The 131692-nt window shown below is 38.6% G+C and overlaps 2 protein-coding genes across 7 annotated transcripts in view; one reads left to right on the top strand and one right to left on the bottom strand.

The window, feature by feature from the left end:
* Positions 1-1253, bottom strand: part of LOC135480678 (flotillin-1-like) — a 20371-nt gene extending 19118 nt beyond the window's left edge. For all 3 annotated transcript variants that reach the window (XM_064760577.1, XM_064760578.1, XM_064760576.1), the window contains exon 1: positions 1144-1253. In XM_064760577.1, the coding sequence (XP_064616647.1) occupies positions 1144-1189 (46 nt within the window). In that variant the 5' untranslated portion in view covers positions 1190-1253. The remainder of the gene's footprint in view (positions 1-1143) is intronic.
* Positions 1254-11579: 10326 nt separating this feature from the next.
* On the top strand, positions 11580-98414 carry LOC135480635 (breast cancer anti-estrogen resistance protein 3-like). 4 transcript variants are annotated; one of them, XM_064760523.1, is made up of 7 exons: positions 11580-11657; positions 15091-15256; positions 25031-25148; positions 85205-85295; positions 91827-93419; positions 95091-95259; positions 96259-98414. In XM_064760523.1, exons 2-7 carry the CDS (start codon positions 15164-15166, stop codon positions 96760-96762), a joined length of 2568 nt encoding a protein of 855 aa, XP_064616593.1. In that variant the 5' UTR covers positions 11580-11657; positions 15091-15163; the 3' UTR covers positions 96763-98414. The 4 variants fall into 4 exon arrangements, with proteins under 4 accessions (XP_064616593.1, XP_064616597.1, XP_064616596.1 ...); XM_064760527.1 differs by lacking the exons at positions 11580-11657; positions 15091-15256; positions 25031-25148 and adding an exon at positions 34980-37400; XM_064760526.1 differs by lacking the exons at positions 11580-11657; positions 15091-15256; positions 25031-25148 and adding an exon at positions 57250-57810.
* Positions 98415-131692: the final 33278 nt, after the last annotated feature.

Below are 131692 nucleotides of genomic sequence, written 5' to 3'. Positions count from 1 at the left end.
GCTCTGTTGTTGAAGGGTGAGGCAGGCAGCAAACTGCTCAAAAACATGTGTTAAACAGGAAAAAAACAAACGGAAAAAAAAAATTAAACAAATCAATCTGCATGGTGGATAAAGTGTAAGGTACTTTCTTGTACAAATTCAGCTTTGTTGATATTGTTATTGGAGACAGGACATATTCACGCCGAGACAAGCAGACTAGGTGCAAGAAAAAATGGTAAAGTAGTGAAAAATGAATAACACTAGATGATATTGTGAGAACTACCACTGATTATAACAGTAAATCATTAATGAATGTATGTCAGTCAACAGAACAACCTGCACAGAATATCATGTTCTGAACTTGTGAGGCCATTCTGTAAGGCGGTTAGAAGTTACAAAAACTAATAAAAAGGATAGAAAACAAAAAAGTGAAAGGTAGATTTCTATAAGAATAAGAACACAAATGAAAGCGAGTGACTGAATCAACAACATGTGACATTCATCTTAGCTGATATACATGACCTAAACCTCGGTAAGTATGTAGTTCTCCATACAGGATATGCATACATACTCACACATACTTCAACAATTAACTGACAAGCTTGACCTACTTTCAGAACATGCGGGTGTTAACACGTTAATAAGTGTACATATCGTAAATGTTTTTTAGACAAAATAGAAATGGAACTGCAAAGCTCTTACAAAATGTTAGTCAGCTGGAGATGATGTTCAGAATAAATTCAAAGTCGTCCATGTGGATATTTTAGCTACAGTTTGTCCTGGCCAGGTTACATGGTAAAGTACATGTATACTTTGTTTTACATATGTAATGTTAATGATCAAGACCTTGCACAGACAAAATGAACTAAGTAAACACAACAAATCGTGAGTTATATTGTCAACATACGCTATAAAATAGTAAACAGACGGCACTAGCTATTCGTAGCTGCTTTAATGGAGTCAAACCACCGCACTGCACGTATATTTTGAAAACATGTAAAAACCAAGCGGCTGCATTTGCAATCGCTGCTTGTCTACAGCGTTGTTGATAATGTCGCCGAAGACAGAGAATGAAGTAGCGGTAAAAAGACACGGAAATCAACACATGCAGGGTTTGAATTTCCACCAATTTGACAGAGCATGAAAGACCAAAGATGTATCTACCTGACACTACCATCACTTCATTCGGTCCGCAAACTTCGAAACCCATTTTTGCTTGCAGATTATTCCTCAGATGGTGAAAGTCTGCCTCCTCCCTGGGCCTAGGATCTTGTTCTGAGTCCGCACTTGCGACATCCCAGCTTTCTGATTGGTTGGCAACTGGGCAATTGTAGAGGTCATGACCCACGCCACGCCAATGTATCAACAGTATGCCTATTGCGAAAGGCCTGGATATTTGAAATATCCACATACATGTACATACGTAATTCCTCGATAAGAAAAAAGACATACCAGTATTGCAAAATATCCCCTAGGAAAATTACAACGGCTCTATTAGCTTGTAAATCCTTTACAGCTTGCAAACGTTCATGTAAATACCGCATCTGTGTTGAAAAATTAGTTACATGCATGCTTACGATTTCAAGCCACATACGGTAGTCAGTATGTTTGGACATATCCGTTTTGCTTATCTTACTTAGTCCTAGAGACTGGGGAGAGGTTAAAACAAAATATTAATATTAATTAGATGGATAAATGAAAAAAAAAAATATAAAGAAAAAACATGGTGACCCTCCTGGGCAAACATAGATTTATATTATGTACAAATGCATACACCTGCAGTGTGCATGCACATTGTAGCTTTTACGGCATATTAAACATGTGTATACAATCTTGGTCCTATGTAGATACAACCTGTAATGCTTCCATGCTAAATTAAATTTGCTTATATGATCAGACTATACACATCTCTGCAATGCAGATTGAAAACATCTACCGGTTGGTCCCTACGGGGCCTCCGTGGCTCAGTCGGTTAGCGCGCTAGCGCAGCGTTATGACCCAGAAGCCTCTCACCAATGCGGTCGCTGTGAGTTCAAGTCCAGCTCATGCTGGCTTCCTCTCCGGCCGTAAGTGGGAAGGTCTGCCAGCAACCTGCGGATTGTCGTGGGTTTCCCCCGGGCTGTGCCCGGTTTCCACCCACCATAATGCTGGCCGCCGTCGTATAAGTGAAATATTCTTGAGTACGGCGTAAAACACCAATCAAATAAATAAATAAATTGGTCCCTACACAAGGCTCAGTTAACATACAGGGTGTCCCATCTGTGATTCAGATTTAATACTGATTTTAACTCCCCCCCCCCCCCCCAACTCTTCCAGAGTTAATTATGGCTAATAAACTAACATTGCAAGAAAGAGTTGAATTGGTTTTTATGTTTGGAAGAGATGGGTCAACACACCGCTCTAGATGGTGTGCGACTTCTGGGACACCCTGTATATGGTAAAGGTATGTGCACAACTGTAAGAAAAAGGCAACTCTGGCGTTAAAGAATGGAAGAGGTCGAGAATTTTTAATATATGTAATCAGTTTTATTATAGTTACTGTAGATTGTCTGTAAATAGTGGTCATAGGTGCTTGCCTTTCAAACGATATGGGCGCGGGTTCGAACCCGACTGGACTGGGAAATTGTAGATTCCACCACTTTCACTGCATGTGGGGCGCATGTCATTCACATACATGTGGGAGAGTTTCCTAGTAAGTTGTGAAAGGTAGGTGGTTCACACGGAGCATGGTGGGCACGCCGGTTTCCTCCACCGATAAAACTAACCACAGTCGTATGTGAAAATTCTTGAGTATAGCTGTAGCAAAAATCGAATAGATAAACAAATAAATTACCTCCATGGGTGTAGATGAGGTACGTTGAATTAAGATTCGTGCAGAAAACCTTTTTTTCTGACTGTGTCAGTTATTACCCTGCAGTGACCATTAATACCATTTCAAATCTTTTGTAATATGTAATGACAAATAATTGCAAGTATTAATAGGCCTACGGCTCCTTATATCTTGTATGGGCATTTATACGTGATGATGTTTTTAGGTCTATGCTTCCATGCGAATGTCTAAAACACATGCCATTGTTCACTCTTGCAAAACATATCTCCATAGGCGACTGATGGGGAATCCCCTTGTAAACCCTATGTTACTTTTTTTTTCTTTACTTATGAATTCAGTTGTGTCATGCATGGTTAACTGTGTTGTCTTTGCTTATCTGTTGCTAATATACGTTGGTAATGATGCGGGATGGGGTGTGTAGGCCTACAACTCCAAAGCTCTACCCATATGTATATAGCTGGGTTACATGAACATCTTCATGTATGACTGAAGATAAATTTTATGTACCTCAGCTGCGTTTTGTTGCAACTGTACGTATGTCCAACTTAGCGAATTTATTCAACACGATACTTGAACAGTCACCTAGTCACGAGTAAAATGGAATAAGGCGCCTTTATGAAGCAGAACGCCAGAGATTCAGAACGCCGTGCATGCATATCCTTGCATTTCCTTACAAAAGCAGAGAACTGAACTTAATATAAAATATAAGAAACGATGTGAAGACAATCGATGGAGTATCTCCGACTTGCTACTTTTTGTAACAATACACAGGACCTTTACGCGTTCTACTACAAGATGAGATATTCAAGGTCAGAATTGAATATCCCTGCCGTAAAGTTGGCGTTACAGGAAACCTTTATAATATTTCTTCATATACAATTTGTAAATTGCTACAATTTATGCATTTACATGAACAGTTGTTATAAAACCCTGAATGAGGTAACCTGACTAGAGACCATATTTCACTGGGTAACTGTCGTCGCTGCTCTGGTTTTACTCTCTATGTTGTACGTCTATCACACTGTCGTCGCTGCTCTGGTCTTAGTCCCTATGCTGTACGTCTATCACACTGTCGTCGCTGCTCTGGTCTTACTCTCTATGCTGTACGTCTATCACACTGTCGTCGCTGGTCTGGTCTTACTCTCTATGCTGTATGTCTATCACACTGTCGTCGCTGCTCTGGACTTACTCTCTATGTTGTACCTCTATCACACTGTCGTCGCTGCTCTGGTCTTACTCTCTATGCTGTACGTCTATCACACTGTCGTCGCTGCTCTGGTCTTACTCTCTATGCTGTACGTCTATCACACTGTCGTCGCTGCTCTGGTCTTAGTCTCTATGCTGTACGTCTATCACACTGTCCTCGCTGCTCTAGTCTTACTCTGTATGCTGTACGTCTATCACACTGTTGTCGCTGCTCTGGTCTTAGTCCCCATGTTGTACGTCTATCACACTGTCGTCGCTGCTCTGGTCTTAGTCCCTATGCTGTACGCCTATCACACTGTCGTCGCTGCTCTGGTCTTACTCTCTATGCTGTACGTCTATCACACTGTCGTCGCTGCTCTGGTCTTAGTCTCCATATTGTACGTCTATCACACTGTCGTCGCTGCTCTGGTCTTACTCTCTATGCTGTACGTCTATCACACTGTCCTCGCTGCTCTAGTCTTACTCTCTATGCTGTACGTCTATCACACTGTTGTCGCTGCTCTGGTCTTAGTCCCTATGTTGTACGTCTATCACACTGTCGTCGCTGCTCTGGTCTTAGTCCCTATGCTGTACGCCTATCACACTGTCGTCGCTGCTCTGGTCTTACTCTCTATGCTGTACGTCTATCACACTGTCGTCGCTGCTCTGGTCTTAGTCTCCATATTGTACGTCTATCACACTGTCGTCGCTGCTCTGGTCTTACTCTCTATGTTGTACGTCTATCACACTGTCGTCGCTGCTCTGGTCTTACTCTCTATGTTGTACGTCTATCACACGGTCGTCGCTGCTCTGGTCTTACTCTCTATGCTGTACGTCTATCACACTGTCGTCGCTGCTCTGATCTTACTCTCTACACTTTACGTCTATCACACTGTCGTCGCTGCTCTGGACTTACTCTCTATGCTGTACGTCTATCACACTGTCGTCCCTGCTCTGGACTTGCTCTCTATGCTGTACCTCTATCACACTGTTTCGCTGCTCTGGTCTTACTCTCTATGCTGTACGTCTATCACACTGTCGTCGCTGCTCTGGTCTAACTATCTATTGTGTACCTCTGTCACACTGTCGTGGCTGCTCTGGTCTTGCTCTCTATGCTGTACGTCTATCACACTGCATGTCGTCGCTGAAGAAAGACTCCTGCGAGTTTCCGACTCACTAAGTGAGTCAACAATATAACCAGATGAATTTCATGACTCGGCTGATCTGGTCAGATGACTCAGTTTTCTGTTGAATTAGGTCAGTTGTATAACTGAGACTTTTGAGTCAGTTGACCCAAATTTTCTCTCAGTGTGTACATTTTAATGATGTAATGGCATTGAAGGATTAGGCAGGATATTATGACTGGCGCTATACTTCATCTTACACATCCCACAGTCCGTGCGGGATTGTGCAGGGAATTTGTGGATTCACTATTTTATCAGAGCATTAATGACAATAAGCGGTCGATATGAAGGGCTCGAAATGTCTTTAGCGCAGTCTAACGTTGGTTGAAGACGATGCACCTTCAATCAATGTGACGTACATCACACTGTGGGAAAGTTCGCAAGCAATTTGTCGAAGGCCGGTAGTTCAACAAGGGCAATTAAATATTTTTTGAGCATATGATGTTATGTAAGAATCTGTTAATCAACCTTGTACATTTTTTATCTACTAGAAACATCTACTAGTGTGCAATAAAATAAAAGACTACGTCATATAAAGAGGAAAACCAAATCAGCGACAACAGCGTGGTCGTTGGCAAATGGTCACACATAACCCAGGCCAGTAGGAACCCTAAGGTTTTAGGCTGCACTATAATACGCTCGCCACACAGCTCAGATGCCCATCGCCGTATATTTTGCTGCAAGTCCAAGAGAATCCTCTGATACTGGTTTTACATTCCTTGCCAGCAAATATATTACGTGATTTCGCACAATATCGTCCACTTAAAATAAACACTAAGACGTGTATAGAATTGATTATCACCATAATAATCAATAATATAGGCCTATATCGGAACTAATCCCTATAGGCCTGACCTTAATTATTGTTACGCAGGACTGAATATATGATGAGATCGATAGAAAATGTTAATCTTCAATGCCGATGCTGGTGATCTCTGCAGTGTACATTAAACAGTGTCATTCTGCTATATAGCCTAAACCCTCGTATATATAGTTCATGTTTTGAATGAATTTTTCACATCTGGACAGATTATATATATATATATATATATTTGGCTATCACTTTACGCTGTCTATATTTGGACAGTGAAGATCTTCCTGCCAAGTGGTCTGTATATGATTTTTTTTTTTTTTTTGATTGGTGTTTTACGCCGTACTCAAGAATATTTCACTTATACGACGGCGGCCAGCATTATGGTGGGTGGAAACCGGGCACAGCCCGGGGGAAACCCACGACCATCCGCAGGTTGCTGTCAGACCTTCCCACTTACGGCCGGAGAGGAAGCCAGCATGAGCTGGACTTGAACTCACAGCGACCGCATTGGTGAGAGGCTCCTGGGTCATTACGCTGTGCTAGCGCGCTAACCGACTGAGCCACGGGTCTGTATATGGATGTGATATTGGATATCACTTTAAGCTGTCTATATTTGGACACTGAAGATCTCCCTGCCAAGTGGTCTGTATATGGATGTGATATATATATGCAGGGTTCTTGATCAACGAGTCCGTGTGTTCAAATCCAGCAGTCAAAGACCCCTGCGCACTGTTCTGGACTCGAGTAGTCTCTGTATTGATGTTTCTGGTTCCCTTGCATAGTTATTGAATGTTAAATGTGAGATGACAGCACAGCATTTTGAGTAATTCTAGAGCAGTGACGGCTAAAACATTACAATTAACATTTCTGCATACCTTTTTTTTTAACCTAAATCGGCTTAAGCCATGGCGCTAGGGGCGTGCAATTTGCTATTTTTAAAGCATTTCCATGAAGAGTTAAAATAAAACCCTAACTGAGGAAAATTGACAAGAGGCCGTATTTCACCGGTAACGTGTGGTATTTGCCAGCTATCACATTGTCGTCGCTGCTCTGGTTTTACTCTAGTATGCTGTACGCCTTTAATTATATTCTGTTGGATATCCCTTTATGAACATCTCCCCTGAGCATCTATAGCCCAGCAAGCCGTGATATCCTATCATAGTACGTGTATAAGTTAGAGACCTCTCAATCCAACTGGGCTGCAGAACATCTGCCTTAATTCTCGAGTTGTCTGTATGACTGTGCTGTCACTTAATATCACGTCGGATATCACATAATGCTGCTATGTTTGGCCACTGAACATCTCCCGGGCCAAGTGGTCTGCATATGGATGTGCGCTGTTCGATATCACTTTAGGCTGTCTATATTCAGACACAGAAGCGCCAATATGTTTATTAATTTGTATTATTTTGACATATATGCAAGTGGTGAAAATGATCTTCAAGTTTTAGTGTTGATTCGACAATTTTTTCCCATGCGACGTTGGTCGGCAAATTGCAGCGGTGGATACTGCATTTCCGCTCTGGTTTGCAAATGTCTTATTTGCTTTAGCTTTGTTCCTGATATCAAACAGTCGGTATATAAACCGAAAGGACATCACTCTAGCAGCTGTCAAACATTTGATGTACGAAGAAGTTAAGAAAACCCTATTGGATTTGACCAGTCAAAAAAAAAGTGTTATGTATCTGTTTTAGTTGTGTTGGATATCACTTTAAGCTGTCTATATTTGGACAGTGAAGATCTCCCTGCCAAGTGGTCTGTATATGGATGTGATGTTGTCTATCACTTTACGCTGTCTATATTTGGACAGTGAAGATCTCCCTGCCAAGTGGTCTGTATATGGATGTGATGTTGGCTATCACTTTAAGCTGTCTATATTTGGACACTGAAGATCTCCCTGCCAAGTGGTCTGTATATGGATGTGATGTTGGATATCACTTTACGCTGTCTATATTTGGACACTGAAGATCTCCCTGCCAAGTGGTCTGTGTATGGATGTGATGTTGGATATCATTTTAAGCTGTCTATATTTGGACACTGAAGATCTCCCTGCCAAGTGGTCTGTATATGGATGTGATGTTGGATATCACTTTACGCTGTCTATATTTGGACACTGAAGATCTCCCTGCCAAGTGGTCTGTATATGGATGTGATGTTGGATATCATTTTAAGCTGTCTATATTTGGACACTGAAGATCTCCCTGCCAAGTGGTCTGTATATGGATGTGATGTTGGCTATCACTTTAAGCTGTCTATATTTGGACATTGAAGATCTCCCTGCCAAGTGGTCTGTATATGGATGTGATGTTGGCTATCACTTTACGCTGTCTATATTTGGACAGTGAAGATCTCCCTGCCAAGTGGTCTGTATATGATTTTTTTTTTTTTGGATTGGTGTTTTAAGCCGTACTCAAGAATATTTCACTTATACGACGGCGGCCAGCATTATGGTGGGTGGAAACCGGGCACAGCCCGGGGGAAACCCACGACCATCCGTAGGTTGCTGTCAGACCTTCCCACTTACGGCCGGAGAGGAAGCCAGCATGAGCTGGACTTGAACTCACAGCGACCGCATTGGTGAGAGGCTCCTGGGTCATTACGCTGTGCTAGCGCGCTAACCGACTGAGCCACGGGTCTGTATATGGATGTGATATTGAATATCACTTTAAGCTGTCTATATTTGGACACTGAAGATCTCCCTGCCAAGTGGTCTGTATATGGATGTGATGTTGGCTATCACTTTAAGCTATCCCTGGCCGACGGTGGTCTGCAGCGGCCAATATGTATGTGCTCTACGTTTGATATCACTTTGCGATGCCTATATTTGGCCACTGAAAATGCTTACTTCAGTTTCAGCTGCCTTTTCTTTTTTAAAGATTCGATTCGAAACAATTTCGGCTGAGCAAATCTGGCCGCGTGTCGCGACCCGCTGGGCGCTGGGAGCGATTTGCTCATCCGGCTTCCATAGGGAGACTAGTTATCTCCCATGATTTACCGGTAGGGGGCGAATGTGATACCATCGTGATAACAGAGAGCGGGACACGTGTTTGTGACAAATGAAACATGAACTGCATGTATGCTTACTCAGGATAAGTATGTTGAACGTGTACAGTTTTAGCACCAATCTGTATATTAATTTGTATTATTTTGACATATATACAAGTGGTGGAAATGATCTTCAAGTTTTAGTATTGGTTCCACAATTTTTTCCCATGCGTGGTTGGTCGGCAAATTGCAGTTGGTGGATACTGCGTTTCCACTCTGGTTTTAAAATGTCTTATTTGCTTTAGCTTTGTTCCTGATATCAAACAGTCGATATATAAACCGAAAGGACAACACTATCGGCTGTCAAACATTTGATGTACGAAGAAGTTAAGAAAACCCTATTGAACTTGACCAGTTAAAAAAAAGAGTTATATATCTGTTTTAGTATTGTCGCTTAATTACCATTTGGTACAGGAGATAAAGGAAATTTATTTTTAATGATGTGATTATTGCTTTACGTCATAATGGTAATCAGGAGTTTCACTTTTACTATGGCAGTCAGTTTAAAGGGTGGGGGAGGGATGGAGGAGGGGTGACGTGGGGGTGGGGTTGGAGTAGGGGTGAGGTATGTTTTTCTACACCAATAAAGTTGATCACCATCTCCAGTAACTAAGACATCTTTAAAGCATGACAATATTTATTTATTTATTTGTTTATTTGATAGGAGTTTAACACCACACAAAAAAATGCTGTAGGTATATGGCGACAGCCAGCATTGTCGGGAGGAAATCGGACAGAACCCAGAGGAACCTTTGACTATCCGCTGGTTGCTGGAAGACCTTCCCTCATCAACCAAGAGTATGGCACTGGGGTAATATGCAGTGTATATAGAAGCATGGATAATGCTTTTAGCATATACGTCAAGTACTTTAAAGCAGAAGAGAACTTTAAAAAATGACACTATAGGCTGAAAAGAGCACATTTGCATAATTTTGCAATTTTTCCTCGCCATACACGTAAAGCCTTAAAAAGGCAAAGCGGGCATAATTCGCCGAGTCCATCACATCCTCCATCTTTAACACCCCTGTAATTTATGCTGGGGATTTTTTGCCTCTGAGCCAATGAGAGTTGTTAAAACTGCCGACTTGTTCGTGTAACTTGGAACCTATGTCCAACATTCCGGTTTCCCGATCGTCAATCGGAAAACGAACTATACTGTTTGCTACCTTCTGGGAAGAAGAGTTCTACCAGGAATGTAGGAACTGCACTTCGGCGGTTTCCGACTGCAATTCTCCTAACACACAAGACTTCAGGACTAGTTCTTAGGCCAAATGGAGTCGCCCACAGCAGATTTTAGCGCTGACTTTATCTATTATTTATCAACTTGAGGTACATATTAGAATTTTTTTTGACGGCATGCACCTGCGAGGAAATGCATCCTCTTTTCAATGGTATTTGATTCATATTAAAATTTTCTTCTTCTTTAAAGCTCTTCCATTGAGTCGTGATACAAGGGAGACAATTCTGGCTGACTTTCTGCAGTGTTGAGAGGTTAGAGTTCAGAAGTTGTGTTTGACTGTCACTCAGCCTCAGGTGGTAGGGAGGGAAGGGTGTGGAGGGGGCTTGTCTGCCAACTGAATTCAGTTTCAGTTAGACAGCACTATAAATTTGTAAATTCACGCATGTTAATTTTGGGACAAATCTGCGACAAGGAGAAATGTAGACTGTTGTGCATGGAATAAATAATTTTGACATGCAGTTTTGCAAACATAAAAATATATTAGATGCGATGTACTTGTCTGTGTATGTAATTTACTTCCGTTTGTGCACTAACTGTAAATGTATTTGGAATATTTATAAAATCTTTTTATTATAATGTGTAATAAATCAAAAACAATAAATGAAGAGAAAAAAAATGGGAGAAAAAAAAACATTTTCACACATGTCTGTTGGACAGAATTTACAGGTAACAGTATTTCAAAAAAAGAAAAAAATTTCATTAAAATAAAAAATGTTTAGCTCAAATGCAGTTTCTGTTAAAGGATCTGTCACTTTCAAGCACAAAATTAACCTGGTGTCGCGTGTACATCTATATTGCACACTTGACGACCCATGTATTTTTTAAAGATTACCCGCTCATTAATGTATGGTCCCTATCAATCATAAAGACAATAGACTGTGGAATTTTGCCCGAGGAACACCACAGACAGTCCACCTTAATGTTTCTGCTGCTATCTTGTCTTATTATCTGACCTATGATACAGCTACATTCCCTGACCCAGATACTCAGTGGGGAGAAATCCACGATTCACCCCAGCAACTGGTATTCTTTATGCCTTGAATTTGTGTCATTTTTACCTTTTACAGCATACCTGAATTGTGGTCGTTAAGCGCTGTGACACCTGTCGAAACGTGCTGTCTAGCATGCTCTGGGTGAAGTCTGCCTAAGTGTACTGTGTACACGCATTATGTCACAGCAGAGAAGTTAGCGGACTCTAAACAAAGGCTTGGCCTCATTCGGTGAGATCATGTGGGTATGTATGTACTTACGTCTATATATTTACGTATATAGAATTTACAGGTACTGGTCTATCTAGAGGTACAGGAGTTTTGTAGTAAGCATAATACAAGCTGTGTTACCATATCAAGCTTATAGACCGTACTGTGTGTTCACTGAAGCGTAAGTTTCACCTTTCCTCACATACTTTATTATTGGTAGCAGATCATTATGAGGAAAACCTTTATGTTGCGTTCATGTAATGTATATCAGTATTAGTGTATACCTACATGTACATACAGATATGATTTTACATGTTTCAGTGTATATTCATTTATTCATGTATCATGAGTTGTCATGTCGGCATGTGTTACTGTTGGCAATTCTCCCCATATACAGAAAAATTTCAGCATTAAACTGGTCTGTTTATGCTTCTGTACTGATTTGTTCTTGATAGGTATGGCCGTGTCGAATGTATTGATATTAGACATAATAGAAAATGCAGTATCATCATTTCTGAAATCAGTAGATTCCGTTCAGTGCCATTCTGGGGCAGGATATTTGTACATTCCCCTACTCTCACTGTTTGTGGGGCCATGGTGACAATAAGCGATGAAGGGCGCTTGTGTGTGTGTGTTTTTGTGATTTTCACATGTTTTCAAGGTGTTTATTCAAGCATGTTCTAAGGGCATTATTCTGTGCAGACTGATAAAACTATAAATTCTCTGAAGCCCTGAAATTGGCCAACCCAAAAAACAAACTGAGAGTTACAATGTGCATATGTGAAAAGTTTGAGCAATAAGGTTATATGTATTTGGGGGGGGGGGGGGGTGATGGAGGTTGAAGGGGGGGTGGGGGTGGGGGGGGGTGAAGGGGCACTATGCTTTGCCTTACTTTCACATTAACTCTTTTATACTTCCCCAATTTTAGAATTTTGTCACAAGGATGTCTAGCATATTGATGTCCTACGTAGTGTAGTTAAATTCTGTTTCAAGTTTCTAAAATTGTAGGTCAGCTTATATTTATTTTATAAATTTGTTTGTTTACGGTTTAAAACAGAAGTTAATGTAGTAAAGAAAAGGTAAATCTGTTACGCCATACTCAAGAATATTTCACTTACACGATGGCGGCTCGCATCACGGTGGGAGCTACGAAACTGGCCAGAACCATGACCATCTCCAGGTAGATGCCAGACCTCGCCACAAATAACCGGAGAGGACAGACTGGTAAATAACATGGATCATAAAATATAACAGGCACCAAGTACTTTTACACTTTTGATTTGAGTTTTATCAAAGGTCTGTTGTCTGATTCTAAGAATTCTAGTCATGTTAGAGAGGTGGTGTATGGTTTATATGAAAGGTAGCACAATATCTGGGTGGAAAGATGGAAGTTTCAGGACTAAAAGTAATATTTTATGACATTTACTTTCCTCTAAAACTGCCCTCTTTGTGGTGAAATTTTAAATCATTTTCTGTAAATAATTAACATTTCTCATTGTAAAAGGAAATTTCACGTATCAAAACATAAGGCCTCTGAGCATGATATAAACGTGAACAAGAAAAGAAAATACTGACATTGACCTGGTTGGTTTTAGAAAAAAAAAAAAGCATTCGATGATTTTATCAGAATACAGCGATTATTGCTGTAAGAATAACTTCAAGCGTATTGAGCTTGTCAGTGATACATTCACATGTGAAAAATCTGAACATTAATTCTAGGCCGGCAGTTGGAAGACTTGTGTATATATAGGCTCACAGAATTTATATTGTTAAGGTACTTGGATTATTGTACATGTAAGATTCACCATGTTCAGTTAAATGTTTCAGTTTTCAATTACTAACTACCCTAATTCCTCAACAATTTCACATGTGAAAGAGCAACTTTCAGTGCAATTTATGCACATTTGTAATTTGATTTTGGAGACAAAAACTACATAAGTTGGATTGGCCAATTTCAGAGCTTTCACAAAAAGCATAATTCTAACAGTCTACAAAGCATAACGCCTTGAGAATATGCTTGAATAAACATCCTGCAAACATTTGAAAATGTTGAAGAATTACAGTATTATATGTGTTCCAGTTTTTGATTAATGATCTCAAGCAGACCAGCCTGGGTCAATTGGTTCTCATCATGCTGTAAACTTTGTGTGACAAGTAGAGTTCATGGAGACTTTCTCAGATATGCGGATGTGAGGCTGTGCTTCCAGCTGTTGGTATATTTGCTGTGGCTTTAAGTCAGGAGGTTTTGGCAGGTAACTGGCAAAGGACAGTGGTTAGACCTTAAAGCTACATGTACGTGTCAGCCGCTGACTGCCTCTATGTACCACAACCTTAAACACCAATCAAAGAAATCAAATAAATAATCAAACTAAATATAGCTTATAACTTTTGAAGTTTTGATTATTTTGTTTTTGGTACGTGGGAAGGTCTTCCAGTAACATGTGGATGGTCGTGGGTTTCCCCCAAGCTCTGCTCGGTTTCCTCTGCTCACTGCTGTCGTATAAGTGAAATATTCTTCACTACGGCGTAAAACACCAATCAAATAAATAAATTTTATTTTTGAAGCTATACGTACTACACTGATGGAAGATATCAGCGTCATATTTCATTCAAGTTTATTTTCGAATTAAAATGTTATTCTAACAAAAACCACCTTAACCAAAGTTTTTTTTTTCTAAAATCATGGGCATTTCATTTTTTATTATTTTTTCTTCATTGAAACCTAGCTGTAATTGGATATTTTTCAGCAGATATGAAATACAAATCTGTAATAATCGGATCTTCAGAAAGAATTTTTAGAATGTCCAGAATAGATCTGTGTTTTACATGTATCATGTAATAACCATAGAATTCATTCTGCATGAAAGAAAATAAAATAAATATAAAATTAGCCGACCAACATACACAAACTAAACTTGCATTATACTAGCATCTATTTTATTCTATGAAATAAACGTAATACAAACCCCAAATTTTTCACATGCCTTTATGTCAGAAAGGAGATGTAAAAGAGAACTTCATTGTTAAATGAAATTCTGACATTGTGGCTCACCATATGAGTAAAAAAATTCGAGGCATCTTCAAATAAAAATGTGCTTATTATGAGTGAGTGAGTGAGTGCTTGGGGTTTTAACGTCGTACTTAACAATTTTCCAGTCATATGACGGCGAAGGAATCCTTAGAGTGCATGTAATGTGTCTCCTTGTTGCAGGACGGATTTACACTGCTTTTTTATCTAGTGCTGATTCACTGAGACGCCTTACCGAAAGCAAATAAGCTGCCCCACCTGAGCCATTATACTGATACGGGTCAACCGGTAGTTGCACTATCCCCTTCATGCTGAATGCCAAGCAAGGAAGTTACAACTTCCTCTTTTAAAGTCTCTTGTGACAGTTCAATTAAGACCACTATCATTCACCAGTATTGTGTTTACTGTGTGTCACACGGGAGAAAGTTCAGCAGTAACTATAAAAAGTTGGTGGATTTGGCACACAGGTTCCCTCCACTCATAAAACTCTCCGCCATTATATAAATGAATAATTCATATAACTAAGTATGGTGTTAAACAACAATCAGTCTGATAAATAAATAAACTGAGTGTTATCTGTTCACAGCTGTATGCTGGAGATGTGAAGAGTTGCCTCCCTTTAGTCAGCCAGAGCACCTGTTGCTAAACCTCTGCTGACAATGTCCTCCATGCACATTCCCATCAGCACCTGGCTGGAGGCAACAGGTCTGCTGGAATACCTGCCAATCTTTGATCAGTTCTCAGGGGTTGAGGTAAGGCACCTGATGATCAGGCCTCACAAAATCATGAATCACGAAACAATTGCCTGATGTAAATGTAAATTCTGGGAAAGTTATTCTGCAACAAATTTCAGCTAATACCAAATTTAATGAGTAAAATTTTAACTTCAATCTAAGATTGCTTTGTGATCTTGGCACGTACTTATTTGTACATAACTACCATGATCACTTGTATTGTAGGCACATTATCGCCATGGTAGTTTCATGAATGTAGCGCTAAGCAGGATTTGTGAAATGAGCCTCATATCGGTGTGTTATGTTCAGTTACTCTCCGATCCAGATCCAGAGGATATATTTTATTGGCCTTAAATATTTGGTTTTTGGCATATTGGTCTTTGCGATATTCTGTTAGTATGTCTATCCATTCGACCTGTATGCAAAATGAATGCTGTAATTCACGTAAAGTTAGCACTTTTCGAGTGATGCATTTTGCTTGATTCCTAATTAATTCATCTACCTTACAGGGGCACTAAAGAGGTTCTTTTTTGGTGAAGTTGGATTAATATCTTATGAGAAAAATTTAAATGTTAGTTTATCATTTTTAAGGCCTCAATGTGCATTTTCCCCTGCCAACTGTAGATGTAATTCAATATGTTGAAGAATAACACTTGTTACATGGTTTTGCTAACTTGTTACGTGTCTGTAGTAGCAAAAATTTAGGGTGAAAGACAGCACGTGGCTAAAACATATCTCAGTTGAAAGCAGGATATTTAAGCTTTCTAGAAAGTTTCATACTTTATTATTTTAATGAAATTTCACTGAATAGCATGTAAAACCAAATAACAATACTGCATAATTGGCTGGTGTGAGCCGAGGCAGCCATCTTCAGAATTTTGTCCAATCAAACACATTGCTATCAGATCGCTTGGCGTAAGCTGTGACTAGGCCTTTACCCATTCACTCCTTGAAATGACATGATAACTACTGCATAAGACATCATTCTTAGATCGTTTACAATGATTTAGTTATGTGTAGCCGAAGGATCATTTCACAAAGTGTTGTGGGGAAGGTCTGTATCATTTACGGACGTAAACTAAGTTGATTTACAAACCGTGTAATATGGTGTCACAAGTTATGCGAGACAATATCATGGCGTCTTGGTCCAAACCACAATCATCTCCCCAGATATATTTCTTTGTCGCTTCATTTTAGCGTTTAGTCAGCAGTTTATAAATAACAAGTATCCAAGTCAGTGTAACATTCATTACAATGAATGAATGACTGATTATGGCCTAAGGGTGCATTGGCAATTTTTCAGCCATAACATGGCGAGAACAGGTTTAAAACAGGAGCCAGTGAATGGTTTTTGATACCATGGAGAACACTTAACATAAAACCAAAATAGACATCATGTTTAAAACCACTTTCTGAAAGAACCAAACCTTAGATAAAATTCGAAAAACAACAATATAATTATAAGTATGTAGATAAAAGTATGTATATATGATTTACTTGTATATATTTATTAGGAAACAACGTTCATTAGAGGTACCAAGGGTTTATGGGATTTAGAAGATGGCATCTCACCGGGCAACGCTTAAAATTAATTAAAAATTTTACAATTTTTTTTTTCTCTGAATGTATTACAACTGAAGAATTTAAATTTTGTTCCATTATCTTTCTTGCATACAAAGAAATTTTTTTCTGTTTTTCTTTTATAAAATACAGTAAAATTAATGAAACATGGTGTTCAAGCCATGGTGCTTTCTGTGACGTCCGCAATAACTAGGTCAGCAATGCCTTCATCTTAGAAGCCATTGCTACAAAATTAAGGCATAAAATCCAGCCACAGTCGAATGCCTAGATCAGCCTCAGTGGTACTTAGATTTGTTTCAATTTGTTTAAGAATTTAGCATGAATGTGGTGGTACAACAACTTCTAGTATGTCCAGTTTCCAAGATAAACTATATTTATCACTTCAGTGCCGAACTCCACAGCATTTGTCTGTCATGGGCTACTGCTTAAACTATTATGCGGAAAACGTTAGGGAGCAAAAGTAAACGTTACGTCACCTTGCCCTCAATAATGGAGACGTGCTGAGGCTGTGTCAAGCTGGGTTGAAGAAAAGCTAAAAAAATATTTAATCTTAATATTTAAAATACTTTGAATTGTAGTCTTTCAGTGGACATAAAACATAAGTCAGGTGCTGTCTTTCACTGTAAGGGACGGTGGTTTTAAAGAGTGACGTAGCATGAATATTTTGGTTTGTGAAATGAAATTTACAAGTGTTATTTGACAGTTACACGTTTTCATACTGATACCATGTTAAAATGAGCCACATGCATGTGTGTATACAGGTTACCAAACAAGTCTAGCCACATACAGCTGGAAAAAAAGGACAAAATTTTTAATTTTAATTAGGCTTAACAAAATCTGAGTATTGTTTCTCAGAGTGTTTTCTATTTTTGTAAAATCACTGTAATCAGAACAATGGAAAAACAACCTTGTCCACACGACTAGACTTTACCACTTCTGGTAGGTAGCCTGATGTCTATAAAGTTCATGACAATGGTAAAAAACATGAAAAAATGTAAAGGAATGTACTGGATTTGAACCCTACACTGCCAAGCATCATTTATGATTGGCCAAGTAATGAAGACTAGAATAGAGATTGGGTGGCTTTGTTCTTCTGCTGATACCCGAGAACAAAAGACAGAAAGAATACATTGTTGTTAAGTTTGTGCTGGAGAGTAGAAGACAAAGAATACATTGTCGCAGAGCTGATGACCCTTCCGGTGGTAAACTGCAGTCAATAATTTCATCCAGTCAAACATGAAGCTCCCGTGTTATTTACATAGGACGGTTTTGTCAGATTTTTGTTGTTTTTCTGGTCAAAACATGAAAACAACACAAAGCTCGATAATTCTTGCAGATTTCTCAGTGGACACCAGATAGTGTGTTTGTTTACTGATTTGAAGCAGTTTTAAAATTGACCTACTTTTGGGCCAAGTTCATTGGTCAGTTTTGGCCTTATTTGCATACCACAATAAAGTTTCGTACAATATGGGTAGGGGGATCCTCCTAAAAACTGTAAACAAAAAGTTTGTCTCATCCGTTTCAAAATAATGGCTAGATCATGTGACTGGTAAAACAGCAGAAATCGTCAGCAGTTGCTTCATAAATGGATGTTCCTCATTAGAACGCCAAAGTTTGGTTTTTCTATCTTTACCAGTTTTAGAGATATTGCAATTTTACGAGTGGACTAAGAAGAATAATAACTAGATTTTCAAGACTGATCAGCAAAAAGAAGAAAAAATGAGAAAAAAAATAAGGAAATGGAAACGGGACATGTACTGGATTTGAACCCTACACTGCCAGGCTTCATTTACAAGTTCGCCAAGTACTGAAAACCAGCCTAGAGACTAGGAGGCTTTGATCTTCTGCTGATAGCCCAGGACAAAATACAGAAAGAATACATTGTTGCAAAGCTGATGCCTATTCCCATGGTTGGCAGTTAATGGTTTCATGCAATCTAGCACGAAGCTCCTGTGTTATTTACACAGGATGATTTGTCAAATTTTGGTTGGTTTTTCGGTCATAACACAAAAACAACAGGAAGTACAAAAATAATTCTTGCAGACTTGTAATTGTGACGTCAAGGGGCACCAGGGAATTGGTTTGTTTAATGATTTTAAGCAGTTTGAAAAATTGACCTACCTAAAAATTTTTTTACATTATGGGTAGGGCGATCCACCTAAAAGCTGTAAGCGAAAAGTTTATCTCCATAGGTTTAGCTGTTTTGAAGAAGACGATTTTTTTAGCTTATCAGTAATAGAGCTGAAAACGTCAAAAGTTCCTTCATATGTTCCTTATGAAGTTTGGTTTTTCTACCTTTACCAGTTTTGGAGATATTGCAATTTTAGGAGTTGACCAACAATAGTAATAATAATCTGAACAATTTCAAGAGGTGTACACTAGTGTCCTAGTGCGTATCCCAAATTACAAGATTATAATACGAGACAAATTTAAATAAGTCAACATAGTAGTTTTTACAAAAGATGAAGTACGCAGTAGGTCTACAAACTTTTGTGGTCACACCAGGGAACTGCGTACAATTAGATTTTTTAAAAAAGGGTGCACATGCAGATAATCTTTTGGGTGCACAGGTTTACGTAATATATTGATAAATTACTGATCAAAGTACAAATCAATCAGTTTATCAATTCATAAAGATTGGTGTCTTTGTATTACTTTGCCTCAGTAACAAAAACGGGGGGCCTCCGTGGCTCAGTCGGGTAGCGCGCTAGCGCAGCATAATGACCCAGGAGAATCTCACCAATGCGGTCGCTGTGAGTTCAAGTCCAGCTCATGCTGGCTTCCTCTCCGGCCGTAAGTGGGAAGGCCTGCCAGCAACCTGCGGATTGTCATGGGTTTCCCCCGGGCTGTGCCCGGTTTCCACCCACCATAATGCTGGCCGCCGTCGTATAAGTGAAATATTCTTGAGTACGGCTTAAAACACCAATCAAATAAATAAATAAATAACAGTAACAAAAAAATGAATGCGCAAAAATTATTAAAGCTGTTAAGGGGCTGGAGATTTTTGGCAAAACATCAGTCAGCACAAGTTAAATCCAAATTTTTGCTACTTTATTAGAATAGCGAGAATATTAATATATCACAAAATGTCTGCCTTGTCTGTGTATGTGTTGCCATTCAAAAATTAGTAGCTTTAATTAATTAAAGCAGGTAGCATCATAACTTCTTCAAACTTTGGAATGACTTTAACTCTGTAAATAGCACAGGGTATGTACAGAAAGGCAATAATTTTGGCTACCCTTTTTAAACTACATAAAATTTAACATAGGTGGAGCTCTCTGTGAAATTTTTATTACTTGTATTAAAGATGTAAATTGCATTTTTGTGGACGTATTAAAATGAAGTACCTGAAATGATGATATGATTTATTTATTTATTTATTTGATTGGTGTTTTACGCCGTAGTGAAGAATATTTCACTTATACGACGGCGGCCAGCATTATGGTGGGTGGAAACCGGGCAGAGCCCGGGCGAAACCCACGACCATCCGCAGGTTGCTGGCAGACCTTCCCACATACGGCCGGAGAGGAAGCCAGCATGAGCTGGACTTGAACTCACAGCGACCGCATTGGTATGATGATATGAAACAAACCTTGAAGTAAAATAACCAGATTCATAATACATAAAATCATGATCTAAGGAAAACATTAAAAAAAAAAAAAATTAGAAAGGAAATAAAGAAAAGTGACAAAGGAAACACAGAAGTTACAAGAAAGTTTCTTTAACATTCTTGGTGTACATGTATGTGATTTATGCCCCTGATTTACATGGATATTTCACGAGGAAAATACCCACAAGTCTCAGGACATTTATTTGCCTTTATTTTTAGGTTCTTTACAGTACAGGTACATGTACATACATGTATATATATATTTTCTGAAAGATTGTATTATAAGTTCTGAAATTCATCTGGCTTAATGTTGAACATTATGGTGCAGTATTGTCTTTTCTCGGCCAGACAGACAACCTGACTCGCAAATTCTTGTTTACGGTCCACGCTCCAATATTACAGATCTCGCGTGATAATGCGTGAAAAGCCAATAGGGCACCTAGCTCAAGCTGAATGCTGGTCATACCTGCACATTTCAATTATAATGTTGTCATTGGTAAAATTACTTTCTAAATTTAGTTCGCATTAAAATGTGTAATTAACATTTAAACTTTTTGCCTAAATGTCGGTAGGAATTTCTGTTATTCTGTTATTTAATTGGTTTTTAGCAATGTCAAACAATTTTAACAGCAGTTGGGTTTACGGGTGAAGGAATTCAGAGTGGCTTGAGCAAACCATGACCTTTGCCTTGTAAGGTACCTGACAATTGTCCAGACATAAAGCCACAGCTGAAACACAGTACCAGAGCTTGATTTAAGACTGGTCAAAGAGCCAATCAGCTGTGACAACAACACGTTAGGCGACTAAGCCATAGAGGGACCCTAATGACCACATATAGTTGCCTAACAGTGTAGACCTATGACCTTAAGCTATTTAACGTGTTTGTCTATCACATGTGCTTAACACATCAGCATCACCTTGTTAATTATCCGTGCAAGAAGAAAAACAGGCTGACGAAAAAAAAAAATTTTTTTGTCCAGGGAGACAAATGGCATTCTTTGTTGAGAGGATGAGATGGTACATTCCGTGACTCTCTGCAGTTTTTTTTTTTATAACCCTGAGTCTCTTTTGCTTCAAGTGGTGGAACATAAATGCCTGGGCTATGTGTGGGGTATATATACAGACAAACGCAAGACTCAAATCCATACTGTTACTAAGTTTCTGAAAGATCCCTCATATTCCATCCTTTTATTGAAATGACCTGTTCTCTTTCTTTTGAATTTCATTTGGTACCAAAAATCGAAAGGTGGTGTTATCCTGCCCTGGTGTTATGAACAGGGATCAGGTTCCTCCTTGGTTGAGAAGACTGGAAATGCATATTCATCAGTTCTGCGGAAAGATCCCCCCCCCAGCCCTTAATTGTCAGATGAGATTGCGTGTTCAAATCCAGCTGTTGCTCGTTGGATTGTAGCTTTATGTCAGGAGGTGTATCAGATACCTGGTGAGGTGCAGTAGTTTTCTCCTGGTACTGTAGGGTTCCCCCTGGTAATATGTGGTTTCATCATGATAATTTGGGGTTTCGCCCTGGTATCATGTGGTTTCACCCTGGTAATGTGTGGTTTCATCCTGATAATGGGTGGTTTCACCCTGGTAATGTGTGGTTTCATCCTGATAATGGGTGGTTTCACAATGGTAATGTGTGGTTTCATCCTGATAATGGGTGGTTTCACACTGGTAATGTGTGCTTTCCCTGGTATTATGTGGTTTATCTCTGGTAATGTGTGGTTTCACCCTGGTATGGTGTGGTTTCACCCTGGTAATGTGTGCTTTCCCTGGTAATGTGTGGTTTATCTCTGGTAATGTGTGGTTTCATCCTGGTAGTGTGTGCTTTCCCTGGTAATGTGTGGTTTATCTCTGGTAATGTGTGGTTTCATCCTGATAATGGGTGGTTTCACGCTGGTAATGTGTGGTTTACCTTTGGTAATGTGTGGTTTCACCCTGGTAATGTGTGCTTTCCCTGGTATTATGTGGTTTATCTCTGATAATGTGTGGTTTTGCCCTGGTAATGTGTGATTTATCTCTGGTAATGTGTGCTTTCCCTGGTAATGTGTGATTTATCTCTGGTGATGTGTGGTTTCATCCTGATAATGGGTGGTTTCATGATGGTAATGTGTGGTTTGCCTTTGGTAATGTGTGGTTTACATTTGGTAATGTGTGGTTTACCTTTGGTAATGTGTAGTTTACATTTGGTAATGTATGGTTTACCTTTGATAATGTGTGGTTTCCCCCTTACATAATCATGACTGGCACAGGATTTCATAAATGAAGAATTCTAGAGTGTGGCAAATGAAAGTCAATCAAATACATGGTGAAAAATTGCACCTTGGTCCAAATTACAGTATATGCCCTAAAAACTTGCCCTCAAAAGTGCATTTTCCAGAGGCAGATAAAGGTGGTTATATATTTCTTTGAGGACTGAAGCTTACATTTTCCAATAGGATATACCATTCAGCCTTCCAAGCAAACCTCCAAACACCTTTCTCACAACACAAAAGATCAGTGGAACCGGGGATTAAGATAGACAGACTGAGGCAAAGTGTATTACATTGTCACTGACAAACTTTTAAGTCAAATATAGTAATCATCTTGCTTGTCAATCAGTCAGTCAGTCAGTCAGTGTAGGTGATATGTACCTCTCGTTATAGGAGCTGCTCCAAACAGGAGAAGAGGATCTCGGAGAGTTAGATGTCACAACCTCTGCACACAGAGCCAAATCAATCTTCGTTTTTGCTTGTCACTTATCAGTTCCTCACCTGTAATTTGTAACTCTTTGCAAGGGTAGCTTCACAGTATAGTGATCATCAATTTTACTTGTCAGTTATCAGTTCCTCACCTGTAATTTGTAACTTTTTGCTAGAGTAGCTTCACAGTATAGTGATCATCAATTTTGCTTATCAGTTATCAGTTCCTCACCTGTAATTTGTAACTTTTTGCTAGAGTAGCTTCACAGTATAGTGATCATCAATTTTGCTTATCAGTTATCAGTTCCTCACCTGTAATTTGTAACGTTTTGCTAGAGTAGCTTCACAGTATAGTGATCATCAAGTTTTGCTTGTCAGTTATCAGTTCCTCACCTGTAATTTGTAACTTTTTGCTAGAGTAGCTTCACAGTATAGTGATCATCAATTTTACTTGTCAGTTATCAGTTCCTCACCTGTAATTTGTAACTTTTTGCTAGAGTAGCTTCACAGTATAGTGATCATCAATTTTGCTTATCAGTTATCAGTTCCTCACCTGTAATTTGTAACTTTTTGCTAGAGTAGCTTCACAGTATAGTGATCATCAATTTTGCTTATCAGTTATCAGTTTCTCACCTGTAATTTGTAACTTTTTGCTAGAGTAGCTTCACAGTATAGTGATCATCAATTTTGCTTATCAGTTATCAGTTTCTCACCTGTAACTTGTAACTCTTTGCAAGGGTAGCTTCACAGTATAGTGATCATCAATTTTGCTTCTCAATTATCAGTTCCTCACCTGTAATTTGTAACTTTTTGCTAGAGTAGCTTCACAGTATAGTGATCATCAATTTTGCTTATCAGTTATCAGTTCCTCACCTGTAATTTGTAACTTTTTGCTAGAGTAGCTTCACAGTCTAGTGATCATCAATTTTGCTTCTCAATTATCAGTTCCTCACCTGTAATTTGTAAATTTTTGCTAGAGTAGCTTCACAGTATAGTGATCATCAATTTTGCTTGTCAGTTATCAGTTCCTCACCTGTAATTTGTAACTTTTTGCTAGAGTAGCTTCACAGTATAGTGATCATCAATTTTGCTTATCAGTTATCAGTTTCTCACCTGTAATTTGTAACTTTTTGCAAGGGTAGCTTCACAGTATAGTGATCATCAATTTTGCTTCTCAATTATCAGTTCCTCACCTGTAATTTGTAACTTTTTGCTAGAGTAGCTTCACAGTATAGTGATCATCAATTTTGCTACTCAATTATCAGTTCCTCACCTGTAATTTGTAACTTTTTGCTCGAGTAGCTTCACAGCATAGTGATCATCAATTTTGCTTCTCAATTATCAGTTCCTCACCTGTAATTTGTAACTTTTTGCTAGAGTAGCTTCACAGTATAGTGATCATCAATTTTGCTTGTCAGTTATCAGTTCCTCACCTGTAATTTGTAACTTTTTGCTAGAGTAGCTTCACAGTATAGTGATCATCAATTTTGCTTATCAGTTATCAGTTCCTCACCTGTAATTTGTAACTTTTTGCTAGAGTAGCTTCACAGTATAGTGATCATCAATTTTGCTTGTCAGTCAGACAGTCAGAGTAGCTACTCACAGAGCAGGGACTTAAAGAAGTTAGGGGTTATGAGTTTTGCACATATGTGGCCAAATTAAACATATTTGTATGTCAGTTAGTCACCTGTAATTAGTACCTCTCATTATAGATGACACAGTCAGAGAAGGGGACCTTAGAAAGTTGGTGGTTACAACCTCTCCAGATTAAACTTGATATTTGCGCGTCAGTTAGTCGTGAGTTACTCACCTGTAATTTGTACCTCCCGTTATAGATGACTCGGTCAGAGGAGAGGACCTTAGAAAGTTGGTGGTTACAAACTCTCCAGATTAAACTTTAATTTATACCACTTGTTACAGGAGCTCCTTACAATAACAGAAGGGGACCTTAGAGGACTTGGGGTGAAGATATCAGCTCACAGAGCCAAACTAATCTCCAGTCTTCAGGTGCTCAAGATGAAATATGAAAAAGCACAAGGTAAGTGTTAAATATTTTGGATGACACCTGCCCATCATGCCTTTTGAAATGTACGTCTTTTGAAATATAATCACAAAAAAGTGTCCATGGTCGGCGTGGATGAAGAAAATGTGGTAAATAATCCAAGGAATGTAACGGACTGAACATCAACATCAACATATATATTTATTTATTTATTTGATTGGTGTTTTACGCCATACTCAAGAATATTTCACTTATATGACGACGGCCAGCATTATGGTGGGAGAAAACCGAGCAGAGCCCCGGGGAAACCCACGACCATCCGCAGTTTGCTGGCAGACCTTCTTACGGCCTCACTTCACTTCACTTTCGGCTTCAACAAATATACATGTGTCCCTAAGATTATTGGGTATGTACGGCATGTACAGTACTTATATTCAATAAAAAGGGGCGGGTAGTCAGTGGCCAAAATGTTTTGCGGGTTGACCTGTCACAAGTGACAGGCAGTGATTTTTGTTAACACAACTGAAATCAAGAGAAATACCTTGATTGAGGTTTCGTGTGTGGCTAGATTTGCTTTGCTTTGAGGAAAGCTTTAGAACCCCATTTAGGTTATGCCATAGTGTTCAGTCTCATCAACAGTGGTTAAACTTTGTCTGGCCTCATCATTTTTTCCTTCACCACAAACCATTGACTGGGGCATGTAAACTTTTAACTACCCTCAGATCACAGAAATACTACATGTATTATCAGTGACTGCAATAGGACATCATTGTATATTTACTGTGATAGAAGAGGGTGGAACTGTTTACGAGGTTTTGGATACACAGTTGTCCTGCGGTGACGGTACTGCTGAAAGTCTCGGCTAAACTGTTGTTAGATCTGCGGATGGGCAGCAGGAATATTTGCTTCCTAGGGTAAATATTTAGGAGGAATCCCAAGATAGCTCCGCCAGTATGTGTATATTATTAGTACAGTATAATAAGAAGAACTGTGAGACAGCATCAGTAGGTGTAGTGTCTCCTCTGGATCACCGTGATAAATGATTGTGTGGAAGGTGTGTCACTATGAGCCTAAATGTGGGTCAGACATTTTGAAGACTGTGAAGAGTATATAATGGGATACAAATTATTTTGTACTGCATTTGACTGAAACTTTCTAAATTTACTAAGTTACTCATTTGGCCTGGTTCTGAGAGCTCTGTAGCCATGTTTGAAAGATGTTTTAAGGTTTGTTTGGAAGGCTGGTTGATGCCCTACTGGGGATTTGTGAGATTAAGTATCAAACGTATAGTATTTTATGAATTTTATTTCTCTGCAGAATTGCATTTTTGTTCAGCAAATGGTTACAGAAAATATATAATTCAAGTGTATTCATACTGTACTAGTAGAAGTCTCAAAATTTGCATGTGACTTGTGACAGATTTTTGTTTTATTTTATTTCAAAGTCTGATCGTTAAATCATTATTCAGTGTTGCATCCTAAAATAAATTTGCAAAAATTGATAAAAAAAAGAGAAAAAGAAGGAAAAAAAAAAACAAACAAAAAAAAAAAACAGAAAAAAAAGACGAAAAGAAGCAAACTTACTTGAAGATAATTACCAGAAGCCCCCCAACCCTCAGTAATTTCAAATCTATGCCTTTTTCAAAAATCTGCACCCACTGTCCCCAACTACCCTCCATCAACTGCTGCTTCGCTTGACACTCAGAACAGAGAGGTTAGAGCAAGGAAATGTGACTGTTGGCCTGGTGTCAGTATAATGTGACTGGGTGTTGCATTATGTCTTGTGTCTTCAGCACTTCATATCACTGGCGGCAGCACTTGGGCAGCATGGGCCACAAGAAAACACATTATCACAATATATGTACACTCACCTAATGACTCGTCATTGTCATACATGCATGACTGATAAATTGTTAAGTACGACATTCAACCCCAAGCATACATATAAACATATGTACACAAAGAAACAAGTGAATTGCAAGGTAATTGCAAGGTAATTTAATTAATAATGTGTATAATAATAATAATAATAATAATAATAATAATAATAAAAATTCAAAGGAACGGCTAAATAGTTAAATGGTGTACTTGTTCTGTTATGACATAATTTGAATAATTTATTACAAACTTTGTTTATCGAACACTAAATACACTTAAAACTGAACTTTGTACATTAGACATATGAATGGATTCAATCAGAGAGGTCTGTATATATATGACAGTGATTAGCTTTACTTACATTCATTTTGGTTTTTATTTCTGTACAAAGTATTATCTTAAAAAAAAAAGACAATTAAAGTCCATTATTATCCTGAATTATTTTTTTTTTTGATGTGCTTGATGACGCAATAAGTAAACTTTTAATCTGGAATTCTTACGAAGTCATGGAAGGTGCCATGTTGGAGAAACATGGGATATGTGTAGGATGTTGCGTCGCTCTTACCCCAGGCTCATATTTGGTACAAATGCAAAATGGTATATGGTTGATGCCAGCGAAAATCTACAGCTGCCTTCTCAGGTTGTTGAAATAACTCGCATCTGATTGGTTAAAATTGATAGCATTACACTCTCTTCCACTTCCTCGGTGTGAATTATTTTGCTTACTTAATTTAATTGTGATGTCTCTGCTATGTAACATCAGAGAGTACGTGGGAAGGCCTGCCAGGAACCTGCGGATGGTCGTGGGTTTCCCCTGGGCTCTGTTTGGTTTCCTTCCACCATAATGCTGGCCGCCGTTGTAATGAAATATTCTTGAGTACAGCGTAAAACACCAATCAATTAAAATAAATAAAAAACAAAATCAGAGAAATAGAAAAAGTATGGTTTTTAAACTTCTTGTGGAATATGTTATCACTGTGTATACATTTGGTCTAGCATTGTCTTTTCTTTTAGATATCTCTATGCTTATATACAGACAAATGTATTGTGATGTAAAGTTATGACGTGAAATCAAGGCTGTTCCAGTTACTGGACAGCGAGGTCAGAAGCTTTATACAGCCAGCATAGCCATAACCATACCAGGTGTCATAAAAAAAAATAAAAAAAATAAAGAAAGAAACCAAAAGTAAAATCAAACCAATTCATTGGTGTCCAACAAAATAAAGGCCCATGCACAGACTTGCACTGTAGACTGTCAAGCACACAAGTCTATAATGGATCTATGTGAGGAATAAAAACCCCATAAAGCGATTCAAGGGCATCTCTCCATCTCCCCCCCCCCCCCCCACCCCACCCCCTCCCTCCAGCACCCTAAAACTTTACCCCTGGGCCCTCACAGTTTGGGCTGGGATAGTCTACCAATGGCCGTACCTACTGCATGTACTCTTTGAAGGTGCAAATTGTAAACAGAACATGTTACAGTATGAATGGATTTATAGTCATAATACACATGTACATTAATCATGTAGGTTCATGTATGTACATATGGCTGGGGAGGAGGAGTGGGGGGGGGGAGGGGTAAGGATGTAAGGGTGTAGACTTGTGGGAGGCCGATGATAACCAGCTGTAGAGGAAAGCTGTCTGTCTGGCTTCCTTACTGTAGATATGGGTTTAACACGACCTTGACTAACCTTCCTTGGGATTGTGGGGGGTTTGGGGTCAAAACATGGGTGTTAGGGGATAAAACAACCTGATTACAAAGGGTCAGATTGTTGGGTCTTGTGAGGGAGGGGGACCTGGTGGGGGGAAAAGGGGGTCTTGTTGGGGGAAGGGGCACAGACAAAAGTTTTTAATAGAAGTTACATCCCGACCAGTTAATTCTTAAAAATGTAGATCATGTGAAAGGTGAGTACAATTTTGGATGCAATTTGTGAAAATTAAATTGCCAAAGTCTCTGATTTCAAATTAAAATTTCATTAGAACTTGGGAAATGTAAAGATATAGTGTAATAAACAGTGTAAGTTAATTACCACAGTTTTCAAATAAAATTACTTCAGAGCTGGCAGGAAAATTTTAAGAGATGCTAATATTTAATTGTATCTAAACAGTATTATTATTATTATCTTCTTTTTCAAATATCAAAATTAATCAATTTAATTAATTAATAATTAATTTATTAATTAATTTATGTGACTTGACATCGCCAAAATACTGTACAGAATTGTTTTGAGAAGGGGAAAGTTGTAAAGTTTTAATTGTCCTTAAACATATCTTTTAGTCGTAAAATAATGCGAACCACAAGCAAGCTGCTATAATATTGGCTAGCTGATAGCTGGCTACAAGCTTGCCTGGACAGGGATCTAATTTAGGCTGGCTTGTACTGGATGTGTATGAAAATAAACAGCATTCCTGTAATAAACAGTGCTTGTCTACATGTAATTTTTGAATGTTAGCTCTAATGTTTTTTCTTTATTTATTTACTGGTGGCAGATGTTAAGCTGTACCAATAATCTATGAATGTAGCAGAATGGTAGTGTGCGAGACACACATGTAGATCAAATGTAACACAGATTTGGTTGCATTTTTTGCCAGTCACAGTTTCATCGTTGCTCACATGTGGCAGGTACATGTTGACTGGGAACATGCAACTACAGTGTACATGTTGATAGACAGGAATTTTTACATATATATACATATGCCCTAATTCCTCAACATTTTGAGATGTGTAAGAGTAACTTTCAGTGCAATTGATGCACATTATTAATTTGAATTTGGGGCCAAAACCACAGTGGTTGGGTTGGTCCATTTAAGGGCTTCACAAAAAGTATGATTTTATCAGTTTATGCAGGCTAACATCTTCAGAATATGTTTGAATAAATACCTTGCAACCATGTAAAAAGGTTGAAGAATTGTTGTATTTACGGTGTACCTGTGTGTGCTTATGTCCTCCACATGCTGAGCCTAACATTGTGTGTTTGGGCATGTGGGGAATGTGGATATAATGGTGCTGTATAAAAAATATAGATTATATCTACGATAAAAGTTATAGCAGCCCAACAATGAGCTCCAAGAATACTAGCACTGATAGGGTTGGAAAAGGAATACATATGGCATAATGTACATTTTAATTTTCTGTCTTGTTGACAGTAAGCACTTAATGTCGCTTGTGTGACTGCTTGTTTGACCGTTTGTGTGATCGTTTGTGTGACCGCTTGTCTGACTGCTTGTCTGACCAGTTGTGTGACCGTTTGTGTGATTGTTTGTGTGACATTTGTGTGACCGCTTGTGTGACCGTTTGTGTGACCACATTTGTGACCGCTTGTTTGAATGCTTGTGTGACTGTTTGTGTGACTGCTTGTGTGACTGTTTGTGTGACCAGTTGTGTGACCAGTTGTGTGACCATTTGTGTGACCATTTGTGTGACCATTTGTGTAGTCGAACACATTTGACCATGTCTTTCACCAGTATGGTGTCCATAGCTGCACGTCACATGTGGCAAAGTTAATCAGTTAATTGCCAAAGCTAGGTGGTTCAATACCACAAACATTCTTTGTTCCTTCACACATAACACTAACCACTGTCATAAAATTGAAACATTCGTGCAATATCTCTAATAATTAAAGAACAGTCAAATGAAGAAATAAATAATACTCCCTGTTTCAAGGTTGAATGTGTAATGGTACATGATACACACATTTTTAACAACATACTTTAAACTTGGCTTACTGCTACCATGTCAAAATGCACTTTCAGTAGCACCTAAAGGCCTTAAAATGCTAGCTCTGATGCCAACACTTATGTTTTTCTGATAAGAAATTAATCAAGCTTTACAAAAACCTCTTAAATGGTTCCTTAAGGTGGATGAATCGATCAGAATCAAGCTAAATTTGTCACTTTAAGAATGCTAATCTTAAGGTGAAATACAGTATTTGATGGCGTTAGTGTATGTGTAGTTTTGTAAAGCAATACACTCACCTCTTGGACATTTATATATAAACTGCTTTTGTCTCATGTTTGATTTTTATCTCCCTCTGTTACATGATTGAGATTTGACTTAAATTTGATTAATTTATGTTTTATGACCCTTAAAAGTTGAACTTCCTTTCCAGTCACATTCTGTTGCAATGCTAAGCTATTTATATCCTTGTGAGATGCGGGTATTATGTAAGCTGTTTTTGTCTGCGGATGGAATTATGGGCTGTACAGCTACTTTGTTGTTTTTATCTCATCGCCTACATGGGCATTTGCATATGTAAACATACAGATGTGTAATGGCTTCCATGTCTGAGTAGCTCTGAAACAGTCAACATACCGTAAATCATCCAAATTTCACTCTTGACTCAAGTTGCACATTTTTTCTGATTATATGAGTTCTGTTGATCTTGGCTGTTCTGTTAATCTTGGCTGTTCTGTTGATCTTAGCTGTTCTGTTGATCTTAGCGGTTCTGTTGATCTTAGCTGTTCCGTTGATCTTACCTGTTTAGTTGATCTTGGCTGTTGTGTTGATCTTAGCTGTTGTGTTGATCTTAGCTGTTCCATTGATCTTAGCTGTTCTGTTGATCTTGGCTGTTGTGTTGATCTTAGCTGTTCTGTTGATCTTAGCTATTCTATTGATCTTGGCTGTTCTCTTGATCTTGGCTGTTCAGTTGATCTTAGCTGTTTTGTTGATCTTAGCTGTTCTGTTGATCTTAGCTGTTTTGTTGATCTTAGCTGTTCTGTTGATCTTAGCTGTTCTGTTGATCTTAGCTGTTTTGTTGATCTTGGCTGTTCTCTTGATCTTGGCTGTTCTGTTGATCTTGGCTGTTCTGTTGATCTTAGCTGTTCTGTTGATCTTAGCTGTTCTGTTGATCTTAGCTGTTCCGTTGATCTTAACTGTTCTGTTGATCTTAGCTATTCTGTTGTTTTGAAAGTAGGATGCAAGTTGCACATTTTTTCTGATTATATGAGTTCTGTTGATCTTAGCTGTTTTGTTAATCTTAGCTGTTCTGTTGATCTCAGCTGTTCTGTTGATCTTAGCTGTTCCGTTGATCTTAGCAGTTCCGTTGATCTTAGCTGTTCCGTTGATCTTGGCTGTTATGTTGATCTTAGCTGTTTTGTTTATCTTGGCTGTTCTGTTGATCTTAGCTGTTCTGTTGATCTTAGCTGTTCTGTTGATCTTGGCTGTTCTGTTGATCTTAACTGTTCCGTTGATCTTGGCTGTTCTGTTGATCTTGGCTGTTCTGTTGATCTTAGCTGTTCTGTTGATCTTAGCTGTTCTGTTGATCTTGGCTGTTCTGTTGATCTTAGCTGTTCTGTTGATCTTAGCTGTTCCATTGATCTTGGCTGTTCTGTTGATCTTGGCTGTTCTGTTGATCTTGGCTGTTCTGCTGTTTCGAAAGTAGGATGTATGGAAAAATGTACTTCTCAGCGTCAAAAGTAATATTTTATGACATTTGTTTTATGACACTCAAAATGCAATAACTTTTTCTTTTTTGGGCTTGTAGGGTGGGGGTGGTGGATTTTAGATCATTTACCATTTGCTAATTAGCCATTCTTTTAGCCATCAGTATGTGGATGTAGATTCGTGTGTTCGTTCAGTCTGAGAACAGTGTTCATGACATGTAGCAGAAAATTTGGAGTTTCGCCAACCTGGAGAGTATAGCTGTAATTCCTGTACCATGTTTCATTTATCCTGCGCAAACATTGCAATAACTATCCTCGTCTTATTATTAGGCAAATCACACTCGATTCGTTATTTGTCGTCAGCGTCTGAGAGCATCATTTCATGCCGTGATTTTTTCAAAAGAGCCAATAATTAGTAAATGAACATGCTTAATTGTTGGCCTCAAAAACAAATACTCAGAGGACAGTCTGACATAAGAGACGAATAATCAATTGTCAGTAGCCTGATACAAAGCTGAAGTATATAGCTATACGTACAGTAAACAGTTTAGACCATAAACTGAAAAGAATGACAACAATACAGCTGTCAACAATTACCAAGTCTCGCAGCCTCTGAAGTCCAACAATACCAGGCTCTCTCTGTTAGTCTGTTCTGGCTGTTGAGGTAGGTATATGTATATACTTATATCAGCTGAAGGTACAAGACAGGCCTATCCTCTTTCCTGACAATAAGCAGATTTTTGCGAGTAGAATCATTGTCTTGTGTTTCCTCAAAGATGAATCCTTTCCTGTGAGGGTTCTGACTTGGGTCTGTTGTAGCCAGTGGGTTATACTGTTTCTAGACTGTCTTGTCTGCTTAAAAGGACAACCTTTGGCATTCCATGAAGATTGGCCGCAGTAAAGTCAGCAGAGTTTTATCATGCGCATCATTGCTTCGAGGGGCAGAGTTGTGGAGAATCTGACATGTACACGGAGAATTTGGTTGTTTTGTTGGTAGTTTTCTGGGGTACATCTTTATCAACAAACAGAAAACTCTCCAATGGATATTGAAGTAATTTTCGCATTCTGTGATGGTTGAGTGAAAAGACATGTAATGTACAAAAGAGGGATAATTTCTCTGCAACAGCTTTGAAGAACAGTGGCGAAATGAGTGTGCTTTTCTTCATGGAACAGAAAAGGTACAAGTTTTCAAATTGTTGAACCTTGGTGCTACATTACTTCTTGCTCAGGACAGATGGAATGGTCAGTCAATCCTGGAAACCTCGGAATTGTTTGTTAGATCAGCATCTGTCATTTATTCGCTCTTGTCTCGCTATATGAGGGCAGCCAGCATTATGGTTGGAGAAAACCAGGCAGAGCCTGAAGGAAATCTATGACCATCCACAGGTTACTGTAAAATATATGATGAGTTGCTAGGCTCCGAGCTCCAAATGGAAGGCTGACGTTGCATTTGAATGTTGTAAGAAATAATTGAGATGGATAATGAATTTGGTAGAGTTGCTGATTGATGCTGGGTTTTTAGGTGAAGGGTAAACTCATCCATGATTTTGTAAGGTGTGGGCTGCAGAACGGTTTAAGTGTTCTTAAATTATCTTGTTATATGTTCTTGAATTGAATGTAAATCTTTGTTGTCATTTTAATGTTTGGAGACCTTTTAATTTGAAAGAGCTGTGAAAAAACTTGCCATGTACAGAAATTTGAATTTCTAAAGGCAGAAAACTTAAATTTCTTAAGGCAGAAAACGTAAATTGATACATATTGATACATATTGACATGTTTACGTAGAACTTAAATTATTTTAAAAATCTCAGTGTGCGTCCTTCACTTCTATTGCAGCCAAATTGGCATTTAACATGCATTCATTTTGAACATGTGTGATATGGAATTTGTAGCAAAGTACAATATTGTACTGTGTTCATAATAAGGCTGGATATTTATAAACGTTTGACATCATTTCACAACTGTTCTGCTCATTTAGCTGAGTGAAGTAGGAAGTGGTTAGTTAGCTAGTGGGCTGGAAGCTTTACTAAGTCAAAACATACCGATTTTTCATGGCAGGAATCTTAAGGCTTCAGCTGTAATACTGATATGTGCCCCTCTGTGCAGATGGTATACTGGCTTGCTAAGGCTATAGATCAGGGGTCAGGCACAGTATAGGGGCTAAGCAAGGGCGTTTCTGATAGGATACAGGGGGAATGCATCAATCTGCATTCTTATGTGCAGAAGGCTTCAATATGCAAGTCGTAGATGCATGTAAGGACAGCAGTTCCACATTTAAGCTTTAGTTACCCCAGGCGACTTCTGATGCCAAAGGTGACTGGCAGTTGTAGAAATTGGTGAAACTCAGTGTATTGCCAACCCACATATTATGTTTGAACTTTTATCTTGAAAAATGATCTTCTGATTCCGGATAATTAAGTGCTGTTTGGAGACTGGAAAGAATTCAACACATGTGTGGACAGTTTAAGATGCGCCAAAATTTGCTGGAGTATTGCTTTTGTATGGCATAGCTGGTGCAAAGGAAAATGTGATCAAGGATTTCTTGGTTAATCTTTGGACTAAATGTGTCTTTAATTGTCAGACAGTGTCAAATATGTGTCAGTTACAGCTAGGATTATACCTGTCTGGAGTACCTGATAACCCTGTGATAATCTGGTCAAAATATGTGTCAGTTACAGCTAGGATTATACCTGTCTGGAGTACCCGATAACCCTGTGATAATCTGGTCACAAAATTTAGGTGATACATTTAAAGGATTATCTGAGTTTTATTAACTGGCTGACCCTAGCTGTGATAATCAGACCTGAGATTTACATTTGGGATTTACCGTATCACATGGCTGACTACCATATGAGATTTATCAACTGAGATTTGCCATATGACATGTATGACCCGAGTCTTAACCAGCTGCTGAAATTTGACATCTGAGATTTTCCATGTGCGATTTATCATCTGGGATTTAACAACTGAGATTTGCCATATGACATGTATGACCCGAGTCTTAACCAGCTACTGAAATTTGACATCTGAGATTTTCCACACACGATTTATCATCTGAGATTTAACCACTGAGATTTACCATCTGAGATTTACCAAGGACATTTACCAGCTGAGATTTACAATTTGAGATTTTCCATGGGATTTTCCACAGGGCATTTACCATCTGAGATATTTGACATCTGAGATTTCCTGCCTTTTATATCACTGACACATACATGTAAATAACATGTATTTTAGGAAAACGGTCTGTTTGACTGATTGACTGACTGACGACGACATATATTTGCTTATTTGTGGAAACTGGGGTATTGGTACACTTAATGTATTTCACTTAAGTCTGACATCAAGTGACACAGTTTGCTTGATTCTGATTGATTCATCCATTCATAGTAGGGCCACTTGAGAGTTTTTGGTAAAGTTTGGTTGATTTCTTATAAGAAAAACTTAAGTGTTCGTATGAAAAGTATCATTTTAAGGACTTTATGTGCTTCTGGAAGTGCATTTTTACAATTCAAACTTTACATGAGATATGGTATTTGTGATTTTATCTCTTTGAAATTGACACAAGCAGCTATTAATTCTTGATTGGACAGATTTCATGTCCATGTACGTTTCTGTCATGGCATTATGTCAACAGACCTTTGCTACGGACAGATGGTGACGTAACACAGATGCGGACGAGAAAATATTCTTAAAGGGTGGCGTGCATTTGTTACACCACCACCATAGCAAACGAGTTCTTGGTGAGAAAAAGAAGTTTTATCTCTTGACATCTTGTGGCCTTAAAGTGGTCCCTACTTAAGCCCAGAATTTCCTGTGTTAAAACCCCACCCTTGCAAATCAGTGGGAATTTTGTTGGAAGTTGACCTTTAAAAGGTTAATGGGGTAAATTCTGGATTAAAAAAGGAGCCCAGGGCATATTTATCCTCGGAATGAAGGGTGGACATTTTGATAGTTCACAAGCTGGTTGATAAAACACATTGGCTCAGTTTCAAAGAGAATTTGCGACTTTGGGGTGGATTCCTGTTTAAATATCTCTGTTAAACTTCATTGTATATGATATTGATCTAATTTTACATCTAGAAGGGCCAGGAAATGAGATTTGAAATGGATTTCCTTATCAGATATTTTTGATTTGAATGAGATGTTGGCTTGATGCGTATGAAAATTTGCTATGATTTCCAGTGGTCTGGTTATCGAGTCAGTTCATGATTGTGAGAATATAAAATTTCATTGGAAGCAAATTCAGGGACAGATTCTTTTAAACAAGATGTTGAAATTGGATAGTTCAGACTAAGTATTCTTTAAGTGGAGTGATTTGCTGCTTTCTGTGAGTTGTTATATATATTACAGAATTGAACTTTTTTATGTATTAAAAATGAAGGAACGTAGACCAAGGGAGAAACAGTTGCTGTAGTGGATCACCAAGGAAATTGAATATATGGGCCTAGAAAAAAGAGATACATTTGGAAAAGATGTGTATGGAGATCCACTGACGCCTGTCAAATATGACATCTGCAAAGCTGGACACCTGTGGAAACGGACGCCTCTTTGATTACTCTGCGTGACTTTACTGACACCTGTCAGGTAGCTGATGATCTTGTCACAACAGGACACCTGTGATAGCTGTCAAGTTTGTTTACTGACAGAAATGGATACCGGTCAGAAATTACATTAGTGGAACGGATCGTCTGCAAACAGTGACACGTTTTCAATAGATGCTGAAATTGGTGACCTTCTTGTTATTCTTGGATAAAATAGAGACATTCATTGTGAAGGATTTCAAAAGATCAGAATGAGAAAGGAAAGTAAGACATTGTTATTTTTGTGATATTATTGATACATCATCAGAATGGATAACATGTGTTTGTAGGGTGTAGTCAGTGGTTATACTAGGACTAAGATTATCAGGGCATTTCTGCAAAAAGTGAATTTATTTGACCCGTTGACCCAGATACATTTGCAGTAACTATGGCAACATACTGTTGCATACCCGTAACAACAAGCCCATCAGCTCGCTGCAAACGAGGTAAGTGCAGTAGTAAATACATGCATGTGCCTTTGTGCATGTTATGAAATTTTCAGAATCCATATTTTATTAGTTTGTGTAAATTCATGCCAAAAAAACCCCATAATAATAATATGTCTCAGTGTATTATCATTACAGAAATATCTCTTCTTTAAATTGGCAGTTTTATTTTTTGGGGTTTCAGTTAATATGTTTTTTTTTATCTGCAAGGAGCAGCTCTATGGGAGGAGAACAATGTTCTTTTTTCAGCTTTTTTCTTGATCTTGATTGTGTCTGTTGTGTGGGGGGTGGGTTGTTGGAGGAGGATGAGTGAGTGAATGAGTGAGTGCTTGGGGTTTAACGTCGTAAAGATTAAATGATTACGTGTATGAGTTAATTGTAGCTGTAATTGTTATCAGATATTAAACATTTTGTTTTTGTTCTGTGCAAAATTAACAAATTGTCTGATCAGTAGTTCTTTGCTTTTTGTAAAGAAAACACTTTATTATCAAAATAATTGCATGCCTCCATATTTATGTACATAAAAATATACCTGTAAATATAAACCAACATTGAATTGAGGTACAGTACACAGCATTTGGAGGACACATTCTTTCGATAGTCGTATTGGAAAAATTTTGTTATACCAGCTGTTGTTAATATACACGTGCCCAATATTTGAGTTTTGTTTGATGCCACATTCAAGGATTTATCACTTAATAACGATGATCATTTTTATGGATTTAGGAAACTGGAGTGCCTTGGGTAAACCACCGACCTTTGGCAAGATACTGATGAACTTCCACATGTGACGTACAGTTTTACCTGTACAGGTCATGTTAGTGGAAAACAAGTTGTCTTCATTGAACTTAATTTAGTAAACGGACACACACAAGCGTTGTTAACCACTTAATGTCACCAAAGCCCCGCCAACATAATTGAGTGCAAAAGAATCCACAAATTCCCTGGCCGACGTCAGGTTTGAACTCGCACCTTATGACCTCCAGCCTAACTGACAATCAATAGTTCTGCCAGAGCAATGGGATCTGCGACCCACATAAACTCTCCTAGTTCCCCTACCGTCAATATGTGGAAGCTTTGCCATATGGCACACCAACAAGCTGATGTGGTTGCTTGTCAGTGTTTTCCTTCACATTTTAAGTGGAACCACGGCTTTAATGGCATCGGGATACATTTATATCCTTGAAGCGTATGTCTGACAGTCCTGCGTAAGGTCTACAGAGACACAGCTGACATATGGGAAGTTGCAGTTGTTCCCGGTCTTGAGTAACAGACACCGTTTGTTTCTCCAAGTGTCTATTAAGTTTGTTGGCAAATCGCCAAGGGTTTCGTCTGTGTGTATATTTCTGTAGTGAATAACAGGTAGCTAGATGAGCAGTTCAAGGTGAAATAGAACAATCCAGAAATGTACATGCTTGTAGATCCACAGCTGTGTGCTCATATCAACAACTAGATACCTTTTGCTTGCATCCAAGTTAAGATTACCCTGATGTGTTCTCACGACAGAAAATTGATACCAAGAAACGTACACAAATTAACAGTCTGAAGTTGTGTGAAATGTTGACGTTTTCTGATGTGATATGGTTTTTGTGTGTTGATTAATTATCTCATAGCTGTACTTGATTGTCATTTTACCTGGATAGCTGTGTTGAAAGGAGTTCCCAGCTTGGGGCCATCTTGTATAAGGAGTTCCCAGCTTGGGACGATCTTGTACAAGGAGTTCCCTATTTAGGACCATCTTATACAAGGGGTTCCCAGTTTTTGACCATCTTGTACAAGGAGTTCCGAGCTAGGGACCATCTTGTACAAGGCCTTGTTTTAATGTAATTCAGTGATGATAATCAATGATAAGGAGTTCTGTAGTGAAGATTATGAAGTGCTTACAATGTTTACCTATTCTTAATAATGTATTCTTGTGACCTTTGGCAGTGACACTTACTACAGTCACTAGGTGCAGCCTGGACTCAACCCAGCTGTCATCTCTATTAGAGCTTCCCTCCCTCAAATGTGGTTTGGTCAAGGAATGATCACTTTGATGTCATTTTTATGCTGTCTATAAATTCTCCGTGTTTTGAAGACTAGTTTCCTGGTTAGATTTAAGTACCAACCATTTGTGTGGTCAACCCTGGGAATGGCTATGCCCATCACCCCCACCCCTTGTATATAAATGGTTTTATAAAGGATAAGTTGTTCTTTATCATGGAGATTGTGCTAATTTTTATTATTTTTTGGCCTGATTGAAGTTCTGTCCAGCTACAGGATACTTGTACAAGGAGTTTCTAGTCAGGATCCATCTTGTACAGGGAGTTCCAAGTTTGGTACCATCTTGTACAAAGCAGGCTAAGTCACCAGATTGGGACCAGCTAAGGGCAGGCTGTTTGTAGCTTGGGACTGCTTCGTTATGAGGAATAAGTTTCCAAATTGGGACCTCTTTGTTCAAGGCAGATTAGGTTTCCAGCTTGGAGTTGAATTGTTGAAAACTGTTTATAGCTTCTGATTGTTCAATGCAGGATGAGTTTCAAATCTGGGGTTGCAATGTCCAAGGCAGCCTATAACTTCCATCTCAGGGCAGTATTGTACAAGATAGACAAAGTTTGTAGCTTGGGACTAAATTGTTTAAGGTAGACAACGTTTCCAGGTTTATCACAGTCGGCTAGGGTGGGGAATGAGGCTTAACAGATGTGGGTGCAAGTTGTTGCACTTATGTTTCTGAGCAGAGTGAACCCATCAAAATAGAAACTGCTAAAGGACTGAAAAATGGGTTTAAAAAAATGGTTGATGCACCAATATAACTTTAAGTTAGAAAACACATGTGCACTCTAGCAAGTACATGTAGTCCCAGTTCATGTTACAGCTGAAATCACTCAAAATTGTGTTGCTGTATTAACAGTTTACTCAAATTGATTTGTTTTCCAATAATACTTTTGTAACTGTGTTTTACTGTGTTTAATTTAACCGAATATTTGAAATTGCTTAGATTTTATCCATGAAATTTAAATAATGTTTGAACATTACATCTGTTGATCAGCAAGAGTTGCTTGCCATTTGCAACCCACCTAAATTTTTTTTCACCTCATCTATCCATTGTACACCTTACCTAAACACTGCTTACATGTACACCTCATATACACCTTCTATACACCTTACCTAAACACTAATTACACTTCATCAACACCTATATGTAGTTACAACTCCTTACATGTACACCTCATCTACACTAAGTGCACACCTTATCTGAACTCTACTTACACCTCGTCTACACTCAGTGTACACCTTACCTAAACACTGCATACACCTCATCTACACTCACTGTAGACCTGACCCAAACACTACTTACACCTCATCTACATCTGGTGTAATCCTTACTAAACACTAATTACACCTCAAAGTCGAACTTACCTGCTTTCTTCCCCATGTCTACTCCTTTATACCTAAAGACTACATGTAACACCTCAATTATGGTCCACTGTGCATACATTTCATTGTTGCAAGGAAATTTATTTATTTATATATTTTAATGCTGTACCCAAGAAATTTTAGATGGGTGATTTTCATCAGGAAATTTAGGACAAGTGCAGGGAACTAGGGGCTGGCTTAAAAAATTGTGGAATTGCAAAACCTTGAGACATGCAGTAATGAGCCTTGAAGTATCCCCGTGATTTCTCCTCGTTAGTTTGCTGTTCTGGTTATTATGCTGCCTAATTTAATTACGTATTATTTTTTCTGTAGTGTATTATATATTGCATAAGCAAGCTCAAGTAAGTATGTAGCTTTTAGGGGGTATATGCATAACGTAAGTACTATATGTTGTAAAGCCTTTGGAGAATGCTTCAGAGTCGTGTATTTTATGTACAGCAAGTACGTGACCTGGAGTGCATGTAATGGGGAAATGAATGCAATGTGATGAATGTGAGAAATGTGATTAATGTGAGAAATGTGATGAATGGCAAGTGTACTTTGTACATGTCACAGGGATGTCATTTACACTTTTCGTTGTTACAATGTTAATTTGTCAGAAGCAGTACTGTCAGTTACCATGCATCTCAGCCGTAGGCCTACGATTTCCAAGTTAGTCGTTTTAGGCAATAAAAAGCAAAAATTTTCAACGTGCTTTTGTGGAGATGGTGAAATGATACCTGCTTTATCCTGTGTTGTTTGTTTCATTTATACTTATTTTCATGGAGCGAAATGTAGACATACATGTATATTTTAACCCTGTCCTGATTTTAGCCCTCAGATTATGGTAAAATCGTTAAAAAATGATAGTTAAATTGGGAAAGTCATATTTTGGCAATGGAATATAATATTCTTCCATTTGAACTGATGTGAGTTTTTGGTCTGGTTTGTGTTTTTAGACTGATTTGATTGTTTGGACTGGTTTGTGTTTTTGGACTGGTTTGTGTTTTTGGACTGATTAGTGTTTTTCTACTGATTAGTGTTTTTCAACTGATTTGTGTTTTTTTTCGACTGATTTGTGTGTTTGGACTGACTTGTGCTTTTGGACTGATTTCAGTTTTTGGACTAATTTGTGTTTTTGGACTGATTTGAGTTTTTGGACAACTGGGCGGGAACCTTGATTATATAGAGTTATTTCTTAGCCCTATTAAATTTATTTATTTATTTGATTGGTGTTTTATGCTGTACTCAAGAATATTTCACTTATACAATGGCAGCCAGCATTATGGTGGGTGGAAACTTGGCAGAGTACGGGGGAAACCCACGACCATCTGCAGGTTGCTGACAGACTTTGCCATGTATGACCGGAGAGGAAGCCAGCCTGAGCTGGACTTGAACTCACAGGGACCGCACTGGTGAGAGGCTCCTGGGTAGCCCTATTAAAGTCATGTATGTTGTGTTAAGTTTGCTTCAACAGCTGTTCGTTGTCTACACATCACTAACTGTAGGCCTGATGTTCTTACTTTGAAGTATCTGGAACTATTTTACTTGATGGACATTCTATGTCATTGGGTCTGGCTTTGATTTGACCTTCCTGGCTTCAAATTACCAGAGGTCAAGTGTATATTGTGCCAGTAATTGAAAACATTCCCAGTGTTAAATGTGATGAAGTGCTAACCTCCCATAATATTTGTCAGCACAATGTACACACAATCTGAAACCAGGAAGGAGCCAAAGAATTAGAAAACATTTGCTGTGAATTCTACATTGCACTTAGATGCCATATTTTCATTTCAATGATGTTCTAAATTACTGTAATTTTATAATGTATAAATGGATTTTCAGAAGCACGTAAAAGCCTTAAAATGATAGTTTTGATGCCAACATTTATGTTTTTCTGATAACTTCACAAAAAACTTTTAAATGGTCCTACAAGGCGGATGATAGAATCATTTACGGTGTTTTTATGATGCTAAAATTGTACTGCATAGACAAGCCCCAGACATGTTACAGACAAGTGACCGGCCCCGATGGCACAGTTGGTTAAGCGTCCACTTCCGCAGCGCTGGATAAAAGAGTAAGCCACAGACACACTACAGACAAGCCACAGATACACTACAGACAATCCATAGACACACTACTGTCAAGGTATAGGTATGCTACAGACGAATCATAGACATACTACAGACTAGCCACAGACACACTACAGACAAATCCCAGCTACACTACAGGTAAGTCATACACATATTACATGCAAACCACAGACACACTACAGGCAAACCACATACACACCACATATACAGAACTAGATAAAAGAGCGGTGGAAATCCGTCCTGCAACAACAAGGAGGCACCTTGCATACATTCTTAGGACACCTTCGTTGTCATATGACAGAGAAATTGTTAAGTGTAACGTTAAACCACAAGTGCTCACTCACTAGAGGCAAGCCACAGACACACTACAGGCAAGCCACAGACATGCTACAGGTAAATCACAGACATAATACAGGCAAGCCACAGACACACTACAGGCGAGCCACAAACACACTACAGACAAGCCATAGACACACTACCGACAAGGCATAGGCATGCTACAGGCAATTCATAGACATACTACATGCAGCCCACAGACATGCTACAGGCAAACCACAGACACACTACAGACAAACCACAGATACACTACAAACTACAGGCAGGGCATAGGCATGCTACACGCAAGTCATAGACATACTACATGCAGCCCACAGACACGCTACAGGCAAACCGAAGACACACTACAGACAAACCACAGATACACTACAAACAACCCACAGACACGCTAATCTCTTTTGTGATAACCACCCCAGGAATTTCAGCCAGGCCTGCTTATACTGGGCATTTCTGACTTAAGTTAGAGCTTACTTGAGAGCTCAAGAAGTGTTTTAACTACCTCTTCAATGTCGTATCTTAAGACAAAAAATTTCAAGATCTGCTACTAAAAACTAAGGTTTGTGACCAGCTCTAAATTTTGATGTAAGCTAGGAATGGCTTAGTGAAATCAGCCCTGAAGCTTTCTGCTAAAGGCGGCTCTGTGATCTGTAGCTGTTAGTCTGGAAGTCATTACCACTGAGCTGTCTATTTGGAATGTCTGACCCCCTCAAATCATGCTGTCTGACCCATGGAAGGAGGGGTAGATGTTGACTGGGGAGGGTCAGCGGGAGATAACATGTACACCAGTGATAGATGATCATTGTAGGTGTGTGTGGGGTGTGGGGGTGGGGGGGGGGGGGGCTGTCTACAGCTAACTGTGTTGTTGTAGTATTCCAATTCCCTGTATTTGCTTCTGACTACTGATTCTAATTCAGCTCAGAGAGAGTTTTAAGCCTTCTTAATTTCCTCCACATTTTGTCTTATTCCACGTGTTGCAAAATTTTGCCTGTGTCTGAGGGCTCTGTTGATTTGAAAAAGGTATTTTGAGGTTTGTATAAAGATAAACCTAGGATGATACTGGAGATAAATTTCAATCAGCTCCGAAAGTAATATTTTTTGACATTTCTTTCCCTTTGTACATACTGTACATTCTGTTGCAAAGGATTTGAAATATCAGTCATCATGGCATGACTGTCAATCTGTCAAGACAATCCTGTTCACAATATTTCAAAAGCCATTTCAAACAAATTACAAAATTTAAACTTCAAATTTTTATTTTACATTAGTGAAACAGTTGGTGTTAATTTAAATCATAAATAAAGATGTGTTATTCATAACTTATTATCTATATTTTAAGGAGCATGTAATATTATTTTGTAGCCTCACAGAGCTTCAGGGAAGGATAAATTACAAAATTTGAAGGAATTATATTTCATTTCATTGTCCTTGAATGATTTAGGTTGCACAAAACACACTACAGCTGTGGTCCATAATAGTACACAAAACACAGACACACACACAAGCATAGTAAGTGTGGTAGAAAACAGCTGTTAGGAAATGGACATGTGTTTACAATTAATTAAGGTGTCAAGTGATAAATCAAGCCCCCTATGAAGCTATCTGGGGTTGTAGTTTTTTAGTGGGTATAGACATCTTACTATAGCTCTGAGTGGTGCTACTATACTTCAGGGTGGATGTTGTGAATACTGCCATTATCATAGCCCTTACAGACATGAGATGTAGACCTCAGTGTAAGGTATACATCAGGTGTATATGGGGTGTATGCCTCATGTACACCTTATTGTGAGGTATAGATGAGGTGTACACCTCATCTATAAAAACGGGCAATTAGAACAATTACTTTATCAGGCCGCCTTTGCCATACCCAACTGCTTTTTTGCCAGCTGAAAATCTTACCCCGGGAGTGAGTGAGTGTTTGGGGTTTAACGTTGTACTTAACAATATGATCCTCATATGATGACGAAAGAATCCCTAGAGTGCATGTAATGTGCCTCCTTGTTGCAGGACATATTTCCATCGCTCTTTTTTCTAGTGCTGCTTCAATGAGACACCTTCCTGAAGATGCCCCACCCAAGCCATTATACTGATACGTGTCAACCAGTCGTTGCACTATCCCCTTCATGCTGAACGCCAAGGGAGGAAGTTGCAACTTCCTGTTTTAAGGTCTTGGGTGTGACTCGACCCAGGATTGACCCTGGATCTGTCGCTCCCGAAATGGACGCTCTACTAACTGTGCTATCCCAGTATTTTGTTGATGTCTTAAATTCCACTGATAATATTTATTATTGCATGGATAGTAAAATCAGTGAAGCAGTCAATTAATTTATATTATCTGAGGTGCACTGTACCTCAAGTACACCCCAGCCATATGCCCATTCCGCAGATGTACCTCAGGAACTTAGGAAAAATTAACTTTTAGAAGATGTACGTCAAGAACATCTTAGAAACTTTAAAAGTTAAAAAAAAATGAATGATGTACCTCAGGTATACCTTAGAAACTTTGAAAGTGAAAAAAAAAATGAATGAGGTACCTCAGGTAAACCTTAGAAACTTTGAAAGTGAAAAAAATGAATGAGGTAGCTCAGGTACACCTTAAAAACTTTGAAAGTGAAAAAAATGAATGAGGTAGCTCAGGTACACCTTAGAAACTTTGAAAGTGAAAAAAAAAGTGAATGAGGTAGCTCAGGTACACCTTAGAAACTTTGAAAGTGAAAAAAATGAATGAGGTAGCTCAGGTACACCTTAAAAACTTTGAAAGTGAAAAAAATGAATGAGGTAGCTCAGGTACACCCTTGAAACTTTAAGAGTTTTTGAGCAGTTTTTGAAATATGAGAGAATGTACCTCAAATACACCTCAGCAACTTTAAAAAAAAAGTCAACACTTAGAAGATGTACCTCAGGTACACCTTTAAAAACTTTGAATGTTAAAAAAAGTAAGTGATGTGCCTTAGGTACACTAAAAGTTTTAAAATGGGAGAACAGGTTTAGATATTTTACTTCAGACAAAATGGTGAGTACAAAATTACAAATGTTTTTGTGCAAAGAAAAGATGTTTACTAAATAAATATAAGCCTTTGTGTCACCCTATACTGACTTGACAGTCAGTGTGCAAATACTGACCAATCAGAGAGAATGGATATATTTGCCCCTGATTATTCCACTGTGGCTGCCCTGAATAATGTGCATATATATTCCAGGCTGTGAGAAAACAACCCAATAATGCACAGATTGATGCTTCCTGGGACAGAATTTGTAACATGTTTGAGGACATAATCTGTTCTAAAGGTCATAGAAAAAGAGTGGCACTTAATTTTGATCAATCAGCTAGAAAGCCTCATGTAAATGTATATCACTGTGGTTGTTGTAAATCTGTTGAGATTTACAGATACTGTAAACAAAGAACAGTATGCTCTTACAAACTTCCTTCATTTTATAGATACTACTTAAGTGAGCTTGTTTTCTGTCAAATTAAAGTGAAAACAGTGTACATTCACCTTGCCTATAAGCATCTACCTCAGGTACACCTTGACTGTACCTCAGGTACACCTCATATGCATCATCTGCTGAGGTGTACTATAGATGTACTAGAGGTACCAATTTGCATAATTGGCATTACTCAGATACACCTAACATAAACCTCACATACACCTTAAGTGTACCTTTGACACACCTCAGATCAGATATACACCTCACATGATCCTCACTTACACCTTAAGTATACCTTTGACACACCTCAGTTCAGATATGCTACACCTCAGATGTACCTCAAGTGTACCTCTAGTACACCTAATGAAGGTAAGGGAGGTATTACAAATATTCATATCGGGGACCTGGAGATGAACGATTCCAGGTGCTGATTTCTAACGCTCATTCAGTCTAATATAGATGTATTTATATGTATGTCCAGGTGGCCAGATGCATGTATACCAACGGACAACAAGAATGCTGATTTCTGATATATGGTTGAGACACCTAAACAGAATGTGCATGGATGCTTATTGGATTGCTGTGGGCAGGTGTGCACACCAGATTCAGTTACATAACTAGTTACATAAGTGCATTATTTCATTTCACATACATACATGTATTTGGTTTTAGGAATGCAGGTGGTTCAGTTATGTCAGACTGTCAACAGGAATTTGAAGCCAAAGACAACCTCTAAAGTAAAGTATATATCAGATGAAAGACCTTTAAAAACTGTTCAGGAAAATAGCTGGATTTATTTTTATAGAATTTTCTAACCATGTAAAATTGTTTTAAAAGGTCAGATTCTGTGGTGGTCTGTTTTGACTTGGAAGGTATCAGTTACGTCACATCTATATTTTTTGCCTGAAATAATTATACATGTATATATATATATATGCATTTTGAGGGATGAAATGTAGCAATCTGACGTGTCTTGTGAAGTGAAAACCTTATGTGACGTCACTGGTAGAATTGGGGTCAGAAAAGGTCACCATAGAATACAATATTCAAATGCATTTTACTAGGTTTATAAAATTGTAAAAAAAATAAAATAAAATAAATCCAACTATTTCCCTAGACAGTTTTTAATTGTCTTTCGGATACATATTTCATTTTAGTCTTTTCTTTGCCTTTAATATAGTTCCACTGGGCCAAATCTAGTTTGAATATGACTGCATGTTTTGCAAGATAAAGAATCTGTGAGTTATACCAGAAGTGTGATGTTTTCAGAACTGTATTGAATAAATTCATTGTGTCAACATTGATCTACATCGGTGGGTTGAAAGATGATGTAAACGGAAAATCCATTTCAGCCAAATGAGAATAAATTCCAATCATAACAAATCAAATAAAACACAAAAAAATGTGGAAAAGTATCAACAAAGTTCTAAAGACTGAAAAATTGTTGAGTACCACGTTAAACCCCAAGCTTACATAGTAAGTTAGTTAAGTGCATACCTCCCATTCTATGAGCGTTCTTAGAGCCAATGAAAAATCCAAAATGGTTGATTTATTGTATTTATTTGATTGGTGTTTTATGCTGTACTCAAGAATATTTCACTTATATGACGGCGGCCAGCATTATGGTGTGAGGAAACCGGGCAGAGCCTGGTGGAAACCCACGACCATCCGCAGATTGCTGGCAGACCTTCCCACATACGGCCGGAGAGAAAGCCAGCATGAGCTGGACTTGAACTCACAGCGACTGCATTGGTGAGAGGCTCCTGGGTCATTACGATGCGCTCGCATGCTAACCAACTGAGCTACAGAGGCCCCCAAAATGGTTGATAGAGCCCACGTACTACTGGATGGATGTTCTATATCATGTAATATCATTTTATCAGAGACATATATTTTAACACACAGTTGTTTGACCCAGAAGCCTGGAATTAGAAGTGTATTCTACATAAGCCAGATGATGTTTGGCTCTGATTGCAGGATATTTCTCAGCATTTTTGCATGTCAAAGAACAACTTTCAGTGCAATTCATGCTCCTTTTTAATTGATTTTGGAGCCAAAACTATGATGGATAGGTTGATCACAAAAACATTACAAAACATTTAGCTTCATTGGCTTTGCATCTTCAGTAGATGAATATGTGTAATGTAAATCCGTGTTAAACATATTGCTAAACATCTTATATATAGTTGTAATAAAATGTGCAGATGTGGCTTGCTATCCATGTGCCTTAATAACATGATTTGGAAATTAAAAGCTTGGATTTAGACATAATTAATAATTGGGTCCTCTAACTGAAATATAATCACTTCCTTGTTATTTAAGCTAATTGAATAAATATCAGATTACTCAAATTTATCAACATGTAGAATGATGACAGCCTGAACTAATGCATGCACCACTGATAAGATTGTTTCGTTTTATTTCCTTCTAATTTATTTTAATCACGATCACTCACTTTGTCCCCTCTACCTCATCATTGGTATGTCCATAACCCTTGGTAACCTCATTATATATGTTTGGTTAATACTGGTGCTTGCTCAGTGAGTCGTTCCACTTCATTATGAAGGGGGGTAGTAAGCTGACAAAGTGACTTTTGATGTCTTATGGCCTATAATGAATAATGAATAGGGTGTGGAATTATGCATATTCATACATGTAAATTTCATGTTTGATGGAGTTGGTTCACTAAACAATATATATATATATATATATATATATATATATATATATATATATATACACATATTTTTTTCTCACATGAAAAAGATACTCATGTTATCGTTTGTATATGTCCATAGTTGACCCTATTGCAATGGCTCTGAAAAGTCTAAACATGCATGTATATGTTGTGCATAAAACTTTTAATGATGATCAGTTCTGCTAATACCACAAATAACTGTGACTGTGTTGTCTTATGCTGATGTGAGTATTTGTATTTTCATGGGAAACGACAAATACTGAATTTGGTCATGAAGGGAACAGTTCATAAAACAATATACGGGCCGTACTGTAGCTCGTGCACGATGGTGGATATACATCAACAAACTACGACAACAATGAAAGCTTGTGGTTGGAGTTTAGGAATGAAAACATGTTCATTAAAACAACCATGATGAATTATTTATTTATGGAATGTACCACCTGAATGTATAGAACTATTCATGCCGGCTTGATATACATTTATACATGTAATTAACAAATATTAATTCGCTCCAGACTTCTACTACCCTGGAACATGCGTAGCTGTTTTGGTATGATGGGACTTGGAACGGAGAGTTAGCGTGTATAATATGATCAAGTTCTAACAGAACTGGACTTACGATTAAGAATTTACGGTGTTCATTAGTTTATTACCGGCAATTGTTAAAGGATGCAAGGATTCATGGTTGTGATGAAGAAAGTGTTTAAAGAGAAATGGACGGGTAAGACAGATTTTGCAGGGAGTGAAATAACTTGTTACATATGATTGATTGATTGATTGATTAGTCTATCTATAAGGTAAGTAAGTATGTTTACACTGAATGACCTAAAATTGTGTCCACAAAAGTGCTTTTTTAGAAACAAATATAAGGCAGAAAATATTATTTTTGGTGAAGAGACTAACAATTTTCCAGTAGAATATCATCCCATGTTCCAAGGAAACCACAAAATACCTTTCTAAAATCACTAAAACTCTCAGAATAAGGAAAAACGGGCGAAATTTATGGTCATTTCTTAATAGTGATGAAATTAGATACAATATGTACAGTAGTGTCATACATGTACAGGGAGTTTTATGACTTGAGTTAAGTGTAGGGAAGACACTCTATTTCCAACCACGAGGCACGAGAGTTGTGCTGGGGTTTCATTTCTGCCTTGTGTAGACAATTTGTAGATTTCACCTCTCTCATAGGGGCGGCTATGGTCGAGGGGCTTAGTATGCCAATGCAGCTCAATGACCCAGGAGCTTCTCAACAATGCAGTCGCTGTGAGTTCAAGTCCAGCTCATGGTGGCTTCCTCTCTAGCCGTATGTGGCAACAACCTGCGGATGGTTGTGGGGGTTTCCTGACGCCATAATGCTGGGCGCTGTCATATAAGTGAAATATTCTTGATTAGGGCACAAAACACCAATCAGATAAATAAAGTTAACTGCACTCGTTGTTTACACGGCCTTTGTGACAAATATAAATCTGTCTACAGCACTTGTGCCACAGTCTTAATGTTTGTTACATACTACAAACATGGCTTGCAAGTCTGTGTTTGTCATTAATTTGCCAAAGATCAGTGGTTTTACAGCAGTAAAACATTCTCAAGCACCAGTATGGCATCATAACAACGGTCAAATTTTATACATGTGGACAAAAAAAAAAAAAAATTTTTAACTGAGTGCCCCAGTTGTGATGGCATGTATACTATCTTATATACTAGATGAGTGTTGTGGGGGTAGTGTGAGGAATGGGGAAGGGAGATGAGAATGGGAGGGGGGGGGGGTTATGAGGGGACGATGGGGGGGGGGGAGGCACATACATGTATATATTCCTCCTACAAATAGTCAAAGCTGTAATTCTGCTGGAAGAACACCCCTCCAATAATAATATGATACTCTACCACCATTCCCATCTCTCCATCTCAAACAGGCTGGGGTTAGTCATGGTGTACTCTAAGGGCAGGGATGTTTTCACTCATGGGTGTGCTTGACCGCAACTGTTTGTTGGGGAAGTTTTACAACCATGTACATGCTATGCCGTCTCCCACTTCCATACTTCCCCTGCTGGTGGGGACAGTTGCGGGGAGAGCACTATTGGTTGTGTTGTCGCTTTTGTATGTATGAATGTATTTAACTTCACGTTGCAGACTACATGATGCTTTATCTTGTTTTATATGTACTGATTGTATTCTTTTATTCGAAGTACATGTTTCTTATGTATTTGTTTTCTCTGTGAAGGCCTTGGGGAAGAACAGTTTTATTGTAAATGGACGGAGCTACCTTTGAAAAATAAAGATATAATTATTATCATTATTGTGTGTAGAAAGGCAATAATGGAATGATAAACAGGGACACAGTACACACTTCATCTACATAAGCCATTCTTTGGGAACAAGAGTATTTTTTGAGTTAGATGTATTTATTTGATTGGTGTTTTACGCCGTAATCAAGAATATTTCACTTATACGACGACGGCCAGCATTATGGTGAGTGGAAACCAGGCAGAGCCCGGGAGAAACCCACGGCCATCTGCAGGTTGCTGGCAGACCTTCCCATGTACGTCCGGAGAGGAAGCCAGCATGAGCTGGACTTGAACTCACAACGACCACATTGGTGAGAGACTCCTGGGTTGTTATATGTAAACCTCAGTTATACATGTACATGTATGGGCTACACCATGCAATTGCTGTCTTGTTTTTTTTTTTTATCTTGCGTATTTTGCAGACAGCTTTGCCATGGAAGAAACTTCAGGCCATTTAGGTTATAGAGAAAACAGAAAAAAAAAAATTAAAAAACCTAAAAACAATAAATGCATCAACACACATACGGAAACTTCAGCTTGTATCAAATTGAAATAAACATCATATGCATTCTTGATAGCGAATCGTGTGCATTTTTTTTATCTGAGCAAAAGAATTTTATACTAGCTTCAGTTTTTGAACATGGTCCATTCACTAACTAAGGCACCTGAGTGCAAGACTGCATGAACTCAACGTGCCCTTATTTCCCACTAACATACACCCATTACATAAACTAAAGCACATCTAGGAACTTGTTGACCTTCAAGATAAAAAGATTTTACTGGAGACAGGAGAATATATAGACATTTGATATGTATTCCTCTTGGACTCAGTAGACAGTGTGTCTCCCAGCTGGGTGATATGTTACCATAATAAAGATGACACCCATGATGTTGTCTCCAAGGGACTGGTCTGGGAATGGCTGGAAAATTCTTGGCTGATATCAAAGAGGTGATAGTACTGGTTATCAGAACTAAAAAGACAGCTTTTTTCTCCTAAGCTAAAAACACCAGACATGACACCTCACCCAGTGACACTATATGCTGACTTTGAACTGATTGTTATCAGTACTGGGTCTGTACCTCTTACACTTAGCTTTAAGTGAGGTGGTACAAGTACTAAGTAAAAAACATTTCCTTGGACATTTTCATGCATTTTCTTATAATTCACACTTGATCAGTCAGTATGGGAATGTTTCTTCACTTATTAGGTTCTTTAGATGGAATTAATTTTGTCAGATGCGGATTATTAATTAAATTCTAGAGATATAAAAATATTTTAAATCAGTTTTAGAAAACTGATGACACCTTTTTGTCAGGAAGGGAAAAAAGATAATGGGGAGGTGTCATATTTTTTTAAATCCATGAGGGGGCGCTAGTGTGAAAAAGGAGCTGGAGCCATCGGACCTCAAAAGTGGATTGTAGCCCACTGTCTGCAATGTTACAATGTATCAATTTCTGTTGTAATGTCATACTGCTTTTAATACCACGTCGACGTGGTCATGATAATGTCGGAAAGGAACGTTTGATGTCAATGAAATGACGTCAAGCTCCTGTTGCAGGGCTTTTCACAGTGACATACAGCCATTCCAGAAGTATTTATGGGGATGATTTGGTATTAATTACCTTTCATTTACATGGCATAGATTACAAGACATATATACAGCTAAATTAGGTGATAAGTGAGTTACTATAAGAACGGTCTTTTGCGGAATTTGTGTTAAATCCTGACAGCCCAAGCAAACCAGTCCATATCATCACAACACACTGTCAAATCCTTCAAATAGGACAATGAATATATTTTGAAGTGGGCTTTTAAAGTGTCTCTTTCATTCCTCACAGCCAAATATTTCAGGGCATATTTCTTCATGGCTGGGTGTCTTTTTTTTTTTCCTCGTTTTTGATGTTGGTGGTAATTCGCAGTGACAGCATTAAAACCACTTGTCAACAACCACTTAGATAAAGACTAAATCTGTGGGTGTTTTAGGGAGCCAGATGATTGGCAGATGTTGGTAGCGGACTTGCTTATTCATCCCTTATATACACACGTTTTTAACAGATTATTGTGATTCTACTGAACTGATGTAATTATACAGATTCTCACATTGACAATTTAAATGTACACTAAGTGAATGCATTTACATGAAGTAGTGGATTATTAATTTGGTTTCATGATTCGTAGTTGTCATGGATTAAAATGCCAAAATACATGTACTTTCACATTTTCAGCCTAAAACATGAATATTCCAAGGCATTAATTCTAGCACAGAATTGACAAACTATATTTGCCATTAACCCATAAACATTATTTAGTCACTTTTGTAAACGTACAAAGTGACTTGAGAACATGCTGTTTAGCATTACAAATTTGCACGACATTTTTTTTTTGTCCTGGCTGTATATTGTAACTTATGGAACACAGGCTAGATCTGTCGGAGAATCATTTCTTTATATGAACTTGTTTTGAAACATTCTCATGTCAAATGGGATTTATTTTTATGGACAGTTGACAGCTATGGTGCAGCCAAAGGTGAATGCAGATATGTAAATTACACTACTTAGAGCTGGTTGAAACATGCATGTACCTGAATGTTGGCAGTGATTGACAGTGAACGTCTGTTGTGTGATTGATAGGTGAAAAGCAGGCTAGGTGTGTTTTCATGGCTACATTTGTCCACTGATTTGAATGGTGTTTGACTATAATTAATGGCCATGGTGCCCAAGGAGGTAAAGATAGGAGCACTTTAGTTGTACATTTCCTTTGTAAACCTGCCTGGACCGGAGGAGACACAAGATGATATGAGCGACAGTTTTCAGCATTATTTCACATGATTTTTGATGTTCCATTATGAAGAAGATGTAAATGAATATTGGCGACGTACTGGACAGGTTTTAGTTTGAGCGAGTGTTCTTGTGTGTGAATTGTTACCAGTGGTCCTGTCACCAAAAGATGTGTGACTTCCAAGTTGTACATTTCAAAGGGTAACCTGCGTAAACATTGGACAGGTGACGCGAATTTAGCGACACTTCTCAACGAGTTTTACATGTTGATTGATGGGCCTATAATGAGCAGATGGATGAACTCCAAAATTATACATTTCCAAGGTGAAAAAGCTTTGCTGGAATAGTATGTGGACAGATGACCCGATATGAGCTATAGTTCCCAACTTCTTTATACTGATGTTTTTGCACCCTGGAAAACCTGCTGAGACATATTGCAGCTGTTAATGTGAATGACAGGTGTGAATATCGTTTACCACAGTACATTTTGATGCCTCAGACAAGCAGGTATGGCTACCAACATATTCCTGGACAGATGAAGACTGAGCTGGTGGATAATTTGTAGCTTAATTTGATTAATTTAAAGTCCTCTCCAAATGGCATATGCCTGATATATAAAGTTTACATGTGGACAGTGGAAGTTGAACATAGAGGAATGGATGTTTTATTATAAACTCCATATGATTTTTTCCGTTGACTGCCTGACCATCATGTTGTCATGTTGAGCTGCTGATTAGTATCTTTTTTTCTTTTTTTTGCTGATTATTATCTTCAGTAGCTGAATTCTGACAGTTTTTGATGGAGATGTTAAAAAGGAAGCTATCAGCTTAAGCATTATAGACGTTTTTATTTTTACCAGGCATTTTAAGACTCTTGTTCATGCATACATTCTTAAAGGGAGTGTACCAAAATAGTGGGTCTCCTTTAGAGCTAGTACATGTCTTGTCAAGTGGCCGGCTGTTTTGCGCTGACTGCCCTGCTGGCTGCCAAGTCACCAGGGAAACTACCTACCCTACTATCTCCTTAAGAAGCTGTGGAGCCTGGGAGAGGTGTTTTGACAGGGCTTGTCGTTAATCACTCCCTGGGGAAGCCCTCTGTTTCCCTCATTCCCTCTCTCTCTCCCCTCTCTGACAGCCTAAACCATGTAATAGACACATGAAATAAGAGCAGTTACAAGAAGAGGAAAAAAATAAGGAAGGAAGAAAAACACAACTGGCTCAGTTGAAGGATGACACCGTTCAAAGCAAAGTTGGAAAAGTGAGGAAAAAATGAGGAGTTGAAGACGTTTGCATGGGGATAAAACCATAGCGCTAAATTAGTCAAAACCAGTTTGTGGGTGAGCTAGACAGGTTTGAACGTCTGTGTTTTACTGTCTGCCTTAAGGAGGTGCTGGATAGGATTATCTGCTTAGTATGTGAGAGACGGAGACCGTGTGATAAGTGACAGAGGATTAGGTTTGGAGGAGAAACAATTGTCAGTGTGATTTATGGAGAATTGATCAGAAAGTGGTACAAATTGTGACACCTCTGTTGTAATTTAAGGAGATTTGATCAGAGAGCGGTACAAATTCTGCTACCTCCGTTGTAATTTATGGAGAATTGATCAGAGAGTGGTACAAATACTGACACCTCTGTTGTGTTTTCTGATCAATGTGATTTACTGAGAATTGATCAGAGTGGCACATATCTGACAGCTGTTGTGATTTATGGAGAACTGATCAGAGAACAGTACAAATACTGACATTTCCGTTGTGTTATCTTATCAACGTGATTTACAGAGATTTGATCAGAGAATGGCACATATTGTGACACCTCACTTGTGATTTATGGAGATTCGATCAGAGAGTAGCTCAAATTGTGATAACTCTGTTATATTCTGATCATTGCGATTTATGGATTAACAGCATTTACCTAACTGATGAAGTTTTTTTATTGCAAAGTCCAAATATTCCGAAATATTTTTTCATTTGTGATAGTTAAAAAAAAAAAATTTACAACATTTTGAATATGAATGTAAATCTTATTGTTCTTGTGGAATTACATCTTGTCACATTTTTGTGTGGAGTCATTTTGTGGATTGATCGTATGACTTCGACTCTTTTATCGGGATATACAGATAAAAATCTACTCACTATAATTCTGTGATGGGAAAATATTGATCACCTAGTAAATTATGATTCATACCAGCGATTTGTTTGCATTTGGCTTTTTCCCCCATCAGGAAGAATCCTACACCTAGCGATTTGTTGGCACAGGGAAATAACTTCTGTTCATTTCTGACGAGCGATTTATTAGGTGTAGAATCTGATTCCGACAGTCTGTGCTGCTGAAATCCAATTTTGGGGCATTTTTCTGTGACTGCCTAGAATATTGGAATAACAAACACTGGACTACTCGTATACGTTGTTCAGGAAGTTGTATTGCTGGAGAGGAGAAATATCCGATTTTTGGTTCCCCATCGAGTCTGGACAGTATTGATTCCTAATGTTTGGGGCGGGGTTAGGTTACCCTGACTGAAGGCTATATGCTTATACATTATGCTGCATTGTGTCTAGACTGTATAGGAAAGGCATTTAGTTGTTATTAAGGCTATACTCAGTGGTTGGCTGGAGTCAGTCAACTTGGTGCAGTGGTGAGCCTATGTAAAACTGGCCTCTATGATATCTGTACGCAGAATTCGTGTATGATATTGTGAGTGAAATGGATAACTGTACAGGAGCTGGCATTATGTACCACCAGATTCCTGTAGACTTTTCGGGCAATTCGGATTCTTCAAAATCAGCATATTGCTAGCTGATGCAAGGGGATATTTTTATTTATTCTTCGGTTTAAATATTAATAATCAAAGTGTGGAGTGTTTATATAGTTTTTACCACTTCATGCTCTGAAATTTGTTAATATTTGGAAACAGAAGGAATCAGAATTGAAGCCCTAACAGTCTGCTTTGTTTCGAAAACAAGCAGTATTGTTTTAAGAAGTGATACAGAGAAGTGACACCTAGATATGCTGAACAACTAGATCTCTTGACTTGAACAGTTGAGCGTATGTAAATTTTGTTCTCTGTATCTAAAGGAAGACAGAAGACCAAAGTCTGTTGGTTGTTGTATTTATAGTGTGACTCATTATTATTATGAAATATTCCAGTGAGTCAATGGACAACAATTAACGACCAAGAACATTGTTCAAATTTCCAATGGATGACTGTGTGCGAACTACAAATGTTTGAATATCTGGAGTTGTGAAGTTTAAATAACACACGGAACATCATGGAGAACGTAGAACTAGAGACATTGCTCAATCAGCTATTCCAATGGGAAAACCTTCCACCTCCAAAATGCACCCTGTATCCACGGTACGACTATGATGAGCTGGATCGCAGTCTAAACCTGTTAGGTAAGTTATCACTCAGACTAATGTGTTTACGTGTTTACTGCAGGTAATTTTAGCCTGCCCGTAATTAACTGAGCTTGTTTTGGCTCTTGAGTGTTACCTAATCGGAAGCCCAAACTGCAGTGTTGGTAATACGATACTGTATACATGCAGCTCGGCACTGAACACACAATAACTCAAGATTTTATCCAAATCTTTCACTCTGCCACAAAGCAGCACCCCCCCCCCCCCACATTCCAGTTCCCCTTCAGCTTTGCCCATCCTCTTTTCTAGTTATGCAGGCCTAAATACATACTTCTGTGATGAGAGAGCATAATTAAATTAGTCTGTCTGACAGACTGTCAGTCTTGCCATCCGTCTGCTGGCTTAAAACTGTTAATTGTATTATTTATATGACAGTGAAATGTCCGATAAAAGTGATATTTTACTCAGTTAGATATCACCTTTGTTATATACATTTTGATATTTCAAACCTAAACGCCACGATGTCAAAAAAAAAAAAATTTTGTGTTATGATGTTCCAATCCGAGCCCAGCAGGATGACATCATACCACAAGTTCAGTCAACTTTACCATTCCAACGTCAGGCAGACGTGATGTCATCAGTGATGTCATCAATGATGTCATGTATGATGTCACATATTTACACGAGTCTGTGAAGGCAAACAGCTACAGACATTGCTTAAACTTGTTCAAATACACAAAATCATGACATTGTCAAAATGTACATAATAAATAGAATACTTCACAGTGAAGGTTGAGTACATATTTTTCTCATGAAAGGTGGTTTTACTTGAAAAGTATTTATGGTATTCAACCTTCACTGTGCATTATCGTATGTATTCTTATATACAAGAAAGTATACATGCAAGGGTAATACATTTAAATAAAACCGAAAAAATAGTGAATCGTGTATTGATCACCATGCACCATTTGTTGAAGTTGCCACAGTACTCTGCTTTGTGAGGCTTACCAGTGGAAATGGAATTCTCTGCAGTGGCTGTTTTTTTTTTATTTATTTGTTTGATTGGTGTTTTAAGCCCTACTCACTTATATTATTTCACTTATATGATGTCGGCCAGCATTATGGTGGGAGGAAACTAGGCAGCGCCCGGGGGAAACCCACGACCATCCCCAGGTTGCTGGCAGACCTTCCCATGTATGGCCGAAGAGGAAGCCTGCATGAGCTGGACTTGAACTCATAGCGACCGCATTGGTGAGAGACTCCTTGGTCATTACGCTGTGCTAGAGCGCTAACCAACTGAGCCACAGAGGACCCTGTGGCTGTTTCTAGTACATAATGTAGGTGGAATGTTTCTTTTTCGTAACCACATTGCATTGAAATTTGGACGCCACAGGTTAGCTATGCACAGCACCATGCTCTATAATCAGTCATTTACTATAAATATAAAAGGACATCAAAGTGGTAGCAGTATGTCATAATTATGTTATGTCTGACACTTGCATAAAAAATATTAATGAATCTGTAGATATTTGTGAGGAAAAAACACCCCATAGATACTTTTGCTTTGATTTTATCTATTAAGTCATCTTGTCTTTTCTTCATGTACGTTTCGTCAAGAGCTACCCTGCATCACATGTCTTCAATCTTCATTAGGTGTCTTTACATATAACTTTGCACCTTGTTTTTCTTTCTTTTTTTTTTTTCGCACTCCAAGCTGTCATAAGCTGTAGGAAATGTTCAGCCCTCAGAGTAATGCTTAGTTGTAAATCAGTTTATCATAAGACCTTTTAACATATAATATTTGAGCACCTTATTTTCAAAAGCACATCTTTGCCTTTACTATATACCATTAATATGTGTGGGGTAGGGTAATCACAGTGGAATGCTAGGAGTCTATTCTAGGTGTACTCTTAGTGAGCTAGTGGTGAGTTAGTAAGCTAGCCCTTTCAGTCATACATAGTTGTAAATCAGTTTATCATCAGACCTTTTAACATGTAGTATATGAGCACCTTATTTTCATAAGTGGTGCTAATGAAAAATAATTGTTGTTATGAAGAAATAATAATGTGCAGTTAAATTGATAGTGGGTGTTTTTGCCCACACCTCTTGGGGTTATACTCAAGGTGTGCTCATAGTGAGCTAGTGGTGAGTCAGTGATTTGCCACCTAAATACTTGTATCAAAATAGCACACCTTTGCCTTTACTATTTACCCTTAATATGTGTGAGATAGGGTAATCGCAGTGGAATGCTAGGAGTCTATTCTAGGTGTACTCTTAGTGAGCTAGTGGAGAGTAAGTGAGCTAGCCCTCTCAGTCATACATAGTTGTTTATCATCAGACCTTTTAACATGTAGTATATTATGAGCACCTTATTTTCATAAGTGGTGCTATTGAAAAATAATTATTGTTATGAAGAAATAATAATGTGCAGTTAAATTGATAGTGGGTGTTTTTGCCCACACCTCTTGGTGACCTAACCCTACAAGCCATTAGGAGAGGGCTGTTCTTTGAGGCATCCCTGTAGTGTGCTTGTAGCCTGCCAGCGGCTTGCCTGCTGTGAAGCAGTGGACTGGTCATGATTACATGGTTATTGCATATGATTGCCTCATCTACAGCCCGCTCTAGTAGAAACTAAGTACCCCTATTACATTTGGGATAGGGGAATCGCAGTGGAATGCTAGGAGTCTACTCTAGGTGTGCTCGTAGTGAGCTAGAGGTGAGTCAGTGATTTGCCACCTAAATACTTGCATCAAAATAGCACACCTTTGCCGTAACTATTTACCCTTAATATGTGTGAGATAGGGGAATTGCAGTGGAATGCCAGGAGTCTACTCTAGATGTGTTCGTTGCGAGCTAGTGGTTTGCTACTCAAATCCATGTATCTAAACACCCCCTTGCTGTAACTATGCGCCCTTAATATGTGTGGGAATCCCAGTGGAATTCTAGGAGTCTACTCTAAGTGTGCTCGTAGTGAGGTAGTGGTGAGTAAGTGGTTTTTCCACTCATAACGATGTATCAAACTTGCTTTTCATGGTTCCATCTGGCTTCATATCTACATACAATATAAAAAAATACAGAACAGAGAGTAAAATCCGAGCAGCAATGACAGTGTGATAGTTGGCACACGATCAGACTTTACCACCTAGAGCTTGTCAATTTTGTCTACATTTGTTCAGCTTCATTTTCCGTGATCTCAATGAATGTCAGTTGCATACAGCATGTCCAGCTAGACTATATACAGCTATGTAACCTTAGACCTCTTATATACCACTCCTCTCACCCAGAGCTCATCTATGTACGTTTACAGTCTTGTAAGTAGTTCTCTTCACTCTTACCTCACCCTGGCACATCTGAGCTTATAGCCCCACCTGGGGTGTAACAGAGACACCTGGTTAGTAGCAACAACCAGGATCTACCTCTGACACACACTTAACACCTCACCCTTACCCCGCTGTTATCTCCTACCCCCCTGCCCCTGTGCCCTTATGCCTCTGCCCTTCCCCCATCCTGCCTCCTGGAATGTGAAAAGCAAGCCCTATGGTCTGTTCCTGTTGCAACTCCACCATGAAGCACAAGGCTTACTGACTGAATTTCACCTGTAAAACTTTGGCCTGTAAAAATGCGCTTTGAGAAGGATACAGGGCATAAAATGATACTTTGCATACCAAAACTTAAAGTTTTCTGTTAAGAGAAACTCTTCAAATGACTCTGCATAAAGTAAAGTGAGCGTATTGGGATAATTTGTTAATGAGTGGGTAGAATTGCTGAGGATGGAGTTTTATGTATGCCTGTATAAGCATGCAGGTGCTAATGGTTTGGCTAGAGGTACTGTATACAGCTATCAGAGGTCGGATCAGCATACCTGGCTACTGGGTGTTTCGTCAGCCGTGGTGATCTGTTAGATACCAGATCGTTCTCGCTATTACAGAACATAGGTGTAGATCTGTACACTTATCTTACGTCTGGTCTACATCAACAACAAACAGATAAGCTACTGCCGTGTTAAGAGCTAGCGCATTCATTGTTCACCTGTCTAACAATTTCTGAGATAAGACCCACACCAGTATATTTGTGTAAAATTCTACTATTCAGTACTTGATTACTTAAAGTGATTAAATGCTGTTTCTGTACAAAATAACCTGTCCATGAAATTCAGCAGTTGGACATAGAGACAGTATAGGAAATCAGTGAAAATGTGATCGCATTATGACCTTGTAAATTCTGTTTTAGGTTGGTTTAAATGGTATTAAATGCAAAAGAATTAAAAAAAAAGAAGAAATTTTTAAACAATTAAAGAAATGTATGTTGATCACGATAGCATGCAGTTGTGTCTCATTGGTATAGCTATATCAGTTAAAATTTGGTTAGAATTTGATTGACCTCATCGCAATTAAACTTACACATAAATATTGACAAAGGAGTTCTTCATCAGTGTTCTAGATTTATTCATTTATTTATTTAATTGGTGATTTACACCGTACTCAAGAATATTTCACTTATACGACTGTGACCAGCATTCTGGTGGGAGGAAACTGCTTGAGGGAAACTCAAAGCCAACTGCAGGTTGCTGGCAGACCTTTCCATATACTGTCGGAGAGGAAGCCAGCATAAGATGGACTTGAATTCACAGTGACTGCGTTGGTAGGGGGCTCCTGGGTCATGGCGCTGTGCTGGCATGCTAACCCCCTGGGCCACGGAGGCTCCCCAGTCAATGTTTTAGAGGTTTAACACAATGTCTATGAGAAAAGCGACCATGTCTTTTTTAGCTGATCCAGGTTTGGGAGGACAACATGTTAAGGATGTTGTTAAGGATGGTGTTCTTGATTTTCTTCATTGTGGGGAAATTTTTGAAATGTGTTTGCTTCAAGTTAATGATCCTTTTGTCTTGCACTCCATGTGACCACACATCAGTCTTTTTTCTTGCTCTCCAATATTCTTGTGTGTATTGATATTTTGCAAACTTGTTGCCTGGTTGCAAGATGTTTATTCGAGCTTATACTGAGGGCATTATTCTGTGTAGACATAAAAGAATTACCCATTTCATGAAACCCTCACTTTGGATTTATTCATTTATTTATTTGATTGGTGTTTTACGCCATATTCATGAATATTTCACTTATATGATGCCGACCAGCATTATGGTAGGAGGAAACCGATGACCACTGATGTTAGACAACCCAATGAATAGGCTACAGTTTTGTCTCCAAAATCAAATGAGAAATGTACGTATAAATAACACTGCAAGTTGCTCTTTCATGTGCAAAATGTTTGGGGACTTTAGGGTATACATACCCTGTGGCTTAAATTTAGTCTGAGGGTAACGAGATGTGTGAATTAAGTGATGACAGGCAATTTAAGCATGAACTGAGCATTGGCCAGTTTGTAGACTGACCACTGGTCTTAATATATACCCTTGTCAGCTCGATAAGGAGGTCAGGTGTTGTTGGGGTTAACTGAGCATGCCTGTACTGTTTCCAGACTTTCAGCATTTTAACTATCTCTGCAGGAGACATTTTGCCACTGACCCGCAAAATCAACCTTTTAAGCACTCCCTGGAATTTCCCTTGCACCTGACAAGAAAATACCACAGACTTTTTCTTCAGGAATTTGTTTGTCAGCACTAGCTATATCACTTTTCTCTGCAGCAATGCCTATTTAGTATTTGGTTAATATGCAGGTTTCGAGATATGATGTTACGACAACAGAGTGACGTCCCCTTTGTGATGTAACATCGTTGCTTCACGGCACAGCAATCTGGTAATTAGACTGATCTTCTGAATCATGTTCTTGGATGGATTTGGGTTCCCAGTATTGCAAAACTAATGATGTTATCCTGGTACTTTGATTTAAACACGATCACTGCCATGTTATCAGATAGGCAGTTAGCCCTACCGTGCCGTAAAGTGGCGACGTTGCAATGGGACTTCACTGTGTTGTCGTAATGACATAACTCGAAAACTGCGTATTAGAGACGTATGCAATTGTTCTTATGCTAATTCGTGACTTTATATTTTAATGCAAGTTTCAACAAGTCTTTAAGTTTTTTATCCAAGGAATTTTCGTGAAAGTATATCCTTTACAAAATGATTTTTTTTTTACTTTCCTGAACTGAATTCTTCTCTTATTATTTTTTAGCTTTACCTAATGAATATCCAAACCTTGATATGAAAGTTTAAACTCCAGAAGCCACAAAGGAGTTTTTAAGCTGCTCCGACTAATGATGCCATTTAGGTTGATATTTCGGTCTAATTCCAAACCATTGTTGACATGGGACAACCAATCTTGCAAGGAATCCAAGGATATCAACCTAAAACAGAAATATCAACAGAAATATCAACTTAAAGCAGAAATATCAACCTAAAATATCAGCCTAAAACAGAAATATCAACCTAAAACAGAAATATCACCCAAAAATATCAGCCTAAAACAGAAATATCAACTTAAAACAGAAATATCAACCTAAAATATCAGCCTAAAACAGAAATATCAACCTAAAACAGAAATATCACACAAAAATATCAGCCTAAAACAGAAATATCAACTTAAAGCAGAAATGTCAACCTAAAATATCAGCCTAAAACAGAAATCTCAACTTAAAACAGAAATATCACCCAAAAATATCAGCCTAAAACAGAAATATCAACTTAAAACAGAAATATCACCCAAAAATATCAGCCTAAAACAGAAATATCAACTTAAAACAGAAATATCAAGAGAAATATCAACTTAAAACAGAAGTATCACCCAAAAAAATCAGTCTAAAACAGAAATATCAACCTAAAACAGAAATATCAACCTAAAATATCAGTCTAAAACAGAAATATCAACCTAAAACAGAAATATCAACCTAAATGGTGTAACTATTCAGAATTACATCATTCTAATTGCAAAATTTTAAGTTGCAAGTGACCCTGTGTTTAACGAGAAAGAAATGAGGCAAAGAAAATCTACAAAATCTGTGAAGCAGTGTAAAATTGTGAAGCTTGCTTGAGAGGATCTGTTTATGGTTTCCAAAAGCAGTGAACAGCTAGGCTTGTAAATGCTTTCTTGTAAATAATAAAAAAAAGGAAACAGAAGACAGTTAGTGGTATCACCTTTCAGCAAGACGCCACAAATGCTTGTAAGGAGCAGTTATTAAGTGTTTTCTCCTTCACACTGTCCAAGGTCACCCAAGGTCAGATGCAGCTGCATTCTGAACATTTTTTTGGGTTGTTAAGATACAGAGTTGATTGCAGTGAATACCTGAGCTTGTTCTGCCTAGCGTTCAGACAAGTTATCTCCTCAAACTGCCACAAATCCCTTTGATGTCTCTATTTGCCTGTTTTCCAAGAGAAACACAAAATGTAAAGTGGAGTTTTTTTTTAAACGAGCTCTTCCTCTATTCCTTGGTACGTCCTTGTTTAGAAAACTGTCTTGCTGATCAAAATCTACAAGGAAGAGATGTCCTACACATGCAAGTAAATTATTGTATTTCACCAAACATTTAGTTCTTTACAAATTTACTCATTTTGCCAGACTCTGACAGTATTTTTTTTGACATTTTGAGATTTGTTTGCAAGGTGCAATGATATCCTACACGAAAAATGAAACTGTCAGTGCCAAATGTAAATAAATTATGACCTTTATTAATTTCTTCTTAAAATGTGTTTTTGAGATAATTTCAATTTCAATTTCTACCCTCTTGTATTTCAACTCGGTCTCACATTTGATTCAAATGATTTCCTTGAAGTGAACAGTAAGTCTGAACGGTTTAAATTTCAGATTAGAATTCGAGAAATGTGTGTGTTTATTTCTTATACCTTCTACAATAAATCAGCAGTGGTCAGTGAGTGAATACAGAGCACTGTCACATTTGACTTTTGTTCAAGTTCTCAAATTATGTCCTCTACTGTGCCTAAATGAAACATTGTTGCCAAAGTGTGCTTATTTATGAAGAGAATAAAAGCAAGTAATAATGATATAAAGGTACATACATGTGCAAGGGTATGGCTTTGTGCTTCTTACAACTGTACTTCTCCTCTAAACTACAGACAAAATATGTAAAAAAATATATAAAAATTAAGCTTTTACTAAAGGAGAAAAACATGACTGTCATCTTTTCAGAACATGTTAGTTACCTGAGATGCACAGAAATTTAGGGGATTCATTTGCCTTAATGACCTGTCCACAGCTCTCAAGACTTTCATGTATCTGTCTTAACTATCTGTCTTGACTTACCTATCCTAACGACTTACCTAGCTGTCAGACATATTTTTTCGGGGGGTGGGAGAGGGGGGGGAGGAGGGGATTGAAAGAGCAGATTAACAGAACTGTGTGGTCCAGACAGTCATGGGCACACCTTCTCATCGACTCGTTAGTCTTAACGAGAAAACCATGCCATACAGACTGGATGAGATGAAAAAAAGCTGATCTGCTGACTCAGCTAATACTCTGTCACACCTTACATGTGCTAGGTTTTTTCATTAGGGATGCTCGCGTGTTGTGGAGTTTATGCCTTGAAAATGTGATATTGGCAAACAGTTGCGTTCATGTCTGTATGATATTTGCAGATCTGACTAAACTGTCAAAATAGTTGGGATCCATTCCAGAAAATGCCTCATTTTTTAAAATGTTTTTTACTTTGTGATATTTTGTGATATAGTTTTCCCCTGTCAGAAAGGGGTGGGCATTGACGGAAGTTTACAGCAAAAAAAGTGAAAACCCGTGTGTTGTTTCACTTCTGACATTTTCCCAAATACCAGTGTACAGAATTTGGTTTGCGTTGTTGAAGCGTATGTTTGAAGTTGGAATCTTATTAACCAATTAAGCTATAGACTCTCCTGCCTTGTCTCATTTGGCAAAAGATTTGTTAATATAATAAAATTAAGATCTACAGAGTAGAGGATAAAACCAGAGCAGTGACGACAGTGTGATAGCTGGCTAATGGTCATGCGTAACAGGCGAAGTATGTTCTGTAGATCTCGGCATAGCCCAAAGGAATAAGAGGTGCAAATTGGCAAGTGACTCTTGGAAACATTTTGTACAATAGCATTTGACAGTTGTCCAAAGGAATAAGCTGAATTTTGCAAGGTAGCATTATATTTCACATTCAGAATTTAACATTCGCAAAAACATAATAAATAATGGATTATAAGCTAAGCTATTATGCAAATTGGCATGGCATTTGGCATTGGAACATTTGTTCCAATAGCTTTGTGACAAAACGCTGTGAATCCACAAGTTGGCAAGATATTTGACCTTTGTAACATTTGCAACAATAGCTGTTGAAATTTTCCCAAGGGAATATAATAAGAGTTGATCTGCAAGTTGGCCTAATATTTGACCATTCCACAAAATCTTTCAAAACCGTGTTTTGAAATTTGCCAAATGAAGTGACCTTCTGCATGTTTATGTTAGATGAATTTATTGTACATTTTCATTCAAACCTCAGACAGCTGTTTCTTAGATGAAGTTTTAACTTTGCTAGGTGTAACCATCAAATGTCGATTCAATTTGCCTTTTTGAAATGCTCCAAATTGTATGTTACAGGACATTCGTACATACATGTACTTGTCCCGCATCAGACAAAGTATTCCACTTTTTGTTGGACAACATCGGTCAGGTGGGGGACGTGGGACGTCTGTATTTGCGGTGTCCTTCAACTGACGTCATGTGTATTCTGACTAGGTTATCTCCCTTTGTTTATTTGTGAAAGCAATTAACGCTCACATCACTGAGGCGTCTATACATCGGTCTTTAGCACTGAATTAATGGGTCTTTTGCAGGATAAATTGGTCAAAAACCTGACTGAACCTTTAGATGCAATTGAAACCCTTGCATACTCTGTCAGTTACCTTGCAGGCTTTTTGAATCCTGTTACGGCTCATTTTATGATGAAAACTTACTTGTGTGTGCACGTGTCAGAGGGTCCCGATTTTTTTTTTTTGCATAAGCTGCTTATGTAATGGAGAACTGATGATAGTGTTATCTGATTGGCCGAGTCATTTACAGACTAATGTGGCATCGCCATCAGAGTGACGTGTTATATAAAATATGCAGATACGTAGTTTGCGAGGATTTAAGATTTATTTGTTTTGGCCACTCTCAACAATTTTTCATTTTGTATAGGTACCTGACAAACTTAACTGCCAGCATGTCACTGAAGTATTCTTGAGCACTGTGAACTTTAATCAAATGAAGAACTATTTATTCATCCTAAATTACACGCGTGATAAAATTGGATCGTTATTGGCCAAGACCAGATTAGGGCAAGTACTTGATTTTGACCTTTTGGGGTCCCATAATTTGGGGTGATAGCAATATCAAATTATGTCATGTTATTTTGAGCCTTATTTGGGGCATTTATTTATCCATGATGGGCACAGAAAATTGTCTATATTTGGTAATGTTGACTATACAGATCACACTAAAACTTATACTAAAATTCATACACTTAACTCGACGGAGTCCAGTACTTCTGTGTCCGTCAAGGACTTGGTTAAAGATCACTACCATTATTCTATATCACACAAAAAAAACCCATTCAGTTGCAGTATGTTGATGTTTGAGGGGAAATAACTTTTTTTTTATGACAACTTTGATTTGTGAGTTAAACCAAGCAGAACATATGTGTTAACTGTAAGAACATCATCAGAGCTGTCAGTTCTTCAGTGCACTGGCTGGAGTTGATTTGGATTTAAGGACAAGATTTCTCAGTTCCAGATGTTGGCATCACATACTCTCTACCACATGGCTCTTAGTTCTAACTCTGTCTGATGGAGAAGCCATTAGGGTGGGGATCTGCTCTGATGACATTAAAGAACTGGAACATGAAGTTCCAAGCCTTGTGATTCAAACTGCAGGGATTGTCTTTATAGTTTTCTCGGCATTGTATCCTTTTCCAAAATATAGGTTTGTAACGTTCTTGCTTACTTTTTTTTTTTTCTTTTCTTCATGTGATATGCATGATGGCGGTGATAACGTGTTTTTCCACATTGCATCTGGAAGTTTTTGCAATAAATCCTATCATCTGACAGAACTCTCAAGATCTAATGTTAGTCTGATTTATGTTTTGGTAGATGTAAAAACATCAGATGAATTAATTTACATCTGTGAATGTTTTGATGATCAGATGTGATATAATATTTTTTGCTGCTCCTAGGACTTGATTTCAAAGATGTGTTCTTTTTCTCAAGTTTCAAAGTTATAGTTTTGGCCATATATGGCCATGAGAAACTTTAGTTACTTGTATCACTGAGATGTATGTGGCAATAACTTTTAAACATTTCATCTTGAAACAGTTTTTATTTTCCTCTTTTTTCCTAAGACTTCAGACTTTGTCTCTACATCTGGATGTATGGTAATTCTCCATGTAAAGATACAAGACTCTGATTCCTCACTCAACAGATGAGGCAGGTCTTTTGCCTTTATTTTTGTGCAGCCACCCCCCCTCTCCCTCACCCAGCCATAATTACTGAATCATGATTTTACAGGCAGAGATTATGTAAGTGTGGCTGGTTAACATTTCAAGGCTATCAATCTTCCAAACAGCTGTAGAAACTTAAGTTTCACTCCATGCTCCATCTGGACTTTCAAATTTGGTGTATGTCAAGTGAAGATGTTTTTTGTGCAACAGTATCTTGCTTTCCTTCTTCAGAGCATTTTAAACACAGTTTGATGGCATAGACGAACAAACTTGAGAAGGGCAGATGTAAAAAAAACAGCTAGGCAGTAAGAAATGTGTAAAAAAACAAAAAAATGGCCAGAGGACCGACACCAATTAGCTTTGTATTAGATAGAATGCCATGACTTCTTGTCTACCAATAAAGCTAGTTTACCGATAACTGCGAGACATGAGAAAAAAATGTAGCTGATGAATGTTTGACAGAATTTATTTATTTGATGACAATTGTGTCAGAAATTTACAATGTTTTTAACGGTGAAATTGGTTGATTTTGTTGTATAATGTGACCATGCACAAATGATGAATTCAAATGTGCCGATACTGGTGCATCTGATTTGGCCGAGATAGGCAGGGTTTCTTGTATTTGCAGAAATTTGTGTCCATTTGCCTTTTGGCCAGAAAATAATAAAAAGATAATAAACCAAAAGGCAGGTTCCAGTAACATCTTTCAGTTGCAATGACCTCAATCACAGAAAAAAAGATATATACAGGTTATAAAGGAACTGGATTATACTAAGAATAAAAGAATTTCAAGTGCATAAGAATCAAAATCTTTTGCGAATAGGTAAAATTTCATTTATGAATTCCATCTCATGTTTGTTGTGTTTTTATTTTTGGATAACCCTTTTGAAGGGCAAAATGTGATTGTGTATGGAACACTGAAATGTTCTAACAATTCTCAGAAACTGGTGTTTGTCTTCCCTTTCGTAAATCTGTTCTAGGAATTGTTGTGACAATAGCACAGCTGTTAAACTCATCTGTAGCAGTATATGATGGCACATCTCTCCCTTTTGTGTAGAAATGTTTTAGTGATCTCTTTCCCTTTTTTTGACACCCATATGTTTTTTCATGGTCTAGCTTTTGTGAGTTTCATCTGCCAGTGTTTTAGTGATTTTGAACCAGCTTTTTCTCTTTCTCTCTTTTTTGACACCATGTGTTTTTGTCATGGTATTATGCGACTTTTGTCTGCAAATGTATTAGTGTTTTTGGACTAGCTTTTTGTTTGTTTACACCCAAGGGACCGTCTGGTGTTTTTTCATGGTGTTTTGTGGCTATAGCTGTTATGTCTTAGACACATAACTGTCACAGTGAAGATCAGTTTGGGAGGGTGAAGGATGGGCTCAGGTTGTGTTAAGGTTGAAAATGTCAAACATGTCTATCTTCACAGTGCTTTGATATTGGCTGTTTGTTTGAGTAACTAAAAGGAACCTCTGTGCTTTGTGGATTTAGAGAGGGAGGGGGTAGAAAGACTAGTGTGTCACCTGATTGGGGGTAGAGAAAACATGAAATCTAGGGACAGGGAGTGTAGAGGGAGATATGGGGTGGGAGCTAGTCATTCTTACCCACATTTTCACCCCCCCCCCCCAACCTGGAGATACAGGGTGGCGAGAATATGGGGCTACTGCCACAAACTGTCTAACCTAGTAAATAACTAGATTTGCCTGGCACAGGATCATAAATATGAATATTTCAAAATCATGGAAACAATTTTGAGGGATTTAAGAATTTAAATAAGACATGGGTGGTAATTATTTATACAAGGCACATGGTGACAGATGCTCGCTTGATGGTTGATTGCCAACGATTTTGAAAACATTAACATTGTTTTTGAAGTAAATTTTACCACTGAATTTTGTGAGTAAAAATTGGAAAATACTCAGGATATGAAATATTTATATATTCATCCTACTTTAATACCTGTACATATTCGAGCCTTATGTCTTCTGGTCATATACATGTCAGTTCTGGGATTAAGATAGATGTCAATCTTAATCCCAGGTTGGGGGCCTCTGTGGCTCAGTCGGTTAGCGCGCTAGCGCAGCGTAATGACCCAGGAGCCTCTCACCAATGCGGTCGCTGTGAGTTCAAGTCCAGCTCATGCTGGCTTCCTCTCCGGCCGTAAGTGGGAAGGTCTGCCAGCAACCTGCGGATGGTTGTGGGTTTCCCCCGGGCTGTGCCCGGTTTCCACCCACCATAATGCTGGCCGCCGTCTTATAAGTGAAATATTCTTGAGTACGGCGTAAAACACCAATCAAATAAATAAATAAATAATCCCAGGTTGAATCTATTTTTTTGAGTATGGCATATAACAAAATAACACCCAGATAAATAAGACATATATATGGGGTAGTATGTAAGACAGTATGTAAACCTCAGAGGCCATTTTTAGTGCATTGCCCATATACCAAAGGAAGAATTTTCATTTTCTTCACAACATTTAAACACAGTTTGATAAAGCATGCATGCTCATGAGGCTAAAATGATGGGGGGGGGGTGTCGGGGGGGGGGGGGGGGGGACAGAATGAAATACATATGTACAGATATGTACACATTTGATATGTACACATGAATGTGTACATGTTCCAACAGCATGACCTCAGGTCATTCTACCCACAATATAGCTGATATACTGTCAATGTGGTGTTACTAAACTCCATTACGACACCACCTCTCCCCCACCCACCCCCACCCCATCATTCATTCTTATGGTCATTTAGTATATAAGATGGTAATTGCTCTTAAGTATCATCAAGGCCTCTCAGTACTATAACTTCTCATCCATAGCCCTGTCCCTAAGTCATCTTCCCTCTCCTCATCTTCTGGGGAACTTCCCCCACCCCTCTTCCCTCTTCCTTCCCCTGTATCATCTGTTATCACAGTGTCCTGTTTCTGGACCCAGAGTTGTATTACTAGCAAGCCCAATTTAGGGTTAATGGGGCATTTGATTGCCCAGATCTGAGAGTGGGTAACTAAGAAGTCTGGGAACTTTGGACCCAGAGGGGGGTAAGGTTGAGTGTTTAGGAACCCTTGGGAAGGGTGTAGTGACTGAGAGGGCACATTAGGAGCATGTAGTTGAATGTAAAGCAGAGATTTGAGGGTACAAAGAAATGAAGGGTAGGTCGTTTAACACATGTCCTTGTAACCAAAAATATGTGCATACATACATACAGCATGCATGGACAGACTCTCCATGGTTAGATTCCCACTGAATAGTTTGATAACAGAATTTCATTGTTTCAGTTCAATGCGGAAACGTTTCGGGCCTAAGGCCACTTTGATTGCCTGTTTCCTGTCACCTGTCCGCACTGAGGTGTAGGTGTAGCAAAGTGGTTAAAATGCTAGCTTTTAATTCAGTGACTGTATGTCACTTGAGTTGTGGGCTCAGTACCGTTCTCAGCCAGGGGATTTTTCAAGATTTCCGTTCAAGGTTTCCACTCTTCTGGAAGCATTGGTGGCAAGAAGGTGTCCGTGGTGCACTCTGGTGTGGTCTTCACTGGAGGTCTTTCACCATTTTTACAGATGCCCTATATATTTTATAGGCAAGCTGCTGTCAGATTTTCCCCACATGTGATGTACAGCTCAACATAATGGTGGAAGACATGGTGGTCAATGAATACAAGACTGCACAAACAGCCCCATGAGGGACATAGACCACTTGACACCAAATCCCAAGGCACAGTGATGGTGGGGTAATCTACAAATTCTATGCCAAAGGCTGGATTTGAACCCACACCTGTGCTTTATGGCTAGGTTACTCACAGAGCTACATCCTTCCCGTCTGCAACAGTTACGCAGGATTTTGCTTTAAGAGCTTAGCTCTTAGTTGTTGTCTCTTGTGTATTTACTGCTGATGTACATGTAAAAGTTTGTCTCTGAGGTCTAAATTCTTTTCCACCTTAACTTGCAATTGAAAAATCATGTCACCATCTGAGATCGCTATACGGTAATTGGACAGGTTATTAAGAGGACTTCTGATATTTAACTCCTTATCAAATTAAATGGCTTCAGACATAGTATATAATGTTACAGGCAGGGAGAAATTCAGACACAGCATGGATTTAAGAAGATTGTTAAAGCAGAAACAACTTAAAAAAATGTGTCTTTGTTGATGGATTGTATTGGACCTAAAATTTTGGAGCAAAAGTTGCTCCTTTGGCCAGATTTTGAGAGTGCTATTCATCTTAAAAAGATGATTTAAGGTTAGTGTAGAAGATAGATATTTTTGTGGAAAACGAAAGCTTCAGTACCATAAGTTAGATCAAGCAGATTTGTAGGGCATATACGGTATTTTTTACATATTTTACCAACTGATTTTACGTATCCTGTTATACAAAAATGTATTTTTTTATGAAGTTTTATGAAACCAGTTGTGGTATTGTACAGACTGGTATAAAGAGAAAAAAAACTTTAATTCAACTCTGTTAAGGGTTAGCACTGTTTACAAACTATGCAATATGTGCCTGAGGCAGTTTTAAGTCGAAAATTCTGTTCAGGTCATAGTAATGGACAAATGTTACGTAAACAAGAATTAAAGTGGGATAGTTTTGTTAAACTCATATTAATATTGTAAAACTTTGAAATCTTTTTGGGACATGGAATTCCTGAGCTGTGCTGATAAAATTCTGCCATTTAGTTCTGACAGTGTGTCCTCTTGATCACGGTGTTTGTTTTTTTTTTTTTTTGTTTCTTTTTTTGTTTGTTTTCCATAATTGAAAATCATATTTTGACAGATTTAACTATTTAAATTTATGGAATACAATTCTAATGCCTGATTTATAAACAAGCCTAGCAGTTTTAAGTTTAGAGGCTGACTTCTGAGCAGGTACTCTTTTTTTTAGGATTTTTAAGGTAACTATTACTTGTGTTGGAGATGTGATAGGCTTGGTTGTAATGACAGAAAGCTGTTTGTCTACATGTATGTTGTATAATCAGGGACTGGAAGGAAGACTGAATTACACCCCTAACATGTTCAGAATATTTCTGTGACAAGCACTTGCTTTTACAGATTCAAACATACCATGTGTTCGGAATTTGAAACCTAACATTTGTGCTGGTGTGATGTTATGTCAGGAGTGTGCCAGGACACCCAGCCAACCCAGGGGACTTAATTTATACTAACTCAGCTTTGTCAGTGATGTTCATGCAGTTTAGTAATGCATTTACCAGAGACCCATGACTGAAATTTTATAAAACTTTGATAGCCAGTTACATGTTCATGTGCCTTAGTACTGAATTTGCATGTATTAGAAAGTCTTAGCTGAAATTTTATCAGATTTTATGACCAGTATTGTTTATTTGGCTTACAGGTCTCGAATAAGAAAAATCTCCATTGGCCTGCAACTTTTTTCCAGCCATAAAGTTTTAGCAGGTACATTAGCAGATGACCTGCAATTTTTAAACATGGCCTGCCAATTTAGTACTTTCAGTTAAATGAAACGTTCAGGTCTATTTTCGACAACTTTCTGATCTTTGCCTGCTTTTAAATTCACTCTAAAGGAATTGTTGAAGTAATTTTTTGCAGTCATGGTGAGTCAGGTCTAATAACATTTCTGCGTATTGTTGTTGCAATACACAGAGATATTTTCTTCTCGCTCGTCGAAAAATTTTTTTTTGCAGTCACAGCGAGTCAGATTTACTAACATTTCAGGACTGTGCTCCGAAAGACATGGAAGTGAATCTAACAGGACCACGCAGCCCTAAATGACAAGTTTAGCGATGGTTTCGCTTTTAGTTGACGCAAAAACGGAAGAGATAATTTTGTTCTTAGGTAGCATTCAGCACATAGTATCTCTTGCAACATCTCAAACAGTGTTTCCTATGTTTTCTATTATTCTATTTATAACTCTGTTCTATAATATATTCATTGTATCTTTATCATGTCACCATAAATTAGAAAGCAGAACTTATAGTTGTTGTTACATTGATATCTCATGCTTGGCCTGCGATTTTATTTGTTGATTTTTTTTTTGGCAGGCTGGTTTTAAATTGGCCTTCTGTGGCAAATTTTTTACCTGCTTTTCGCCAGTTCAGTTTCCCAGTCTGTTGGTGAATTGATGGGAATGTCTTGAAGGCTGTACTTTGTATTTGCGCGCATGTATCTCTCAGTATTTTTGATTAACAGCTAAATTTCATTAAACCATGCTATCCTCATGGTTTCTATTGGTACATACATGTATCTTAAATCAGACTATCTTCATCAAGAAAAAGCATCCATCCATGACCTAAATAAGACTATCTTGATCAAGAAAAAGCGTCCATCCACGACCTAAATCAGATTATCCTGATCAGGAAAAAGCATCCATCCATGACCTAAATCAGATAATCTTGATCAAGAAAAAGCATCCATCCATGACCTAAATCAGACTATCTTCATCAAGAAAAAGCATCCATCCATGACCTAAATAAGACTATCTTGATCAAGAAAAAGCATCCATCCATGACCTAAATCAGATAATCTTGATCAAGAAAAAGCATCCATCCATGACCTTAAAAAGACTATCTTGATCAGGAAAAAGCATCCATCCATGACCTAAATCAGATTTTCGTGATCAGGAAAAAGCATCCATCCATGATCTAAATCAGATAATCTTGATCAAGAAAACGCACCCATCCATGACCTAAATCAGATTATTCTGATCAAGAAAAAGCATCCATCCATGACCTAAATAAGACTATCTTGATCAAGAAAAAGCATCCATCCACGACCTAAATAAGACTATCTTGATCAAGAAAAAGCATCCATCCATGACCTAAATCAGACTATCTTCATCAAGAAAAAGCATCCATCCACGACCTAAATAAGACTATCTTGATCAAGAAAAAGCATCCATCCATGACCTTAAAAAGACTATCTTGATCAGGAAAAAGCATCCATCCATGACCTAAATCAGATTTTCGTGATCAGGAAAAAGCATCCATCCATGACCTAAATCAGATAATCTTGATCAAGAAAAAGCACCCATCCATGATCTAAATAAGACTATCTTGATCAAGAAGAAGCATCCATCCATGACCTAAATAAGACTATCTTGATCAAGAAAAAGCACCCATCCATGACCTAAATCAGATTATCCTGATCAAGAAAAAAGCACCCATCCATGACCTAAATCAGATAACCTTGATCAGGAAAAAGCACCCATCCATGACCTAAATCAGATTTTTCTGATCAAGAAAAAGCACCCATCCATGACCTAAATCAGATAATCTTGATCAAGAAAAAGCACCCATCCATGATCTAAATCAGATTATCCTGATCAAGAAGAAGCATCCATCCATGACCTAAATAAGACTATCTTGATCAAGAAAAAGCACCCATCCATGACCTAAATCAGATTATCCTGATCAAGAAAAAAGCATCCATCCATGACCTAAATCAGATAACCTTGATCAGGAAAAAGCACCCATCCATGACCTAAATCAGATTTTTCTGATCAAGAAAAAGCACCCATCCATGACCTAAATCAGACTATCTTGAGCCACCAAAAGCAACTGTAGCCGACCATTTTAATTGTATGTTGAAAGATAATGTTGCTTTAAGATAATGTGAGAACAATACCTCATTTTTCGCATTCAACAAAGTGATGTTTTTGTTTTCGTGGTTTATATTATCTGACTAGCCTAAATGTCAGAGGTCGCCCATTGTTTATTAAAAGGCTCAACACTGGTGTAATTCCAGCCAATCAGTGAGTCTACAGTACAGTACTGCCTACATGAATGAAGTTCATATTTTGCCAAGACATCGCAGTTGGCAAAGTCATCCAAAAAATTTAACTGTAAGAAAGAATAAATTATATGCAATTTTGATACAGGATGAATGAGTTGGAGAGAGAAAGCAAACAGTCATGACATATCACACACTTAATTTGGTTTCCTCCCAACATAATGCTGGTTGCCGTTGTATAAATGAAATACATGTGAGTACAGCGTTAAACACCAATCAAATGACCGGGTTTGATCTCTCAGTTGGAAAATAAAATGATATTCCCTCAAAGACTGGTTTGCTGTTTGACTTGTAATCTACACCATCCTGACATTAGACCTTGGTTTGGATTTCTCAGATAGAAACCAAAATAATGTGGCCTTGAACCTTACACGCTTTTCTACTTGAGATGGAAACCAAACAACCAAAACAGCATGGCCAGTGCGATTACTATGCTAAGTCCTTGTTGATGGAGTTGTGTAAGCTATTTGTGGATTGTGAGGATCGCCAGTCAGAGATGGAAACCAAACAACCAAAACAGCATGGCCTGTGCAATTACTATGTTAAGTCCTTGTTTATGTAGTTGTGTAAGCTATTTGTGGATGGTGAGGATCGCCAGTCAGAGATGGAAACCAATCAACCAAAACAACATGGCCTGTGCAATTACTATGTTAAGTCCTTGTTGATGGAGTTGTTTAAGCTTTTTGTGGATTGTGAGGATCGCCAGTCAGAGATGGAAACCTAACAACCAAAACAGCATGGCCTGTGCGATTACTACGTTAAGTCCTTGTTGATGGAGTTGTGTAAGCTATTTGTGGATTGTGAGGATTGCCAGTCAGAGATGGAAACCAAACAACCAAAACAGCATGGCCTGTGTGATTACTACGCTAAGTCCTTGTTGATGGAGTTGTGTAAGCTATTTGTGGATTGTGAGGATCGCCAGTCAGAGATGGAAACCAAACAACCAAAACAGCATGGCCTGTGCAATTACTATGTTAAGTCCTTGTTGATGTAGTTGTGTAAGCTATTGTGGATGGTGAGGATCGCCAGTCAGAGATGGAAACCAAACAACCAAAACAGCATGGCCTGTGCAATTACTAGGCTAAGTCCTTGTTTATGGAGTTGTGTAAGCTATTTGTGGATTGTGAGGATCGCCAGTTAGGCTGTGGTCTGAACTCTGGACCCTACAACCCTCATGATGACATCATCCCTCATTATGTATGCATATAAGGGACTGGTGCAGATGTGACATGAATGAATGAATGAATGAATGAATGAAATGACTGTGTGGATGTAGAATACTGACAAGCAATATGTAGGCATGGTTGTGTGTAACTCTCTTTAGGTTGTTATTGTGGACAAATCTGCCTGCCATGTTATAAAATTTGTTAGCTGTTGATGGCGTGTGACATACATTATAATATAGGTTTAGACATGTGGTGTGATTCTGGATGTCAAATCAACATAATTATCATTATGGCTTTTAAATGAGTAATTAATAACGTGACAACAAAGAATTAAGCTCATGAACGCAAAATCCGAAGGTGTCCTTCGCTGAAACTTTTGAAAGTATGTACTGATGTGTGCAACAGAAACTTCCTGACAACTGTGGGGGATACACATGTGTGACCGTGTTATGTTGACAGAGAGGTGTACTTGACAGTTTTGCACTGCATGATGGCTAGCACAAAATCTTAACAACACATGGGTATGCTGATCGAGGAAATGTTCCTTAAAGTTTAAGGGTTTTGTATGCATTAGGAAATCTTTTTGGCTTCCAGAATTTTTCTTAATGATTTTTAGCAAAATCAACTAAAAAAAAATAAAAAATTTAACCCAAAATTCAGTCAGTCTTATGAATGCTTTAAATAATTTTGTATATATTGTATATTTGATATTTAAATTTTTTTTATTGTAAAACTGATACTAGTTTTTGTGATACACACTACTGCTTCAGTCAACTATAATATTATTTATCATTGATGTAAGGGATCTCTTGTAAAAATTTGCAGGTATTGTTATGTTTATATTTGGGGATAAAAAAAAATCCACCCTATTTTATTTTCGTGTTCTTAAAACCACACGGATATGTCATGTATTAAGCCATGGTGTCAACCACAACAACACGAGATGTTAGCGAGTCTTGGTCTATCTTCGTGCAGCTATGCTAGAACTGTCATTTCCTGTGCATAAAACCAATCCCTGGCTCAAGAGGGATATCCGTCAAAGTGTTCTGGATTTCACCTAAAATTTGGGCAAAAAGCTCATTTTTGTATGCAAATAAAGATTATAAAATGTTACTTTTGTTGCTGAAACTTACATTTTTTCTAGCAGAATATAATCATGCCATCAGAACAAATATCAAAACACGCTCCTAAGGTCGATAAAACTCTCAGACTTGGGCAAAATGAGTGACATAGTCATGGACAAATTTTTAGGTCAAATACAATAATTGTGCTGGTATTAAAATTATGCACATGTGTATGTAACATGTATACATTAATTATCCGCTCCATGTTACACCCAGATGTTAAGATGCATGGACGGAGGGAAAAATAATGGTGACGCTGGAACGTGTGATTTGTAGACAGCCACCACTTACACACATAACCATGAAGAGGGTCTCCGCAAAAATGACCCTGTGCTACGACGAAATGAAAAGTATTTCCGACGACTACGCAAACTTGTTTTCTGAAGACGTTTTCATCTGTCATGTGAGAGGGAAACGACAACGCAGCGGTAAAGATATAGTTATTGAGGGCTAAAGTGCTATTTCTTCTGCTTTATGGTGTTTATTTTTTTGCTTTTTTGTTTGTTTGAGTTTTTGGTGGAAGAGAAAATTGGTTTTCCAGTCCTTTTTTTAAAATCGCAATGAGACAGTTTATGGTTGGATTGTTGCAGAAGTAATTTTCCATCAAAAGATATTTATACTTTCATGTAAGGTCCAAATATCATTTACCCTATAAAATTTGACTAACAACTTCTCGAACAATGCGGTTTGCATTTGTGAGTCATTTTGTTTGGCCTGATTTTAAATTGTTAACTTTATTTTTATTTGTTCCAGCTGCATTTTGATAAGCCAGTTCTGATGGTTGGACAAATTTAATATATTGCCTGGAATAAACTGAATATTGTAGTTTGACTAGTTCTATCCTCAAAAGTAAACAAAACAAAAGATGAGGTTTGATAAATTGTTAAACTAATAGTGTAAAATGGAACATGAGTTACAGAATTATCAAGAGTAAGTGACTATCGTCAACTATGTGGATAAAATATGAAAGAAATATATGATAGTAGAAGAAAATTTTCATATATATATTTCATGCTTATATGGGTGATTGCACAAATTGTTTGACGATTAATGAAGTATTCCTTGATGTATATTTAAATGCGAGAAAGTCATTAATAAGGATTAAAGAGGAACAGTAACCAGGGCATTTGTCAGGTGTTGAAATCAGTATTAAATATCTTGTGGCTTTTCTCTTGTTCAGAAAAACATTTTCTGCTCTGTGGCAACAGTTTAAGAAAATTTAATCGATGCTTATTTTAAGATTTTTATAATAGCTCTTCCATTCACAATCTCCAAGGGACTTTCATGATAAACTACAAACTGCATGTTTAGTGTACACTGAGACCAACAGCTAGATAGACTGTGCCTGCCATTCAACCCATTTCACTCGTGCCTACATAGCTTAGGGCCTAGGGCACATGTACATAAAACTGGACTGCACATTGACCACTGTCCAACACCTGGTAGCGGTCAACAATTAGACCCATTTTGGTCAGCAATCATTGATCCAGAACAGGTTAAGGTATTCACAAACAGGAAGGTATAAAAAGGTGGTTTAAAGTTAGTGCGATTAAGCTGTATATATAGGTATGGATGTTGTGAACATCAAAGTAGAAATCTACAGGTCTGTGAATTTGAGTCTATTTCGCTGTATATTATATATTTGACTGATGTTTCATGCACTCCAATGATAAAAGCCAATGCTCCAGTGATATAAGCCAGTGCTCCAATGATGTAAGCTAGTGCTCCAGTGATATAAGCCAGTACTCCAATGATATAAGCTAGTGCTCCAGTGATATAAGCCAGTGCTCCAATGATATAAGCTAGTGCTCCAATGATATAAGCCAGTGCTCCAGTGATATAAGCCAGTGCTCCAATGATATAAGCCAGTGCTCCAGTGATATAAGCCAGTGCTCCAGTGATATAAGCTAGTCCTCCAGTGATATAAGCCAGTACTCCCATGATAAAAGCCAGTGCTCCAGTGATATAAGCCAGTGCTCCAATGATATAAGCTAGTGCTCCAGTGATAAAAGCTAGTGCTCCAGTGATATAAGCCAGTACTTCTATGACTAAACCAGCACTTCTGCATATGAGCCAGTTCTTCTATGATCTAAGCTCGCACTCTTATGGTATAAGCCAGCACTTGTATGACATAAGCCAGCACTTGTATGATATAAGCCAGCACTCCAATGATCTAAACCAGCACTCGTATGGGATAAGCCAGAACTTGTATGACATAAGCCAGCACTCATATGATATAAGCCAGCACTCGTATGATATAAGCCAGCACTCGTATGACATAAACCAGCACTCGTATGAGATAAGCCAGCACTCGTATGAGATAAGCCAGCAATTGTATGACATAAGCCAGCACCCCTATGATCTAGCCAGCTGAGCATTCTTTTGAAATAGTGAATTAAAATATGTGTTAAGATACGGTATGTAAATAATGCTGTAATGATTTTCAGCGAAATTCCAGATACCTGACCAGGGGAATTAATGTGATCAATTCACATTAAAAGAGGCATAGTGAATATTGCAGGCGATGTGCATATGAAAATGTGGAGAGACATGTATATAGGTTCAGCCAGTTTGTCAATCAAGTTCATTTGTTTAAATATAATATTCTTTAATAAAAAATATGCCATTGTCATAATAAGTCAGTCATCCTAAAATATGAATAATGTAAAAATCAATATATGTTCCTGTGCCATGAATTACTCAGTAGAGTTTAAAGGTCAAAGTAATGGGTAAGCAACCATATCAGCATTAAAATCCACACTTCTGCACCCCTCCCCCTCCCCCCCCACAAGGGACCCTCTATGGTGTGACATACTTGTGCTGATAGCATAACACCAATAAGGGCAGGGCTTGTATTCAGTCCTTACAAATACATTTACTTGCTATGGTTATTAGCTGTGCCAAGGTTGCAGTGATCAGGCACCATATATAGTGCTGTTGTGTTTTGATACATCATTAGGGGTCTGGCAGTGATGCATGCTGGGGTCAATTTGACGTGCTTTGTCTGCTATTATGTGTGTGATGTGACTCTTAATAAGCCTATATACTGGGTACAGCGTGCTTAATAACCCAATTGTGCTGGCATGTGGCGGATACAGCGCGAAGACAACATTACATGCTGGTCATATGCCATGTAATCATTCTCCGAGCTGGCACACAACAGAGGAGGTGTAAGCTGCACTCCTTGTGGAATGCCACTTTTTGAATGTGAAACTTGATTGTGCATCAGTTCAGATCTGCACACGCTAGTGAACATACCATGTAGTGATCACGTGGGGCTGTAGATTCATTTATACAGTAAGTATACAATTGGGTCTATTATTTATTTTTTTATTTAAAATTTCAGTGGTGCATTGCCTGTGTATATAGAATGTACATTTATTGATTACATATAGTTATGTTGTTTACAACATTTTAGGGTTTGGGTTAATGTATGCTTCTTTCGCCCTGTTTTGTTAGGTATTGAACCTAGTTCAGCCAGACATATATTTTTTGTTTTCTAAAAAGAGTTTGATTGATGTGATCGTTAGCAATAATATTAAATGTTTTCCTTGTAATGTGTTAGAAAAATTCCCCATCATATTTATGTATGAGGATGTTGAACCTTTTTTTTTCACAGCTTTTGGTCATTGTCCTGTGAATTAACGTATATCTGACTTATTGTTCACAAATACATATCATTATTACATGTCATATGTGGGAAGGTCTGTCAGCAACTTGTGGATGGTCATGGATTTCCCCCGGGTTCTGACAGGTTTCCTCCCACAATGCTAGCTGCTGTCATACAAGTGAAATAGTAATAACACCAATCAAATAGTGAAATAAATTATTAAACCCCTGCTCTTGCTGTTTGTGGACAGCTTGTTTCAGTTACTGAACGTGTAATTTACATGTGTGTGAAAAAGGTTAAAAACATGGATTTGTGGGAAAAATGATGATTTCAGTGATATGGGATATGGTTGTGTAGAAAAGTGATAGATAGGCTACTCACATCAGGTGGTCTTTCATTGCCTAGTGTACATGTATACATACAAATATGTCTTCCTAGCATTAATGTCTTTGTAAATATTTGAGAAACATCTTGGCAGCTAGCTTGATATCAGAGATAAAATGTTAAGAACTCAAGGTTAATGGTTAGTGTTTGATAATATGATATATATCATAGTTGCATGTATATTGGTGGTTTGCGCGAGATCTGTTTGGTTTTCACGCGTTTGTTTATGACGGAATGCCAGGGTGTTGATGAATACTATTGGACCCGTCTGAAGTTCTCTCAGGCGGAAAAACAGTTTGAAATGATTCATTACAGGGTAAAATCAGTTTGGTTTTGGTTGAAGTAGAGTGAGATAGATATATGAACACTTGTCTTGAAAATGGAGGAGTTTTAATTGAGATCAAACTCTTTTGCTGATAAAGGTAAAAAAAAAAGTCGTATTGCAGCATATGACTTGTCGAAAATGTTAGGCAACTTCAGCTGACATTAATTTACCGATTACATATCTCACTGTGTTGTTGAGGCACAAGTGAATTTCCTGTTGGAAATTTTTAACTTCACAAACGCTCAACTTGTTTTTCAAATAATTATTTTTGAATATTTTCAAACGCCTATGCTATAGTGAATTTATCATAATCCAAAATAATTGTTTAACATTTCTGACATTGCAAGATAAATGGATTCTGACATTGCACTTGATTCTACTTTACCTGTAAACTGGGTGTAGAGTTTGTTAGAGCACTAGCGCAGCGTAGTGACCCAGGAGCCTCTCACTAATGCGGTTGCTGTGAGTTCAAATCCAGCTCATGCTGGCCTCCTCTCCGGCCGTACGTCGGAAGGTCTGTCTGCAGCCTGTGGATGGTCTCGGGTTTCCCCCGGGCTCTGCACGGTTTCCACTCACCATAATGCTGGTCGCCGTTGTATAAGTGAAATATTTTTGAGTACAGCGTAAAACACAATCCAGTAAATAAATAAATAAGCTGGGTGTAGGTGAATCAAGCTTCAATGTGGAAGTGCAGGTACATCACTGTATATTACTGCGGTATATTCTTTTATTTACATCTATAACTATAATTTGTCTTTTGCAGGATTAATCTTGGCAGAGTTCACATGATGTGTTGAAGCTCAGTTTTCTTTGCTCAGTAACTTTTATTCATGGCATTTATATTTAATCTGGTTGACTTATATTTTTTGATAAGTTAATGATTTTTATTGCACTTTGATTAGCACACCCTCTTGGCCTAATTGTTTTATAATACAAGACGATACATGTAGCTTATTGATGATGTCAGCTAGGTGTTAGGCACACTAAAAAAGAAATAAATTTCATTGAATTGTGTACTTCTTGTGGTTTATTTGTCAAAGTGATATTTTATTTTATACACGAAAACAAATATTTCACCATAATGTGGCTGACAAATTGAATATTGATTGTGTTGTGTTTATGATGCAATGTTTATGTTGTCAACACAAGAAGAACCATTAATACTGTAATTCTTCAACCTTTTTGCATCTTTGCAAGAGGTTTGTTCAAGCATGTTCTGAAGGCATTATTCTATGCAAACTGAAGTTCTGAAAGTGGCCAACTGAACTTCTGTCCTTTAGTCTCAAAAACTTGAAAAGGGGCATGAATTGTACTGAAAGTTCCTCCTCATATACAATACGCGAGTTGTGTAACTCCAAAAAAGGACTTCATTGTGGTTCTTTGGGCATTTTTTTAGCCATTATCAGGAGATCCTCATCAGATTTTTTTTGGAGTTACACTACTCGTGTATTACGTTAAACTCATTAGTGGCACTGCTGAATATACAGAAAGGTTGGGTACAATCAGGGTACATTGTCAGCTGTATTGGAGCCAGATTAACATGGGTTAATTGGTATAGGAACATATATTTTAATACGCCAATATGGCTGCCTAAATCAGGTCCAGCAAACTCTGTATGATCTTTCATTCCTATACTAATATTTGTTTTCGATTTGTTTTAGGGAAGAGAGGTCAAGGTCAAGTGCCTTCGTCGCCTTCACCGCCATCGCAGCTGCCAACTTCCTCTGGTCTCCAGCGATCTCAGAGTGCACAGTAAGTCAAGGCTATAGATAAGCTGGACACCAGTCATTTGGCCGGTATCTCTGAATTATATCAGGGTGTGGAATGACATACTTTTGGATAGGTTTGTACATAAAACATAAAACGAGGGGCTCATAAACACTGTTTATGTTGTCTGCAAGAACCATATATGTTTGGAACATTGGATGCTATTCTGCTGGAAAATTGTAAGTTTCAGCATCAAAAATAATATTTTGTGACATTTATTTGCCTCTAACAATACACTTTTGTGGGTGAAATTTTAGTTGATTAAGGGTAAATCAGGTTAAGGAACTGAATTTCGGTACTTCCAGAAAATAGGGTATCTTTCTTGTTCTTTGCATCACACATACATTGCTGTGAAACTGGACGGTGCCTCAGTTCATTTATTTATTTAATTGGTGTTTTATACCTTACTCAAAAATATTTCACTTATGAGATGGCGGCCAGCTCTTTGGTGGGAGGAAACGTACTGCTGGAGAGGAAACCAGCATGAGCTGGACTTGAACTCACAGCAACCGCATTGGTAAGGCTCCTTGGTCATTATGCTGCACTATGGCTCAGTTCAGATATGCTGCGTCATCAATTTTAGACTAGGAGAGCCAAGGGACATGTACCTAGAATCAGTACCTAGTCTCCTTGTAGACAGGTATACTTTGGGGATCATGTGACAAGTCATCGGATATGGCGGTGAGACTCTTTATTGTGCATGCCATGATGTTTTAATGATACATTACATGCTACACGAAGACATGAGTATCATTATGTCTGATAAAACAGAGGGCCGAGACTGTAATGTGAGTTTAAAGCTTGTATGTATAATTTTGATTGATTGATTGATTTATTTATTTATTTGATTGGTGTTTTACGCCGTACTCAAGAATATTTCACTTGTACAAGGACGTCCAGCATTATGGTGGGAGGATACCGGGCACAGCCCAGGGGGAATAAATAATTTTGAGATTACTTCTGCATGCCAGGATATTTAAAAAGAACATATTTTGACATAGGTGTGGATTTACCTGTTGATTTTAAGGGATATGACATTTTCAGTTCCAGAATTATCTACCTGAATAAAAAAAATTTACCATATCTTAAAGAAGTGGTTAAAATAGAAGTATGTCATAAAACACCCATCAGATAAGGAAATAAATTAAAACATATAAGTCTTGACATTAAAAAAATTATAATGCTTTTAAAAAGCACATGTGCATTATAAAATTTCTCAGTAAAATGGAAAGACATAAGGTAGGGTAGACTGTAAACGTGGGCATTTGTTGATAATCGCAGATGCTCCCTTAAGCCTGTGGTTGTTTGCCCACAGTAAATATCAAGCTGTTATGCCTGGTACTCTTTCCTATTGTTCCACGAAGCAGTCAGTTGTGGTATGTATCACATGGGGAAGCTAACTTATTGTTCAAACACAGTAGCTGCTAAAGTGGTGCTGTGGTAGCGTGAAGCCTTGTCATCTGCCAAGTTGTGTTTTCACCTGGAGAGGTGTGGAGAGGTGAGCTCTGTGATCAGCGTTACATTGAATGTACCTGTGTCTAACCTATATACACCTGAATAGGTAAAGTTAAAAGGTTAAGTGTCAGATGGTAACTTATGGACATTCTAATTCATGTATATCTACACATATATAGGCCAGATTTACACAGTCTGAACTAGAGTAGTCGGTCAGGTTGTTGTAGGATTTGTTGACAAATATCTTTAACTGTTTACTCCCCATTAACAGGTTGTAGCCAATATCTTTAACTAATTAAGCTATGCTAACATATTGTGACCATATGATACTTGAAAGCTCAGAAGGAGGTGCTAAAAAGAGTATTATAGGCCTATAAAAGAAGAAACAGGTAAATGGACAGGTAATTGTACAAAAGTGTACATGCAGGCATTCTAAAGAATTTCATAAATTGTATATCTGTGTATTTATGGGCCATATTTGTTATCATATGATATACATATACATGTATATATGGTCAAGTGTCGAGAGCATGCCCCCCCCCCCAAAAAACCTTCAAGAAACAAGTAAACCAACAAAAGAAAATTTGCTTGTTATGTACGTGTTAAGGAGCTGTATTTTATCAGATATCGCATTTTGTGGAGAAAATGCGAAAGTTTCAGATGGCAGCAGGATGGAGTTAAATTCACCTGATTCAGCAATACTAGTATATACCAGTGCATATCCATTTGATGAATATCAAGTATATAGAACATCAATATCCTGCCTGAGTTAATTGATGACCTGCTGATTTCCCTATGGAAGATGTGATGGAAGGTTGTGTTTGTGTGGTATGTATTTGTGCAAGGTACAAACAGTTGTTTGATTGATTTATTTGATTGGTGTTTTTACGCTATATTCAAGAACGTTTCACTTATACGATGGCGGCCAGTATTATGGTGGGAGGAAACCGGACAGAGCCCGGGGGGAAGCAATGATCATCCGCAGATTGCAGTCAGACCCTCCCACGTACGGCCGGAGAGGAAGCCAGCATGAGCTGGACTTGAACTCAAAGCCACTGCATTGGTGATAGGCTCCTGGGTCATTATGCTGCGCTAGCGTGCTAACCAACTAGGCAACAATAATTGTTTGAAAAGCAGTGATTTACTTCTTTCCTTTACGTCAGCTTCAATTTCTTCCTCTTAACCTAGTACAGTCAAACTGGGAGTTAGACAATGAGGTAGAACTTGTACGCTGCCTGAAAGCGGACCCTCTGGTGCCAGTCGAACAAAGAGTGGGTATTTGCATTCAGAATGTGACGTATTTTAATGCAGCTGTTCAATTGGTGCAGTTGTAGTATGGGGGCCTTGTTGTATGCCACGTTGTGGTTTCAAACTACATTTGGAATACTGAAGGGATGGACAGGTGATCAATATGTTACACTGAATTGTATATCTATGTACACCTTATATGCACCTGGCCAGGAAAAGTTCAAAGGTTAAGTGCTGAATGGTAGGTTATGGATTTTTTCAAGTACGGTACATTCATATGTATCTACATAGATGCATATAGGTCATATTTAACACTGTCTAAACTATATGTAGTTGTACTTGGTAGTTTTAAGATTGAACGACATCTTCAGGTGAGCTATAAGTTAACAGATTGTGAAAGATACAGTGATAATAATTTGCCAAATATAGGATATGCGATTAAGAAAAAAAAACACAATATGATGTGCAAAGAGTATATGTTAAATACATGCTCCATTTGAAAGACTTTTATAAAAAGTGTGTCCATGTTTGACTGGGTCATATTTCTTAGCTGTATCTAGATATGTCATGCCATCAAAACAAAATTAGTTGTTCATTGAAGAAGGAAATAAAATGAATGGTGCGGGTGAAGAAAAAGATGTGTGTTTTTGTTAACAGGAATAGTCGCATTTGAATGAGGATTTGATCGAACTGTATAAAAATGCCCATTCACATTGTTTGACAAACATGTGTCTGTTACTGGTTGCAGCAAGAGGCAGTTAATTTGATCTGACATGCAAATACGATTACGAACAATACTTCTGTTAATCCTGTTAATGAATGCATGTATAGATAATTAATATCCTACCTGAATTAATTAATAATCTGCTGTCCTCGTTGAGGAAGGTGTGATATAAAGATAGTGTGTGTACCTTCCTAGGTAGGCTTATTTGGGCTGTAGTTGTGAACAGAAAACTTCAGGAAGCAAAGATGTTGTTATTTCCTGCACACGTGTTTCCTCCTTACTGGGAAGTGGGGGTGGGGTTGATGTTAAGGGGTCAGGAGTCAGGCCATATGGCATAATATCTAGAAATTGTGGAAACAGAAAGGTTTAACACTATTGTGAAGCAAAGAGTGAGTTATTGTGTTTAGAATGCAACATGTGTTTAATAGCAGATACCATAATTCCTTAAATCAGCTGAGGTAAGTAATTTGCTGAGGTTTAACAGGTGACCTGATGAAGAATTAAGCTCATGTCTGTTGAAAATTATGCTGTTGAAATCAGAGATCTGAAAGTTACATGTACACACAGCTGTTTTGTAGCTTGAGGCAGTGATAGCCTTCTTTTGATAGTTTTCCCGATTTGATGTCTGTGTTAATGTATTTTTTTAGTTACACTGTAAAACTGAACATGGTATAGCCAGATATTGCCACATAGTGTTGAATATGGTATTGCCACAGCAGCAATTTACAGGCCTATTGTAGCAACATTATGTATTATATGTGTACATAATTTATATGATGCATTGCAGCAGTGCTGAATGTTGCCACAATGCTAGTTTTCAGCCCTATTGTAGCAATGTTATTTATTATGTATATCACATACTGGAGGAGGTGAATTATGTTGCCACATTGGCTGTTTTCATTCCTGCTGTAGTAATGTTACTTATTACTTATTATGTTTATCATATGTTGCCACATGGAGGTTGCAACAATGTAAGTTTTCAGTCCCAGCTGTACTGGCAATGTTACTTAATACTTTTTATGTATATCATTTGTTGCCATGTGGAATGGAATAATGTTGCCTCAATGGCAATGTTTTCACTCCTATTGTAGCAATGTTACTTATTATGCGTATCATATCTTGCTACATGGAGGTTACCACAATGTAAGTTTTCAATCCCAGCTGTAGTAGCAATGTTACTTATTATGCGTATCATATCTTGCTAAATGGAGGTTGCCACAATGTAGGTTTTCAGTCCCAGCTGTAGTAGCAATGTTACTTATTATGCGTATCATATCTTGCTACATGGAGGTTGCCACAATGTAAGTTGTCAGTCCCAGCTGTGGTAGCAATGTTACTTAATACCTATTTACTACATCATATGTTGCCACATGGAGGTGAATGATTGTTGCCACAATGTAAGTTTTCAGTCCCAACTGTAGCAACAATGTTACTTAATACCTATTAGGTATATCATATGTTGCTACATGGAGGTGAATGATTGTTGCCACAATGTAACTTTTCAGTCCCAGCTGTAGTAACAATGTTACTTAATACCTATTAGGTACATGTATATCATATGTTGCCACATGGAGGTGAATGATTGTTGCCACAATGGACGTTTCTAGTCCTATTGGACATGTACGTAGCAAGCTTTATGGTATACTTCTACACCAGCATTGCTTGCATATAGGCCTTATTTTAACAGTGCATATTTAGCTATAGGGACAGGCTCTATCTGTTATGTTCATGTACATATGGTTAAGGCGTGCATGCGGTTTAGGGGTAGCTGATACCCTCTTTGTAAGCCATCACCTGCGGGGTGGGGGTGTAAGTATAGGCTCAGATCTCTGTAGGAAAACAAACACTACCCTTCTGAGCATGAGAGTATATGCTTGGGTGACCCAGGCCGCCAGGTGGGTGGAGGTAAAGCTAAGGATGTTAGGCTGACAGTGTAGTGGGTGAGGGTGTTGAGTAAGTACTGTATTTCACCTGAAGTCTAACTTTTTGCAGGTGGCAAATTTGCTTGATTCTGATTGATTCATCCACCTTATATTGGGCAGGTTTATTGTGATGTTTGACTGATTTCTTGCCAGAAAAACTTTTAAGTGTTGGCATCAAAAGTGTGTGTATCATTTTTAAGGCCTTTGTATGTTTCCGAAAGTGCATTTTTCAGACCAGACATTGGGTTAAATGCAGTAGTACATTTGTACTGAACTACCTGGGATTTACCATGTCACAGGTACCTTATTCCCTCTATCAACCTTTCGCATATGAAAGACAACTTTCAGCACCATTTACGCAGATTTTTTAATTTGATTTTGGAGACAAAACTACACTGGTTGGATTGGCTAATTTCAAGGCTTCACAAAAAAAAAATGATAAATTTCGCAGTCTGCACAGGATAATGCTCTCAGAACATGCTTAAACAAACATCTTGCAAACATGTGAAAAAGTTGTAAAAATGTGTGCAAATTGCACTGAAATTTGCTCTGCTATATGCGAAAAGGTTGAGGAATTAGGCTATGTCACCTGCCAGTCTAATAATAATATTGTTATTAATCATGATAGATTGTATGACTTGTGGTATACATGTGTGTCTGTACTCCTGCTTGATAAGCAACTGGAACAATGTTACTATAAATAGCTAACTCAATACACAACTGGAACAATGTTACTATAAATAGCTAACTCAGTACAGAGGGATTATGGGAAATCATAAACTCACTGGACAATTCTGGGTACAAAAAAAAGTTTTTTTGTCTAGCCTCGTGATGTACAGTAGTTCCATTGGTCATAACTTCTTCCTAGGCTCAGACTGTTTCCTGTACAATTCTACTAGAATGCATTAATGCATTTGGTCTGTTAATACAAATTCTCTAAAGCATGTGAGGTTGACTGTTTCCAGGATTAATGCCTCAGTGGACACATTGCAGTATGCAAATTAATGGGGAATCATGGGAACTAGCTGGCATGGCACACTGTTGTCTGGTTATATACATATATTTCTAATCTGGTTTATGGTGAAGTTTGGTGGTTGTAAGGAAACTTTCCTACAGTTGCATTTCTGAGATAGTTTTGACTGATTGCTCGTGTTGTTGTTGTTTCAGTGCGGCTGCCCCATACGGTTCAATCTACCAAGACTGCAATGCGCTGACTGCGTCGCCAGAGAAAATGCAACAGGACCTGCAAACAGAGCTGCGAGGCGACTCAAATGAGTTGAGCAGCCATATTTGGTACCATGGCAACATACCACGCCAAAGAGCAGAAAAACTTGTGGAATCAAAGGGAGACTACTTGGTAAGGGACTGCGTCTCTCAGCCTGGGAACTTTGTTCTGACCTGTAACTGGATGGGTGTGGCCTTGCATTTTATAATCAATGCAAAAGTGGTTAACCCTGCAGCGGGAGGACCCCCACGAGTGTTTTACCAGTTCGAGGATGTGTCATGTCAGAGCGTCCCCGATCTCCTGCAGTATTATCGTGACATGGCTAAGCCAGTCACAGAGAGCTCCGGAGTTATCATCACCAATCCCATTGGTAGATCCATGCCACTCAGTTATTATGACACCAAGTATGGTGCCACTGCGAACCTGAGCGCCAAACTTGGCCTGCAGGGCACCCACACACCAAGCCAGAGTCCGAAACCAAGCCCCTTTGCATCGCCGAATCGTAGCCCGAAATTACGCAGGACCCCTCATCGAACAGGAAGTCAGCCATTGCTGTCTGTTGACCGTGGAAATAAGGCACGGTCGCCGTCCCCATTGGCCGATCAGTTTGGCAGCTTGCCAAGCATAAACAACGCACCCCCGCCTTGTCCAAAAACTCAAGGGGTTTTGTCCCCTGTGGTGGGATTTCATCACCGCTCTGGCAGTGAGCCCCTGCTGACACCCACCAATGAACATGTGACATTTAGTTACGAGGCAGATTTTGAAGAGAAAATGACTCCGGCGAGTTCAGATAGCAGCCTGAATAAAGCACCGCCCCCAAAACCTAGCCGAGTACCCTCTGTGAAGTATGTGAAGAAGCCGAAAGTCCAGCTGAGAAACAAGAAACTCTACGAGGATGAGGAGGATCGCGATTACACGGACTACGATACGATTAAATCCAAACCTAGCTGGCTGAAGTCTTATCTGGGTGAAACAGAGGGGGCCAAACGCCAGCTCCAGGCTGGTGACCTTACTCAGGTGACTATGAACACTTCGCATGGCGATCAAAACATTTACGACAACAACGTGGTGAAGGGACACACAGAGCCCATTTATGAAGCTCTCCAGGACAATTCTGAAAAGTACAAAAGGCAAAATGGCACCAAGTCTTCTCAGATGCAAAACGGTAATTCTGACTCTACCAACAAGAACGATGACAAAGGAGGTTTCCAAGAGACGTTTTACGATGTGGACTTTTTGCGAAACCGTGTGATACATTTACCAAAGCCAGACAATGAACCGGGTTTTAATGTCGACTCCTTTACAACGTCGCTTTTACCGCAGGAAAATCGTCCTCTGGAGGCGTCAGGGATGGTCAAGGTGAAAACACTGTTGTTAGAATGTAACGCCAAGATTTTGGCAAGACATTTGACTCAAGTTGACCTTGAAGTGTCAAAGGTTATAGGTGAAGATGACCTTGGCCTTGGAGTTCAGTCTGGTCTAGAATTACTAACATTACCACAGGGGAGACAACTTCGTCAAGATCTCATGGAGAGGTAAGTGCATGTCAGTCAAAATGTACCGTAGTCTAGTTTCAAACTTGAACTCTGATTTTACAGATTTCCAGAGAATCAGGCCTTGGATAAATTACTGCAGATTTGATAGCGCAGGCAGTGAACATTTTTGAAAACGTGAACATTCTAAACCTCTTGATTCAAAAGTTTATTCAGCGTTCACAGGAGAAAACACATTAGCTGTGTACCTTGACATACGGCTTGACATAAGTATTTCATACTTTTTATGTAAGAAAAATAGACAGAAACTGCACTGGAAAGGGAGATGTTGAGCAGGGCTAGGGCATCTCCGTGAATAGGTTACTTTAAAGGGAGCCAAGCAAAGTACATGTATTCTAGCAAGATCTGAATTTGACCTTGCAACCTCATGGGATCTTGAGCTAAGTTAGAACACTCGGACATGAAGTGCCCTGAGACTGTGTTTATTTAAAATTTTTTTGTTTATTTATATAATTAGAGATGAAGGGTTACTAAAAACATTTTCAGGTTTATGGGCGGAGGAAACTTAAAATATTCCTGTAGTAAAGAACCACCCATTGTCAGATATGTGGTACTGTAATTCGATCTTTTCGCATGTTCGCAAGGTTTTTATTAAAGCATATTCTAGAGGCAATATTGGATGTAGACTGATAAAATTATAACATTTTGTGAAGCCCTGAAATTGGCTGATCCAACCAGTGCAGTTTTGTCTCCGATTAAAAGAGTGCATATGTTGAACTGAAAGTTGTTCTTTTATATGCGAAAAGGTTGAGAAATTAGGGTAAACCCCCTGACGTCATGGCCGAAAACTTTAGCAATTAACCTTACTGGTCAGGTCAGGGTCAGGGTCAGGGTCAAGGTCAGGTCAGGGTCAAGGTCAGATTGGCTATGGCCAGAACATGGCTTTAAGAATATGAAAGCAAGTGCACATTTCACATTTATATTATATATTGTAATGTTATGTGCACTCACACGTACAGATACATGGATTTTTGTTTCATGATGACAGACTGGCTGGCTTCCTCTCCAGTCGTACTAGGGAACGTCTAAATAAATAAATAAATAAGCCAAAGCTGCATTTTAGGAGCCTCGGAGCTTCGCTCTGTTTCAAGGACGAGGAAAGGTGGGGGCTCTCACAAATTAACGTGGGTAAAAGGTGTGATTTTACAGTAGTTGGCTGAGGCTTAATAACATTGTTACAAGCTGCTGTAAAATTGTGCATTTAGGCACATCTCGCCTGAGCCTACTTACACCTGCGGGACTCTTCAAATGCCCATTTGGTTACAATAGGTAAAAACTGTCCTACTGTATCATGTGACCTGTCCAAAATGTTAGGCAACTATTATTGACCACATTTACCCAAACCTGGGTGTCCCCAAAAAGTTTCACAAAAACGTACTTAGAGTAGATGATGGATGGAGAAAGTTTGTGAACTTGTGAAGTTTCTAAAGGAAAAAGGTGCTGTGTGTGCACAGTGAGTAAGAGATCTGTAAATTAATGGCCTAACATATTTCACAAGTCACATGACAAAGTAGAATTGTTCTTATCTTTAATGACAAAAGAGTTCGAATGCAAAACTCCCATATTATGAATGGTAAAGGATAGCCAATGAGTGACAGAATCACCTTTATGACAGGATGAATATTTAACACATGTGCCTTTTCCTGCCACCAGGTGTCGCTGTATGCACATGTTCGTGGCCACCATGATTCTCACCTGTTCAGGTATTCTGGAGAGAGCCAGGATGTTGAGTCAGTGGATTAACATTGCCATGGAGCTGAGGACATCCATGGGGAACCTGTTTGGCTTCACTGCCGTTATGGAAGGATTGATGGCTGATGAGGTTAGTGTGCAGAAGATAGATCAAATTTGAGGTAAACTTGCGCTCCAAAGTGTAGTGCCTCTTTTAAGGCTAATAAGGTGACAGCAATTTTATTTTGTGTTTACGGGTGAGCTGACACTAAAATATCCTAAAATGGAATAAAAATAAAATTGAAAATCCCTGATTTTATTTTGTTCGATCTTAATGTTTTTTTGACAATTTTCATGTTTTTGATGGCTTTCCAATCATGAAAATGTCTAATTTACACAAATGATTGCTGGGAAATTGAGTCCACATTTCCCATGAAATAGATTATTGTTCAGTTTAACCCTCTTGCAACCCTGAAAAAATATTCATTCTGCCCATAAGGCAAAAAATTACAATTAGTGTGACCTAAAGAAATATTTCTTCTGGTGCAGAAATTTACATTTTTCCAGTACGATATCATCCTACCTTCCAGTCAACCCTCAAAACACCTTTTCAAGATCAATAGAACCCTAAAAATGAGGCAAAATAAAGTACATGTAAGTTTTCTCAAGCACAGTACACTGAATGGTAATTTGATGCTAACCTATTGAATTGTTGAAAAATTTCCTGCACGGATTTCCTAGTATGCATGATATGGTATAAGACTGCAATCCTCAATGAGGAATATCCTCAATGAGGAATATCTTCAACGAGGAATATAATTCATTGAATTCAATTTTATGTAAATCTTTGCATTGTTGCTGCACGTGTGTGGCATTCTGTGTAAAACATACATAGATTGTCTCCTTTTCTTTTAGTTCCTTTCAGTCACATTTTAAAGAATGTACACGTGACAGTTTGTGGTGCTGATGACAGCAAGATGACTTAGTCATGATGTTCAAAAGTAAAGGGAAATAATTTTGCACAAAATGTTAACTGTTCTGATATTGTGTGCGGCCTAATTCTAGTTGCACATTATAAAGTTATGTTTTAACGTTTTAAGTCTGTAATAAAACACAAATTTAGGAAATAAATATGTTTTATCTTTTTCAGATCCAGAGATTACGAGATACTTGGATGATTTTGCGGCAAAACCACACCAGTAGTGCTTTCTTGTTCGACACGAAACTAAAAACTTTCCATAAGACGCTGACAGACGCCAATGGGGCGCTTCCTGTCCAAAACATCTGCATTCCCAACGTCGCGTCGTACATCAGCCTGATGGAGCGTGATTCGAACAACATCATGGACATGTTGCCATGGGAATCTGTGGATGATGAGGCTGGATTGGACGCATTTTTATCGCATCTCGAAATGGGGCGTGAGATTTCAAGTCAGTTCAACACCTATCGTGCCATGGGACAGGCGGTGCTGAAGGACTTTAGGGAGGACCGCGAACTGCGCGATACATTCATGACCGCATTTCATCTGCGGTTGCTTTGGGGTTCACGAGGGGCGGGTGTGAACCGACCAGACCGATACAACAAGTATAAACAATTAATGATGGTTTTGTCGGAGAGAGCCGAGAAACCAGATGATGTTGGCACAGAATTGTAGCAAAACCTGGCACTCGGAAAAATCTTTGTGACTTGTGTTTTTGTGAATCATGGAGCATTATCTTCCCGAGAGGCCGGCTGATATGGGAGGGCATATCAACAAAACCTAAGATTCTGAAGTACCTTTATGATTTGTTTTTCCATAAACATCAGAATGTTGTCTTTGAAGAAAAGATACAGGAAGTCATGTATGCATGCTCTATTCTCCTAGATGTCAGCAGTGTAGCTTGATGTAACGTTTTGTTTCATTGCAGATGCGTTCAGCTTGAAAGCGATGCGTACATGGACTTTTTTGGCTTTGTCTTTCCCATATGTCTACAGTGTTGCTGTTATGTTTATTGCAGATGTGTATGGCTGGAAATTAAGTGTAGGCATGTGTACTTTGCTGACTTACAATTGTCTTTTCCACTTGTCTACAGTGTAGCTGCATGTGTTTTCTCATCACAGAGGTGTACATTTGGCAGTCATGTGTACTTTGCTGACTTACATTTGCCTTTTTCACTGGTCTACAATTTAGCTGCATTTTTTATTGCACCATGGATGTGTACAGATGGCAGTCATGTGTACTTAGCTGACTTACATTTGCCTTTTTCACTGGTCTCCAGTGTAGCTGGATGTTTTATTGCACCACAGATGTGTACAGCTGGCAGTCATGTGTACTTTGCTGACTTACATTTGCCTTGTCCATTTGTCTACAGTGTAGCTGAATGTTGCATTTTTTTGAATGCATTTAAGATTGCAACTGTGTACAAGTGGAAATCAGTGTGTACTTTAACTGATTTTGCCTTCCCCACATGCCTGTCCCTATAAGATGGATATTGCATTTCATTTCTTTCAAAATGTGAATAAATGACCTGTTTTTATGATCAAGTTGGAACTACCCTTGTATGGGTAACTGGTAAATGTGAAGTTTGAATCGTGGGACATGCTTGTAGAAAAGACTCCAAACGTACATCCCATGAATGACTCCTGCCCCGAGTGACCATGGCGTGGAGTACACATGTAATTATTGTGCAAGCGCATACAAGTTCTCTCGATGTCGGTACGGAAACTTTTAATCTGGCTGTTCTCTGTGATATGATAATAGCGTAATTCGTCAACCTTTTCACCTGTGGCAAGGTGTTCGATTTAGGATATTCTGAGGGCATTATTCTCTGTAGATTGATCAAGGTATATTTTTTGGTGAAGCCCTGAAATTAGCCTATCCAACCAATGTTTTGTCTTCAAAATCAAATGAAAAAGTTGTATAAATTACAGTGAAAGTTGCTGTGTTGTATGGGAAAAGGTTGAGGAATTATGGTAGTAATGACAAAGGAAAAAAGACCATTTTTTGTTTAAATCAAAGAATGAATTAGCAAATGTTTATGCTAAGTGCAGTGAGTAAACAATCAAATTACTGGTAGTGTGAAATTCCCCAACTCAGTACCATGTGTTCACAGGTGCCATAGTGGTTTTTGTACCGACTGCCCCAGTTCTGCAACAGTAAATTGGTAATATTTTGATGTTAAGTTTTAATACATCTATGACAAATGACCTAAAATTTTGCGCATGCCTATGTTGCATGTGTTATCTGATTCTTATATTCTGTTGTTCTTAGAATTTTTCAGAGTGTTATAAGGTGTGTTTGGTAGGTAAGGTAATATCAACTTCCACTTGCATTGGACTGTGTAGATGAAGCAGATGTGCTTCTCTACATAGTCTGCATTGGACTGTGTTTATGAAGCAGAAGTGCTTCTCTACATAGTCTGCATTGGACTGTGTAGATGAAGCAGATGTGCTTCTCTACATAGTCTGCATTGGACTGTGTTTATGAAGCAGATGTGCTTCTGTACGTTGTCTGCATTGGACTGTGTTTATGAAGCAGAAGTGCTTCTGTACATAGTCTGCATTGGACTGTGTTGATGAAGCAGATGTGCTTCTCTACATAGTCTGCATTGGACTGTGTTTATGAAGCAGATGTGCTTCTGTACGTTGTCTGCATTGGACTGTGTTGATGAAGCAGATGTGCTTCTGTACATAGTCTGCATTGGACTGTCTTTATGAAGCAGATGTGCTTCTCTACATAGTCTGCAGTGGACTGTTTATGAAGCAGAAGTGCTTCTCTACATAGTCTGCATTGGACTGTGTTGATGAAGCAGATGTGCTTCTCTAGATAGCCTGCATTGGACTGTGTTGATGAAGCAGATGTGCTTCTCTACAGCCTGCATTGGACTGTGTAGATGAAACAGATGTGCTTCTCTACAGCCTGCATTGGACTGTGTTGATGAAGCAGATGTGCTGCTCTACAGTCTGCACTGGACTGTGTTTATGAATCAGATGTGCTTCTCTACATAGTCTGCATTGGACTGTGTTGATGAAGCAGATGTGCTTCTGTACATAGTCTGCATTGGACTGTGTTGATGGAGCAGATGTGCTTCTCTACAGTAAGTATTTGACTGTGTTTGTGGAGCGGTTGACGTGTTTATTTACGAAAAGGTTATGGTGAAGTTAGTTGAAAATCCCTTGTGAAGAAAAACAAAAAAATCAAGTTCAATTGAGTTTTATTCCTAGTCTAAAAATGCAGGCAGGTTTACGGTTAAGCATAATACAGTTGTGACGAGAAATGCATTTTTAGCAGTTATTAATGTATTTTATGGGAATAAATTTAGATAAATAACATCAGATCTAATCAGGGTGATATTCATGTCATATCAAAAGTGAATTACTTAAACTTACACAAAAAGTGTAGGCTACATTTTTATGTTCATTTGACATGAGCATTCAAACTTAAACAAGTTACAAATACTAATGTGTTTAAGCATTGAAGTTATATTACATAAATATTATAAATATTGACAGCTGGGGCTTAAGCTTACATCTGTTCATTGTAAACCTTTTGGCAATGGCATTCTGTTAATTTTAAAGTTTGTACATACTTGCATTGGGGTGCAGTCAAAGGGAGATAATCTCGTCATATTCCCTTCTCATACCGTTACCCTTAGTGCAGGAGTTACCTACCCTTAACCATCATTCACCTAACAGTTCTCGAAGTATTATAACAGGTGCTTTAGCACAAGGTTTGTGTCATGCTTTTGAAATATTAGACTTTTTTTTATCGCAGTGTTACTTTAATAATCACATTGTGTATTATTTGCTCGTGCTATGGTATTTTTTTAAAAGGCTCTGTTTAAACCTGGTATCTTTTATTCCATAACAGTTGGGTTGTCAAATCTGCCATTCACTGTATTTTGTATGTTCTTATATGGATGTGGCAAACTGTGGTTAAATGTATCTATAAATGAATCGGCTCAATTGGTGCTTGTGTTCTATTGTAAACAAGGGTTGAAATAACGCCAGGTCAGAGACTTGAAAATGAATTGGCTGTTCCATCAGGCACACCGTCATCCCTTCCTACAACAGTGGTATTCTGGCTGTTCCATGAATCAATCACTCCCTCCGTCTGCAGGGTGACTTGATAAGAAGTAAGACATTGGTGAATAGAAACAAAATTTATTTAGACGTGGTTCTAATTTTTCAGTGTGGCCAGTAAAGCCAGCAAATGCATATAGTAAGTATTTTTTGTTAAATGCTGTAAACTGCAAATGAGTGCCAACGTTTTAAAGTGTTATGCTGCATAATGGTTGTTTACATTTGTAACAAAATGTTAAACTACAAGATCTATAACATTTATAATGCGGAGCACAACACCTGAAACTGTTAAATTGACATGAGATAGAAAAAAAAGTGAAATTTGTAAACGTCAGCAACACTTTAAAAACGTTTATACCCCTCCACCACTGCAGAAATATTGGAGTCAACATTACTAAAGATGTAAAAAAAAAAGTATAAACTTTTCTGTTTTAAGAAAGTATTTAAGCTGCGTGGCGGAAATGAAATGCTTATCTGGCTTACACAGTGGGTTTTTAGCTTGTGTAAAAGCCAAAATTTTAAGAAGTGCTTTCACAAAAAAAAAAAAAAAATGTGAGATATCTGATATGTGCATGATGGAAAGGCTGCTTGATTGTGTGTTACCTACACGGAATGCTGTAAAATACATACTCCAGAGTTTGAACATTAAGTGCATATTCTCGCGTTCCAAGCTGGTGAAGTCTTCTGTCGTTTGTATTTTTTGCATAATTAAATGCATAATTTTAATAAACAACTTTTATAATTTATATTCCCACATGTGATTTTTGCGTTCTCTGTTTTTTTTTTTTTCCCAAGTTCGTTCGTTCAAATCTTCCACCAATATGATGAGCGTATTTGCAGGTCACACACACAAAAACCCGTCTGTTACTTGTTGAAATCGATGTTTTATGCTGGAAAGTTTCCTGCAACCATCAAATCAGCTGCGATTGATCAGTTGGCAGAGAGTCCGCTTCTGGACAGTCATGGGTTGGGTCACATCTAAGACCATAAAAGAGGCAGTTGTAGCTTCCCCGCGTGGCGTTCAGCATTAGTGATGCTTAACTACTTAGCAAATTACATACACTCTGACAGAATTACACACACCCTGGCAGAATTACACACACCCTGACAGAATTACACACACCCTGACAGAATTACACACATCCTGGCAGAATTACACACACCCTGACAGAATTACACACACCTGGACAGAATTACACACCCTAGCAGAATTACACACCCTGACAGAATTACACACACTTGGACAGAATTACATACACCCTGACAGAATTTCACACACCTGGACAGAATTACACACACCCTGACATAATTACATACACCCTGGCAGAATTACACACACTCAACAGAATTACACATACACCCTGGCAGAATTACACACACCCTGACAGAATTACACACACACTGGCAGAATTACACACACCCTGACATAATTACACACACCCTGACAGAATTACACACACCTGGACAGAATTACACACCCTAGCAGAATTACACACACTCTGACAGAATTACATACACCCTGACAGAATTACATACGCCATGGCAGAATTTCACACACCTGGACAGAATTACACACCCTAGCAGAATTACACACACTCTGACATAATTACATACACCCTGACAGAATTACATACACCCTGGCAGAATTTCACACACCCTGACATAATTACATACACCCTGACATAATTACATACACCCTGACAGAATTACACACACCCTGACAGAATTTCACACACTCTGGCAGAATTACATACACCCTGACAGAATTACATACATCCTGGCAGAATTTCACCCACCTGGACAGAATTACACACACCCTGACAGAATTACACACACCCTGACAGAATAACACACACCCGGACAGAATTACACACCCAGACAGAATTACACACAAGTTGACAGAATAACACAAACCCTGACAGAATTACACACACCCTGACAGAATTACACACACCTTGACAGAATTACATACACCCTGACAGAATTACATACACCCTGACAGAATTTCACACACCTGGACAGAATTACACACACCCTGACATAATTACATACACCCTGGCAGAATTTCACACACTCTGGCAGAATTACACACACCCTGACAGAATTACATACACCCTGGCAGAATTTCACAGACCTGGACAGAATTACACACACCCTGACATAATTACATACACCCTGGCAGAATTACACACACTCAACAGAATTACACACACACCTTGGCAGAATTACACACACCTTGACAGAATTACATACACCCTGACAGAATTACACACACCCTGACAGAATTACACACACCCTGGCAGAATTACACACACCCTGACAGAATTACACACACCCTGGCAGAATTACACACAACTTGACAGAATTACACACACCCTGACAGAATTACACACAACTTGACAGAATTACACACACCCTGACAGAATTACACACACCCTGACATAATTACACTCCCTGGCAGCATGACTTATGAAGAACACGGTAAAATATAGTGATATGTGCAATTTTTAGACGTCACTGGTCTAAACAGAACAATAAATTCACTAAGGAAGTCAGGTAGGTCCTTACCTCACTCAAAAATTAGTCTGCTGATTTTAACAGAAAATCTGTTGTCTGAGTGATGCTCAGACATTATATTATGCTCTTGCAACAATATTCTGTCATATTCAACATAATGTCCGATAAGCCTAACAGCTTGTTCATGTTGAATTTAATAGAATAGGGCCTATGGGTGTTATAGATAATAGGACATTCTGATCCAGTACTTTCTAGCATCACTCAGACTGTCAGACTATCTGTTAAAATTAACAGGTTATTTTTCTGAGTGAAGTAAGTGCGGAAACGTTCAGTAAAAACGCTTGTTTTCAATAGACCACCATTCAATACATAATCATTCATCATAGCCTCTACATTCGGTTATTTTATCGGCTCCACGTGTGATACTCCCTTATTCAACTGAGGGGCCTCCATGGCTCAGTCGGTTAGCGCGCTAGCGCAGCGTAATGACCCAGGAGCCTCTCACCAATGCGGTCGCTGTGAGTTCAAGTCCAGCTCATGCTGGCTTCCTCTCCGGCCGTAAGTGGGAAGGTCTGACAGCAACCTGCGGATGGTCCAGGGTTTCCCCCGGGCTGTGCCCGGTTTCCACCCACCATAATGCTGGCCGCCATCGTATAAGTGAAATATTCTTGAGTACGGCGTAAAACACCAATCAAATAAATAAATAAATACCTTTATTCAACTGAAACCCGCAGCATTGCCATATTCCTTTTCTTCATCGGAATCCTCATGTATTCTGGAATACAATGTAAATTGTATACCAGCCATCAATCAAAATGAACGTTCCAGGTTAATAATCGCAAGGCCATTGCCCAAAACAGCGTTTAACACAAACCACCAAAGAACTGAAAGATAGGCCTATACAAAGTACGAAAATAGGACGGAATCGTGCAAAGAGAAGCAGTCAACATTTTGCAGTGATGTTGGAAAGGCGCAGTGTGTGTCCTAGTCGACTTAGTGAAATCAGTATTCACATCGTGTGCAGGCCAGAATAAAACTTGTCAATGGCAAAATATGCATCTCAGTTGCGCTTTGATTGCAGCTGTTCATATATCCGGCGTCACGATCTAATTCAGTACGATGAATATACTGTCCCTAACCCCGGGTTAAGCGGAATTAGACAAAAGCACGAAGCAGTCAGAGATTCTGGACGCTCTGCCCATATTTATTTACAAGAAAATTATAGGCTACCCATTGTAAAACTGAATGCTTTTCAAGTGTCTTCAAATGTTACCGTCGCTATCTGAGGTGATCTGTCGTCAACATAATACCTGTTGTATTAAGTTGAGAATCTATAGAGAGTTTTCCGACGAAATAAAATACAAATATCAATAATGAACAGGCGAATCGAGTCTGCAGTTTTGAGAGAATTTTTCTTGTTATCTCCCTTAACCTTTCTATTGCTAGCCAGTAAACCATCAGTGGACTCAGCCAGTCAATCATATTAATCAAAAGAGCGGATTTGAGGACGCCAGTTGATTACCAAGTGAGTTTCCGTTCGAACAATTTTGCATAATTTTGCGATTTTTTCCGCCATACACGTAACATCTGAAAACGGCAAAGATGGCATAAATCGCCGAGTCCATCGCGTCCTCCATCTTTAACACCCTGTAATTTATGCTGTGGGTGTGTTGCCTCTCAGCCAATGAGAGTCGTTTAAACTGCCGGCTTGTTCGTTTATACTGCCGGCTTGTTCCTGTAAACTCGGAACCTACATCCAACATTCCGGTTTCCCGCACGTCAAGCGGAAAATGAACTGTACTGTTCGCTACCTTCTGGGAAGAAGGGTTCTACCAGAAATGTACGAACTGCACTTCGGCGGTTTCCGGCAGTAATTCTCCTCCTAACACAGAAGGCTTCAGGACTCGTTCTTAGGCAAAATGGAGTCGCCCACAGAGGATTTTGGCGCGGACTTTGTTAATAATTTATCAACTTGAGGTACATATTAGAATTTTTTTATAGCATGCACCTGCGAGGAAATGCATACTCCTTTCACTGGTGTTTGATTGATATTTAAATTTTCTTCTCCTTTAATCCAAAGCCATAATGCCGGCCCATGGAACAAGGGAAATAACTCCGTCGGAAAGATGACCCACTCCGTGATGAACTCCCTCTATCCAGTAAATGGTCTAATGCGGATCAGATGATGGTCTTACGCTTACACGAGCGCATTAATTTCCCTAACGATGTAGTAAATTTGTCATCTTCAACCTAAAAAATACATGTATATACCCCTAACTCTCCTATACCCCTATCCATATATCCTTGCCATATATCCAAATGTAGAGCTCTTTTCTCTACAACACATCATAAACTCAACCTAGCATGACCACCATTTTTTTTTACCTGTGGTTGGTGGAAGTGAAGTCATAACATTTTGTTACCCTGGTAGCCTCCAGTGGAGTGGGTAATAACAATGGGCAAATAAATTTTCAGTTCTATCCAAAACAAACAAAATTCTGATATATTTTAATTAGATACAAAACAATACTGCAGAAATTCACGATGTATTAACGACCTAAAATGTCTCTGTCGCGGCAGTATCATTCAGTCAGTGCTCCTTCACCCTTCAGTTCGGAGGCAAATCTTGCACCCAATTGCCCGAATTACGCATATGTAACTTTAATGTCCTTTATGCTGTACATGTATGCCTGTATAAACGATGACTCTGCTCATCAGCAGATTACCCGCGGTACCCGAGGTACCCGAGGCCTGGGCCTCTGCAGTGGTCTCATGCTACCCGGTATTAAATATGATGGCAACACAACCTTTGAGTATTATTCACAGATGGCTGATTTGTAATAAATTGTAATAAACATCACTTTTTTTACCTATTTCTGGTTAAGCTATGTTGTTAGAGGGCGTATACGCTCCTACTGTTTAAGAATTTACACAAACAGTCATAGAACCCTAGCTGAGGTAAAATGACTAGCGGCCGTATTTCACTTGTTCCATTTGCCAGCTATCACTCTGTCATAGCGGCAAAACGGACATTCGTTTACCAATCCTGTACCATAATGGACGTCCCGAGTGAAATATTCACAATACGAGTGTCAAAACAGCAAACAGTGCAGACCTTTAATGATCTAAGAAAGCATATACTGTTAGAAATTAGAACGGATTCATGATGAGAGAGGCAATGAGCAGTTTTCAATGACGAAGGGAAGACGCAAGGAATGAGGCATGACCATCTGGATAGTCATATACCAAAAGGTTCTGCACATGGTGTATGTACAGGAGTCTCAGTGAAGCAGTACTAGATAAAAGAGCAGTGGAAATCCGTCCTGCAACAAGGAGGCACATTACATGCACTCTAAGGATTCCTTAGTCATATGATTGGAAAATTGTTAAGTACAACGTTAAACCCCAAGCACTCACTCACTTGCACATATCTCGTCATGTAGCATTTGTTAGATCCTGTGTGTTATGTGATGATTTTAATCTACGATGTAAAAACTAGTATGGTAGGTTTAGAATACTCCATCAAAAGAATTTACTTCTAAACTTTTACAGTGAGTAAAAACTGTTGTTGGCAAAAATGAACAGAGCGTTCAGGATGTGTGATGTTCTGTGGCATAGTTAAATCTATTTTGCTTAACTTGTGCCTAAGGACTGGATAAGCATCCGTGTTTATTACAACAATATCGCGATTTTAAGAACAAGTGCAATTAAAGCACGATTTGTATTCGATCTGGAAAATCTCTGCGAACTACGAACTACGAGTTTGAAATATGAATTGGATTTCGTGCCTAGAAAATCGCATGTCTACCGTACATCATTGATACCTTATGACTGCTTCTAGGCGTTCGTTTGTCTGTTATCTTTGGAAACAATTGAGTGCTTATCTTTGTATGAATCCATCCAAATTTCGTACTTCATATACTCTCTTAATTCGTTGATGGTTAGTGTTGACCGTTGTTTTGGGTATTGACCATGCAATTATTGACCCTCGCGATTTTGATGCGTTATATTCTCGTTCATGTTACCTGCTTTATTTGCTGTGACATTTTTGTTTCCTATATACTTATCCTTTGGGAACTGTTTTGGGTTGTTTTAAAATGGATCTTGAGGTTATCGACTTGAAAAGCCCCTTCTTGATCTACGAGTGGTGTACGAATTGTGTACGAGTGGTGTACGAATTGTGTACGAGTGGTGTACGAATGGTGTACGAAGGCTGCACTTGTCAGACTTGCTTAGATTGGTATTGCATATACAAACTCATTCATCACTGTACATTGTTGACCCCTATATTCACGTTTTCTGACAGTAACCTGCGGATGGTAGTGGCTTCCCCCGGGCTCTGTCCGGTTTCCTCCCACTATAATGCTGGTCACCGTCGTATAAGTGAAATATTCTTGAGTACGGCTTAAAACACAAATTAAATAAATAAATAAATATATTCACGTTCGAAGACTACGCCTACACCTTGCATAACACTGGCCAATGTGTACAGTGCGTTCCCGTAGGCGGGAAATCATATGATTTCAGCCAGAGTGTAAAATCGTAGCTATTATAATAAAAGGTTTACAGCATAAAACATTTCATACCCAAATCAATACACCAAAGTTGTGTAGTCCGTTATTCATTACTGCCTTTGGGATAATGATTTCTGCATTAACTGGTGACGCAGTACTCATGTATTACAAGTTGTGTAGTCCGTTATTCATTCCTGCCTTTGTGGTGACGATTTCTGCATAAACTGGTGACGCATTACTCATGCATTACAAGAGCGGTACAATGGTCGATGTGGATTAGACATATTTCCCATTAGTAGTTGTGGTACTTCGTGCATTTGTTTTGGCCACAGCATAAGATGATATACCAAGTACATATACGCACAGGTCAGCTTGATGTCAGTACTATGACTTATTAAGGTGTTATGTCTTGGTTGATTGGGAAGGGCGTTTCAATGCTGTGTCATGTCTTTGGTACGGCGTTTGAGCGGGGTGTCATGTCAAGTATCTCTGACATGGCGTTCCAGAGGGGTGTGTCAAGATTTAAAATTGTCTTGGGCACGGTGTTCCAGTCGGCTGTAATGTCTGGTGTCTTTGGTATGGCGTTGCAGTGAGATGTCATGTCAGGGGTCTTTGGCATGGCGTTCCCCTGGGATGTCAGGTGTCTTGTATGGCCTTCCAGTGGGGTGTCATGTCAGGCGTCTGTGGTATGATATTCCAATGGGATGTCATGTCAAGCGTCTTTGATATGGTGTTCCAGTGAGTTGTCATGTCTGGGGTCTTTGGCATGTCGTTCCAGTTGGGTGTCATGCCTGATGTATTTGGTATGTCGTTCCAGTGGGGTGTCATGTCAGGCGTCTTTGGTATGGTGTTGCAGTGGGGTGTCACGTCAGACGTCTTTGGTATGGCGTTCCAGTGGAGTGTCATGTCAGGCGTCTTTAGTATGGCGTTCCAGTGGAGTGTCATGTCAGGCGTCTTTAGTATGGTGTTCTAGTGGGGTGTCATGTCTGGTGTCATTGGTATGGCGTTCAAGTGGGGTGTTTTGTCTGGTGTCTTTGTTGTGGCGTTCCAGTGGGTATCTGGAATCTTTGTTATGTCGTTGCAGTGGAGTGTCTGTGGGTTCTAATGTGGTTTCATGTTTGGTGTCTTTGGGATGGCGCTCCGGTGAGGCTTCACGTATGTGTCAAGACAGTAATAAAGACCTACGTGCAAATGATTTTTCAACCATGGTTGTGATTTAGTCTAGGTCCCCAGAAAGCGTAACCTATCTGAACACACTACAAAGTCTTGTAATTAAAAAAACAGTGCATGAGATACCTACATTAAATGTATTTCTTTCTCTGTGACTTGTTCAGTCAAGGCTACTCTTTTGATTCAAGTGACGTTACATTCGATTTGAAATTAAATATCGGGAGATAAAAAAAGTCCGAAACAAGTAAACATGGTATAGGAGAATAATATCAATGATTCACATGAAATTAATACTATTCAATTTCGAAATGGACATGTCAGTATATTTAAATATAATGAAAGACTTCAAGCACAGAGAGTGAAACCAGAGCGTGCAGAGACAACTGTGTGATCATCGGTAAATGGTCATACGCATACAACTGGTGAAATACGGCATCTTGTCAGTTTACCTCAGTTAGGGTTTTACTCTAATCCTTAATCAGTAACAAATTACACACCCCTTGCACTATGGCTTGACGCAGTGATGTTTATTGTAATTTATTAGACATCACTAGTCTAGAGGTACTGTGTTGTGAACACATTTAACATACAGTAAAATTGAATTCCCCAACGATTTTGACATAGATCAAGCGATTAACAGCGATACCTTTGTTTTTCTTCCAACAGCATATATTTACCATAGTGATTCTGTCACCGTGTGCTTCAATGTGATTAGATCATCTAATAAATATTCATCTACAGGAAAACTAAAAGTCAAAAACAATATTTTTTCTCGTCACTTTATGAAAGATCGATATATTATAAGATCTGAAATATAATATAATTCAAGGACGTACAGCATAGAGAGTAAAATCATTAGTCCAATAGATGAAATGGGACATGTTGATTTTTTATACACTTAAACCTTTAGATAAGTGAACAACATAATTGATGGTGTTTTTTGATGAGTTCATTACATAGCTGTGTTTTTTGCGTTTTTGTTGTTTTTTGTTTTGCTGTCTTTTTGGGAGTATATTGGTATGTATGTGAATAGGTAAAAAGAAAAATGCAATTCAACTCTCTTATACAAGTTATACGCAATACAAGTTGGTTATGACCAAGTTAATTTTAAAACAGCAAAACAAACGTCACATGAAGACAACAGACAATTAGTGATAGTTTACAGTGAACGTACAGCTTAGTTTCAAGTGGACGTTCAAAAACTAGAATTTATAAAATTGGCAATATTCTATGTGCACGTATATAATTGTACCTTCTGATTTTTTTGAAGTACCACTGTTTCCGTTTAATTCATAATTTCGCATAGTTCGAAAGTATGAGGGTATGTACATGTACATACATTTGAACCTGCATATAAGCCAACATTCACATAAGCCAACATTCACATAAGCCAACATTCACATAAGCCAACATTCATGTAAGCCAACATTCACATAAGCCAACATTCACATAAGCCAAAATTCACATAAGCCAACATTCACATAAGCCAACATTCACATAAGCCAACATTCACATAAGCCAACATTCACATAAGCCAACATTCATGTAAGCCAATGTGAACATCGAGCCCTCATGCTGGTTTTCTCTCCTGCCGTACCTGGGAAGATCTATCTGCCACGTGTGGATGGTCGAGGGTTTCCCACGGCATCTGTCCGGTTTTCTCTTGAGAACGGCGTAAAACACAAATCAAATCAAATAAATAAATAAATATATAAATAAATCAAGCCTTTGGAACTGAAGTCAAGCATGTAAACTCTCCCTGTTAACTAAGCCGAATATAGGGCGAACTGCATTTAGCATAAGGTACGGTGTCCCATATACGACATGTACATTCCTTAAATTTATGTATTTATTTGATTGGTGTTTTTATTTATTTGATTGGTGTTTTTATTTATTTGATTGGTGTTTTACGCCGTACTCAAGAATATTTCAACATTTCTTGAGTACAGCTTGAGTAACTTTTTTCTTCAGGTGGTTTCCAACTCGGTGAAAAACAGTTGTCACCCAAGGGAAAATGTTTTTACCTGCTTGATACATGTACCAGTGACCCTGTTTTAATTCATAAAGGATTAAATGATGATAGGAAAGAGCGTTGAGCCTAATTAAGCCCTATGATTCATACTTTTTTGTCTCAGCCGTTTGTATAGCGCTCCTAATTAGTATATATACATCTGATTACAATGATCCATCACATGAGTTTCCACCTGGATGGAAAATGTTTTCACTCAGGTGAGAAGTTATACCACCAAGTTGGCAACCTGGTAGAAACCAAAGAGAAACTGCAAAACTTGACAAAAAATGTAAATGTTATATGTAGGATTTAAGTGTACATGTACCTGCTCCTAACCTTTAGTTTGTCTGAAAACCGATTGACAATGTCTGCTGTAAAACATACGGCGGTCGCATCGATTGCTCGGGTGTCGGGATTGACTTCTTTCCATGCAAAACGGTGTTCCTATTGTAAAACAAACCGACGTACTTGCCGCTTGCATGTTTCTCAGGAAACTTTACCAACTATAATATCTCGAGATGTTTGTTCTCCGCTTGACTTAAAGACATTCAGAGCATTTTTGGAGACGCAGGACCTGAGTGTTCCTGAACGTCCCCGACTTACGATAAGAATTGTGACGGCACTTAGCTTTAAAATGGCAACAAAGGCGGCGGCACGATGCTGTCGATATGAACGTATAAGTCACTGGCCCAACAAACCCCTCACGCGACTCCAACTGCACAATACTGGTGAGCGAAGACAAAATACATTCAGCGAGGACCTCATTAAGATCTCGTTTTCTGTAATAACTGTATAAAAAATCGATCTATATGCGACAGAATGTTATTCCGGACACGTTTTCCCTTCAAGAGACGCTATATTGTTCTGCCATTCGAAACCTATTGCTTTGTCATTTGAATGTATTCTCGATACTAAATCGATGTGTGCGATTCGTCGAGATCACGCGGCAAAACCGCGATCGTCTGCTCCTTCCATTCGGAGCTTGTGCAGTCTGGACGAGGCCAGCTGTCGTGCTAGGGCGAATGCCGATAGAAAGACTATTTAATCCTATATAGCCTGATGAGATGTCAAAATCACAATTCACAAAGGTTGTCAACCCAGAAGCACATGCATTGTCCTTCCAGACATATTATTTGAGATGGAAATCTGTTTAACTGAAGAATTAGACTACCGTCATAATTAGCGAGTGACATTATCAGCCTTTTCCTCTCTCCATAAGCAAATAAAGCTCTTGTAAAATGTAAACTGGTGTCTACGTATTTTTTTCATTAACTCGTGGGAGACGTTTATACTGCACAATTTGCTATGGAAGTTTGAGCGTTAATTTAGGTTTTGAAAATAGAGTGGGTGAGTGCTTGGGGTTTAACGTTGTCTCGGTATTTACTAAAACAGGTCACCGTTACATTAACGTCAGAAGCAATAAGCCTGTCTTAGTTCTACTATTTATAAAGGTTACCATTCATGGGATGTTACATTATTTATTGAATTACTTGAATTTCTCATTAATAGCATCTATGTAAAATTCGGGGATACCATTTACCAACGGTGCATAGGTATTCCAATGGGTTCCATTGTGCGCCTCTTTTGGCAGACCTATAACTGTTTTCATATGAATACGACTATATGCAGAAATGACTTAAAAATTAATTTCTTTAAATCTCGATCCTTTTCATTTACCGAACGGTATATTGATTGATCTACTGGCGTTAAATAACCCCCATATTGCTGAAGCAGTGAAAGGAAATCTATCCGCCTTAATTGGATTTAAAGGAGACAACAGATAGCCCTGATGGTACATCTTATTTGGATCTATATCTGTACAAAGACGAACAAGGTCTCCTTTCACGCCGCCTTTACGACAAAGGGGATAATTTTCAGTTTTGATATTGTAAATTATCCTTATTTGGATAGCAATATACCAAAGGGTCCTGCATATGCGTATAGGCCTACATATCTCTCCATCTAGCATTTGTCAGATCCTGCGTAAATTGTGATGACTTTAATCTGCGTCACAAGTTGTTTAGTTTCAAAAACTAGTCTGTCAAGGATACTCATCAAACGCCTTCAGTCTAAGTTTCTCAAATATTACAATGAGTATAACACTCCTCGTTGGCAGGTATGGACAGAGCGTTTAGAATCTCTAGCGATCTGCATTGTGATCAACCACATAGACGGCGCTGTTATCCTTATGTACATATCTATTGCGTACATGGTATTCAACAACATATATGGCGCTGGTTTGCCGAGTGTAACCGTCTGTCTTGTAGACAGCCTTTACACAGACCAGCATGTCATGTGTATCATCATAGATGGCGCCTCTTGTAGTATGAGATCCTTACATATTCACGGGAAAGAAGTAATCGTCCGTTACTGTTGAATCACAATCTGTTCGGTTAAGGTCTGTAACGCTCCTCATTTTCGAACTGTATCTAATACCGCTTAGCCTGGGGCTAGGGCCGTAAAGGCAGCCATGCTCATTACATCTACATGATACCTTTATGAACAGTTGCAATCAAAGCGTGACTAAGATACCTTGCTTAATTGTTATTTGACCTGGAACTCATTCATGGGCTACGAATTTGAACTCTGATATGGAATTCATATCCACTGCCTGCTCGCATCATTGAAAACTTATGACCGTTTCTCTCTTGTGTGTTACCGGCTTATTTTTCTATTTGTATAATTTCTTACATGCCTTTGTCTTTGGGAGCTAGTGTTAAACGTTGTTTTGGAAATGGAATCTTGCTATTATCGACTTGGAACGCCCTTTACGGACTACGAATGGTATACGAATGTCGGACATGACGCTTATATTTAACAATTTTTCAGTCATATGACGACGAAGGAATCCTTAGAGTGCATGTAATGTGCCTCCTTGTTGCAGGACGGGTTCCCACCGCTCTTTGATTTATTGCTCCTTTACTGAGAGGCCTTACCGAAGGCAAGTAAACCGCCCTGCCCAAGCAATTATTCTGATACGGGTCAACCAGTCGTTGCACTATCCCCTTGATGCTGAACGCCAAGCGAGGAAGTTTCAACTTCCTCTTTTAAGGTCTTAGGTGTGACTCGACCCAGGGTTGACTCTGGATCTACCGCCCCCCAAGCGTAGAAAATAGAGGGTGCGTCTTAATGTGTTATAAAAGTTAAATGTGATGCCGACACGGTATTATTTGTAAGTCTAGACCAGTGACGATGCAATAATTTGCAACTACATCCTACGTTTATCGCCACTGTAATTATTTGTTTTATCTAATTCTGTCTAAGCCATAATGATAGGGCAGGTCTACGTTGCTATATTTAAGCATAGGCATATAAGCTGAACAGCGGAAATTTCACCGGTTACGCCTGACCATTTGTCAGATATCAAACTGTCGTCAATGCTGTGGTTTCACTCTCTTAGCTCTCGTCTTTTGTATCACATAACCTAACCCTAGGTTCACAGTAGCAAGTTACACCCCTCCGCAGCACAACGGTTTAAGCAAAATTAGTTAAAAATAAAATACAGTGATAGTAATCGCAATTTATAAGACAACACTGATCTAGAATTACTAAGAACGGTGTACTGCCATTACTTATAGTAAACAATCTCAATTGAAGAAGGGGTCTCCGTGGCTCAGTTGGTTAGCGCGCTATCGCAGCGTAATGACCCAGGAGTCTCTCACTAATGCGGTCGCTGTGAGTTCAAGTCCAGTTCATGCTGGCTTCCTCTCCGGCCGTATGTGGGAAGGTCTGACAGCAACCTGCGGATGGTCGTGGGTTTCCCCTGGGCTGTGCCCGGTTTCCACCCACCATAATGCTGACCGCCGTCGCATAAGTGAGATATTCTTGAGTACGGCGTAAAACACCAATCAAATAAATAAATAAATAAACAAATTGAAGAAACAGTGCATAATGAGAGACAAGGCTTCAGTGATGTTTATAGACGACCAGTTCCAGAAGAATCCTGGTTTATGCAGGAATACAATTTAAAACTCTCCAGCATGAAGAGCAAAAGTTGAGCGATGACAGTGTGATATTTAATAAATGGTCATTGGTGCAGCCGGCCACCAGTTAAGATAGGCAATAGGCTTTTTAAGAAATTGGTTCTCTTTATTTAGACCTAGGCCTATAGGAATGGAGAAAACCCATGTACTTGTATGGCCAAAAAAAAAAAAAAAAATGTTGGGTTGGTAAACCTGGCAAACATGTCGATATGCATAGCTGCGGTGGAAACAGCCAGGGCTGGATTCGAAACGTTATTTTATGAAACTATTAGTAAAACCATGAAGCTGTTTTATCTTCTTCACCATGCGCACTTCATTATAGATTGGGTGTTTTCTTTGCATCGTGTTACAAGACGACAAAAAAATAAATCAATGCTAAATCTATATATCCGTGCAGTAAATAGTTCAAGATTTAAAGAGCCGAGTATTTTTTTTTTTTTTTTTTACGAAAGTCATTTTAGCAAAATATGTGTAAACAAAATGTTTAAATATAAAGGATAACAAACATGTTTAAGTGACTTTGGCTTGAAAATGCAGAAGTTTAAGCAAAATGTTTGCTAGTTTTTTCTCAAAAACCTAGCGGATAACAAACTTGATTAACTTATTTTTGATTTCAGTAGTTTAAATTAAATCTTTGCTAATTTCTCTTAGTAATTCTCAAAGACATGTTTCAGTTAACACACTTCTTTCATGTAATTTTGATTTTTGTTGAAAATTCAGGATTTGAAAAAGTAGAAGTTTAAGCAGGTTGTGCTTGAACAAAAGCTCTCTTATTTAGCCTGCAATTAAATAAGAAATCTGAATACGAAACTGATTAATAACGCTTTCAAGACTGTCGTGACATAATTCTTGGGCCGCAGATTAATAAAGGCCAATCGGGGCAATATTTCTGATAATGAATACATTAATAAAGTTTGTGAAAGGCTGTACATGACATAACGATGCCAAGGGCTCCATTCAGGGCAAAGTTAACAGGTTTGTTTGAGTCACCGTACATATTTTATATAGCGGGTAGAAGAAAAGGCGTATTGACAGGGTCCTTGAATTCGCCATGGTTATAGCACGACATATGCCCACGAAATTTTTCGAGAGGGAGAAATTTGACATTTTTTGAAAAACCTCGATATTAATTGAACGAGGCATGAAGCTGAAGGTTGAATTCATGAAGTAAATTACAAGGTCCCCAGTCCAAATCAACTCGATATTCATGGGCCATTTTTTTCCTTAAACAATACACCCCAATGAAAAGGCCATTTTGTATTTATGCGCCGGGGCATGTATTCATACACCCTCCGCGGTCTGTAATTAACGCGCCACAAAAAAATGAGTGCGGTATTCTTGGCGTCGGTGTAAAGTTGTTACAATGCACGGTAGACAATTGAGCGCTACAATTTCTATTCACGGTGTCGCCCTTTCGGTTGTCATGACTGGATTTATTGCCCTTTGCCCGCCACATGTTATATGGGGGTTATATGCGCCAATAGCCCCATGGAAGGTGGTAAGTCCTATATAACTCAACGAGTGGATTAAGCCGACGCATATAATGACAGGCCCATGTAAGCCGCTTTTACACGCTGCAATTTGTCGTATTGACTCAGCTCGAAATCATATGATTTGTGTTACCTTGAAAGTAAAATTTATACACATGGAGTTCAAACATTTCGATTTTAAATTCTGCAATTTAAGTACAGTGTAGTGTACGATATACTGCCGTAAAACTGGACAAATCGCACAGTGTATAAGATGTTCGGTTTACGCTTACTAACCGCCATGTTATACCCAAGCATATCTTATTTGTGCGAAAATTATATCAATAATATCACCGCGAAGGTGACTCCTTGTAGCAGGTGTGGCATGAACTATGCTAACAAATTTCCTAGCTGGCTGAAACGCCGAAGTCTCCGTGTACCGCTAATGCCCCGACTTGTTCCACGCACTATATACACTCAGAAGATGAATCTGTTAAAATTAATCGAAAGTCTGTTATCTATGTGATGTTGGAATGTATTCTGCTATTACAGCAGTTTATTCTGTTCATTTTATTATAGTATTAATTGAGCATAACCATTCTATTAGGCTAACAGGATATTATGTTAAATATGACAGAATAATGTGTTGTTATAAAAGAATATATTCTCGCATCAATAACAGGCTGTTTTCTGTTAAATTTAACAAATTAATTTTAACAGATGAATTTTTTGAGTGTACCCATACTTGGAGTGACCACGCAGTATAAGGGTACTACAGCCCATATTATCTACTTTTCTATGCCGAGTGTACCACCTCTGTTGTCTTCGGGGTGTTCGGGGCAATACGCGGTCGATGATAATCTCTCGTGAAGTCTTACATGAAGTTCACTGTAGATCAGTTGCCTTCCACCGAAAGTTCAAAAGTGCAACTTGCTACAAGTTCGGTCGATTACTTCGGGCACTCTGGGTTATTAGTTATAGGTCTATTCATGTATTTATTTGATTGGTAGGTTGTTGTAAGACCTTCCCACGTACTGCCGGAAAGGAAGATAGTATGGGCTTGGCTTAAACTCACAGCGACGCACAGCCTTGAGTAGGCTTTTGGCATCAAATATCAGCAAGGCCTAACTCTGCTTAAGAGATGGTGCTAGAGGTCGTGTAAATTGCTACTATTTATACATTTACATAAACATTTAGAATAAAGCCCTGACTGAGGTAAATTGACAAGAGGCCGTATTTCACCGGTTACTTGTGACCGTTTGACAGCTATCACACTGTCGTCGCTGCTTTCGTTTTATTCTCTATGCTGTACGTCTTATACGTACTATACGCTATGGCGTTTTTGCTACAAACGCTCCCACAAACTGGGAATTAAGGGTGACATAAACTTGCGCGAAAAGGTTCCAGTTTTACGGGCGTATATCGTACACTACACTGTTTTTAGAAACCCTCTGTCGTGCTTTTACCTTGGTGAAACTACGGCAAGACCAAGCGGATTTTATTCCTTTTTCTGTTCACAATTTGAATGACTTTTATTTCCATTTCTTTTTTCGAAGCCTTTTGTTTTTATTTACAGGTAATGTAAACTGTGGTTAGTTGTAAACATTTATGTAAAATCCCCACAAAATCTCACAGATATCGGCAAACACATGAAGATTTGGGTATAGTGAACCATAACATTGTAACCTTAGTAACCCGAGGCTTTAGGGGCCGTCTATGTATCAACAGGGTGATTTCATAGACAGTTGCAATCAACACTGTCGGATCATAAAGGCTTTAAAATGGTACTTGTTGCTGCCTCGTGGGCGATCAGCACGAAGAGGTTATGTGTGGTGTCCTCTGCATCATACTTCAGTGGCGGCAATGTTACGCACAAGATAAAACCCCAAACATGCATTCATATATATACAGCTGCAAATAAAACACAACCGGGATACTCATATTTTCTACTTTAAATTGCGACTGTTTCTCTTTTACATTTTACCAGCTTTACTTACTACATGTATGTATATATCATTTCTTACACATATTCCTTTATCGGCTGTTGGTTAACTTTGCTTTGGAAACGGGTCTTGCGGTTATCGAACTGGAACGCCCATTGTATATGAGTGGCATATGACTGTTGGCGTGAGTGCTTGGGGTTTAACGTCGTACTTAACAATTTTTCAATCATATGACGACGAAGGAATTCTTAGGGTGTATGTAATGGGCCTCCTTGTTGCAAGACGGATTTCCACCGCTCTTTGATCTATTGCTACTTCACTGAGACGACTTACCGAAGGCAAGCAAGCCGACCCGGGCGAGCTATTATACTGATACGGGTCATCCAGTTGTTGCATGATCCCCTTCATGCTAAACTATAACTGTTGGACTTGCCACTTATATATTCGTACTGAATAAAATCACCACTTTGAATATATGATCAGTCACAGTTACTCAAAGCTCCGCTGGAAAACATATTCTTTTCTTTAACGACAACTTAAAAACTGGCGAGGTGCATAATTTGGATAGTGGTTAATTTTAGACCAGAACTCTTGGCTTGTGCTATAGTTTATGTTTTATCTACTGATCTATGGATAGAACATGTTCTGCGGAATTTCATTCACGCCATTAAACTGTAACTGTTTATGTGTGCTTCAGTAATCTTTATATGATGAATACATGAAATAAGTTAAATAGATCCCGCAATTCGAAAGGTTGTTTTCATGTTTTTGCTATAGCAAAAAAAAGTCGTTTGCAATATTTCAAGGTCTTTAACTGTGAAAACTTGAATTTTAAAACGTGAAAATTTGTCATTAATATTCAAATGAGGGTGTGAACCCCACGATAACCACGTACAATTAAGCATAGTTAATGCTAATAAATTCGTGTTAACAAAAATAAAAAATTTAACGGGTCTAATTAGGATATAATAACCTGGAGCTGCCTTTTGGAGGTTTCTTTACGTAACCCAAACCTAATCTTCACTGCATTTAATGAGAATTGTATCTGTTTTGTGTGGGATTTTCTGTTTATTAATTCATGTCCAACACTGTGGAGGTTCTTTGTTTACGACGTTGTTGTTGTTACGCACATCGTTGTTTGATCGATGAGAACATTGGAGTCAAGAACGCGCAACAGGGCTTCCTCCGATTGCCAATTTCTTTGTCGTAATCCGTAAAAGTATCAATCTGTAGGTCACAGTTGTCATAATTCGTCATGAATCATGTTTTTAATTTCATCTTCAATAGCAGATTAACTGGGAGACCCGTCCGAAGAAGACGTTTGCAAAGCACCGGGACATCAAAGCGAGACGGTGTGATTTTGTCCGACATTTAATCCTCGAGGCACAGATTCCAGATTTATGATTTGAAGACACATTTTTTTTTCTCCTCCAATTCAAACAGTGTGTCAGGGCTGTAGCTCTCCTGCCAAAGAAGTGCCAAAAGGTCAGCGAAGATTTGCGCGCGAGCGGTGTGCTGAAATGTACATAAGGAGATTAACTTGTCAATCATTCCGACGAGCTTATATTTTGATTTCATCCGTTGCCCTTGGCAACCGGAGGCATCGTAACAAATTAGAAAATGGATTTTCTCGCCGATGAGTCCGTCTTAAAAGTAAACTGGAAAGAAAAAGGTTGGTAGTGTGAAAACCTGCGGATGGCCATAGGTCAACTTGACAGCGGAGCGAGGAACGCGGGATAGCGCGAGTTAAACCGCGGTTCCGGCATGAAGTTTGTCCGGGAGGAAGTCACGTGGTGAAACGAAACTCATTTCCTGATGAAGCGGACACGGAGTGAACTTTGAGGGAAAACAAAAGCAAGAAGTAGGGTGAATTACGGACACAAATCTGTGTCTTATCCTCCGATATCGACAGAGTATGATGAATGATCGTCTTCTTATCGCATTAAATTGCATTTTAATATTATAACTCTGTCTCTATAAAATCTCCCTTAAACACAACCTTAACCTGAAATAACGGTGGCGAATATGTCAGACTTGCCCTTCAATCGATGTAATTGGTCCAAAGAACCATGAATTGGAATTTCATTACCTTGAAAGGAAAGACAAAACAACAAGACGATGCCATAACTAATCTTGTTTATTAAGGCATCTCATCGTTTTCTTCACAGTTTCATGCATATGGAAAGGAAACTGGCATTATGTTTCGGTCCACAGATACACAATTATTTTAAGATTTCGGTTTGTAGATTGTCCATTTCTTATAGCAACAATATTTTATACTTATTTTAGGGGGGCTTCGTGGCCGAGGTGTCAGCCTGCCAGCCCAGCGCAATGACTCATGAGCCTCTCACCAATGCGGTCGCTGTGAGTTCATGTTCAGCTCATGATGGTTTCCTCCCCGGCCGTAAATGGGAAGGTCTGCCAGCAACCTGTAGATGGTCCAGGGTTTCCCCCGGGCTGTGCCTGGTTTCCTCCCACCATATTGCTGGCCGCCGTTCTATAAGTGAAATATTCGTGAGTACGTCGTAAAACACCAATGAAATAAATAAAAAAAATCATGGCCTAAACAGAATTAAGTATAAAAAATATGCAGTTGCGTTAATTAAATTGATTGCATTTGATTAATGTTTTACGCGATACTCAAGAATATTTCACTTATACGACGGCGGTTAGCATTATGGTGGGAGAAAACCGAGCCTAGCCCTGGGGATGCCCACGCTCATGCTAAAAGGCAAACGTACCTTTGATATGTGTATCTGAGGAGGTCAACATACAAATGAGTGTTTTAATTAAACTACACACTGCGAGTTAAGACAAGGAAGTAACCCCCCCCCCCCCACCCGCCCCACCTCAACGTGGTTAATCTGTGCATGTTGCTCAAGGTTTGTGACTGTAATATACACCTGTCATACATCTTACCTCTGACATCATTTACCGCACGAGGAACAGGTGATCATTGCTGTTAATTGCATGCGTTACGTCATCAACTGATCGTAGAGATTCTCATCATTTCGATTTATTTCATCCATTGTCTTGCGCACAGGTGCGTCTGTGTCCATTACATTAAGTTATGAGGCTCGCGCACGCGATGCCATGGAACTTGAAGACGAGTCCATTTTTGGCAGTGGTGGGAAGGGAGTAAATGTTGCTATGGATACAAAGTTTTGATTTGATATAGTGGTCAATCCTGTTCGTTGAGGTTTCCATCACGGGAAGTAAATATTGTGACTTTTTCAGTGGTATCCTCGTCTTTTCCCATTAGTCTTTTATGTCAAGTGTTTCCTCACACAGCCGTATAAGTGAATATTTTTGAGTAAGGCTTAAAACACCAGCCAGATATATAGATGAATGTATGTCTAGTTCCATTTAGACCAAATTTACTTGTAGTGAAATATACAGAGAAAATGCTAATATAAAGGAATCCGTATATTTTTAACAAATGTGAACGATGCTCCCAAACTAAAGGTGAATTCATGGAATAAACGAGTTTGAAAACTGATTAAAATTTCCTAGAATACCTCGACTAATTTAACATAATGTAGAAGGCCACAGCAAAAAAGTAAAACCATGGCAACGACAACCATGTGACTGTTGGCAAACGACCACGCATGTCGCTGAAATCTATCGTCGTGTTAGTTTACCATAGAGTTTTATTCTCTCTGTTGATGTAAATCTCAAACAACAGCAGCTTTGACGCCCTCTAACATCATGACCTAAGCAGAATAAAGTATAAGAAGTGTTCCTTTGCGTTGATTGCAATACATTAGACACTTTCCTACAGGTATCATAAACCTGTTAATGGTCGTGGGTGGCTCTGTCCGGTTTCCTCCAACCATATTACTGACCGCTGTCATATAAGTGAAATATTATGGAGTACCGCGTAAAACACCAATCAAGTAAATATACAAAACATGCAAAAACCTACGCCTACCGGCGAAAGGAGACATCTCTTCTCTCCCTCCCATCACCGCAGGGTTTGCCTTGTGCTAAAAGGTGTGCAAAAGAAAAATATATACGGTTTCAGAAAATGGTCGAATACTGCTGATTTGGAGGAGAGAGGGATGGGGGGTGGGGGAGGAATTGACGTTGCACTGATCAAAAGAGGAATATTATAAGATCTTTTGACTTCAGTCTTGAATGTATGGAGCCGTGAAAATGACAAGGTGAAAATAAAATCTGGGGGGGGAAGAGAAATTTCTTTTAACCCCGAACTTTTAAAGTCGTGGCCCCAAGTTTACAAGTCGGGACCCCGACGTAATTGGACAATCACAGGTCGTTTGCCATCGAACAGCCAACATGGCAGCCCCAGACGCGCATTTCTCACTGCTAACTACATGTTTTGACTAGGGTTTACATGAGATAAATGTATTTTAAATCAAGAACGAGGATTACAGTGGGCATGATCGACTACACAGATCGATTCCAATCTGTATAAAAACACATATTCTCAGCTGCAGTGTTTGTGAACTTCATGTATATTTTTGTACTGTTTCACTTGACGAACACGACTGGCTGTACGCAGAAACAGTGACGTATTGAATGAATAAAAGAGTACATCGCTTTAGACCGACTTTCTTTAGGTGGGCCATGCATTTCCCTATTTCAATACACGTACTGGATCCAGTCAGGGTGGAACTGAGGCAACCTTTAGGATCAAAGGCCTTAACTTTATGTCACATATATGTCTGAGGACGGCTGTAATAAATGTTAATCTTATCGTTTTATTTGGTTGAATGATTACTTTATTAATAATAATCCCAGATTGTTGAATGTTGTATTATAAATTGTGTTGACTTTCCTTGTCGTCTAAAAGAACATTTTGGGACTGAGAAAGTATGATTTGCTAGCGACAAAAGTTAATTTACACAAGCGTGTAAAGAATTTTTTTCACACTGTAATTTTTTTTTTCTGTTCCAAAAAGTTTATTTTCACAATGTCACTTTTACAGCTTCGTATGAATGTGTTCATAAAGGCAATTGTGAGACAATTTATTTGTGCTCTTACCTTCTTACAAATAGCCACGATGATTTTCTTTTTATAGATGGAATTCGGAATACTGCAGTAGGAGTGAGAAATTGCCATGAAAATGCCGCAAAAGATCAACATGACTTTGGAACTGACCTATTCTCTCAGGAGCTATTTTGACAGGCATTTTCTGTCTCTAATCCCATGTAATCCAATGCCTTTGATATCGTTCGGATATATCGTGCAGTTTTTAAGTTTGCAACGTCAGTCAATGTATGTGCAAACAGATGTGTGGCACGTGATCTGTTAAATATTCATACCAGTCTCCGCGCACGAGGGGCGTTGCGCTAAGCCACATAACACGCAGAGTGGACCAAGAGAACAAGAAGTGAGGGTGACCCTTACGGGTAATAGGCACTTCCTTGGAGTGTGCCAACATGGTTCTAGCTGTGAAAATGTATCAATCGACAGATCGTGAGCCAATGTCGAGCTTTAGCCCGTTGCAGAGCTTCGAGGTTTCTCGTTCAACACTACACTTTGTTCAAATATTCCCGCCGGATCGTACACGCGCCGATTCTCCACGTGAGCACGTGCTCGGAAGCGATGACGTGTGGCGCATGCCTGCTTTGTTTGATTCGACTTGCAATTAATGCCAAAGGATAAATCGAAAATGTCTATGGTGCCCCACCCTCCGATGCACTTGCCATCTGTGCTTATATGACTGAGGCGGACACTTGTATAAGTACACATGTACTAACTGGAAAACATGTATTTTTATTTGGACTTATTATCTCTTCCTCTATAATCTGTACTTGTATTTGCTCTAAAGTTCGCACAGACAGAACATAAGCAAAGGTCATTTTACACCAATGACGTCTAATAAAGTGCAACTAACGTCACTGCAGCTTTTACCTAATTCTTCTTAAGTCATGGTGATAGAGGATTTGTTCGTTGCTACTGTTTAAGCATATGCATGGACAGCACGAATAAAACACTGACTGACGTAAATTGACAAGCGGCCGGATTTCACCGGTAATATGCGTGACCATTTGCCAAACATCACACTGTCGTCGCTTCTCTGGTTTTACTCTCCATGCTCTACGTCTGTTACACTGTCGTCACTGCTCTGGCTTTACTGTCTATGCTGTACGTCTATCACACTGTCGTCGCTGCTCTGGTTTTACTCTCTATGCTGTACGTCTATCACACCGTCATCGCGGCTGTGGTTTTACTCTCTATGCTGTAGTCGTTTATATTAAATATTAGTTTTATTGCTGAATCTCGAGGAGCCTCCCACCAATGTGGTCACTCTGAGTTCAAGTCCAACTCATGCTGGATACCTCTCCGGTCGTACATGGGAATGTCATGACAGCAACCTGCGTATGGTCGTGGATTTCCCCGGGCTCTGTTCGGTTTCCTCCCACAATAAAGTTGGCCTCTGTCGTATAAGTGAAATACTCTTGAGTACGGCGTTAAACACCAATCAAATAATTAAGTAAATTTTGCTGAATCTTGTACTGTTCCATTAGGAAATCATACTGACCTACCAAAAAATCTCAACAGATCAACAGGGCTCTCGGAATAGCGCGAAAAGAATTTTCGTTCGAATACATTTTTTTTTTTAATTTTACACCAATTCCATGTGCGGTCCCGATGGACATTCATTACGGTAACATTAGCATATGTGGGCTCGTAGATACTAGTACATTGTCTCTCAGCGGTCATACAGATTTCATTCATTCGCTTTGAACTTTTCGGGCATCTTTCCAATATTACTGGAAATTGTTGACTGTTTCTCTTCGAGTGAAACCATCTTAATTTCCTACTATATATATATGTATTTTCTTAGTTCTTCAGCTTTTATGTAGAATGTCACTTGGGAAATGGCTTCGCGAGTATGGACCTGCACGGAACGTCCATTTCGGTTGACGGCTGGTCTGTTTTGACTCTAGATTAGTAAGCAGTGGTTCAATGACCATTCATACCAGTTTTAATTTTTTTAAACTGACTAGTGATTTATATAATAAACTTCAGAAAGTTTCACTTATACCAGGTGTATCAGGGGGACACTGGAAAGAGAAATGGGGAAATCACCCTAACAGCAACGAACTTTAACCGAATGAGCCTCAAAGGCTCCTATCTTGGTTTTAGTATTGTATTTGATTTATGTTTAACGTTAAGCTCTAGAATTTTTTCACTTTTACCATGACTGTTAGGTTTATTAGTGGAGGAAGCCGTTGTGCCCAGAGTAACCCACCGACCTCTAGTATGTCACACTGATGGACTTTGCCACGTGTCATGTATACAGGCGTGCATATCATATTGATGGTGGACAAGTGGTCTTCCGCGAACCTTAGAGTACGCGAAAGGCCAAAAGGGCGTCGTCGACCATTTATTGCCACAAAGGCACGATGAAAGGTGAGACAGAATGTTCTTTTCCTACCTTGTGTTTTGCCCATTTACCGATTTAGTCATTGAGGCTTACCAGTTTTACGGTCAGATAAATCTCTAATTGATGAAAGCAAATTCAAACCCTGTAATCGATTATTGAAGGCAATTAAAAACCAATCACTCGATTAATCGTGAATCATTACATTGATCGATAGATCAATCAATTAATATGCTGACTGATTCATCCGTCTGTTGCATGTACTACGTTGGAATAGGAGGTCGTTTTCATGAATTGAGAATTGAATTAGTTTTTGTTGAATTTAATACTGTGTCATGGCCTAAATATTAGAAAATGAGCACGTAATATACTAGTGTAGTGTCACTGTAAAACACTACAGTATCAATGTGAAACAATACAGCGTAAAACCAGAGCAGTGACAGTGTGATAGACATATACCATAGAGAGTAAAACCAGGGCAGCGACGACAGTGTGATAGTTGGCAATTGGTCGCACATATTATGGGTGAAAATGGCGGTCCAGGAACCTGTATGTGTGTGCGCGGAAAACAGAGTACACAGGTCTTGGCATCTGCGAATTGGATGCTGACGTGAAAGCATCATCAAAAAGAGGGGGTGCTCAGGTTGATGAAGACTCGGGGGAAGAAAAGTGGTGGCCGGGGGGAGAGGTGGGGAGAGGGGTTATTCAATCATGGTAAGTGTTCAATTAGCTAATGGACTCCCAGCACACTGTCTGCAAAAACAACGGCGTTTCAGGAAATATAAAAGCGTGTGTTAGTAAGATGCCATGATCGTGCCTGGGCGAAGAGGCGATTTTGTTTAACCAAGAACTGGCTGGCTTAAGCTGCGTTTGGAGTCTTTGATACATGTACTTTTGTATACAGTTTTGTCACCGGCTTAAAACAATGTCCTTTGACTTGCGCAGCTGCGTGCGAGCTGTCCTTTCGCTGGAATTTCTTCCTCGGCCATACAGGAAGCCGTTAGCTGGTAGTTTCTCCATGCTCGCTTTGCGCATGCTCATTGTACGTGAAGACTCAAAACCATCTCTCTGATTGCCAACCGCTAAATGCCCAAATATTCTAAGTGTGAATTCCGACTTTCATTTGCCAAACGTCGATTACTAAAGAAGAACGGTCAAATTAAGTAATCGCGAAGAACTTTTTTAACAAATGGAATTACCCACAGTCTCCAAAATATCTATAGTTATTTAACTGGTATTAAAAGAAATCAATAGTTTGGAAGCGATAGTATTAACAATAAATTCATCGCAAAAATTACAAAGTGTTTTCATTTTTTGTAAAGTACCCCCCCCCCTCCCCAACACCAAAGGGCTAGTGCAATTTAATATTTGTTATACGCTTTTATAGAAATTATATATATATTCATTTGAGCGCTTTTATGCAAACTGCCTTCCAATGAAGTACACATTTAACGCTTCACAGTTTGTTCTACATACTTTTACCCTGTTTTCTACTCCGCCACAAGTGACAATAGTATAAGTCAGTATATTGTATCGGTTGAAGTTTTTCTACATCAATACTACCTGAGGGGATAGTCAAAACTTACATGATTCTATAATAATCTGAGACACTTCCACGTGTGATTTTCAGATGCTGTGGCAAATTTGTTTTTGAATAGAAAGGCTTTTGTCTGAGTGGTTAAATAAGTACATTTATAGATAATTTTGTGTGGGTTTAATTTATATGAGAATGTTCTGCTTATGTTTGTAGCGTGGATTAAACCACGCTGGATATGCATCTAGGGATTGCCTGTTCGTGAAACTGTAAAAATAAAAAAAACAGCAGAAATTATAAAAAAAGAAAATAAAAAAACACATAACAATGTACAAAAAACAACAACAACAAATAAACATAAAGGGAAGAAAAAAACACGACACATTGCTTCAAGCATTATAATGCCTCAAGTGTCTGGAGTGCTATTCCGCTTAACCCGATTCTCTAGGGGCCTTATACTCATCATCTGGAATAAATCGAACAGTAGCAACCAAACCGCAATTAAGACAAATAGTTTGATTAGCAAGTTATATTCTCGCATTGCTACACGATTTGGATATACTGATTAATATTAAGCGTCTGAAAGATTCTTTCCTCATTTTTTTGGCATCACTGAAAACTGTCGACTTCTTCTGTTGTCTTGCATGAATCTGTCTTCATTCTTTACTTCATATTCAATTTTTGTTACTTGGTGGTTTTGTGTTGAGAATTGTTTTGGAAATGGACCTTGCGATTATTGAACAGAAGAGTCCATTATGGTTAACTATTGGTAAACATACGAGTGTGGGTGTTTCAACAACTAGATTGTGACCATAATTTCACTGGTCCGACGGCGGGTCAGGAGATTTGAGTGGGGGTAAACGGGCAAAACCTGCATGGAGAAACTCTCCGCTTTTCTGTAACTCTAGGTAAACATGTCTGTTTGCAGCAAAATCGCGTTGTGATTATATATACTGACCCTGGTTCCAGAGTAAAAGGTTACCAGACCAGCTTCTACATGTGTATGTTCAGTTGCAACTACTTTTTAGCAGTTAGCCTGAAAACAATTCTAGACCAGTGACGTCTAATAGAGTTCAGTTAACATCACTGCATTTTTTTTTACCTAATTCTCCTAACGTCATGCTGCTACAGGGCGTGTAAATTCCACTATTTTTGCATTTACATGAACAGTCAGAATAAAATCCTGACTGAGGTAAATTGACAAGAGGACGTATTTCACAGGTTACCATTTGCCTGCTGCCCTGGTTTTTCCCCTATTCTATACGCCTTCAATTATATTTAATAGGTGAAAATAAATGACTTGCCCCCCCCCCCCACCCCCACCCACCGTGCACCCTCATCTGCCCCAACTGATCTCCCACCAAAAGAATTTAAGAAATGTAACTAATATACATCGTTTAAAAGACAGCAACGACGTTGTGATATTTGGCAAATGGTCGCACGTAACCGGTAAGAAACGACCTCTTTTCACTATACATCTGGTAGGGTTTACTCTCTCTGTTCAAATGTAAATGCTTAAATAGTAGCAATTTAGACGTCATCTGGCAGCACAGTCCTTGGTTGTCAACACAAACAAATGCATACAGAAATGATTACAGAAAACTGCAGAGAACTTTAAAATATTTTTTCAAACCATAATATAAAGCACTTTGGAATTATCTACCCAGTACGTGGACACGTTTGTTTTATATATAAATGGACTGAAACAAAATATGTTAATTTTGACAGCAGTTTTATGATAAAGAGGTTCAATCAATATTCACCACAGAGGTTTTTTGTAGGTGGAACAATGCCACTGAAACGAGCTTGATGTACATATATTCTTCACTATTTCAGATACGGGAATACCATGCAGACTGTAGACACATATATAAGAGAGTATTTCGATGAAACATTAATTTATACGCACAAAACTTAATGTTTTAAAATAAAATACAATATCTGTCATAATGCCAGTAAGTAAGTTCCTTCTTAGGAGATGGAAATTTGATTAACAAGAAATGGTTTTAAGCATATAGACTATAATTAACGATGGAAAAATGATAGCTTTTGGCGATGAAGGCAACTTTATTTTACACTTACCCGGTACTTGTATTTGAAGAGAGAACATCCGAACACAGGTGAGTTTCACGTTGTTTTTTTATAATTAAAGGTGTTGACTTGTTTAAAATTGTAGGAACAAAACAATAAAAATCGTGCTGTAACAAAAGTATAGAGACACCATGTTATTATAAGTGGGCGTCAAATGGAGAATGACGCAGAACCACAGTCCATGGTAGGAAAGCTACCGTATGTACATGTATATCGCAAAATGGGCATGACAATACGAGGTAATAATAAGACCCATCTATAATAGGTTAATTGCTGTATATGGCTGATCAATCTAATCAAATCCTTTGATGTCATTGTTATTGATATCCTGGAGCTATATTTTTTGGTTACAGCACACAATCTGTTAGTACCCTAATCGTATGTAGATAAGATGTGTGATTTTGGAGGTTGGAAGTTCGAATCTCGCTATGGTGTCTGGAATACTAGTCATAATTTGCAGAAATTACCATCACAAAATCATCGCATTGTATTTATCTTTCAATGCAAGGCTGTGAAAAACTGCTCCAGACACGTATAGCTGACATGATGCGTTCAAATCAGACTGTCCTCTCAAATTTCACGAAGTAATATGAACAGGAGTAAACTCGACTGCAACGATAAAGAATTGTTCACTATGGGGATTTCCACACAAACAAGTCACCAACAAGTATATATATAAATATTACATATTTAAATATTTCTTAACTGTCAGAAAATACATCAAATTCCTTGAGCGATTCAAGGTTCGAAAATATATTAGATTCTCAGGCGGTTTTCAATTCATCTCTCCAATCGAAATTTCGTAATTGCTTTTTTTTTTAAAAAATAATCTGATCTAATTATGGCCGGCCTGAGGCTTAGCTTGATGACTTCCACCAATCAAAGTTTGACAGAAGCCGTGGCGGATACTTAATAACGCTGGCAGAGTTTTAATTTACAAAGTGTCGGAGCGTTTATATCTCGTTCCAGCCTATCGAGATATTGCTTGCACTAATACAGCCTGTATTAAATTGTTGCCAATGCACAGAGCGCTTATATCGCCGTCAATGGGAGTGGATTCATTTTTATACAAACATCTCCGGTTCCAGCGACAACAGAATCTATAAATTACTCTCTATTCCTCCATTGCTTTCTTTTAAGGACTATTTGCCATTCTCCCAAACAATTTAGTTATTTTTCCTGCGTTGTGGGCCCAGGAATTGGGAGCAAGGAGAACTAGTTAAGTCCACAGCGCAGTGCCTCCGCCAGATGATGATAAGCGTTTACTCAGTCTCTCAGGCTAGAGGCCGCTAAATTGAAATCGCTCAACTAATTTGTCGGATGGAAGTTAGACCGGGCAAGTGATAATCCAGGGGAATTCACTGGGACAATCTAGAAAATTATTTCGCGTCATACTTATCAAATTAATCGGACGTTATTAAATATATTATCGTACGCCAGCCTGTCTTTCCCGGCACAATCAGAAACTGTTCTCGACTGAGCTGGATGTAAAATTTCCCACTGCGTGTACACGCCGTCTGCCATCTTCTAGTCTGTATATAACACGGACTACACACGAGAGTTTAGGAAAATCGCAACATTCGCCATCTTTGTTTTTCGTGTTTTCCCCATCAGTAGCAGCAATGTATTCCAGCAAACCTTCGGTGGTGCAATAAGAGAAAACGGTGGATTTTTACCTCCTTTTGTCGAATCCTTTAATCTTCATCTTTTTTATATCAAAGATTACCATGATGGGGTATTTAAAACGTTAAAAAAATTTCTAAAGATTGAAATCACGTGACTTGAGCGAGAAAAGGTTTTGTCAATTTGACAGGAGTTCAGAAAGATTTTTTAAAGCTGGCCATGAAGGATTCTTTGTTTTTTTTTTTTTTTTTGGTCATCGGATATGTTGGGATCATTGAAGAATTTTGACCGAAGTCTGACATTATTTGACCTTCAAGAATGACGTCACGACCAGGTCAAGGGAAAGTACATAAATTAACCTGGAATACCTAACCTGTTGCTCAGGTAAGTAAAATTTAAAAATAACCGTAAGTTGAATTGTATTGTTTTTGTGGAGTTGCCATTCTTATAGGTTATTTGGACAAGGGTTTGCTCATTATCGTTTCTCGCTCTGTATAGGATCTTGGTGATAATAAGCTAACGACGACGTTCGTGTGACCGTTTTTACATTTCTACGTTTGTTGCATAAGAAAGTCTCCTTCAGTATGGCGTGCATATCTGTACGTCATATGTGGACAAGTTTTCAGTAACTTGTCAAAGGCCTGTGGTTTTTCTCGGACACTTCAGTTCCCTTGCATAATTGCATGATGTCGTGTGATTTCTATCATCAATGAAAACTGCTTCTTTTTGCATGATCTCATTTCGTACGTTACATACTTTCTTAGTTCTTTGGTGGTTTGTGTTATACGTCGTTTTGGGAATTAGCCTTGCGATTATTGACCCGAAACGTCCTTTTTGTTTGACGGCTGGTGTACCAATGTCTGTTTCGATGCACAGATTCTAAGCAACACCGAAATAAAATATTTATCCATTTCCCGCCAACTTAGGAACAATTAATGGGATATGATCATGCTACCATCCATAGCAATGTTTTGTGGAGTGTTTGTATGCGTTTTTTTCAGCTCTCCATCATGGAGAACTAAATGTTGTTTTTTTTTTAAACTTCAGTAGATTTATCTGTCCTAACAAGGGCTTCGTCGTGTGTCCCTTTGGTATTTTGTTTTCGTCCCCCCCCCCAGAAACATCTTCATCTATTTGTGGCATGAGTATTTGCAATCCAAGCACAACTCAGATACATCTTTTATCGACAACGTATATACAATTCGCTGTGTCTTTGTATCATAACTGAAAACTGTTGTCTGTTTCTCTTTGCATGGTTTCGTTCTCATTTAGTACTTCACATACTATCCTAGTTCCTCGGTGATTTGTGTTTAG

The sequence above is a fragment of the Liolophura sinensis genome, chromosome 13 (assembly GCF_032854445.1).
Source record: "Liolophura sinensis isolate JHLJ2023 chromosome 13, CUHK_Ljap_v2, whole genome shotgun sequence".
Classification (NCBI taxonomy): domain Eukaryota; kingdom Metazoa; phylum Mollusca; class Polyplacophora; order Chitonida; family Chitonidae; genus Liolophura; species Liolophura sinensis.
Note: the sequence above shows the minus strand (reverse complement) of the source record. Positions and strands in the feature narration are given on the sequence as shown.

Bases quoted from the DNA above. Each gene is read 5' to 3' on its own strand.
- LOC135480635 (XM_064760523.1), top strand. From the start codon at position 15,164: ATGTCCTCCATGCACATTCCCATCAGCACCTGGCTGGAGGCAACAGGT. The intron at 25,149-85,204 runs GTAAGTGTTAAA...GATTTGTTTTAG, and splicing joins GAAATATGAAAAAGCACAAG to GGAAGAGAGGTCAAGGTCAA. The intron at 85,296-91,826 runs GTAAGTCAAGGC...TTGTTGTTTCAG, and splicing joins CAGCGATCTCAGAGTGCACA to TGCGGCTGCCCCATACGGTT.